Here is a 144,179-nt window from a genome sequence, read left to right as displayed (position 1 = left end):
ACCTAGTTTATAGAAAACTAGGAAAAACACATAGAGATTCTAGGTACGGGAGTCAAAAGTATAATAAGGGGAAGGTGTTAGGCACCCCTCTTTGCCCAGTCGTGAGACTAGCCCATAATTATTCAACATGTGATTAATGCTTGCTTTATTTGATTCTAAACAAATAAACTGGTTTTAGCCTTTGAACAATTAATATGGTAAGCCAGGACAGTAAATAAAACATGCATCAAAATAAATAAGAAACAACGGACTGTCCCAGTAAATGGATTCCACGGCCGGTGAATGGATCTCACGGCCGTGGAATCCCACTGGTTCAATGTATCAGCTGTGGGAACGATGTCCCTACCGATACTCTTCCTCACACCAGAATGAAGAGTTAATCAGGAATCAAAACACTACGATTAAAGTATAAAAATAGAAGATGAATCAAACCATAAGCCCCTGGGCCCCACCACCTTGATCCCTCAGTGCTTGATTGCTTTGGATTGAGGGTGATTGACTGATCTTCTTCTCGAAACCCAAGGATTAGGGTTTGTACTTCGGGGTTTAATCGCTCAAGATGCGGCTGCTCACAAAAGTTTAAGGCTTTTGTAGAGAGGATATGATAGATGATTTCTACAGAGCTTGAAGGTATGAGATGGAGGAATTGAATGTTAATTTCGGAACCCTAAGGCCTTTTTATATAGGTAATTGGTGACTCATTCCGGCCAATCAAATGGCGTGAATCAATAAGGTAGTTTGGGTAACAAGATCTCTTATTGAATCTGCTTTCGTAGCCCTAAAGAATCGAAAAAAGGCTGCTAAGGTTTTGGTGCAACGATCAAACGACTGACAGAACATTCCAGAATTTTGGAAAAAGATGATCTGGCGGCTGAGGAATGGATTTGGCGGTCGAAGAATGGATCTGGTGGCCGAGGAATCGATCTTACAGTTGATAGATGTATTTTCCTAGGATGCTGTATTTCTGTCTGAAAGGTTATTTGGCTCTGATTTAGGTCCTTTAAGTGGCTAAAAGTACTCACCAAAAGTCCTAAGGTTCACGAGAAGTCAATCAGCAATCACTGTATCCATTCATCATCGGGATGGTCCCTAAGGTGAGACTTGAAATAATCGTTAGGCCAAATTGGGGTATCTACAGGTATCTTCTAGATCGATATCTTCAGGCTCCTCAGTCTCCTCTGAGTCGGCACTAGGCTCCTCCTCAGTAGGGCGCGAGCGTCTCTATCTCTTTGAGGGTCGCTCTTCCCGACCACTAGCAACAAAAGCCTGTGGTGCGGGCATGCTCACAAACTTTCAATGCAAACCCTGAGAAGCCCCTCCTCTAGCCTGTGGTGCGGGCATGCTCACAAACTTTCAATACCATCAGTCCCTCCACGCGAGGTAGTACCGGCGGAGCATAGCCCATGGCATACAGCCATACTAACTGCTCTAGGCCTAGCATGGCCGTTGCCATCTCCCGAGCATACTCCGGAGTCACCTGCATGATAAGAAAATCAATAAAAATAGGCATGGAAAGAGATGGAAACATGATTGTAATAACTCTGAATTTTAATAAATAAAAAAGTTATTTATTATTCAAGTTATTATTTAAAATTGCTTGGATTGCCTTGATTTTCTTTTATTTTCCGGTAGTTGGTCATAATTACACTTTAGCCCCTCAAGGATCGTTTCTTGACTTTTAAGCCCTACTTAGCAAGTCTAGTTAGCTTCCAACCGGCTTGTTGAAGAAACCAAACTAGGAAGTCACCTAGTTACTCTAGATGGACCATTTTGCCCATCTTGAACCTTTTGGACCTTTTCAAACCCTAGACTAGAAATTTTTTAATTATTTTCTTTTATTGTTTTGATTTTATTCTTTATCCTTTGGACGATAAAGGTTTGGGGAACTATTATCCATTGGATAATAGAAATCCAATTCTTTATATTAAAAGGATTCAATAAAAGATTTGGGCAAAGTACTTGAAATAGACTTTTATAATTATTTTAAAGGTACTTTTTGATTATTTTACTATAAAAGTTCCCAAGTAACTATCGTCCATTGGACAATGATTGTTAGGGTAATCTTTACCCTTTGGACAATAGCTTATTCCATTATTATATCTTGTTAAGTACATGTATATATATACACATGTGTATTTACCTCATGCAAAGGACATGTAGTCCTTTTATAAGACTTAATTTATTATTTAAAGTACTCGTCCTTTATTATCCATTGGTTATTAACCGTTAGGGGATTTATTACCCATTGGTCAATAGAATGGTCTTGTCAACTAAGTACTAGGCCTATTAAACTAATATTTTGTTAAGATTCCCGAGAGTACAAAGTACACTATTATATTAATTATGTACTAGTACATTTTGTATTAGTTTAATGGGAAATCTTGACCTTTAAGTCATTTTGGATTTCAAAGTACCAAAGTACCCATTATTTTATTTTATGTTCTTGCATTAGTAGTATATATATATATGTGTGTGTGTGTGTGTGTATGTACCATGCAAGAGAGAGAGAGAGAGAGAGGAGAGAAAGGCCGAGAGAGAGGGAGAGAGGAGAGAGTGAGCCGAGAGAGGAGAGAGAGGGAGGGAGAAAGAGGGGATTTGATGTGTACCTTGATCTTTGATCTTCCAATGTACTACCAAATCCTTGGTTGTCTACTCCTCCTAGCCAAGTATAACCACCATTGTCCTCCTTTGTACATCTTTCAATTGTTTAAACATTAAAATCTTTTACAAACATTCTTTCTACCATAAAATCTTCCAAAGATCAAATCCAAGGACTAACCTAGCCATGCAAGCCTACCATTTAGCCTTTGATCTTCCAAGCAACCTTGATTTGTTGGAATAAAAAAATGAGACCTAGAGAGAGAGAGGGGGGGGCCGGCCAAGGGAGAGAGGGAGGGAGAGCTTGCCTATAAATAGAAGCTCACTCCAAGCTTTGAACTCACACCTTCAACAATTGCTCTCACTTCTCTCTAGAAATTCCAAGAGTTCTTCATTTCAAAGTTCTAGTTTTTCTTGAGTTCTTGAGAGTTCTTGAGCAAAACCACCAAACCACTTTCAAAACCACTTCTAGATCTTTAAAGTAGCTTAGTTAACGTTAGTAAGTTGTTTCTAGGAAAAGAAAGTACATCTCTTTTCCTTTCGAAGCAAACCGACGCCGTTACGCCGCCAAAATTCAAAACCGACGACCAAATCTTCGTAGCCGACCATCGCCAAGAAGAACGGTAGTTATCCTTATCTACTATCCCGAATATAAAGTAGTTTTGTACCCTAACTCTAAATATAAGTTCAATGGGAAGTAACTTTGATCATTTCATTTAAATTAGATAAGGTTATCTTTTGTTGGGAACGTATGAAATGCATGATGTTCATTATTGGTGATTCAAGCATGTTATGTAGCCTAGAGTTGGATGATCTTGTTGGATTTATTTTGAAGTTTCGATAAATGCTTGTTTATGTGGAAAGTCCTACACCACGGAGTCTATGCATGATAACGTGACACGAGAATCAAGAAAGTAGAGACATGGCACCTAGGGTGTGTTAAAAAAGATGAGAATGTGTTTATCCAAGGGAGGAAATATTTTGAAACTACATAATGACCGGTTTTGGGTGACATTATGTGAGTTGTGTGTGTCTGTGTGCCAATGGGAACCCGGCGCGGCGGAACCATTGTGAGGATACTTGGGAAACCGGCGCAGCGGAACCGAGGTTGGGTGTGTGGCTTGGTTATCCGCGGTACAGAGCCAATGCGGTTGTATGCCAATGGGAACCCGGCGCGGCGGAACCATTGTGAGGATACTCAGGAGACCGGCGCGGCGGAACCGAGGTTGGGTGAGTTAAAAAGGAGTTTTTGGCAAAAAGGAAAGTGGAATAATAACACGGTCTACGATGAGTCTAAATAATGAACACAACGTTAGTCGAGTAAGGAATGTGGATTAGAATACTTGTTTGGACTATATGCATGATCTAAAGTAGAATTGTTGTTATTATGATCTTTCGTTCATAAGTTAAGGGTTAGAGGGTTTGGATTATTCTATTGAGCATTTTAGCTCACGGTGTTGCCTTTTTGGTGACCTTGACCTATTATATTGGTGGCGACACCGGTATAATATGTCAGACCTCATAGATGAACAGGGTGAACTTTACACCTTGGAGGCCTTTGGAGCCGAAGAGCTAGCCCGGATGGAGGAACAAGCGGAGTAGTAGTTAGGAACCTTAGTTCCCTTCCGTTTGTAATAAAAGTACTTCTTTTAAGCTTTGTTGTAATAAAGAGCCCGACTCAGTTTATTTTTCAATAAAATTACTTATTTAACGTACCCAAAATTCGGGGCGTTACAATGATTGCACCTCAGCGAGGAATTTCGAAGGATCGACTGCTGGACGTGGGACCTCCACTAAACTAGGGACTTCTTGAGCAAAGACCACGTCCACTGTCCAGGAAAGAGCAGGTAAAGTGCCCCTGCTCTGACCCACGCTGTCACCACGGCCTGCACTTCCACCTTTCCCACCTCTTCTACCTCTTCCACCTCTGCTACTTCCCATTTGTTGTTATGCCTCCCAAGCAGCACAGATTCCAAAGCCCCTCATCAGGTACTGAGACCCGTACTCTACATAGTTAGCGTCAGCCTGAAACAGTGGCTTTAGCTGAGGGTTCAGCTGTGTGAACCGCCCAATCTCCTCCAACGTTTACTCGCTCATTCTCTGCACGAGAGAAGGGAGTGGTCCAAGAACCAAGAAAGTATCCAGCCTCAACGACTGATGTGATACCCGGTCACCCAAGTACCACTTCCAGCCGTAAGGGGACTCCAGAAGCATTTTCCCTCTCGTCACCTCCCTGCTCCGAGCTACGTACGGGATGTCGAATCGATCCCAGATATGCTAGTACAACTGTAGTCAAAAGCGTAAGATATCAGTATGCTAACAGGGTGAAGGGCATGAATTGAGAAATCGAAGAAACATGGATACCTGGTCAGGACGCAGCTCGTCCAAGAACAACCGATACGCATTCAGGTCGCCTTTTCCTTTCTTCACTCCTCAATACTCCTTTGACTAACGAATGACCCGAGGAAGTATCATGTCATTAGGACACGACGTCGCGCGGGAGGGTACATGTCCAGTACCTTGTACGTCCAAAGCTGCAAAGTTCAAGGTCAGAGTTAGCACAAGATATACAAAGACTAATGAAAAGCTAACTAACAGTAAAGGAAAAGCAAGGTTTTGAGTTATACCTCCCAAACTCGCCAGTAGCCACTGAGGCTCTTCCCCGCTCCCCGAGAGAAAGACCCCATGAAGGCATAGCACGCCCCCAAAGCCACGCTGCCCCAGTCAAAGCAGGCTATCTCCCCAATGTTCCACAAGGCCGGAAGGAAAGACAAGTGTACCCGGTTGTGTCTGTTGGGAAACAGAGATGCACCGAGCATGTACAACAAGAAGCACCATGCCATTTGCTCCTCTTGAACCCTATCCTCCGAGGGCTTCGTCCAAAACTTCAAAAGCTGAGCATACCGGTTGCTCCCTTCTCCGCCCTCAACGTGTACCCCAGGAGAAGCCTTTGGAACTCCGCATTTCTCTCTGTCATAGCATCATAGGGGATAGGGTCACCTCCGACCCTCAGACCTGTGATCACTGAGAAGTCCAATGGCATCATCGTCATCTCACCAAAAGTGAAGTGGAACGAATTTGTCTTGTCCCACCACCTCTCAGCAAGAGCCCTCACCACCTGATGATCATTGCTCGCCCACGTTAGGATACTAACGAACTCTCCAAAGCCTGTCTTTCTCACTATCCCCTTCACCACCTCCGGGAGCCTCTCCTAAAACTTCGGCACATCGGTCGCACCACCATAGCACGAGATTGTTATTTCCTGTTACAACAAGAGTAAATAAGCAGGCGTAATATTCAAAGCAAAAAATTGAAAGGCATGCAATATGATATTAAAAATACATGTGGTATAGTATACCTCATCTCGTCGCAAGGATAAATGCTATTGCGGGTCTCTCAAGACTAGAGCCTCGTCGTAAGCAGTCCTCTCGGGCCTATAAACGTCCAAATGTGAAGGCACCACTGCATGCCGAAGAGGCACGTAGGCCATCTCGTCGTAAGCCCCTCGACCCTTAAGGGCCGTCTCCGCAGCGTCTACAATAGTTCTCTGGGGGACCAACACACCCTCCTTATCCATTCGTGCCTCCTCTGCAACCTGCGGACCCTCCGCTACTTTAGTCTCAAGCTCGGCCTAAAGTTCTCTCTCACGAGACTCGAGCAAAGACTCCCCCAGCCCAGGTACCCCCGTAGGGTCTCAACCAAGTCCGCAAGGGACGCTGTCTCTAGAAAGTCCCCTACGCCGATGGGGCGTGATGACCCTACACCTTCGCCACTACTTACAAACATCGCCGGCGTCTCCTGCTCTTCCACCGGCTCCTCCTCGACACCGGGCCCTTCCCCAAGTCGGACTGAGGCTGTCGTACAGGAGAGGCCTCCACTGTCCTCTCCTCCTCACCACCACCCAAAGCACTATCATCGACCCTCACGGCTCTCTCCTCCAAACCACCAACACCCTCTGATTGGCCCGCGACCTCGTTCTCACCCCTTCTTTCCATTACACCCAATCCCTCTACAGCCTGGCCGTCGTCGGCCACCCCTCCACTGCCATTACCATTACCGTCGCCGCCAACCATGGTGGCCGAGGCCATGGCTACCGGAGCCGAACCCTCGAGAGTCTTCAGAAACTCCCCAACTAATGCACCACTCTCTGGAGGGACCGGGAGCGATGTAACCTCGACCCTTAGTGGTTGATCACAACCAAGGACATCAATATCATCCATGATCGCAATGTAAGAGAGAAAGATGACTCTGAGAGAGAGAGAGAATGCCGAGAGAGAGAGAGAGGTGATCGGGAAAGAGAGAGAGATGTCGTGAGAAGGAGAGATGAGAGAGAGAGAGAGAGAGACGAGAGAGAACGCGCGCGAGAGAGAGAATTCGAATGGTGAGGCGTACTCTGTACGCCTCACCCGTATATACCCCTCGAACCGGCTCGTCTAGAATTGAATTTGGACCAGGTTCGAAACCAATAACACCGCAGGGCATTCCAAGACGCACGCATAGCATATCAACCTAACATGCAGAATTCTTGGACCCTGAGCCCTGTTCAAAGTTTATTTGGATTTCTAAAATTCACTTTTGGGCCCCGTGCCTATTAAATGGTGCATTCTTTTTCAAGAACCAAACTGGATTTAATACGTCGTGCGCCGTTAGACAGCCCCGTGCGGCATTATTTCTGTTTCGTCAAAGTTCCTGAAGGATTTCTTAACGATTGAAGTCATGGCGTTTGGTTTATTCGCGTCCGCTCAGAAATAGTAAAAAGAAAGCAGATAAATATGGAGGAAAATCCTACTGCCCTTTTTCTTCTCCTTCTTCTTTTCCTTCCTCGTCCTCGTCCTCATCCTCAATAGCTACCCTCACCAGAAGCATCATTTTCTCCATCAGAACGGTTGTCAGAACCGTTCGGATTCCCCTCAAAATCCTCCATAGTGTCATCGGACTAGTGCCCTGGCGCAAACTCAGGATCGTGCTTGTCGTCCTGTACATCAAAGGCGAAGTCCTAGAGATTGGAGACCGCACGACGGAGGGTACGAATGGTGGAAATAAGCCTCGCAATTTATGCGTTGAGTTGCTCGATCTCCTCTCGGTAAAAGGTCATTTCGGCCTCAAGGGAGATCACGCGCGCAATAAGGCTGTTGTCTGCCATCGAATTTGCTCTTGACAAGTCTGGAATGCAATATGCTCTTGAAAAGCGGTAGGAAAAACTAAAGAGTTTTGATGGCGGTGCATGGAATAAGGCATCACCATGCTTATAAAGAAGCTTCGGCCGTCGAAAAGGCACGCCTGAATTGAATGAGCACACCTTAAAGGCCACCTGTTCTCGAAAATCAAAGAGTTGCATGGGAAGTTGAAATACCGCGCGGTACCATGCTAAACCGCATGGCATTATGGCCCCACAGGATTAATTCATTTTTCTTGGGATTCGTTCAATCCAGCCACCAAAATCGTTCTCGGGAATGAAATATCCCGGCCATCTTGTATTAAGAATCTATTAGAATGTTGTGCCTTGGTCAAAAGGATAGTCTCGTCCCTCGAGACTCGCCGTATTCGTATTTTTCGTCATATTTGTGTCCCCTATAACTCGTAGTATTTTCATCTTTCGGAATTCACTATGAATTTTTTCCCTTTAAGGGCTCGTCTCGCCTCAAATTTTGCCCCCTTAGGGCTCGTCTCAAATTTTTCGCCCTTCAAGGGCTCGTCTCACCTTAAATTTTGCCCCCTAAAGGCTCGTCTTGAATTTTTGCCCTTTGAGGGATCCCCTCGCCTCAAATTTTGCCCCCTGAAGGCTCGTCTCAAATTTTTTGCCCTTCGAGGGCTCGTCTTGCCTCAAATTTCGCCCTCTGAGGGCTCCATTATGAATTTTCGCCCTTCAAGGGCTTGCCTCGCCTCAAATTTCACCCCTTGCGGGCTCGTCTCAAATTTTAGCCCTTCGAGGGCTCGACTCGCATCAAATTTTGCCCCCTAAGGGCTCATCTCGAATTTTCACCCTTCGAGGGCTCGCCTCGCCTCAAATTTTGCCCCCTGAGGACTCGTCTCAAATTTTCACCCTTCGAGGCTCGCCTTGCCTCGAATTTTGCCCCCTGAGGGTTCGTCTCAAATTTTTGCCCTTCGAGGGCTCGTCTCGCCTCAAATTTTGCCCCCTGAGGTCTCGGCTCGAACATATGCTGCTATTTGCAATTACTTCTAGTTTTGGAAAATTTCACAACACTTGGCACTACAGACACTCAATCTTCTCAAGATTATTGCATTATTTTGATAGTTGTCCTCTGGGACTCATTTTTACTTGCATTGTCCCAATCTAACTACGTTGGTCTGATCCCTACAAACGAGGTACGTAGGCAGCTTCACGAGCGCGACCACTGCCATCATCTGCTTGCACTTTGATTTTGTGTTTTTGTCTCTGTTTAAAGACTTTAGAGTAACAGATTGGGATGTCAATTCTTTAAGCGTCACTCGTACCAACCAATATTATTTGAGTTCTGTTAAAGAGGGACTACTGTAGACACCCTAATCTGGACCTCGGAGGATTCTTTAAATGCCTCGATGATGAAATTAAGGAAACAATACCTTCAAGAGCTTGAATGAAGGACTCCCTTAATCCAAAAAGCCCAGATAAGCCCAAAAGCCTTGGAATGAACTTAGAACGCCGCACGGAACACTTCTACATCGCACGGTGTAATAAAATTGATTACAACGCATGCGGTCACGAGGTTAACCGCACGGTATTTTAGGTAAACGTTCTGACTAGCTCAGTAAGTTGTCGGCCACGCTCACTTGAGCCATGGTTACAAAACGGCTTAGTTGAAAAAGTACTTCCAGCCCGCCCAGAAGACACCTTCCCTATTTTGAATTGAAATCCTTGGCTCTTGACTATAAATACACCCCTCCACTCAAGTGAAAGGGGCCCCTAATCTCTCTCTCTTTCTCATCTTTCCCATATACTCATTCTCTCTATTCCCAAGCTTTGAAAATGTTGTTCTAAAAACATTCTCTAGGCCTTTCCTCAAAAACATTCCATTTTCTCACCTTCAAAGTTGGTCTTTTACTAACTTTGAGACCCCACCCATCTAAATACCGAACAACCATACAAACCTGCACTCATCCACCATCATTCGTCATCATTCACACTCCTTCATCACCGTCCTTTTTATCCACGCTCAAGATTAAAGGTAAAAATCAAGTTTCCTTGGGCCAGGCCCTGTTCTAGCCCTGAGGGGACTTTTTTGCAGTCAGGCTTCACCTTTTTTGGGTTGAGTACTAACTTAAAAATCATTTTCAGAAACTAAAATGATCATTGCATTGGACATACCACGCCGCGCGGTGTTCTGATGCATCGCACGGTGTAGTATGTTCAGGTGCACAGTGTTTTACTGCTTATTGTCTATTCATCCAGACTGTCTGGATCATGGCCATTCGTTGTCAGGACTGTCTATATTACTAAAATACTGTCATCGGTGCATTTCAGAATGAGACCATATCTACAAGCCATGTTTCGCTTTCTAAATGAAATTTTCTTGATAGTTCCAAGTGATTAGATGAATCAAATGGTTGTTTTATATTCATGGCTTGAAGGAATGGTGTTATTCTAAGGTGAGTTATATACCGTTCGATGTCCTTAAAAAACATCTTACGAGATATACGATGCACCGGGCGTTATTCTGAGTAATGTTGATAGTCTGATAACAGGAAGGATGCACTGCATGGCGTATCATAAAGCCGTGCGCGGCATTATGGTAAGCCATATGGGAAATGTGGTGATTTGGATAGTTTGCTGATTAGTTCTTTCATTTTTCACGTCATCATTCATACATCATTACTGTACAATATACACCACGTGCACGCCAATGTGATATACCTTCTTATGTCCCTTTTCCCTTTACTCGTTTATTAAAGAGTTTCATGTTCCAAAAGATATTCAAAAAAATTCCCTTTTGAAAAATGTTTAGTAGAGACCGGTTTCACCAGGCCAATGGGGTGCCTTTCAATAAAAACCTTCCTCATTCGTAACGTGGCTCCCGAACCCTAAGTCTCGACATTTTCGCTAAACCAAAAGACTTTTTCAAATGAGTTCTCGGTTTCTCGGATCATCCATCTCAAAAATCAGGGTGGCGACTCTCAAGGGCGCACTGGGCAAGGAGCCCATAAGTTGTGAAGTTGAATGTGGAGTTTATTGTGACGCAAGGGGTGAAAACACAAATGTGCAAGGGGTGGAGTTTATTATGACGCAAGGGGTGGAAATTTGGTGGAAGGAGTGTGTGTGTGTGTGTGTGTGTGTGTGTGTAAGGGTGTTTTGATACTAGTAAATGGTGTTGGAATGCGTTGTTGTTGAGTTTGTCATTTAGCTTGATTCACTGTGTCCATATTTATCATCTCATCAACATATAGATTTTGTAGAGAATTTCCATTAGGCTTGTGTAGATCAACCTAATCTTTCTATTCAGGTTCAAACGCCGGACAATAGTTTGCTTACATCGTATGCTTGGAAGTGAAAGACATTTTGGAAGCTAACCATATTTAGTTACTAAGTCATCTTTATAATTGACATTTTTTTTATAAAGATGAGTTTGTAACTATTCATTCAAGAATTTCCTTTTGACTAAAACGTTTGTAAGTTATTAATTTGTTGGCATTCGTATTTAAGCTTATTTTGGGGCCGGTATGCCAAGTGTGGGCAGTAGGCCCTTTGGAAATTTTCGGATTCCGAAAGATGCAAGGGCCCGGAATCGAGGGAGCGCGAGCGCGGACGGCAAGCGCTCAAAAATACAGAGTCACCACTCGGGTTTGAAGGTCTGACACTCAAGGAACCGTATTTTGAAGCACCTGTCGCACTATTTTGATTTGAAAGAGTTAAGGAACCAGTCCGTCATAACCATATCTGCGTTCGGGAGCCAGGTTACAAGAGGGGAAGGGTTTTAAGGCACCCCTCTCGCCCAATCCGAAGATCGGTCTCTACTTAGGCATTTTGTGAAAATATTTGCGATTCTTCTTTTATCAAATAATTTTTAGACAATTAGGGCGGGGGAACAGTTAATCGGGAATTAAAACTATAACACTTTGCAAGACGTGATAGAAAATAGCGTGGATGGATGTCATGTTTGAAAAATAAACGAGATAAAACTCAAAACTACGACTGGATATCAAAACAGTGCATTGATATGAATTTGGTACGGGCAGCAGCCACCTTTTATGCATGGGTCTGCCAGCATGCAAGTCAATCATCGTGCAACCAACTCATACCATCGTGCGATGATCAACATCCTACCATCAGGTTCAGTTTTGCCTCCATCTGAGCTCTGGAAGGACCAGTGCACACTCAAGATCAAACCAAGCAGTTTATACATACTGGAAGTAAACAATAATTACAAATAGAATAAACAGGAAAAAGATGCAACCCCAAAACAGTTGGGGAATTAAAACAGGGGTCCAAGACCAAGTTGCCCATGCAAAGGCAATTACTGGAAGCAGACTGACCATCGCGCGATGGAGTCAGTTCATCACACGAGTGTCTTGACTGGACTTTCAGGAATTGCTTTGCATGTCTGGGCTCTGAGACATGTTCAGAAATAACCTAGAGGCATTCCAGAGTGACTAGATAAGCAAACTAAACTACACTATGGATTTTTAGCATGCAAGACAATGAGCCAGTTCTTAAATATGCCTCACGGTGATTTATGATACTACTGAAAGTGGAAAAAAACTAACATCCTATCCCCACGAGGACCGTCACGCGCTGACTGGGATAGTTGCGCGCAGGAGTGGGTCCATCGCGCGCAGGTTTGCTAGTACACGATTCTTATAACTTTGCCAGCTTTAGGACCAAGACTGGTATTGATTACTAGCCTTGGTCCTGCTAGCCCCCCTCTGGGATCAAAATAGTGAACTAGCAGTAAAGTTATACCTTTGCTTGTGTGATTATGGAAGTGGCTTGAAGTGGGTGATAGAGCTTGTGAAAGGAGTGTATGGAGATGACTAGAGTGATGAAGTATGAGAGGTATTAGAGATTATGTAGGCTTTCTTACTTGATTTTTTTTGTTACCCTTTGTAAGAATAACCAAGGGGGGTATATATAGGAGATGGGGGAAAGCTTGGTGGGTGGAGAACATGGCCTAGCAATTAGCCAACAAGGCTGGCCAGCCTTCCTTAGTGGAGAAAGAAGCCAACGAGGTGAGGGGAGTGGTTGCGAAGGTGGTGCAACCTATGCCCCTGCAAACATTGTTCAGTCGACGAAAACGGGGTTCTACAGGACAGTAGCCCCCTGATCTTCACAATGTCCAGCTGGAAAAACGTGAAAACAACAGGTGTTGACCATCGCGCAATGAAGTGACTTAATCGCGCGAGGGTTGTATCAACCCCCGCGATGGTCAACAGTCAAAGCTTTGACATTGACCAACACCTGGCAGATAGAGCATCGCGCGTGAGATCCATTTCATCGCGCGATTGTCAAACCTGAGGTCAGGGTTTTGACTTAGGGTTTTGGGATTTAAGATGGGCTCCAATTACTCCAAGCTCAAGCCATTTCACTCAAGAGACTGTTTATGATCTGGTTCATCATCGGGGAAACAAGAAACCGTAAAATGAGGTCAAACAATTGGGAGATTCAGATCGGGGTGTCTACAGTAGTCCCTCTTTGACGGCACGCGGAGCACCATTGACTGGTACAGGTAACGTCAAAGATTTCTAGACACCCGACAAACCAACCCAAAAGCCGATTAAATGGAGAATGCAAACGAGTATATAAAAATACCGTGCACCAATGGATCGGAGAGCGGATCAATTGTTGATACGAACTCTCCTGGGGAATAAATAAATCGAATAGATAGATCGTCCAGATTTGAAGTTGGACGAATAGATCGTCGCAGATTTGAAGTTGGACGGATGGATCGTCGCAGATTGAATTTGGACGGATGGATCGTCGCTGAGTGAAAGCGGACAGATGGATCGTCGCTGATTGAAGCGGACGAATGGATCGTCGCTGATTGAAATTAGACGGATGGATCGTCGCTGATTGAATTTGGACGGATGGATCGTCCCTGATTGAATTTGGACGGATGGATCGTTGCTGATTGAAAGCGGACGGATGGATCGTCGCAGATCGAAATTGGACGGATGGATCGTCGCTGAGTTGAAAGCAGACGGATGGATCGTCGCTGATTGAAATTAGACGGATGGATTGTCGCAGATTGAATTTGGACAGATGGATCGTCGCTGAGTCGAGAGCGAACGAATGGATCGTCGCTGATTGAAATTGGACGGATGGATCGTCGCTGAGTGAAAGCAGACGGATGGATCGTCGCTGATTGAAAGCAAACGGATGGATCGTCACTGAGTGAAAGCGGACGGATGGATAGTCGCTGAGTTTGAAATTGGACGGATGGATCGTCGCTGAGTTTGAAATTGGACGGTTGGATCGTTGCTGAGTTAAGAGCGGACGGATGGATCGTCGCTGAGTTGAAAGCGGACGGATGGATCGTAGCTGATTGAAATTGGACGGATGGATCGTCGCAGATTGAATTTGGATGGATGGATCGTCGCTGATTGAAAGCAGACGGATGGATCGTCGCTGATCGAAATTGGACGGATGGATTGTCGCTGAGTTGAGAGCAGACGGATGGATCGTCGCTGATTGAAATTGGACGGATGGATTGTCGCAGATTGAATTTGGACGGATGGATCGTCGCTGAGTTGAGAGCGGACAGATAGATCGTCACTGATTTAAAGCGAACGGATGGATCGTTGCTGATTGAAATTGGACGGATGGATCGTCGCAAATTGAATTTGGACGTGCGCGGGCGGACCACTGCTAGGGATGCAACTACTGCTGGGGATGCAAAAAGTGCTCCGGATTTGAAAGGCGTTAATTCAAGACGACCCTCAAAATTGTTGCAGTGCCATTCATGGACCCATGGACTTTTTAAAAGAGAGAGAACCGTAATTGGGCTTGGCCAGCAGCCACATTGGGCCTGAGGCTCAATTGGTACATTGCGTGATGGACCCACTCCATCGCGCGAGGGTCGCTTGATAGGGCTTGGGTTTTGAACGAGCACAAACCTGGCCCAAACATGTTTTCTTCCCTTTTCTTCCTAGGGACGTTACAGAAACAGTTCCCAGTGGTTTAGAAATTTCAAATCTCCTCTCAACTCTCAAACTCTTCCAATCCTAGTGGCGATGCCAATCAAAGCCGCGAGCAGGAGGTAGGTGTCAGAGGCGACCATCGCGCGACAGAGCCAGTGCGTCATGCGACGGAGGAAGCTGGGGCCACAGGACCTGTTGTTCGGCCATTGGACCCGAGCGTAACAGTGGAAGGCTCGGTGGTGATTGGCAGCGGTTCCAGAGGTGCCGAGGGCAGTGGTGCTGATCGTGATGGCGTTGGGCCGAGCGGGTCTCCACCGAGGGACCCGACGAGAGGCAAGGGTGTGGCAGCCAAAGAGGTAAAGACCACGGGGGGTTCCGTTTGTGTACAGAGAGGAGGATGTACTCTTCTGGCCAGCGGCAACATCGTCGAGCCACATGTCGATCACCAAGCAAGACGTCGCGGAGCTCTTGAGCGACGAGCAACTAGCCCAACTTTTGGATGATAACCCCGCAATAGGGGCTGCTGTTTTGGAGGCTCGGGAGATAGCGGCTTCAGAGGCTGCGGCGAGGGTCGAGAGGGAGAGAGCCGAGGAGGAGGAGGCCCTGAGAGGCATGGAGGCCGAAGAGAGGGCCGGAGCCAGGGTATACGGACCTAGGGTGATGGCGGTGACAGAGGCGGAGGGCCTGACGCGTATCCCTTTTACAGCGGAGGGGTAAATGCCACCCACACCACACTTGTTTGTGCCATCAAGCTTTGCTGCATATAGGCCACGGCGGACGGAGTACGACCCTAAGCTCGTCCTGAGAGATCCCGAGACCCATATTTCGAGCAGCTAGACAGAGGTAAACTTTCGAAATCCCCCTTTGTAGCTTCGAACTTGAATTTGCCTGCTTGTACTTGAATGTCGAAACACACATGGCAATCCTTAAAAGAAAAGATCAAATTGCGATACCATGATTTCCATATCGAATGCCATGCATGTAACATAATAACTTGAACCAATCATCTATTACCATGTTGCATTGATTACCTAGAACTTGAAAATGAAAGCCTTGTATGCTAACATGCCTTCTCGTTGCTTGTTTTTATGTCTGAAACAGGCGAGAGCGAGGCAGAGGGATATCTGTGGCTTCGGAGGTGCGTGTAGTTCCTTGGCGTTGTACCAGGGTTTACCGGCCAGAATGAGGCAGTTGGTAGATGAGGCGGGCTTCGGTGAGTTTATATAGACCCTTACGTCGGTTTGAAATGACCATGCCATCCTAGTAGCACTTGTAGAGAGGTGGAGGGACACTACCAACACCTTTCACCTACCCCAGGGGAGATGACAATGACGCCTACTGACTTTGCGGCAATCACCGGCTTGAGAGTTGGGGGTGAGCCCATCCCGTTTGACTCGGGCATTCACGAGGACCTGGTGGCTCTGGAGTGGTTCTTGGGAGAAATACCCAAAATTGAAGAGGGGATGGTGAGGTATGGGCAGTTCACCAAATGTAGGGAGGTATTCCCGAACAGATAGTTTTAGTTGCCGAACACGTGATATTTGGGAGCACGTGGTAAGTATGATAGGACTTATCGCCGAGCAGTATGGTGAACGGCGATGATATGGGAAGTCATTGATCCATACAGTTTGATCGGCTAATAAAGACAAAAGACATGTGAGGTCGTTAGTCCAAGTAATTGATAAAAGGACCAGTTACATGTGAAGTGACTGGTCCAAGACGTCTGTTCGGCCTTGAGATGGCCGAACAAGAGAAAGAACTCCAATTAAGAGTAGGAGCAGAGGGAATACTCTGGAAGATTCCAGAATAAGTCATGTCCCGTAAGGGAATAAGATCTCGAGAATATAGGATCTAAGAAAGATACCCAATGAGAATGGGATGTTCGGCCAGTAATGGAAAAGAATCCTAAAAAGGACTCTTTTCTATGGAACTGATAAAGGAAACGAGAATCCTTGATATCCTGGGTTTCCTATACGAGATGGGAATCCAATGGCAACAGGGATGCTTGGGCAACAAGCATATGAAAATCTATAAATATGAGGTAAACCTAGAGGCAAACGGTACGCAATACATAGCATTCTTATTGCTTTCCTACTGATAATTAGGATTTGACTGCTAATACGTGATACTAACTTTGGCATCAGAGGGCCTTTGCCACGAGAGGCAAATGTGCACTCACTCCTTGTCTGTTTTGCAGATTAGGGCACAAACAACGAATTAGGGTTTCGGTGGAAAGGCACGAATAAGCCGTTGCAAACCAAGGTGATCCGAAGGATCAATTGTTTTCATCCCCCTACACCAAATACCTCAAGAAAAAGGTGACAACTGAACAGGAAGCGGAGCAGATGGCCCGGGCATACCTATTATATCTCTTTGGCGCGACCTTGTACCCGAATAGGCGTAGTAAGGTTCATTTGTCATACTTGCCCGCGTTGAAGGATCTGAGAACAGCTTCGCGCTTTGACTAGGTGGAGCAGCATTGGGCATGGCCTATGGCTTCTTGGGCGACTCGTCGAGGACGAAGATGAGTACTGCTGGGTACTGGAGAATCGGGGAGGTATGATTTCAATAGAGTAAAGCACAATTTCAAATTACACTTATATTCACCCGACTGCTTAACCTGTTCAACAGCATTCTTGCATGTACTGATAATTTGATTTGTTGATAATTGCGCAGCTCTGGGCTTACGAGGTTTTGAACATGTGTCGTCCCATAACCAAGAGCTTGGATTTGGGGATTCTCCCACGCGCTCATATCTGGAGTAAGAAGAACATGGGGGAGAAGAAAGGGAGGGGCGATCTGAATGGCTTTCGGATATACTTAGACGAGCTCCAACCCTCACAGGTATAATCATGAAACTTGACCAAACAAAGTATACATCCCCTTTGCATTGCTTTAATACTGTCGCTGATCAATACTTGCATTGTTCCCCTATCTTGTGTGCAGATCGAGTGGGATCCTTGGAGAGTGGCGGGGCCAAAGCCCGAGTACTTGGCTAGGAGCAGGGTTATAACGGCCAACAGAGTGTTGCTGGAGCCAGCCTTTGGTTGGCAGTGGTACTTGCGAGACCGAGTGACACGCCAGTCGCTTGGCTTTACTGAGTTCCAGGTGCCGGGACCACTTCCACCACAGGCCTCACACACAGGAGAGTACACACTGGCTGAGCTAGAGACGTTTACACAGCCTGACACCGACCTGGCACGCCACTTACGTCCTGAGATGGACTATGCAACATACCAGAGGCAGCGTTTGGCGGGGCCGCTGAGAGTCCAGGAGTTCAGAGAGGTCCGGAGTAAGGCTCATGGAGCCGCTGGAGAAAGGAGGGCTGCAGGAGAGAGACGGAGTGGTGGCGAGGGCCGTGTGAGACGGGGTTTGAGCGGACCAGTGAAAGGTGGACCACCAGAGTTGCCATGGAAGATAGCAGTGGTAGACTTTCAAGGCAACCCAGCCGAGCTACACCTAGCCCCTGCCAGAATTGAGCCTGCACCGATTACTGTTCTAGTAAGACATTGTTATTTCCTTTCATTGCATTTCACTAGAATTGAATTATCGCTGAATTGCCTCGATAACTCCCAAATCACTATTGTAGGTACCAACTGAGTGGGTGAACAAAGCTGTGCATCGCATGCTTGCATTAGAGAATGTGGTGAGAAGAGCGGTGAGTGGTTTACCATTAGACTTGCGCTATCCAGCACCCACGTCACCACCGGTGACCCAGAGATCTCAGGTATATCCTTCAGAAAATGATACACTCCGGCTTTCAATACTTGATGTTTGCATCTCCTTTCTATACATAATAGGCTTTAATAGGCTTTGATTTGAAATTGATCACACCTGCGTTTAGACATTTGACATACAACATGCACAATGTATACTAACGCTCAACAAATTACAATGCAGGCACAAAGACAGGCGACTCCTAGGAGAAAAAGCGCCAGAGACCCTCCACAGAAGAAGTTGGCTGAGAGGGCTCCTACTCCTCCAGTCACTACCAGGCGACAGCCGAGAGGCCTAGAGCCAACAGCTACGAGCGAGGAGGCAGCCAGAGAGGCCATGGCGCACGCAGAAGAGCAGTACCAAATCAAGATGCGCCAGAAGCCCTCACAAGACGAGCTGATCCGTAAGAAGCGACTAATCCTGCCTGAGGTCTCAGAGGAGGAGGATGAAGAAGAAGAAGAAAGGGGAGAAGGGGAAGAAGAGAGGGAAGAAGGGTCATCCGACAGCAGTGGCTCTGATGGCTCCGTAGACGATCCTGGATACAAGCAGGATCCTAGAGAGATAAATGACGAGGACGACGACGGTGATTGGTTTGGGGAGGATTAAGGGCTACTATGAAGCCTCATCTTACTTTTATGCTGCTTTTGCTTTCGCGCCTGCGTGCCCAAGTAGATAGGTAGATAGCGGGCGAATGGGCCCCAGCCGACATTTAATAGCTGTTTTGAGGTCTGCGTGCCTTTTTGATTCAAGGGTGGATGTGCCCAAGTAGACATGATGATTTTGATTGGCCAAAGTGTTGTACATGCAGTAGCTTTCTTCCTTTCGACATGGATAGATCATGGTAACAATAAAATTCGCATTTTCATGGCTTATTTACTCTTTGTAATAGATTAGAGTAGATAAAAATTCACCACTAACACCGTACTTGCATTGACGACGTATTGAGACTACTCATAGACACATATACATGTACAGATGTAACCAGCTCAGAAGAAAATCGAGAATGTACCCTAGGATACGAGGATACGGAAAAATATAATGAAATTTTGGACATTAATAAGTTAAAGCTCAATACACTCCAATCTGGACAGAACGGACACTTCCATAAGATCATATATGTACAAAATGACCTACGCAAGTTGACAGGACGAAGAAATATGTCCCGAAACACAAATTAAACCCAAAAGTGCTAAAAATGACACAAAATGGATACGGGATGGAAAACATGACTCTATTATGTCCCAGACTGAAACCGACACCTCTATACAGTCATATTAGGTCTATATGACCTACACAGCATGAGAGAATGGGGGCGAAAGCCTCTAAAACGAATTTCGACCACCCGAAATCCTAATTTGAACTTGAAACGGGCCACAGAGGGTCCAAAATCTTCGTTAAACGCGGTATTTCGAATCCGATGCTTGGACACAATCATATATACTACTAGTGACTTACTGGAACCATCAAAACTGCAAAACAACCCTTGGAACGAAAAATGACCAAAATTGGTCAGTATTTGATGCAAACTGTCAAATTGCAGGTTGAACCATTGCGCAATGGATTGGGAAGGTCGCGCGATGGAGGAACAATCGGTCGATGAAGTGAGACCATCGCGCGATGGATAGTCCCTGCTAAGCCACCTTTGTTTGACCAGTCTTGAACCTAAGATATTGAAAGCCTTGTCACTGTCCTTGGCCGTCTAGGACACCTCTGGGGTAGTTCACAGGTGTGCTCTTATATTGAAGGGGGCAATGCCACGTTGCTTAGATATTTACTTTGGAAAAGGGGGATATTTTACCCAGCCTTGGCTATAAAAGAGTATGCCCCTGCAAATGTGAGGCACATCCTTCAGAGCTAGCACTTTCAACACCCCTATAATGGCAAATAATCTTCTAGTCTTAATCAGCCCGCGGCTAACGGCCTTTGTTGCCGGAGATTGGCTTTCGTTTCGGTCCCACGGGCTGGCTGCTTTTAGATTTCTCCAAAATGTGAGAATCCGTCCCAAAATTCTGAGGGTGGCTTTGCAGTTCTGGGACCCAGAGATTCACGTTTTTAGGTTCGGGGACAACGAGCTGTGCCTAACCGTTGAAGAATTCCAAGCATATCTCCAGGGGTTTGCTTCAAGCGTGGTTGTTGTGCCGCCCTACCGAAAGAGCATGCCAAAACTTTTGCAGTCATGCCTCGACATCTCGAGGGGAGCAGTCGAAAGTTTGTTAACCGAGGAGCAGATCAATATCATGCGCCTGATGGAGTGGTACGGGCCTGAAGGGAACACGGAGGACACCGCCTTGCAGGCTCAACCCCGATTTTCCTTGGTAGTCAGTGTGTTGGCCGCCTATTTGCTAGTGTCTCCAAACGGACGGGTCAACCCCTTGCTGGTGAGTGTCGCGGCTCAAATGGGTGCTCGGAGGAACGTGGTGCCGTTGGTTCTAGTGGAAACGCTCGTGGGTTTGGATTTGGTTTCTACTGGCCAAAGAAACATATTTGGTGGTAGTCCACTCCTGCTGCAGGTAAAATCTCACTCAGCTCACTTCTGTGTGGCTTTCATACGTTTACTTTTATCTCATCTCTCGGTCCAAGCTATATCGGAGCATCTCACTTGTTTTCTCGCTCAAGTTTTATATGGCTCCTTACTTGTCTTTTCACTCATACAGTTATGGCTATCCGAAAAATTGGGACTGCTCATAGCACCGAAGGCGAACTGACCTCATCTGCCTGGTCGAATGCATCAGCGCGGGATGATTTATCCAGAGATGTCCGAGAACCTGTGGTACACGCTTATGCAAGAAATGTTACCAAGTGAGACCAAATGGAGGCACGAGGCCCTGAACATTCCAGACATGGCCCCGAATTCTACAGGTTTCGAGAGGATGGTGATAGCTGGGCTGTCCGGTTTCACTTTCTACATTCCAGGCCATATCCTTCATCAACTAGGGATGAACCAAGGGCTCCACAGAGCTGGGGTCGAACCTTTCCATATTCCTGCATTCACTGCACAGAACTTGGCCGGATATGAGCACAATTGGGGTCTAAGGCAACTTGGCGGAGCAGAACCAGATTTCAGCACGGAGCTCATGCATCGATATAAAGTATGGCTAAGAAGGGAAATCACAAGGAGGCAAAATGGCGACTGACTCCTAACAACCTTTATGACTTAGAATAAACCATGAGCCCACTGAGGCCTTTAGCACTTTATTCTGTTTTTATGCTTAACTATTTTAAGACTCTGCTCAGCCATGTAATAAAAGTAGTGGTTTGAATAAAATCGAAAGGTTCAAAACTTTCTCCTTTTGATCTAAATGTTGAGCACCACGCCGCCTTGAACATTGAAAGAAATTCCAAAATGGCAAACCATGGATCAAGTTGATGGAATGTGACCAAATCTCACGAAGAGACTGCCTACGAATCCCTTTTCAAGGAATCAGGTCAAAACGTAGTTCAAGCTTTTGTTCGCTCGAGTGTTTTTGCTCTCATTTTACGCTCTAAATTTTGCCTAGTGCCGCCACTTCGAGTTTTCGGCCTAGCGAGCTTTTGAATATTGCCTATTTATTTTTGACTGAATCGCCTTCTCAGGTTTTCGGTCCAGCAAGCCTGCTTTAATTTTTGCTTAGAACCGCCCACCCTTGTGGTTTTCGGCCCAACGAGCTTCTCTCAAGGATAGTAACGCTTGAGTTGATCTAGGTTTACCAAAATGGAGAACTCGTTGCCATCGAGGTCAATGAGTTGAGCCGCTCCCCCAGAAAGGATAGTTTTGATGATGTAAGGCCCCGAACGCTTCGGACGGAATTTGCCACGGGGATCAAATACAGGCGCCTGAATTTCCTTTGTAACCAGATCCCCCTCAACTAAGTCCCTCGACTTCACTTTGTTGTTGAATGCCTGGGCGATCCTTCACTGATACCCCTGAACATGGTACTGTAGGGAGGTATTCCCGAACAGGTGCAAAATGAGCCCGAGCACGGTCAACAAGGGGTCAACGCACTGTGGACCACTGATATGAGAAGTCAATGGTCCAGAGAGGTTGTACGATTCTCGGTACAATAACATGAGACGTTATTGGACCAGATACAAGGAAAGTGACATGTGATGCCACTGTTCAGATACATTGTTCGGCAAGAGAAAAGCCGAACAGAAGGAGAGCTCCTTAGAAAGGATATGGTCCAAATTGTTTCCTTAGGACCAGTTACATGTGAAGTAACTGGTCCAGACCATTTGTTCGGCTATGAGACGGCCGAACAAGGAAAGAGGTCCTGTCAGATGATGAAATAGAGGGAACATTCCGGAAGAGTCCAGAAACAGTGGTATTCCGTTAAGGAATAAGATCCCAAGAATATAGGATCTGAGAAAGATACCCAACGAATATGGGATGTTCGGCTCTTAAAGGAAAAGAATCCTAAAAGGACTCTTTCCCATAAACTGATAAAGGAAACGAGACTCCTTGATATCTTGGGATTCCTATACGAGTTAGGAATCCTATGGCAACATGGATGCTTGGACAGCAAGCATCCATAAATCTATAAATATGAGGTAAACCTAGAGGTAAAAGGTACGCAATACGTTGCATTATTATTGCTTTCCTACTGATAATTAGGGCTGAGTTTTCTAGTACGTGATACTAACAAAGGCATCGGAGGGCCTTTGCCACGAGAGGCAAAGGTGCGCTCACTCCTTGTCTGTTTTGCAGGATAAGGGTTTCTCTGACGAATTAGGGTTACGTTCAAGAGGCACGTGGAGCCGCTGCATTCCAGTGTTGTTCAAAGCACTACTTGAATTTATTCACCTACAATTGGCGCCGTCTGTGGGAAACGAAAGAGTTCCCTTTGAAATACGACCATGGTGGAAGTAGAGCCAGCAACGCCACACGACCCAAAGGATGTGCTAATTGGAGGAGGGGATAAGTCTCCACCTGGGGCTCCGAGAAAGCCCGAAGGAGGACACAGAAGGACCACGAGTAAGGGCCACCCCCTTACTATTCATGGCAACTCCAGAAATAGGGATGGAGAGACGGCATCGAAGTCCACGAGAAGGACTAAATCCCATCGAGCGGATGAATCGATTGCACACTCCAGGAGTGTATACCATAGCGAAGACGTTCTTGATAAGAAGAGACAAGAAATCGAGGAGTATGCTCGTTTGATCAAAAAACGAGAACATGAGATCAGAGAATTAGAGAAAATCAGAGAACATCCGGAGGACTCTGGACTATCTCGAAGAAATTCTAGAGGTAGTGAATACGCTCTGGTGCAGTATCAAAAGGCTCCTTCGCGAGGAAGGAGGAGCAGAAGCAGAAGTCTGACCCCGAGGCGACATAAGACTTCTCCACGAAAAAGGAGGAGCAGGATCCGAACACCCGAGCGAAGGAGGATATCTCCAAGAAAGAGGAGAAGCAGAGGTCGGAGTTCTACCCCCGAAGAAGAAGGGAGTAGAAAACATCATAGGGACAGGTACGAGAGACCTGATTCCGATTGGGAACGAACTAGATCCAAGAAAGGACCAGAGGATGAAGCCATGACTGCACGGGAAGCAGCACGGAAAGCACTGCAGAATATAGCATCCTCCCCTTTTGCAAGAAAGTTACAGGAGGCTAGATTGCCGACCAGGGTAAAGCACGGGACATTCATCCTCTACGAGACAGATGCTGATCCCGTGACCCATATACAGCATTACCAGCAAGCGATGTTTATGCATGAAGGGGATGATGCTATCATGTGCAAGATGTTCCCGTCGAGTTTGGGGAAGGTTGCTCTGTCCTGGTTCCACAAACTGGGCTCGCGCTCCATCCGAACATGGGTGCAATTGGCCGAGGAATTCACTGCACGGTTCTTGACGAGCAGGAAAGCTCCCAAAACCTTTGAGAGTCTTTCTTTTATGAAACAAGGAGAGGACGAGCCGATCAGGACTTATGCAAAGAAGTATTGGGAAACCTTCAACGAAATTGAAGGGTGTAGTGAAGAGTACGCAATAGCCACGTTCAAAACGGGTTTACCTGTTCGGGGGGAACTACGTAAGTCTCTAAACATGAGTCCCGTGCAGACATTGGCAAAATTAATGGAGAGGATTGAGCAGCACGCCAGGAACGAGGATGACATCCTACGAGAGGATGGAAAGTTGGCCGCCGAGCAAGTAAAGGGGCCTATAAAGAAAGTTGACAAGCCAGAGCCCAAAACTTATCGTGAAAGGAAAGATTATGGGCAGGCGAAGAAAGAGCAGTACAAGGATAAACAAGCCCCGGATCCCAAGTCATTCTTTTCAATAAACACGGTTTGGAAAGAGCCCATTTATAGGATTCTTTATCGAATAAAGAATCAACCATACTTCAAATGGCCCCCAACTCTTGGTGGGAATAAAGATGCAAAACGTGCTACGAATCAGCACTGCAGTTACCATAAGGATTGGGGTCACATGACAGAGGACTGTGAGATGTTTAAACGACATCTTGATGATTTGGTCTCACGAGGTTACCTTAAAGAATTTATCCAAGAAGATTCCAAGGATAAAGACAAGGCAATGGAATTGGATTACGAACAGATTCCAAAAGGGGTAATCCATATGATACATGGATTAGCCGAACCTTATACGAGAAATGAGGTGAGATTGCTTCAGAGGCAAGTAAAACATAACCAACATGTAATGCAGTTGGGGAAGAAAAGAGGTCGCAACGAAGGGGCAAGCAACGAAGGCATAGTTTTTACTGATGAAGATCTGGGAGGAGTCCAGGTACCTCACAATGATGCTTTGGTCATAACCCTACGAATTGGGGAATATGATATGGAGAGAATCCTGGTGGATTCAGGAAGTTGCACCGAAGTGCTATACTACGATGCGTTCAAGAAACTGGGGCTCACACAAGAAGATTTGGTACAATCAGTAACTCCATTGGTCGGATTTGGAGCAGGAGCAGTTTGGCCGTTAGGCAAGGTAACTCTGCCTGTTCGGGCTGGGACAGTGGTGCTGCGAACCGACTTCTTAGTGGTGGATGTACCGTCTTCCTATAACGTGATTATAGGAAGGACATGGTTGCACAAGATGAGGGCAGTCTCTTCAACTTTCCATCAGATGGTAAAGTTCCCAGGGTCTAATGGGATTGAGCACATCAAAGGTAACCAAAAGATAGCTCAACAATGTTTGGTATCCATCATTAAAAGAGTCCATAATGCCCACCATGTTAATACCGTGGAAATTCCGGATCTGCCGACCATTGAGGATATTGGAAAAGACCCAACCGAGAGGGTAGTTGAGGATTTGAAGAAAACACTGATCAACGAGACTGATCCAGATAAGTATTTTCTAATTGGGGAATCGTTGCCAGAAAAGGAAGAAAATGAATTAATAAGTTTCTTGAAAACTTATGTCGATGTATTTGCTTGGACACCAGAGGAGATGCCTGGGGTAAATGCAGATGTTATTTGCCATCACTTGAATATAGATCCACAGCATAAACCGGTCATTCAAAAGAAACGAAGGGCAGCCGTACAGCACGTTGACGCTGTAATCGAAGAAGTGGATCACTTGTTGGAAGCCAAGGCAATAAGGGAAGTTTATTATCCAGAGTGGCTATCAAACACTGTTGTCGTCAAGAAAAAGAACGGAAAATGGCGCGTATGTGTCGACTTCACAGATTTAAACAAGGCGTGTCCTAAAGACAGTTTTCCTCTTCCAAGGATTGACCAGTTGGTTGATGCAACAGCGGGATATGGACGGATGAGTTTTCTCGATGCATATCGAGGATACCATCAAATTGCAATGTTTGGGCCAGATCAGGAGAAGACGTCTTTCATTACACCACGAGGGTTGTACTGTTATAATGTCATGCCTTTTGGATTGAAGAATGCAGGGGCAACGTATCAGAGACTGGCGACCATCATGTTTAGAAAATTGCTCGACAAAACTATGGAGGTTTACATAGATGACATGGTGGTAAAGAGTAAATCTGGGCAAGGCCATATTGCAGATTTGAGAGAAGCTTTCGAGATTTTGAGGAAATACAAGTTGAAACTCAACGCCTCGAAGTGTGCGTTTGGAGTCGGTTCTGGAAAGTTTTTGGGCCATCTTGTAACTCTAAGGGGAATAGAGGCAAATCCCGACCAGATAAAGGCCTTACAGAATCTGGAAAGTCCTCGGACAACGAAAGAAGTCCAACGATTAACTGGGATGGCAGCAGCTCTTAATCGATTTATTAGCCGATCAAGTGACAAGTGCAGACCTTTCTTTCAGTTATTGAAGAAAAGGGAAGGGTTCGAATGGGGAGCAGAATGTGAACAAGCCTTTCAGGATCTAAAGGGATATTTGGCCTCTCCTCCCCTTCTTTCGACTCCAGAAACAGGTGAGTCTCTGATTTTATACTTAGCTGTTTCTGAGCATGCTGTAAGTGCAGTACTTTTAAAAGATAAGGGATCCGAGCAAATCCCAGTTTATTATGTGAGCAAAACTTTGTTAAATGCCGAAACAAGGTATTTGCCCCTCGAGAAATTGGTCCTAGCACTAAGGACAGCAACTAGAAAATTGCCACATTATTTCCAGAGCCATAAAGTTGTGGTCTACACTGAGTTCCCATTAAAATCACTGCTTCGAAAGGCAGATTTCTCGGGAAGGATCTCAACTTGGTCCGTTGAGTTGAGCCAATATGACATCGACTATCAGCCGCGCACAGCAATCAAAGGCCAGGTGTTGGCAGATTTTGTGGCAGAGTTCTCACCTGCGGTTGTCCCTCTGCCTCCTACGAGAAAGGAGTGTGAAGCAAAGTCTCCTGTAACGAAGAAACAGGCATTAGCCGAACAAGATCCCCTGGAATGGAAACTGTTTGTTGATGGGTCAGCTTGCAACACCGGTTCAGGAATTGGAGTTGTGCTTTTACCCCCTGAAGGGTCAATGTTAGAATTATCTGTTCGGCTAGGGTTCAGTGCATCAAATAATGTGGCAGAGTATGAGGCGCTTTTAGCTGGTTTGAGAAGTGCAAAAACCCTAAAAGCTGAACGAGTTAGGGTGTATTCTGATTCACAGCTCGTAGTCCATCAACTGTCCGGGCAATATGAAACCCGGAGCGAGAAGATGGCGGCATATGTACAGGTGACCAGAGATCTGCTCGATACCTTCGAAAGGGTGTATATTGAACAGATAAGTTCTGGAAAGAATGCTCATGCAGATTCATTGGCATGGTTAGCTGCAGCTGTGCCATCTGAGTTTAAAAGAAAAATAGCCGTAGAATATTTAACTGAGCCGAGCATTGGCAGAAGTGTAGAGATGGTCTTGGACGTGAACCAAGGACCAAGTTGGATGGACCCAATAGTGGAGTTTTTACGAGATGAAGTACTCCCTTTGGACAAAAAGGAGGCACATAAAATCAGGACAAAATCTGCTCGGTTCTGGTTATCCCCAGAGGGAAAACTATATAGGAAGTCTTTTACAGGACCCTACTTGCTTTGTGTGCATCCTGAGATGGTGCAAAAGTTCCTCCACGAAATTCACGAGGGAACTTGTGGAAGCCATGCTGGTGGTCGGTCCATAGCCCACCGAGCAATCACCCAAGGGTATTGGTGGCCGTACATGCAAGAAGATGCTAAGGTGTACGTAAAAATTTGTGAGAAGTGTCAGAAATTTTCACCAATGATTCGAACACCAGCCGAGGACCTGGTGCCGCTGACGAGTCCCTGGCCGTTTGCTCAATGGGGAATGGACATAGTGGGTCCACTACACAAGGCAATTGGAAATCGGAAATTTCTGCTAGTTGCGACAGATTATTTTACCAAATGGATTGAGGCAGAACCATTGGCTAAAATCACCGAACCTATGATAGAGAGGTTTGTATGGAAGAGCATCATTACTCGTTTTGGAGTCCCGTACTCATTGATTACGGACAATGGGTCTCAATTTCAGAAAAAGTTCAAAACTTTCTGTACCCAGTATGGGATAAGAAATTACTATTCAACTCCGGCCTACCCTCAAAGTAATGGCCAAGCAGAGGCATCTAACAAAACCATTCTTGATGGGATTAAGAAACGTTTGGATAAAGCAAAGGGGAAATGGCCTGATGAATTGCCATTGGTTCTATGGGCATATCGTACAACACCTAGGAGGTCTACGGGAGAGACCCCCTATTCTTTGGCGTATGGAACAGAGGCTGTTATTCCATTGGAGGTAGGTCTGCCGACCAACAGGACCACTTTGGTTGAAAGTGGGGGAAATAACAGAGCCTTGGAGATTGAGTTAGACTTTGCCGAGGAACGACGAGAACGGGCCTTGGTGCACTTGGCCTCATACCAAGAGCAGCTCATCAAAAGTTATAACAAGAATGTACACCCACGAGAGTTTGGTGTTGGAGACCTTGTGCTACGAAAAGTGCTCGGCAATACTAAAGTGGCTAATGAGGGAAAGCTAGGGGCAAATTGGGAAGGCCCATATCGAGTTACAGAAATCGCAGGCATTGGGGCTTATCGATTGGCGGACTTGGATGGGAACCCAGTGCCAAGACCTTGGAATGTCCATAATCTGAGAAAGTTTTTTATATGAATAAATTTTTATTTTTGCACATCGTGATTGTGTGAGAGTTACGAATAAAACTCTCTTATGTTCTATTTTTGTTCTTTTAGCTACAAGGGGTACGAGTAGCGCTCTCTTGAGTTTTACAGTTTATGAATGATCGTTACTTTCTTAGTATAAACTGCAGTTCTCATGGTATTTGTTTTAAATACAAAATTACAAAATTGGTTTCCCTCATTCGTATTGGGGAGCAGGGTATAGGATATCCATTTAAAGTACGTGACACTTGAACACAAGTTCGAAACACTTGTGTAAAATTTCAAACATTTAAGTACGTGACACTTGAACACAAGTTCGAAACACTTGTGTAAAATTTCAAACATTTAAGTACGTGAAACTTAAAAACACAAGTTTAAGTACGTGAAACTTAAACTCAAGTTTAAGTACGTGAAACATTAATCACTGCTTATCAACTTTTAAGTACGTGACACTTAAACACAAGTTCGAAATACTTGTGTAAGTTGAACACAAGTTCGAAATACTTGTGTAAATTTCAAACATTTAAGTACGTGAAACTTAAAAGTTTAAAGCACGTGAAACTTAAACTCTACGAGACTATGCAAAGCATATGAATACGTGCATAAGCATACGAGAATATGCACAAAACTGATCAAATCATACAACGAATATGCACAGACTTAGAAGCATTCAAATATATGCATAAGTACGAAATACTTAAAGACAAGTACGAAATACTGTTAGAATGTTTTAAACACTTTGGCTAGGCCCAGAAACAGAAAGCCAAACATATTGTCACAATACAAAGACATATTCACTCATCTTCAGTCAGGTCTTGAACGGTTGTAGGAACAATTGGAGGAGCTTCAGCTGCAGTTAGATTCTCATCTTCAAGTTGACCACCACTGGCTTCCTTTTGGCCAGAGTTGGTCATATCACTCTGAGGCTCCACTTCGGTAACAGGAGGCTCCGCTGTCTGCAAGACCTGTTCTTCATCTCCCTCTTCAACAATTTCCTCCTGATCACCAGCTGCTGCGCTTGGAAGCTCAATGTTGGTCCAAAGTGGAGATGACTCAGGAATCTCTGCTTTTTCAAGGCAGGCCCTCCAAGACGCCACCCAAACTTGATCCTGAATTCCAGGCATCTGGTTTGTGTAGCTCTCTGTGGCAACTTTGATTCCTTCATTATATCCCTTTTCAAAGGCAGCCTTAGCTTCATTCTGGGACGTCTCGAGCTCCTTCAAAGTCTGGGCAAGACTGTTCTCAGTCCCCTTCAACTGTCCTTTCAGGCCATCTGCAACCCCCTGGGCCTGGTTCCTTTCTCTCTCAAGCCTGATGATGGTACGTTGGAGCTTGGAGTTTTCACTGACAAGTTTTGCTCGTTGGGGCTCTGATTGGCTAAGTTTTTGAGCCATGGCCACCATTTTTTGCATCACCTGGAAACATTCAAAACAATTGAGATAAACATAACTGTTGAGTTCTGTGTACACTATGATCACAAAAAGAAATTTTACCTTGGCGTTGTGGGACATGAAAGAACTGAGAAGATTGTCTGGGGACATTGCAACTTCTTTTTGCATGTCCCCAGGCAACAAAAAGGCCTGGGACAATGCAAGGGCAGTCCCTTCGGTCTTGACAGTGTCCCGAGCAGTGATAGCTCGGTTCCCATGAGAGAAGGAGGGAGCCCATATTGGAGCAGGAGATGAGGAGGAAGGTGGGGGTCTTTCTTGAGGTTGTTCCACCCGTTGACGTTTCTCCCTGTGGATGGCCTCGATTTCTTCTGGGGAAAAGCCAGGAGGAGCATCAGTCTGAGTCTGAGTACGGCGGCCACGACCTTGGCCACCTTGGCCCCGAGCAGCGCCACGACCTCGACCAGGTATGGTGAGAAGACTCCCTAAATCAATTGGCTGGTTCATTGCTGGAGGTGAAGGCGTGTAACCGCTGGAAGAAGAACTTGATGTGGGACTGGAGGCTTCTTCGGCAAGGGGAATTGGTTCGTCGGAGATTGGAGGTGTCCGAGAACGCCTTTCTTCGGGAACAGGTCTTGAAGGACTAGCCGCTGCAAGGTTGTCCGCTGCTCGGGTACGCCGATCAATAAACCCCCCGTATGACGCTTTGTAACTCAGCAGAACCTGAGCCGCTCTTGCTCGGCCAGCAAGGTAAGTCCCTTCGCCGTTGAAAGCAAGTGCTCGCTTGATATCAGCTACGTGCACTTGAGGGGTTATGATATTATAACCCCGGTTAATGTTCGAAGCTGCAGCCGAGCAAAGCATAAATAATTAGAAAGCATGAAAAAGCTTTTCCTATGAAAAAGGACAAGGATTTGAAATTAGGGGAAAGCACTAACGTGGGCTCCCGAATACATGAGGAGCGTGAAAACCAATCACTTGGCCGTCCTCATCTCTGGGTTCGAAGTTGCCCGTGACAAACAGGAAGTCGTCGTCATCCCCTCGAGCAGAGTCAGGGAGTTCAAGGACTAGCTTTTTTCTAGAATCCCTACTTTTTAGATAATAAGTAAGGGCATCCCCAGTTCTGGAAATACTGTATAGATGGTGAATATCATACAGGCCTAGCGAAGTCCCTAACATTTGGTTTAAGGTATTTATGCCCATAACTACCCTGAAGAAATTGGCAGAAACCTGCATTGGCGAAAGCCTGTAATACGCTAAGACTTGGCGGAGCAGAGGGGCTAGGGGAAACCTAACTCCGCCTTCAACGACGGCTACTACTGGAATATGAAGGGTGTCAAAATCGAAGCTTTCACGAATGGCATCCTCAGGAGCCAAAACAGTAGCTACGTTGTCAGGAATCCCATATCGAGATCTGAAACTAGCCATGGCTTGAGGAGTATTACAGTGCCTTCGAAATCTACCCATTACAAGATAGGATTTTGGAATTCTACGAAGTGTAAAGCAATGGGGACAATGAAACCCTAAACTGCGGTTGAAAACAATCCACTAGAGAAATGGAGTTGTAAGAAGAAGAAATGATGACTTACGAGAATAGTCGATGGAATCCTTAAAAGAAGAGGTCTTGAGACGATGAACAGAGCTTCAATGGCGGGGGAACGCTTGAACAGTCTTTTCTTCTGCAGAGGAAGTCTAAGGGGAAGATTGGGGTGTTTTGAAAAATGGGACGAAAACCCAAAAATACCCCAAAAGTGGGTGGCGTACGTGAAACGTCATCCCAGACGCCGTTTGAGCGTTCCGTTTTCCCATAAAACACGTCTGTTCGTATTTAATGGAACGCAATACGATGATCGACGCGTGTAAAGGTTAGGGCTAAAAGCCTGTGACGGCCACAAGAAAAGATGATTTTTTCTTAAGCAAAGTGATGAAACATTGCACCAATATGTGAAATAGGGTGCAGAAACAAAGTGAATTTGTTCGGTTAAAAGCTTTACTCGTCATCTGAGTAAAATATAAACGAGCAAAGCTGGGGAGCAATTGTAGGGAGGTATTCTCGAACAGGTGCAAAATGAGCCCGAGCACGGTCAACAAGGGGTCAACGCACTGTGGACCACTGATATGAGAAGTCAATGGTCCAGAGAGGTTGTACGATTCTCGGTACAATAACATGAGACGTTATTGGACCAGATACAAGGAAAGTGACATGTGATGCCACTGTTCAGATACATTGTTCGGCAAGAGAAAAGCCGAACAGAAGGAGAGCTCCTTAGAAAGGATATGGTCCAAATTGTTTCCTTAGGACCAGTTACATGTGAAGTAACTGGTCCAGACCATTTGTTCGGCTATGAGACGGCCGAACAAGGAAAGAGGTCCTGTCAGATGATGAAATAGAGGGAACATTCCGGAAGAGTCTAGAAACAGTGGTATTCCGTTAAGGAATAAGATCCCAAGAATATAGGATCTGAGAAAGATACCCAACGAATATGGGATGTTCGGCTCTTAAAGGAAAAGAATCCTAAAAGGACTCTTTCCCATAAACTGATAAAGGAAACGAGACTCCTTGATATCTTGGGATTCCTATACGAGTTAGGAATCCTATGGCAACATGGATGCTTGGACAGCAAGCATCCATAAATCTATAAATATGAGGTAAACCTAGAGGTAAAAGGTACGCAATACGTTGCATTATTATTGCTTTCCTACTGATAATTAGGGCTGAGTTTTCTAGTACGTGATACTAACAAAGGCATCGGAGGGCCTTTGCCACGAGAGGCAAAGGTGCGCTCACTCCTTGTCTGTTTTGCAGGATAAGGGTTTCTCTGACGAATTAGGGTTACGTTCAAGAGGCACGTGGAGCCGCTGCATTCCAGTGCTGTTCAAAGCACTACTTGAATTTATTCACCTACAGGTACAAAGCACGGAGCCTCCTCTCATCGAAGAGCATGAGTTTCACAAATCTTCCGCTGAGCCATTCAGATTCCGTAAGTCCACACTTGGCCATAATTCTCAGTAACGGTACCTCGAGCTCAACGGGGAGTACTGCTTCCATCCCGTAAACCAGAGAATAGGGTGTCGCCCCTGTCGATGTTCGAATTGACGTACGATACCCCCAAAGCGCTAGAGGTAGTTGCTCATGCCAGTCCCAGGCAGATTCAACAGACTTTTTGATAATCGTCTCAATATTCTTGTTTGCCGCTTCGATAGCTCCATTCGTTTGAGGGCGATAGACCGTTGAGTGATGGATCTGGATCTTGAATTCCTCAAAAAGTTTCAAAACCCTACCTTTGAAATGAGTCCCATTATCATATACAAACGCCTGAGGTACACCGTATCGATAGATAATGTTCTTTCTGATAAAATGAGCCACCTAAACTGCAGTTAAGGTTTTGTAGGATTCAGCCTCCACCCACTTGGTAAAGTAATCTATCGCTACCAAAATGAACCTGTGACCATTCGAAGCAGACGGTCTGATCATGCCGATGACGTCAATGCCCCACATGGAGAAAGGCCAAGGAGAAGTCATGCCAAATAGGTTAGAATGGGGAACATGCATTAGGTTAGCATGGATCTGGCACTTATGACAACGCCGTACATAATCCACACACTGAGACTCCATTGTAGACCAGAAGTAACCCTATCGTAGGATCTTCCTAGCGAGCATGACACCGCTCATATGAGGACCGCAGACTCCTTCATGAACTTCTTCCATGATCCTCGTGGCTTCAGAACCATTGACATAGAGTTTGTGCATCCCACAATGGGATCTCTTGTATAACTTTCCTCCATAAATGATGTGTTGAGCAGCCAATCTCCGTAATGCGAGTTGATCCTTTTTAGAGGCCTCAGTCGGATACTCCCCACTCTCGACAAAATTCCATATGTCATGGTACCAGGGTAGGCCATCATCTACATCATCGATGGCATTGACAAACTGATAGGCAGGATAGTCCCGCTGTTCAATCAGGATAGGGCGAAGTTTGACACAAAGGAAGTTCGACCATGAAAGCCAAGGTTGACAAGGCATCGACAAATTGATTCCTCAAGCGGGGAATGTGAGTGAAAGTAACCTTATTAAAACGAGGAATGAGATCTTCCAAGTTCCGATGATAAAGTTTCAATTTCTCCTCACGAACTTTCCAGTCCCCGTTAGCTTGAGATACAACAAGATTAGAATCACCAATGACCTCGGGTTTCTCCACACCGAGGGTAAAAGCGGCTTCCATACCAACAATATAGGCCTCATACTCAGCTTGGTTGTTTGTTTGTGACAACGAAATTGAGCTTGAACGCAAGCGAAATGTGAGAGCCATCAGGTGTAATCAATAGTACTCCAATCCCATATCCCTTCTGATTGGCCTCTCCATCAAAGTAGAGTGTCCACACATCTTCGATAATTATTATTACTTCCTCACCTGGGAACAGGAAATCTGCGTCTTTTGGTCCAATGACAAGGTGATCAGCCAAAAATTCCGCAACAGCCCGCCCTTTTACGGATTTTCTTGTGATGTACTCGAGATCCAACTCTGCCAATAAGAGCAACCAATGCGCTAACTTACCAGTAAGTGTTGGCTTCTTAAATAGATACTTGAGAGGATCCATTCGAGAAATCAATTTCACTGGATAAGCAAGCATGTAGTGTCTCAACTTTTTAGAAGCCCAAACAAGAGCCCAACATGTCTTTTCCAGAGCTGTGTAGCATTCTACACACCCAACCATCTTCTTGCTTAAGTAATAAATGGCCTTTTCGACACCCTTATCTCCTTCTTTAGCTAATAAACACCCCATAGATGAAGGATTCACCGACAAGTAAAGTATCAATGGTTTTCCGGGAATTGGCAGCATGAGGACCGGAGGATTCTGCAAGTAATTCTAAATAGACGTGAAAGCCGCCTGACATTTATCCGTCCATACAAATGGGGTATTCTTCTTTAAGAGATGAAACATCGGCTCGCAAGTCAAGGTTAACTTGGCGATGAATCTGCTGATGAACTGAACCTTTCCCAAAAAGCTCCGCACTCCCTTTTCAGATTCTGGTGGCTTCATTTCAAGTACAGCCTCGATCCTTGATGGATCAACTTCAATCCCACGAGTAGTGATTAAAAAGCCAAGCATTTTTCCTGCTGTGACCCCAAAAGTGCACTTCTGCGGGTTGAGACGCATTCTATACTTACGAAGTCGTTCGAAGAACTTCCGAAGAACAGGGATATGCCCTTCACGAGTTTTTGATTTGGCAATCGTATCATCCACGTAGACCTCAACTTCTTTGTGCATCATGTCGTGCAAAATAGTCGTAGCAACGCGCTGATAAGTGGAACTAGCATTCTTCAAACCAAATGGCATGACCAAATAGCAGTAAGTCCCCCATTCAGTGATGAATGTCATTTTCTCACGGTCTTCTGATGCAATGAGAATCTGATTGTAACCTGAGAAACCATCCATGAATGAGAGCATGGCATGTCCCGCCGTATTGTCAACAAGCACATCGATATGCGGCAAGGGAAAATCATCTTTAGGGCTCGCTCTGTTCAAGTCCCTGAAATCAACACACACCCGGATTTGTCCATTTTTCTTAAGAACTGGCACAATGTTGGCAACCCAAGTAGGGTATTGAGAAACCATAAGAAAATCAGCGTCGATTTGCTTAGTGACCTCATCCTTGATCTTCTGCACCCAATCCGGCCTCATCCGTCTTAGTTTCTGTTTTACAAGTTTAGCGTCTGGTAGCAGTAGGATTCGATGCTCCACTATCTCTGGGTCAATGCTGGACATGTCTTGATAAGACCATGCAAAGATGTCACCAAACTCCGTGAGTAGCTCTTTGAAATCATGATGTTCCTCCAGGGATAAAGTGGAGCCCCCTTGAACCATTCAGGGATCGCTCTCATCTTTCAAGTTTAAAGAAACTACTTCTTCTTTTAATGGCTAAGCATGCCTTTCATCTTCCCTTTCGATGAAGGCACGGACTTCCTTGGGAATATCCCCATCAAAGTCTATCCCTTCATCGTCAGGGTCGACACAGTTTATATATAAATCATTAAAGTAGTCAGAAGTAGGTTCTTTCATTGCAGAAGGCCCCTTAGGGCTACCAAGTACAGCAGAGTCAAACTCAAAATAAAAGCTATAACGTGTAGGGTCAAGAGGCACAAACTCCAACTCAGAGCTAGACTCAGCAGACTCCATGTCAGACTCAGACACATCATCAATGCAAGTTAAACGTGGTTTGAAAGTGCAATTTTTTAGGCTACCCTTGGCTTCTGTAATGAGAGAGATGGGATCTTCGAGGGCATCGGATTCGAGCATGAAAACTTCAGCCTCTTCAGCTTCCTCGGCCAAACCCACTTGGGAGAATTCATGGAACATCTGCTCCAAGCTCCCTTGATTGAAAGATCCCAGCCAGTCAGTCCTGACCTTCGGCTGGCTAAGCTTCTCCTTGAATTCCATCCTTGTTGGTTCCTCATCGCTGTCCGACCAGGTGTCGTTAGCAAAAATCTCAAAACCCGGTAGCAATTCCCCTGTCACTGAATCGATAAAGGGCTCAGCCTGCCCTGTGTAAACGGTGTTTCCTTTCTCGCATAGAAAGTAGCTGTCAGGATCACCGTAAAGAGTTCGAGGCTTTCCCGTACACTTTCTCCTTTTTGTATCCCCAACGGAGGCGTTGTATCCCAAACCAAAACGGCACTCACAGGAAGGAAAGGTGGGGAATTTCGAGATCCCTTGTTGGTGAACCCCTAAGCCCAACCCGGGCAGATAGGACATCCTCCTCATGATGTCCAAAGCGACTAAACTTATGATAAAGTCTCCATCCACATTGATGGCAAAAATAGAGCCGGACGTGTCAAAAAAGAAACCCCTGAGATCCACGTCTTCTTCTCCGTGCATAATCCCTAAGACGGGAGTACCATCTTCTTTGAGCGGGCGAATGCCTGAGTCCCCGCAAATTGTCAAATTGCCAGTAGGGAGTCCCGGCATGACTTTTTGGTGGAGGGTAGATGGCACAGCCATGATATCAGATCTATGGAGCCACGGCCTACCAAGCAGGAGGTTGAAAGTGGCAGGGATGTCGACAACATGGAATTCAACATCCATTTCAAAGCCCTCAGCATCAAGTTTGAGCATCAACGTACCCTCAACTACATGGCGGGTGCTGTCATATGCCTTAACGGCCAGATTGGAAGGTGCAAAGTCCTTTTTAGTTAGTCCCAAACGGTAAGCCACCCTCAATGGGCAAACATTGATCGTTGAATCATTATCGATAAGGACAGTCGGAACCCAAAGCCCTCGGCATTTGACAGTGATGTACAAGGGATGATTGTGGTCAACCCCTTCAACTGGCAGATCTTTATCGGTGAAAACCACGGTGTGCTTGGAAGTGGGTGGGACGATAAGAGATATCATAGCTTCAGGGGTGATATCAACTTGAACCTCAAAGCGGGAGAGAGCGTGGCAAAGTCTCTAACGATGCTCACAGAAGGAACAGATCAGTCCCCAGATCGATATAGCAGCGAGGATTCGCTCAAGTTGTCTTTGAATCATATATGCATCTGGGGTGCCAGCAGGTACCTCAAATGGTGCAGACCTCGGGAAAGCAAAGGGTTCGCTCCTTTGGTTAGAAGGGTTGGACGAACTTCCAGCTTGCAGATTAGCAGGCTGAAAAATGCGTCCACTCCTCGTAACATTGTGAACATTTCCCAAAGAAGGCACAACCTAAGGGTCTTGATCAATATCCCAGAGGTCAGCAAGGACCTCCCCTAGTTTACGTTTTCCTTTGTCGGTTGCTGGTGCTAACATAGGCACTTCCATGTCTAAACCCAAATCTTCAGGTAAGTCTTTTATAAGTAGCGTGTCCCAAAAGTCTAAATCCTTGACTGCTGCGACCTCTGCAATAGGCTCTGGATTGGTAATGAAAGGGATGTCAGAAAGCCCACCATTAGCCAAAGAGCGATTGACAGTCCAAACTTTCGTCCCAAACTTGGACATTGACTATATCATCAACATCCCAAAGATCGGCTGGCGGGACAAGGTCCGTAACCATGATACCGCAATCTTCTCTACTTGGAAAAGGAACTCTAGGGGGCGCAGAAGTTCCTCATCAACAATGTAGAAGGTAAGGTCATGCTCGACATCAGATATTGAGTTGACAAGTCTATCAATGGCAGAGGGGACAAAGCATTCCCCTAAAACACGAGGCTCTTCCTGAATAAGATCATCCTCCATAAAGTGAGTCATGTAATCTGGCAAGGCGTAACCTTGGAGAGGATTGGGGTCAAAATCCAACGAAAACTGCCAAACAGGCTCGAGATCCCAAAAATATTCCTCTTCTGGGACCAAAGGTTCAGGCTGCTGAAATAACATGTACAAAGAGATGCCATCCAAAGGATCGAGCATTGCCTGGTCATGTCCGACCAACCATTCATTGTTCTAATCCTGATCATTCGGGTCATGCTCGGGGAGCGGAATTTGTTCAGGATGCAATGGGAACCCTTCTAGTTCAAGTTGGTACCACTCTTGAATCAAAGGAGCAGCCTGATCATCATTGTTGGCTATAGCCCATCTGACGGCTTGCATGCTGAGCTCAAGCTCTGGTTCAAACAATGCTTGCATCGCAACCCTGAATTGGCTCTCAAAGTTTCGAGAAGAACTGGGATCCATTATGACCAAGATAGGATCACAACGAGTCGAGGTGGGGCCAAGCTGTATAGGTTGAATGGGACCATTATGAAGATCACCAATGATCTCGTTAAAGAAATCGAGGCCCGACTGCAGGAGCTGAGGAGTTGGATTAGGATGAGAAGGTTCTCCAATGTACATGAGTTCTGCTGAAAGCCGCCCTAAACATGCTCCTACGCAAAACGGTATGTATGTACAGTGCATGCGATAGGGAAAGCAGTAACATGTAGACTGTATATGGGGTTAGATGAAAGTAGGTCTTACCCTATAGGTATTAGGTACCTATCCTAGTTTGAAGAGTTCTAGTGCTTTGTATATGCAAAGGCCGGTTTTGGTTTGTAACGGGTTCCTCGGACTAGAGCCAAGATATACCTTCCGCTGCCCGCATAACCGCAGAGCAACAGTCAAACGATGGAATGACTCATCATCGTCGAAGGTTGTTGGTCATTCGGGGTCCCCGGGCTCCGATAAACCGTGTCGGATTGCAAAAACGATCCAACGAGGCTTATCCCACATCGATGCAAATGAGAATTCTAAAAATTGATTTAAGAAAAGAAGAATCACAAAATCGCAAAATGCCTTTTGCAAATTTGGCTCACTTTATTTAGTCCATTCTAAAAGGATACTACACAAATGATCAATCAAAAAAGTCCCAGATTGGATTGGCCGGACACAAGGTCCTGTTAAATCACCATTCCAACCTTCGGCAGCCCGAAGCTCACCGTTTTGACAGACTTTAAAGAATTGTTCATAAGTGTATTAAACTTTTAAGACTGGATTAATATTGGTTCGATCCCCAGCATAGTCGCCACTGTGGGCAGCATGCCCTTTGGAAATTTCCGGATTCTGAAAGATGCAAGGGCTCGGAATCGAGGGAGCGCGAGTGCGGACGGCAAGCGCTCAAAAATACAGAGTCGCCACTCGGGTTTGAAGGTCCGACACCCAAGGAACCGTATTTCGAAGCACCTGCTGTGCTATTTGATTTGAAAGAGTTAAAAAACCAGTCCGTCATAACCATATCTGGGTTCGGGAGCCAGGTTACGAGAGGGGAAGGGTTTTAAGGCACCCCTCTCACCCAATCAGGAGATCGGTCTCTACTTAGGCATTTTGTGAAAATATTTGCGATTCTTCTTTTATCAAACAATTTTTAGCCAATTAGGGTGGGGGAACAGTTAATCGGGGATTAAAACTGTAACACTTTGCAGGACATGATAGAAAATAGCGTGGATGGATGTCATGTTTGAAAAATAAACGAGATAAAACTCAAAACTGCGACTGGATATCAAAACAGTGCATTGATATGAATTTGGTATGGGCAGCGGCCAACTTGCATGCATGGGTCTGCCAACATGCAAGTCAACCGTCGCGCGACCAACTCATACCATCGCGCGATGATCAACATCCTACCAACAGGTTCAGTTTTGCCTCCATCTTGGCTCTAGAAGGACCAATGCACACCCAGGATCAAACCAAGCAGTTTATATGTACTGGAAGTAAACAATAATTACAAACAGAATAAACAGGAAAAAGATGCAACCCCAAAACAGTGGGGGAGTTAAAACAGGGGTCCAAGACCAAGTTGCCCATGCAAGGACAACTATTGGAAGCAGACTGACCATCGCGCGATGGAGTCAGTTCATCGCGCGAGTGTCTTGACTAGACTTTCAGAAATTGCTTTGCATGCCTGGGCTTTGAGACATGTTCAGAAGTAACCTAGAGGCATTCCAGAGTGACTAGATAAGCAAACTAACCTACACTGTGGATTTTTAATATGCAAGACAGTGAGCCAGTTCTTAAATATGCCTCACGGTGATTTATGATACTACTGAAAGTGGAAAATAACTAACATCCTATCCCCACAACTACCGTCGCGCGCTGACTGGGATAGTCGCGCGCGGGAGTGGGTCCATCGCGCGCAGGTTTGCTAGTACGCGATTCTTGTAACTTTGCCAGCTTTAGGACCAGGACTGGTATTGATTACCAGCCTTGGTCCTGCCAGCCCCCCTCTAGGATCAAAACAGTGAACATGCAGTAAAGTTATACCTTTGCTTGTGTGAATATGGAAGTGGCTTGAAGTGGGTATAGAGCTTGTGAAAGGAGTGTATGGAGATGACTAGAGTGATGAAGTATGAGAGGTATTAGAGATTATGTAGGCTTTCTTACTTTATTTTTTTTGTAACTCTTTGTAAGAATAACCAAGGGGGGTATATATAGGAGATGGGGGAAAGCTTGATGGGTGGAGAACATGGCCTAGCAATCAGTCAACAAGGCTGGCCAGCCTTCCTTGGTGGAGAAAGAAGTCAATAAGGTGAGGGGAGTGGCTGTGAGGGTGGTGCAATCCATGCCCTTGCAAATGCTGTTCAGTCGACAAAAACAAGATTCTACAGGATAGTAGCCCCATGATCATCATAATGTCCAGCTGGAAAAAGGTGAAAACGATAGGTGTTGACCATCACGCGATGAAGTGACTTCATCGCGCAAGGGTTGTATCAACCCCCGCGATGGTCAACAGTCAAGGCTTTGACTTTGACTAACACCTGGCAGATGGAGCATCGCGCGTGAGATCCATTTCATCACGCGATTGTCAAACCTGAGGTCAGGGTTTTGACTTAGGGTTTTGGGGTTTAAGATGGGCTCCACTTACTCCAAGCTCAAGTCATTTTACTCTCGAGACTGTTTTTGATCTGGCTCATCATCAGGGAAACAAGAAACCGTAAAATGAAGTAAAACAATTGGGAGATTCAGATCGGAGTGTCTACACCAAGGATGTATATCTCTTAACTTGGGGACTTGATTTGTAAATTAAACAGGTGAGAACTCCTTTTGGGTATTATTTATCTTATGCGATGATCTTTTATCGAAATAGTTTATTTATTTATGTTGAAAATCGAGGGCGTGATAGTTCCAAACCCACCGGATGGGATTATTAGTAATGCCCCCCCCCCCCCCCCCCCCCCCCCCCCCCCCCCCCCCCCCTTGGGATGGCTAATCCGTTGAAAAGGGGGGATTCATAGTCCTCAAGGATTAGCAATCCCACCCTCAAAACCAAAACAAACAAGAATTTTAAGGAGACCTCCACCTTAGTTATCCAATCACATGGTTGAACTCTGCTATCAAACAAGGCCCAAAGGTTTGGAGTGGATCAACATTTCATGTATGAGCCATTCATTTCGCAATGAATGGTTGAGATTTATTAGAAAACTCGTCCATGGAAGAGTTGACTTTTTCATATAAAAGGTTTTGAACAAATTCGAACTATTGACCAATGGACAGTCCCGATCTAAACTATTACGTCCAGTCCAAACCATTGGACCAGACCGAATCCGGACCAAACAAACATATGAGGAAGCTTGGCGAGTCAGGAGTTTTTTTTCGCACTTTGTACAGTAAATAAGAGTAATAAAGGGGTGTTCCGGATGCGCAGTGAAAATAACTTTTAGAAAAAAAAAGTTTTTCAAGCTCAAATATAATGAAAATAAAAAATAATTTTTTAATTTTTTTTACACCGTTTAAAAGATCTCAATGAGATCTATCAAATAAGATCCATATTGGCAGGAAAATTATTTGCATAAACACATTATTTTTGAGCTTGAAAAACCTTCTTTTTCAAAAAAAAAACTTTAAAAAAGAAAGTGGAACACCCTCTAAGTTCCTTTGCTTTGCTATCAACACAAAAAGAGACCCCGTTAAGCCAGTGGCGGAGTGGAATGAAGTCGGATGAGGCCGAAATACTAAAGAAATCTTGGTTCGATAATTTTTTTCAAGACTAAATCAATTCATTTGAGTTTCTATGGGAAGATTTTGATAAATTGAAGGATTAATCTCAAGTATTGTTGCTATCATATCATTAGCGAATACATTATCGTCATTTTACGGTATCATTCACTATAATTTCGTGTTCTCGAAATGAAAATTGTTCTTACTTTCAATTATGTTTGTAAGGTTTATAACTTTTTTTATCAATATTTATAAAATATATATATGTAAAATATACTCAAAAATATAAAACTGGGTGGGGCCAGGGCCACCCCGGCCCCTATATACCTCTGCCCTTGCGTTAAGCTAAGGTTCTTATTTTTTTAATACTTATTTTTCATTTTACAAGACATTTCGTTCTATCACAATATCTCACGTTTAATTAAAAAAATAAGTACTTATTTTAGTTATCGGAACTATTAAGGATAAGAGGAGGGTATGGGATTTAAGGATGAAACTACAACATTTTGGAGGACTGTTGTCCCTGCTGCCCTCTTGTGACAGCATGCAGGCCCCCAAAATCCATCATGAGGCCCCGTTCCATTATCTTTCCAGCAAAATAGATACATCGATAGTGATGGGAGAAGAAAAAAAGAGAGAGTGTGTGGTCCCCTTTAAATTTACTTATTCAATGAGAAAATATTGTTAATTTTGACTATCCAAATGACAAAATTTAGTTATTGGTTAAAGGGTTGCTAAGTTTTGTTATTCCATTAGGCCATCCACAGTGGCATAATCAAAAATGGATAACCAATAGTTGACACATCAGCTTTTGATTATCCATTTAAGAGATTGCTAAGCTTAACAATGTTGAAGTCCACAATGGTCACTTCTAGTCCATAACTAAAATAAGGGATACACTACAATTTCACTCTCTCTCCCCTTGTGTTTTCCACCATTGATCACTTCCCTCCATTACACTTTTTTTTTGGCAAAAATATATCGATTTTCTCCTTTAATTTTGGGAAAAAAATTGGTGACTTCCTTCCCTAATATTATGAATTTGGAAAAAAAATCATGTACTAAAAAAAAAAAAAAACAGATGTGTTCTTGAATTTATGAAAAAATGTAAGGTTCTTTATATACTCAACCACATGGAGAGGAACGAAAAAAGAATAAAATAAAAACGGAAAAAAAAAGTGAAATACCTTAATGCGGCGACAAATGTTTTCCACCATTGATCACTTCCCTCAATTACAGTTTTTTTTTTACAAAAATATATCGATTTTCTCCCTTAATTTTGGAGAAAAAATTGGTGACTTCCTTCCCTCATATTATGAATTTGGAAAAAAAATCATGTACTAAAAAAAAAACAAAAACAGATGTGTTCTTGAATTTGTAAAAGAATGCAAGGTTCTTCATGTATTCAACCACAAGGAGAGAAACGAAAAAGAATAAAATAAAAACGGAAAAAAAAGTGAAATACCTTAATCCGGTGACAATGAGTTGAATTGTAAATGATTAAAAAATATGAGCTTCACTTTTGGAGGGAAAGAAAAAGAAAGAGTTTGTGGCTAAAGAAAATGAGATATAGAGCAGGCGAAGAAAATAAGAAGAAAATACCATTTGAAACACGCGTGTACATAAATTTTGGAACCAGTTAACTTTTGTGGTGTGAGATCCACAAATTTTGATTATTGAAAATGGTTGCTAGTTTTGGTTATCCAAAACCCAAAATTTGATTATTTCTAAAAATGTTGTTAAGTTTGATTATACCATTGCGAGCCATCTTTTACCCTAATATTGTTAACTTTAAAAATAATTTGCTTTTGATTATGCCACTGTGGATGACCTTATAAGCCATATTTTGGACCAACATTGCTAACAGGCCATACTTTGGACCAACATTGCTAACTTTAGAAATAATTTTGGTTATGCCATTAGAGACAATCTTAGTGGACTTCAATTCACTTGATGGAACAGTTGCCGATGCCGTAGAGCTCGGTCATCATCCGTTGAGGTTTTAAGACTATGGGACCGAGTTATGGGTCCTTGCAATGGAATAGTATATTTGCCAAGTCAGAAGGCCTTTCTGTAGGGGGCCGAAATATCCGAAGGTTCACAAGGTCCAAAAAGGAGGATGAGGGTTCACACGCTGTTTGACCCATCATCAAAGCTATCACAGTTCACCTGTAAATAAGTTTGGGCATCGGCCGGACCGAAGGATAGACGGAACCACGAGTACTTCACCGAACAATTATAAGCTATATCCGAACGTACGACACATGAGTTCGCTCGGGGTCTTATCAAGCGCACGGATACGAACTTCCGTTTGTTCGGCTAGGGTTTTCTTCGGTCGGGATATCCTACGCTCGGATAATTCGTATGGCGGACGTGGGTCCCGCCGAGCTTAGACGATTGTGGAACCTTCCATAAATATCTACTGATAAGTAAGCTGTCTTCTCTGACATTCGAAGTGACATCTCTGAACGATGTGACCTTTCTGACATCAACCCATGTGGCTCTGAAAGACTAGGGAAGTGGTGTTCATTAAATGGCCCTGCTAGAAGGCGCCAACCGAGCAGAACGAGACACGTGAAAAGTATGACCAACTTGCTCAGCACTTCACCTCTTTGCCTATAAATAGAGAAACATGACCACTGAGAGAGGGGATCCCGAATCTGGTCTAAAACAACACTTCTTTCTCTCCAACATTGTTTTTACTAAACTTCTTCCTCTCTCCACCTACTGACTTATTCATCGGAGCTTCTTTCCGGAGGAATAGCCCCCTCCGGTTCTGCAGGTACATCAAGACCGGCGTTAGCCTTCACGGTCCCATATTCGGAGATAGCCGCACCAGAAGAATCACGAAGAAATCACGCCCCCACAATTGGCGACTCTGCTGGGGAATTTGGAAACAACTTTCGGGGTGTTCTTTGTGTTCTTCGCGTTCATAATCAGTTGAGGGCCTGTGTTCATCTCAGATCCTGTTTGTTCTTCGTATTTGCACGGAACAAATGGCTCAACATCTCTCACCTCCGGGCCCAGAGAACTTTACCCTCGGGTTGGAGGGCTACGGATCTATCAACCTTGAGCCCCGTCAAACGGCTAGGGCGGTTCCTCACGTAGCCCGCCAACTTTCTTTTCCACCGACCGAGTTGGATATCGCCTTGGCCGAGCAAAAACGTCAGGCAGCGGTTATTACCATGCTGCAACAACGGCTAGAGGAGCGAGACGGAGGGTTGACCGTAACCCCTGCAAACGAATATCCAGCCGAGCCCAGTCGACCGAAGAAGAACCGCAAACAGGGCAGACCACCTCGCCCAGATCAAACAGCCGAAATCGCCGTTCCCGAGCGACGGACTGTCTTTGAGCGTCTTGACCAAGGCGCTCCACAACCTCGGCTGACGAGCATTAGTCGTGCCGAAAGTACTCGATCCTCGGCCACGGGCTCAACAGCTGGAACTAATGGAAGAGGCGCGACCGTCCGAACGCAACAGCATTCCGAATGACAATTGAGTCCAAGGAGTGGGAAGAGGCCCGTGGATTTAAACAATCCACCTCGGCAAGTACGCAGCAGCAGCAACCGGGAATATTCGGTTCGATTGAGACACGATTCCGAACGACACGACGGAAGGCATTCGGCAAACTCTGGCAGTCGCCACCGATCCGAAAGCCGAGGAAACCGTTCGGAGCACGATAATACAATTATCCTTTCCGATCAATTCACAGGCCTGCCAACCGTGTATCAACCCATCGACCCGGCTCTTCAACCTCGGAACGCTCCATTGACGAGCTTGAGGGAGGCACATGCGCCCATAATGTTAGCTGCTCCACAACCAAGGGAAAAAGAGGAGCACCGTCGGCACCATCGGCGGGAAAAAAGAAAGACTCCGGAGCGGCATACTGATGTTCTTCCCCCTGTTGTCCCGCAGGTCGCAGCCGAAGACAATTCGAAGCTCGGGAAGGCAAAGGCTTCCCCCTTCGTGGATGCTATTCAACAAGAGCGGCCGCCACACAGATTCGTCATGCCGAAGCTGAAGCGTTATGAGGCAAAAGAAGACGCAGTCGCGTTCGTTTGTCGTTTCAGGCAAACCATGAGCCTCCATAACTTTTCTGACGCCCTTATGTGTAAAATCTTCCCGCTCACTCTCAGTGAACCGATCATGTTATGGTACAATCAGTTGAAGCCCAAATCCATTTCTTGCTTCAACGAGCTAGAATTGGAGCTTAGCAAACGCTTCGTTACCAGCAACATTCAACCAAAGACATTATCGATGCTGGTGAACATGCGGAGAGCTGCGGGAGAAACGCTAAGGCTTTATACCGAGCGTTACTGGGAGGTCTATAACCTTATTCCCGACTGTGATCAAGGAGTAGCAGCCGAGTCTTTCATGAACAGGTTGGATCCAACCTCGGCAATGTTTCGTGACCTCTCACGAAATCCACCTAAGACAATGGGAGAGCTCATGACAATAATCGAGAAGGATTGCGTTCACGAAGAAGCAATGGCCGAGCGACACACGTCAAAGGCTGAACCTGCCAAGACGATAGGGCCAAAGAAGCAGGTATCGAACGTTCGCCAAGGGCGAGGAAGCCAGGGTAGCTCGGGCCAGGCATCGAATAAGTCGAACAATAAGGGCCGACCCCCGCAGCACCCTCAGCCACAATCCTGGACACAAACGAAAAGAGAACCCCGACCGAATGAGTACGTCGCCGAACGTACGGTATTCACTGAACCTATCTATAAACTTCTTAACATCATTGGCAAATTGCCGTTCTTTGTTTGGCCAACGGTACTCTTAGGCACCGTCGGAAGCGGACCAGGGATGTGCACGTATCATAAGGAACGTGGCCACTACACCACGCAATGCCCACCTTTCAAAAGGTATCTAGAAGAGCTAGCAGCTGCCGGTCACCTCAATCAATGGATCGACGTTCGGCAAAATCCACTTCCTCCACCTCCCCCTCTTGTTGGCAATCTCGTAAGCGTAATACAAGGGCTAGTATCCGAAGGGAAAGCGGCCGAACTTCGTTCAGAAATTGACAGGGCTGTCGCCTCTGTATCAGTCTGCAACGTGGGCGCTTCGGGAAAGCGAAAGTGGGAAGATCCGAGCTTCGGCGGCACCATAACTTTTTCTTCCAACGACTTAAAAGGAGTGCAACTTCCACATGCAGATGCCCTCGTTGTCACTGTTGCTATTGAAAAATCAACCGTACAATGGGTATTGATAGATCAGGGAAGCTCGGCCGATGTCATGTTTTTCTCCACTTATCAGAGCCTCGGATTATCTCCCGCTCAACTTCGGACGGCGTCAACTCCCCTTGTCAGTTTTACGGGAGCCCCGGTATGGCCACTCGGCCTGATTACCCTCCCTGTGCGAGCTGGATCACGCATCCTGGAGATCGAATTTGTGGTGGTCGCTTCGCCAAGTCCGTACAACGTCATTCTTGGCCGAACCTGGCTACACGAAATGCAAGCGGTTGCTTCAACGTATCACCAGGTGGTAAAATTCGTCGGATGGAACGGACGACAGGAGAGCCTGCGAGGCGATCAAATCCAATCCAAGAAATGCTACATCAGCACTGTAACGAACAAACAGAGCTGCATGGAGGTACAATGCGTGGCTGCCACTCCTATCCCAGTGATTGAGGATGTTGGTGTACCTGCCAAACAACGGTCAACCGAGGAGCTAATACGTTTTTCCATTCCTGGGGAAGAAGGAAGATATTTTTTGATCGGGAGTTCATTGAGCATGGACGAACGTGAGGAGATGTATCAATTCCTAATGAGAAACATAGAGGTCTTTGCTTGGACTCCACAAGACATGCCGGGCGTGGACCCTTCGTTCGCCATGCACTCATTGAATGTAGATCCGAATAGGCGACCGGTTGTGCAAAAAGTCCGACGCTCGTCGGCCGCACATACCGAAGCTGTGATAGCAGAGGTGAATCAACTGTTGGAAGCTGGCGCCATTCGGGAAGTGCTATACCCCACCTGGCTTGCCAACCCAGTGGTAGTCCCGAAGAAAAATGGGAAACTAAGGGTTTGTGTCGATTACACGAACCTCAATGATGCCTGCCCTATGGATCGATTTCCACTTCCTCGGATTGAGCAGATGGTAGATGCAACGGCAGGATGTGAGCGCTTGAGCTTCATGGACGCGTATCGGGGCTACCATCAAATAGCTTTGGATCCGGAAGATCAAGAAAAAACGGCCTTTATCTCGCCTCGGGGAACTTTCTGCTACAAGGTTGTCCCGTTCGGCCTGAAGAATGCAGGCGCCACCTTCCAGCGCTCCATCACGAAGATGTTTCCTGGCATGCTCGGCGTAAAAGTAGAAGCTTATATTGACGATTTGGTTTGCAGAAGCATATTCGCTCGGGATCACCTTCGAGATCTGGGAGAGGTCTTTGCTGTTCTAAAACATAGGAAGCTACGTCTCAATGCCGAGAAGTGTGCGTTCGGAGTTAGCTCGGGGAAATTCCTAGGGTACATGGTGAGTCGCCGGGGAATCGAAGCTGACCCAACCCAAATTTTGGCTGTGCAGAGGCTCCGAGCTCCGACGACAATTAAAGAGGTACAGCGGCTCACAGGGATGGTTGCTGCCTTGAACCGTTTCATTCGACGTTCGAGCGATCTCTGCCGCCCATTCTTCCGAGCAATCACAACAAGCCGACGCAAATTTGTATGGACAGAGGAGTGCGAGCAGGCTCTGCAGTCTTTAAAGCAATACCTATCTCATGCTCCTTTGCTCGTCAAACCCCTGCCCGATGAAGATCTATATCTTTACCTTGCTGTTTTCGACCATGCAACGAGCGCGGTTCTTGTTCGGAGAGAGGGGATGGACCATCAACCGATCTTCTATTCCAGTAAAACGATGACGGATTCTCAGACGAGGTATCTGCCTATGGAAAAGTTAGCATTGGCTCTCATTTCTGCTAAAACGAGCCTCTTGCCCTACTTTCAATCCCATAGGATTGTGGTCCTCACTGAGTTTCCTCTCAAAGCTGTTCTTCGGAAAACGAACACGTCGAGCCGGATTTTGAAGTTCTCTCAAGACTTGGCCAACTTCGACATCCAATTCGAGCCTTGGACAGCTATCAAAGGGCAAGTCCTGGCCGACTTCTTTGCCGAACTCACTCCCGGCTTACAAGACGAGGCCAATGCCCTGGCAACTGCCGCTGAAGAAGCTTGGATTCAAGAAGAAGAGGTTTTGGAAGGGCCGTCCAGCTGTCGTACCGAACCATTACGTGCTCGGTATTCCCTCGGGCGTAAGAAACCCAAACGACAATGGAAGCTCTTCTCCGGCGACGCTTGGCGACTGACCGTCGATGGAGCTTCTAATGTTCATGGAGCTGGTGCAGGCATCGTCCTTGTGTCACCCAGCGGGACTGTTCATGAAAGCGTGGTTTTGATTGGGTACACGGCGACGAACAACGAGGCGAAATATGAAGCTCTAATTGCAGGCCTCCAACTTGCTCTTCGGCTGGATGCAGATTCGGTTCATGTCTTTTGTGACTCTCAGCTCATTGTGGGGCATTTAAACGATGATTATCAAGCGAAGGATCAACGTATGAATGCTTACGTGAGCCACGTCTTAGCTTTGTTCGAAAGATTTGGACGCGTAGAAGTGGAGTGGATCGCTCGGGAGCATAACGCCCATGCTGACGCCCTTGCAGGTCTTGCTTCAGTCTACAAGACCTCGGGCAGTCGCACCATCACCTTTGACGAGGTCCCCAAACCAAGCTTCGAAAAGCCGTGTGAACAGGTTATGGCCATCACCCTTGGCCCAAGCCAGCTGGATTCTGTGGTTGCTTACCTAAAGAAGCAAGTGCTACCGACGAACAAGCGCGAAGCGTACAAAATCCGTTGCCGAGCCGCCAATTTTGTGCCAGCCGTTCTGGAGGAACTTCATTCGGGTAGCTGTGGGGCTCACTCAGGAGGACGGTCACTGGCACTGCGTGCCCTGACACAAGGCTATTGGTGGCCGAAGATGGTCAAACAATCCAAAGAATACGTGAAGCTCTGTGTTCGGTGCCAAAAGCAAGCATCTCTCATCCACCAACCTGCATTTCCCCTTAAAATGATCACCAGTCCGTGGCCGTTCGCGGTTTGGGCTTTTGACATAGTTGGCAAGATGCCGAAGGCGCCTGGAGGATTTGAGTACATGCTCACTGCCACAGATTTGTTCACCAAGTGGGTAGAAGCTTCCCCCATGATCAAGACCACCGCCGGGGACGTGGAACGCTTTATTTGGAAGCACATCATCTCCAGGTTCGGCGTGCCGTACGCCATTCTTTCTGATAATGGCTCCCAATTTGTTGCCTCCGCTCTCAAAGCTTTTTATGCGAAGCGCCACATCACCATCCAAAATTCCTCGGTGGCATATCCTCAAGGTAATGGACAAGCCGAAGCATCGAACAAGACAATCACTCGGGGGCTGAAGCGCCGTCTGGATCGGAAGCTCGGTAAGTGGGTGGAAGAGCTTCCACACGTCTTGTGGGCCTATCGAACAACACCTCGGCGGTCCACCGGCCGTACTCCGTTTGCTATGGCCTACGGTATGGAGGTTGTCCTCCCTTTATCTACTATGATCCCTACAGCCCGAATGGAGAATTTTAACCCTATAGACAACAATGCTCTTGTGGGTGCCGAGTTAGACTTAGCCGAAGAACTACGTGACAATGCTAACCTTTGGCACGCCGCGCACCAGCAAGAAGTTGCAAGGGGCTACAACCGCAATGTTCGTGCTCGACCTTTCAACGTCGGGGACTTAGTCCTTCGGATGGTTACCGAAGCGACAAAGTTAACCAAGCTGAAGGATCCCTATGAAGGCCCTTACCGAGTGGTGGAGAAGATCGGGCACGGTGTCTATAAGCTTGCTGAGATGGATGGAACGCCAATCGCCAATCCATGGAATGCTCAAAAACTAAGAAAATTCCATGGCTAGTGTTGGCATTCCCCATTTGACCGCTTCTGCTTTATTTTTTTTATTCTTGTACAGGGGGTATTTCATCTAGCCCCGGTAACATCTTTTGTTCGGGTGAAATTCTCGAAGCCCATGATAATTTGTTTGTTCGGGTGCAATTCTCGAAGCCCATGCTAATTTGATTGTTTGGTTTAAATTCTCGAAGCCCATGATAATTTGTTTGTTCGGGTGAAATTCTCGAAGCCATTTGTTTGTTCGGGTGAAACTCTCGAAACCCATGATCACTTTTTCGGTTCAGTTTTCCCATCCTACTGCCTTATTCTATTCCTCCAGTAATACAATAGGGCAGGGGGCTACTATATGGGTAAACCTGAGTTCATCTCTTAGTGACTTCAAAATCACATAAACAGTCCTTCCGAATGAAAAGACTTCGAAAATTTCTGAGTTATGATGTATATACCGAATAAAAAGACTTGGCAAATATTTATATACTTGGAAACAACATCCATACCGAACGAATGGAGGATTGTGGAAACAACATCCATACCGAACGAATAGAGGATTGTCATTCAAAAAGAAATTCTCCAACATGTTTTAGTTACATCCACTGGTTGACAGGGTTCTCATTGTTCGGAGCCAACCATATACAAAAATATTCAAAAAAAAAAACAAAAACAAAAACTACACAAGAACAAATTTAATCTGCTGCAGCGTCGGCAGGGACTGGTAGGGTTGGAGCGTCGGCTGGGGTTGGTAGGGTGGTCGAGTCGGCAGCGTCAGCTGTCGTCTCCTCTGCTGCCACTTCGGCAAGGGCGAAGGATGGTATTTCCACCAAACTCCTCCTCTCGTCGTCAGCCTCAACGCCTGCGTCATCAAGACCCCTATTGTAGCCGAGCATAAAGCTCTCTTTGTGCTGGCCCTCTTTGATCTCATCCTGCACTTCAAGGATTTGATCGGTCACATCTTCTTCGGCCTGGGCATATCCTTTCTCGTACTGCCCCAGCATCTCTTTCTCCATCTCCTTCTTCATTTCTTCTCTCCCCAAGGCTCTCCCCTCAGCCAGCCCCTCATCTTTGCCTTCGACTCTGGTTTGCTCGGCAGACTCCTGCAACCCCTTGATGAGGTCGTCTTGATTAGCAACCTGGACCTCGAGGCTTTGCCTCACGAGCTCGGATTGCTCCAAGCCCTTCTTGTACTCCTCGGCCAGGGCCTTGTTGTATTCCACCGACTGCTTTTGCAGTTTTGACTTCTTGTCATACTCGGTGAGATGAAGTTGGGCACTCATTATGGACTGGGTGGCCTGTAAACAAAGCAAAATGAAAGTCATTCCGACGAAATAAGGCATATGTGAAAAAAAAAAAAAAAAACCACAACAAGTATGAAAGAATTTACTTACCCTTCCAACGTGATAGTAGTATTCACTCAGGGCTGCTTTCAGAGAAGGGGGACTCTGTACATCCCTCGGCAAAGCTAGCCCCGAGTGGAGAGTGAAAGCCAGAGAGGGGTCCTCCCTCAGGCTGTCCGATTTGAGAACCTGTTTCTTGCCAGGTGTGATGAAGTTTGGCACCCATGGGGTGTCAAGGTCCAAGGCAGTCACCCTCCCTTCTCCTTCTGCGGGGGCTTCCTTCGGGTGCTCCACTTCTTGGCCCTTTCCCTTCGAGGCCGCCATCGTCTTCTTGCTCGCAGGTGGTTCCTTCGGGGAAAGAGGGGCACTCAGTGGTCATTTTTTGGAGGGTGGGGGAGGTGCCGCTTTCTTGCTCGGCGCCGAGCCCGAAGCGGCTGCGGTTCCAGCCTTCAGTAGTTGGGCCTTCTCCCTCTCTTTTTCTTCCAGCTTTTTCTGGAGAACTTCCTTGATATTTCTCGGAGGCATAACTTCTTGTTCAAGGAAAGGTTCTTCTTCGGTCGGAAGTCGGATTGACCCTCGGAGGGGTTTGTCGAAGCTCGGTTGAAGCTCTTGTGGGATGTCCTCGGACTGCTCGGGCTCGTCAGTTACCTTTCGTCGGATCCGACCGCCGTATGTAGCTTTATATTTGAGGATTGTTGGGGCGTCCCTCTCCTCCGCTGGGATAGTGAGCAGGGAGTCGGCAAGACCGCAACCTTTGGCCGCCCTTAACAGTACCTTGTTAAGCTTGGTAGTATCTGCCAAAGAAAATCATGAAATCGTCAGTTAAAATTGACAAATGAAATAAGAGCAACAGAAGGAATAAACATTTGAAATAACGGACAAGTGTTCTTACTCGGCGTTCCCCTTCGTGTGGCTATGTCAAATTGGCCATATTCATGTTCGGGGAATTGGAAATTTCCCTGAACCTCGACGTAGTCGGAGGCCCATTTCTCCGAGTCATACATGCCCTCGGGAATGATTTTCTGCATCTTTCTCCGGGAGCAAAGATAGTACCGAGAATACCGAACGTTTCTCGACATCATATAATTTTCAAAAAAGTGGAAGGCCTCTAGTCGGAACATCTTCACCTCAGCAAGGACGATTACAGAGTGAATGATGCGGTAGGAGTTGACGCTCAGCTGGCACAGAGTGAGATTGAAACGGTGAAGTATCTCTCTCAAAACTCTGTGCATCGGGAACCGAAGGCCCCCTTCTGTGATTGCCATCAAGGGGACGGTGACGTGTTCGTCACTGAATCTTATTCGATTCCCTCGGACAGGTGTAATGATAACGTCGTTGGGGATGTCGTAAACGGCTCGGAAGGTGTCCAGGCTCTTCTTATCTTGGAAGCATTCCAAGTAAGGGCAGGGGTCCTTCATCGTTCGGTCGGGAATCACATCGGGGTCCAGTTGAACGAGTTTTCGCTTCACCTTCGGAGGTTGCGATGAGGATTCTCCTCCGGCGCCCACTCCCTCATCCGTTCGGCTTGCTAAAGCGATTGGAGTTTCCTGCTCCGACTCGGCTTCATCGCCTCCCTCGGCCTCATCTCCCTCTTCAACCTCGTCGTGAGGGGGTTCTCTCTCGGATGAATCGTCGTCTACGTCTATTATGTTGGGGTATGGGCCCACTGTTCGGAGAGGAGCCACCATGGCGGGGTAGTCGATGCCTTCTACACCCTCGGGGACCCTTCCACTTGACCCCGTTCGGTAGTTCCGGGCGAAATCTCTTATAGCTTCGGCTAACCCTGGTTCGGATCTACCAAAATCCGAATCTTTAGAATCCACCGACCGATAAGATTCGCCCGAAGAAGTTGACTTTGCAGACTCCATACCTAGAAACAAATAAGTGCATGGGATAAGACCGTTAGCGATTTGCATGGCCAGGAATCTAAGTGCCTACGTTCGGTGTTCTGTGTCGTTAGGGGAGATCCCAACTCTGCTCGGTTATTTCCCGAGCGACATCCCTTCGGAAGAAATTTCGAAGGAAGGACCTATACCGCTCAGGGAAACGATGGGGAACCCTACGCGTTTCCAATGGGGAAACAGAGATTGAGAAGCTTAACAGGGCTTGTAAAGCTTCTTAAAGACTGCCCCTTTGGAAAAACCTCACATCTGAAGGTGTTCACGTGTTCGGAAGAACACGATTTGAAGGTGTTCACGTGTTCGGAAGAACACATGAACACCTGGGTTATCAGGCGATCGTTTCAGTCCAAACAAAAAAGAAAAAGCCAACAAAAGGGGCAAAAGCACTCAAAAAACACACAAATCATACCAACGGATGAAAGAACTTGAGAAATACCTTAGAAATCAAGAGAAATCTGTGATCAAAACCTTCAAATCTGCAGATTTCTGGCGGTTTTTGGTCTGAAACGGTGTTTGAACAGAGACACGATCGAGAATGAGAGAGAAAGTGAGTTTCTCTCTCCTCCCCTTGCCCCTTTTATACTGAGTACAGAATTCGAAGCGGTTTCTCACCCTGACCGTCGGATTTGGGCGGGAGACTGATGTGCCGCTCGATGAAGGACACGTGGCAGGTGTGAAGCGTGCCGTACCACCACCCAATGAAATCGTGACACCTGGCATCGATTCAAATCGACGGTTACAGAAGCATTTAATGAAAGCTGCGCGCACATATCGAAGCGTTCCAAGCATTTCTGTTCGTTCGACTTCTACGATTCGTCCGGTCGATCGTTCTTCGGATTTATCGTTCTTCGGATTTATGTCTGCGTTCGGCCAGATTCTTATTCAACTCCTCCTTCATTTCTGAGCAAGCAAAGAAGGAGTTGAGGGGCTATTGTAGGGGGCCGAAATATCCGAAGGTTCATAAGGTCCAAAAAGGAGGATGAGGGTTCACACGCTGTTTGACCCATCATCAAAGCTATCACAGTTCACCTGTAAATAAGTTTGGGCATCGGCCGGACCGAAGGATAGACGGAACCACGAGTACTTCACCGAACAATTATAAGCTATATCCGAACGTACGACACATGAGTTCGCTCGGGGTCTTATCAAGCGCACGGATACGAACTTCCGTTTGTTCGGCTAGGGTTTTCTTCGGTCGGGATATCCTACGCTCGGATAATTCGTATGGCGGACGTGGGTCCCGCCGAGCTTAGACGATTGTGGAACCTTCCATAAATATCTACTGATAAGTAAGCTGTCTTCTCTGACATTCGAAGTGACATCTCTGAACGATGTGACCTTTCTGACATCAACCCATGTGGCTCTGAAAGACTAGGGAAGTGGTGTTCATTAAAAGGCCCTGCTAGAAGGCGCCAACCGAGCAGAACGAGACACGTGAAAAGTATGACCAACTTGCTCAGCACTTCACCTCTTTGCCTATAAATAGAGAAACATGACCACTGAGAGAGGGGATCCCGAATCTGGTCTAAAACAACACTTCTTTCTCTCCAACATTGTTTTTACTAAACTTCTTCCTCTCTCCACCTACTGACTTATTCATCGGAGCTTCTTCCCGGAGGAACAGCCCCCTCCGATTCTGCAGGTACATCAAGACCGGCGTTAGCCTTCACGGTCCCATATTCGGAGATAGCCGCACCAGAAGAATCACGAAGAAATCACGCCCCCACACTTTCGGCTTACGTTGAATCGAAGCTCTTGAACGACAGTGTAGGGGTAGGGTTTCAGGGAGGAAAGAAGAGGCGAGGATGATCCTGGTTGCATACACCGAGATTTTGAGTAGTATGTCGATTTCGTCTCTCTTCGACAGGTATGATTCGAGGTGGGTTAACTTGAGTAGTTTAGGTGGTGTCTTTCTCCAATTTTGAAGTTTAGGGGGTGGTAGTGATAGAAATCGATAGTTTAGAGGTGTCCGTTTAATTTATCCGAGGAAAAATGGGAAATGGGAAAACAAGAACATACTGAGGGGAAGAAACTAAACATGCATATTTCTTGGGCGCTGCTATTCGTAGCCCTCTATTTACTCCTATAGCCCGTTAAAAATTTCCAATTATACTCGACAGTTAGTTATCGAAATTGAGATATATTTTCAGCATCCAATTACCGAAATATAATATTTTTTTCAACAGATGTTTACCGAAAATGCATGTTCGGCAGTTGTTTACCGAAAGTTGAACATATTTTCGACATGTAGTTACCGAAATATAATCTTGTTTTCAACAGCAATTTACCGAAATGTTATTTATGATTTTCAACAACCATTTACCGAAATATAGTGAGCTACGGGAGAAAATAAAGGGCTGCGAATAGCGGCGCCCTATTTCTTTGGTTCCCCTTTCATTTGCTTTTTCTTTCGTATTGCTCTGCAAATTCCTTGGTTAAGCATTCAGCAGCAGTGGAAAAATTATTCGAAAACAACATGTAGTCCATCCGCTGAAATTAACACCACCAAAACCCCAATAGATGGGGGGGAAAAAAGAAAAAATAAAATAAAATGAACTTTCGACTTAGATTATTGGTATCTGCTGTATATGTTCTCAGGATACATCCCATTTTTAATCCAATGGTTGCATCAACTACAAAATTCTCAAGATCACTAAATGAGGATTGGCTCTATTCAACACGTCTTCGCAACATAGTTACCAGATTAACTTGTTTGAGTTCCTCGTGCCAAAATCGGTTCAGCCTTCCAAGACAAACGGATTTGAGACCTGGAAAGTAAATATTAAGCAGCTTCAGCATGGCTGAGAAAGCAAAATATCTCAATCATGCACGAGAATATACATCACTTTCCCTAACCGGCCATATATATGAATGTCACTGCATTAAATGGTTTCCGACTATTATTATTTTGGGTCAGCATACACATTTGAGTATACCTTTACAGAATAAAGATGCTTATATTCCATGCGCAGATGATAACGGAAACAATCTCACTTATTCTTATTCAGAAAAGAGCCGAACAGGAGTTCAACTGGAACTATTATGTACATGCCTTCTTGTATTTACATCACTGTTTGTCTGCTTGTAATTTGTCTCCCAAAAAAGTGAGTCTTAAGTTTTCGGAAGTGCTTTAAGTTCTGTTTATGTTAAGAGAACAATACTTGAGACCAAAGGTAACTGTCATTTCTATTGCTACTGTAAATAAGATGTTGCACATTTCAATTTGAGCAATGTTGAACAATTTCCCAAGTAAAAGGGCGACTACAATCCAACAAAAAATAATAAACCAAATAGGAAGAAAACACAAAAGGAGCAAAAAGGGTAAAAGAAATGCAAACAAGAATGAACGACTCTAAAGGAATGGTATCTAAAGTAGAGACACAGCACTTACTTTCATGTGATCAGGCCGATCCTCAGCCGTGTGCAAGCTCCTAAGATCAGAATGCCCAAATCTAGAAGCTGCGAAAATATATGACGATACAACAGCAACAAGTACACCAAGCACCATGGAAAACAGCTGGAAATTTGCAAGTAACTCGCCTCGAACCTCAGAGTCCGCTGAATGGCATGAAATCTCATTGTTCTTGAGCTGACAACCCTCAGGCATCATGGAACCGTAAAGAGTAAATGCAGTTTGATAGAACCAGAGGCCTTGGAGTGTTATAGCAATGCCACAACACAAATCAACAGGGAAGCTGGTTGGGAAGAGGGCGCCGGCGACAGAGGATAAGACACAAAGGGCTATTAGGAGGACAATGAGGAGGTGGTAGTATCCCTCGAGGCCCTTGTGGCTGGTTGAGTGGAAGTAAAACAGGAGATACTCTGCACAAAAGGCTGTGGCAGCAATCAGGCATAGAGCTCCTTCTGGCATGGGGAGAAAGCTGAATAAGGAAAACGTGTTAGTCATTATCCTGACCAAAAAATCCTTCTTATCATGTCAATTGTCAAAAGACATTCACATTGCAAGAATACGAGTGTGGCAGGTTGGGAATCCATTTGTATTATTATTACCACACTCAAAATGATAGTTTAAGAGGCAACTTTTCTAATCTCTTTATGCATACCTCCCCTGATGATTTCAAAGAATTGTTTGAGACAGGCAGACAATTTGCATCTAAACTAGACAATATATCCTATAAATTTTCACCTGCAAATTCTAACTATGCTGGTTCTCGAATTAAGGGCAGAACAGTATCTAACCAGGCTAATGAGGCTACATCAGAGGGGATTGATGCTGAAGAAACATCAGGCAGATATTCTGAGATAATTATCATTGGCATTTGCAATCAATACTGAATAGTACACTCATTTTGTTCCTTATATAGTATATAAACAACTCATCTCTTGAACGTGTGACAGAGTATATAGAAAACCTTCGACTAAAATGTCGTATCAAGATGATATATTACAAGAAGAACCACCTTAGGTCTAACAATGGATGTTGTCCAATCTGAGATTCGTGAGGAACAAGTTTCGTGAATTTCTTACGAGTTTGGAGATGCCAAAATTTCTTATGCATTGAAGTGTCGCAATGAAATACGTTAGAAGAACTTGGAAAAACAGAAAGGAGAACAACTAAGCAAAGTTTTTCATAGCAAATGGCTCACAGCTTAGCACATTACTACAAATCTATCATTGTAGCTCTTCATTTTCTTTGTTAGCCTTTAATGTGATTCTGTGAATAAGGTGTCACTATAGCCAATAAAGGGAAATTTGATGTCTCAAAGATTCCTAAAACTTGAACTTGTAGCACTTATCCAATGCCGATGTGGAAAAGAAAATTGCCATGATTAAAATTACCACTAGTGATCAATAGAACTTACCCAAATTCGATGTGAAAACTACCACGATTATCAATACTATAAGTGATCACTAATTCTAGGACTGATATCACAAAAGGGAACTTAATTCTCAAAGAGCAACTGGCCACATGAATAATGAATCCACCAGCATTAGAACCAAGTTCCATATGCAGTATATGCTCTTCACAGGGTTGCATTTAGAGTTAGTTTAAGGCAACATTTTTGAGAAACAATAAAGTAGTACTGAATTGCATTACATCACATAATATTATAGTTGCAAAGTAAACTAGGCTGAGGAATATCAAAACCTGAAACACAAGCCAAAATATGCACCTAAAGAGAATACGAAGCAATGATGCATAGTACCCAAAATATTTCTCTGTCTAGCTTCCCAAATGCATTACTATCTCACCTAAACCAATCCGAGATTGTATTAGTCTAAGCAGAGCACCATTCAAATTTAAAGAATTCCAACAACAAATTCAAGTATCTGAACTTCTCTTTCAATTTCCCACATATTCACAAAAAAATAAACAAAATTATGCACAACTACAAACGAAAAACACTTCGAACATTCGATAAGAAACACACTGACCTGGTTTTTTCTGATAGCAGGGTGATGACACCGAAGATGAAGAACATGAGAAGCATCCCGGAGTGCTCGAAATCGTTCATGTGAGAAGGGTTCAACACACCATTAACAAAGAACTTGAGGTGGGTTGAATACAAAAGCTCTATACACATATCGATGAAAGCCCCTATTGCTACAATGTAAAGCTCCAGGTACTTGAGCCTACCATTACAACCCGTTACAGGATGCCAAACCCTAACCCTAAACGTCTTTGGGTTCGATGCGTAGCGCACGACAGAGCTCCAAACATGCCATAGCCCAACCAGAAGAAACAATGTCCCGGGTAGAACATGCCCTATGAAAGACCCCATCTCTCTCTCTCTCTCTCTCTCTCTCTCTCTCTCTCTCTCTCTCTCTCTCTCTCTCTCTCTCTCTCCCAAGACCCCTGAATTGCCCTGATAATTTTTCTTAATCAGCCAAAAAAAAACGCAGAATTCCCCTGATACCTTCACAATCTCCCTAAAAGTGATTAGATTCCACCAAACGACTGATTGAACATTCTCAGAAAAGTTCTCTCTCTCTCTCTCTCTCTCTCTCTCTCTCTCTCTCTCTCTCTCTCTCTCTCTCCAGAAGACACAGGATTGAATTTGTCTAATTACCACCTTCGCAGTTGCACGTGAAGGAATCTTTTCTGTAATCTCTCTCTCTTTCTCTCTCTGTATCAAATTGGGACAAAACTACTCTCCAAATCAGCGGCTGCTGAGTCTTCTTTACAATCACCAATCAGTTCCAGCTCCAAACAAAGGTCGAACTTTCCATCAAATTACTTTGCTAAAAGCACTTTCGATCATGGAAATTGAAACCATGCTTTTGAAAAAAGACCCAGTTGATTCACGAGCTTCGTATACAAATCTCGTAGTCCAATTTCCAGAAAAAGTCAAAATTCGCGTTTCATCGGTGACAACGAAACACCCAATACCAACAAGTCAACAATGGAAGCCTTTGAAAAGTCAAAGTTCTTCTTGAGTGGCAAACTGGTAAATCCAGATCTTAAACCGTTGAAGCTAACAGTACAATGATTAACCACCACATACATGTAGGAGTACATACATACACTGTACATATACACATACGTATACATATATTCGTAGAATTTAGTTCTGTAACGAACAACAGATCATTTACCCAAAAAAAAAGTATGGAGTATTGATTGATGAGCGAGAGCGTACTTACTTTTGGGATTGGAAGAGAGAGAGAGAGAGAGAGAGAGAGAGAGAGAGTGAAAACTGAAAAGGTCGTGGTGATTTATTTACTTATGAGATGATCCGATCGCTGGGTCCGTCTGAAAAGGAAAGCAACAAAACCAAAAGGCCAGAATTATTACTCGACTTTTCGATCAAACGGACTGAGAGGAAAGTTTCACGTAAATGTCTCCTTTTATAAAGAGTCATGCTACTCACACAGCAATTGTGAACAGATTGCGGTGTGAGGCTCACTCCAGGTCTCAAGCAAATAATTCGATCCGTTCATTAAATGTAAAATATTTTTTTAAAAATATTTTTTCAAAGGTCTCACAAAAAATCAGTTCAATCCAATATCTATCAGTGCTCGATCCAATCATCAAACTTTTCATTTAGATTTCAAGATAATGAAAAGTAGATGATTGGATCGAGCACTTATAGGTATCGGATTGAGCTGATTTTGTGTGAGGACCCTTGAAAAATATCTTACATTTAATGAACTTTAATGAACGGATCGGATCGTTTGTGTGGAACCTAAAGTGGGCCCCACATCACGATCTGTGCATGATTTGTGCCCAAAAAGTTTGTATCATTTCTGTTTTATAAATCAAAAGTCTAGGTCAGTTTAAGAGTTTTTATATTTTTTAAGAGTTTTGGGGGGAAAAAAAAAAGCTCAATCGAATTTCGGTATGGCTGGATCATTTTACTCAATTTTTAGTCCTTGAATTCTTGGGACAAATATTGAATAAACCGATCAAGATGATTGATTAATCTTGTTTTTCACGAGAACCCTTAAATAAAGTATTATCGAACGGCTAGAATTATTTGTATGGAATGAGAGGGGAGCCTCACATAATCCGGAATGCGCACAATGTACCTATTTTGACATACTCAGCCATAATCGGTTGGGCAAAACAATTATTATTCAACCACAAGTACACACACTCACATTTTTTGATGGGTTCTACACACACGGGAGGTGTAGTGTGTGTAGGCCCCAATGTTAATGCAAGTGAATTTGTGTAAATATTTGTGTAAATGGTTGTGGTTGTAAAATGATTGTGGGTGAAATGTTTCTCCAGAAACGTGTGGGCCCTAAAGCAATGTGAGCCGTTGAATTAGTCGTTGAGCTCATCATGAGTTCCTGAGATTGGTTAGTTAGGTAAATTATTTTCACCTAAACAAATCAACTAAATTGATACTCCATAGATGTCTTATTAAACCACATTATTAATACAGAAAAAATGGATGATAGAGTTAATGACCACCCATTTTGATACTAGTAGTTTCTTACGCTATTATTGATATTTATTGCTTAGTTTTAAGTTAGAGGTAATATCTCCTTTTAGTGAATTCTTGACAAAACTAATTTCTACCTCAGTTCCTCCCTATCCTTCTTTTTACCCCCTCACCCTTCAACCAGACAATTTGTACATTTGGTAAAGATTTTGAGAATTTTTTTTCAAGTAGTATGTGGAGAGATGACAGAAAACTTATGAAGAATCGTGATGTAAAAAAGGAGTTGGTTTCTGGAGCGAAAACCAAATAGAGTCGTCTACATTTGTACCGAGAAGTGCAAAGCCCCACCTCGTGCCTGGCCCAAGACTGGCCCTACACGTTTGGAGGCCCCAGGCCAACTTACAACATGGGGCCTATTTTTGTATGTGAAAAAAAAAAGGCTATTAAGAAAGAAAATATAAATGTATACATCATATATTTTTTCTTTATTTTAGCTAATGAAATGATTAATTGAAGCATAACAAAAAACATCAAGAAATATGAACACATTTTTAAAAAAAAGTCTACATATAAGATTTGTCTGTGTAACGAACCACTATGACATTGATTGGTTTTGTCATTTGTGGTACCATTTCTAATTAGACCCATTTTGTGCTAGGTTCAAATCCCAAAAGCTGAAGTCCGCAAGGAAGATTTTTTTCCCAACCACTAAACGTAGGTAACAAGTTCTGAACTCTCAACCACTTGCTTATATTTTCGGTTTATATACATCTATTACTTATTCTAAAATTGGGGGCCCTATTTTGGACCAGAAAAATAGAAGCTTTGGTACGGGCCTCTTAGGCCTTATCCTAGGGCTGAGCCTAGTCCAGGCCTCAACATTCTACTGTACTTGAAGAAAATCTCATTATCTTAGATTAACAATTTTTTACGAGCCAAATAAATATGATATAATACCAACAAGAATTCAACCTCAAAATATATATAGTATAAAGAAAAAGACTAGAGTCAGCTCTGTAGAAAATTTTGGGTCCAAAAACAAGTTGAAAATTGCAATCCAGGAACTAAATCCAATTTACCACAAAGCTGGCACTGATAATTTTCAACACAAACACAAATATGAAGTACCACATGCAGCTTCAGAAAGGCAAGGCAGAAAAACAGTTCAGGCACTGGTAATTTGATGGTCTACCTACAACTGAAGCACACCAAACAAATATCCTCTATACATCCATTAGATCAGCAATAAAAGATGCTCAATCTATTACCAAAAGGTTGTAAATAGAGCACATGCTTTGTACTCAACCCTCAAAGCCAGCACTTCCCTAGGTTAAAATTCTTGAACATAATCAAACACTAGTGGTTGATTTGAAGTGAAATTCATCAATAGTGGAGTATATCATCCCTTCCTCTTCGAGTGTTCTGATAGATTCACTGGCAAGAAAACGATAAGAAAGATAATTAAGGGCGTGATTGTGCATAATGAGAGAGAGAGAGAGAGAGTACATGATCTTCTCCATAGGAAGTTTTAGCTTCTGGGACAGTTCATCCCTATGTACTCCTTTTTCCCGTCCACTGCAAACATAAATTGTTTTCAAATGTTGAAAAATATCAGCAATATGTACTAAGGATACATTAAGCATTAGAGAAGGGATATGACAAAAGAGTTTTGTACTTGGGATTCTGAGAATTTAAAGCTCAATGCAACACATTAAAGGCAACACATTAATGTCTGAAACTGGTAATACCGGCCAAAAAAATCATAAAACAAGCAGACAAATCAATTACTCACAAGTTTGAAGGTTGCTGCAGATAATCAAGCACCATTTGATCAAATCCCTTCAGTCCCTCCACATTAAATTGCCCAGAGAACTAGGGAGGAAAAACAACAAAATAAGATATTTACAATGCTAAAGATATCACAACAAAAGTTAGTTTTCCTAATATGGATCTCATACATGATTTGATGGTGTTGACTGATATCCATTTGATCCATCCCTCAAAGCTGTGATTGTAGATGGAGTCACAGAATAAGACTGAGTTGTGGCATCTCCTTGCAGCTTTAAGCAGATTAAAGACAATCAGCCATACAAGACCAGGCAAGGCATTTCTGAACACCAGCAAGGTGCTTATTTGGTGTTTTTTTGGTGACAATTAGAACCACGAAGGTGTTAAATATTTATACCTTTGTTCTGGAATTTTGCACTTGGAAATGTATACACTCGACGAAGTGGAAGGTAAGCTCATCGAAGTTTGTCACGGGCCTGAAATGAGTCCAAAACAGCTCTTTAAAATTTAAATTGACTTGTGATAATTACAGAGGAAGTGCACCGCCAATTGATGCATGCTACAGAAAAGAAAGGCAGTGTGATGAACAGGTAAGATTTCCTTGACTAATCATTGCACTTCGATCTAGACGCAAGCGATGACATACATCATACATGCATCGTCGTCTATCCGCTCCACTATATAAATGCATGCTACCACAAACATGGTTACCGTACGTACAGCCACAGATGACAAAACTATAGACTACAGACTTTAAAGGCATTTGCAGAAAGCATTATACAATTTAAATAGTGAAGACAATCTTCAAAGCTGTTCAAGTAATTCTACAGCTTGACAATGATATAACAGTCAATTTTTTCAAGCTAACACTAACAAATATGTTTGTCTATCACAATCAAATCTCAAGCTCCTCCAACATGGACACTGATACGGATACGGGGCAAGAAAATTCTAAATAAATGAGGACACAATAAAAAATTTGTATACATGTACTGATATTTAGTTGTTACTTATGTGAACATTCCATCCAGAAACGATCAAAACTAATATCTTTCTAATTCTTATTGTTTCCTTTTCAAATATTACAAGTCAAACAAGAGTTTTATTTTATCAAAATTAATTTATTTGTACTTTTTTCATTATATTTTTGGATTTCATATCCTCAAAATAAACTTTTAGCATTATAAATTGATCCTTGTCATGCTTCCATTCACGTTCAAGATCAGACATGGCTGTCCCCAGAGTGCCCCCGGCGTGTCCCTTGGTTAAAAATAGTTAAATTGATTGGACGAACCATGGTGCGTCTCATACATGTCCCCATTTGTCGAAGCATGCCACATGTGCCCCAGTGTCAATGTAGATACAACAAGCAGGTAAGTGTGTCGGTGCTCCATAGGACATATCAAAAAGGCAAAAAGGATGGATGACAACAAAAAGTTAGGCAGAAAGCCAAACTGAAATGTGAAGAGAAGAAAATAGAATGAGAAAGTGAGTCTGGCAAGTTATGATGCTTAACCAACCCAAGAAAAAACGGGGGAAAACAAACTAATAAAAACGACGACAATTGAAATAGTGCGGAAATTTACATTCAATAAAAGTAACCCGCCCCACAAACTGTTTCAAAGTTTCCTCCTGATGATCAAACATTTTGCCCCTTTTGGGGCAAATTAATGCTGCAGACCCCTTTATCAGTTTTCAATCATGAAGTGACTATGCATAGCAATTTACTCAATTATTGGGAAAAGGAAGTAAAGCCATCTTTGCATATGTACTCAAGACACAGGAACCAAGTAAACGAATGTTTCACACTTAAAATTTTCCAATGAAATGAAACTCAAGTACACTGCATCATGTATGTACTCCGGTCTAAAATCTGAAACATTAAACTTGTAAGTTGTAACTATATTTCGTTGCAATGCAGAGAAATGGATATAGTAAACAATTGACCAGTAGAGTGTCACTTGAAAAGGACAACCGTCTCTCACCTCTAATTCTGTAATTCATGTGGCATGCTTTTACCAAAGTTTACACCACAATGGTTGACAAAATAGAAAACTCTTGCACATTATAAATACTCGAAAGCATATTGCATAACAAAGTCCATCCAAAACACGCCAAATACAGATGTTATGAAAACAATCCTTTGCTTCCATCCACATGTATAATTTAACGTAATAAAACCATGAATGGAAAAGAACCGACTATCAACATAAAACAAAATCCCATAAGCAACAGATGGAATTATTTTGAATTAATACTTAAAACAGAAATTCAAGCAATAGATATACCTAACCGAAAAAGCAACTAACTGCTTACTGCCTTTAAAGATTTTTAGGCGCCCATTGACACGAACATATATTCCATCTCTGTGCAAAGATAAAGAAATCATAAACAAAACACCATGAAAATAACGCATCCTACAAGGAAATCAACAGACTCAATTCACAAAGTTAGACAACAAATCTCCATAAATTCGTATGAGATTGGAAACCTACTGTATGTCTTCCATTTCCTTGGTATCAAAAGCTTCATTGATCCTAATGAAAAAAAACACGTGTTATTGTCCAGATTTCTTTTTCATATCAGACTCTGTAACTAATGCATCAAATATTTAAAAGAAAAGTCCTAATAGATACCATCTGTAACAATGGATTTGTCCTGTTCCATCATCAATAGTGAAAGAAACATCAGTAACCCTTTCAGCCTTTTTAGACACCATACCAATCAGCGTAACCTGAAGCACCAAGAAAACAATAGGACCATTGGGCAGCATAAGAGAAGATCAAACAAAATCTAGAGTATAAAAGGGGTGGGTGTGGGTGTGTGTGGGAGGGGGGGAAGTGGGGCCAAAAAAAACCTAAATATGCAGACAGAACAAAATATGTAAGGTTATAGAATTGGATAAAAAAATTTGCAAGAACAGACAGAACTAAATAGCAAAAGTGCTTTGTAATCATTAATCCAATGCCAAAAGTACCTAAATATGCAGGGAGTGGAAGACATTTGTTTCTCTGGCGAGGCATATCACTGTGCATGGACGAAGGTAAAGAGGGGGGAGTGGTTCGTGCCACCCCCAATTTCAAAAAAAAAGAATAAATAAAAAATTGGGCACTTCTCTTATAATCATTGAAACAAAAGAAAATTAGGATCGATCTTAGACGATTGATGGAATTTTTAAGAATATCGAGTTGCATTTTCATAAATTGATAAAGTATTTTTGTTCTATATTGATAGATGATTAAAACTTTAAATCATTTGGACTTTTTGGAAATGTAATAACTGATAAGTGTATTACTAGTATATGATTTATTATAATTTCACATTCCTGAATTCAACTCACCCGGCTCCTGAGTCCTGTCAGTATGGGTATAACGAGAAGAAGTATTAGTTTAACATAGGGTGCATTGCTTCATTGTTTACACAGTGAAACTTCCAAACCAGGGGCCTCCAACCCTAATTGCCTTGTCCAGGCCGTCCCTAAATTTTTCAGGGCCCAAAGTGAGCTCGTAAAATTGGACCCCAGTGTATTTTGTAACAACTTATAGCGATAAAGTTAACCGCAACCATGATATTATTAAAATAACTAGAAAATATATATTCATACGGCATTGAAGATTCATCCTCAATAATCATGATATTTAATTAAAATCAATATTCAAATCAACCACTTGTCTCTTCTTCAATTTTTTTGAAAAGGTCAGCTCTTGCCGTAAACCAACGATTGATTTCATGTAATAAAGGTTGAATTTTAAAAGATAATATACGCATGACTTTACTAATTGGGAGCCGGTAAGATTGGGCACCCACTTTGCTTGCCTTGCCTCAGGGCCAGTCCTAGACTATTCTCCTAGTTATGTTCCTAATTGTAAGTCCATAAAAGATTTCAAAAACGGGGAAGAAGATCAGACAAATTTCATACATTAGCAACATCGACGCCGTTTATTACGAAATTGGATTTATCATCACCGGAATCAGAGGCTTCGCTGATCTGCTTCACCGTCACAGGAACTAGTCCATAAGTATCACGACCCTGCAATACAACGGTAACCGCAAAAATACATCAGAGAAAAAGGGGAAACACCGAAAACAGGAAATGGTTATTATTAGGGCTTTACTTTGGCAGGAGAAGAGCCGTGGTCGGTGGGCTGAGTGGACTGGGAAGACGTGAATCCACCGCCGTTGAAGGCGGAGTTGGCGTCGAACTGACTGGAGTACATCTCGCATGAAAACCCTAGTTAGAGAGAGAGGAGGAGGAGGAGGAGAATGACGGAAGGGATTTTATTTTACAAGCACATGTACCGAAGTGTTTCCCGCCATTTTACTTTGTAGTTCCCGCCTAGTAATATGGTGTCCTGAGCGCGAAAATACCCCCGGCTTGGAGAAGTTTTTGGGTGCGGCCGTGCCGGTACCCTGCCACCCAGGAGAAGGATCCAGAAATTCTCTCTAACGGAGGCACCAATTTTTATTACATTTGAACAAAAATTTACAATCGAGCACAATATATTTAAATTTCATCATATGAGAAATTTCAAAAAATTCCTACAAATAAATGCAAAAAGGGTTATTATCCCTTTACGACTTCTCCAACTAGAGCGACCATCAAGGGGCAAAATTGGAAAAAATAATGCTCATGCTTTTTCATTAGTGAATTATTTATAATGTGATTGTGTGTGCTTATAACATTATCTAAAAAATTAAGTGCTCTAATTTTTAACCAATTTGAATAGATACAAAGATCTTTTTTTTCTGATCATATTATTTTAAAAGGTTATAATTAATTTTTGTCTTTAGAGATCTCATATGAGAGGCGTAGAACCAAATGAAAAACAGATACTTAAGTGCTCCAATTTTTAATTCGTTTGAATCAGTACAAAAAAAAATTCTCTGATCATTTTATCATAAAGAGTCATAATTAATTTTTTGTTCTACAGCTCTCAAATGAGAACCTAAGAGAGCCGTAGAATTAAATTAAGAGCAGATTCTTAAGTTTTCCAATTTTCAATCCGTTCAAACTGATTTGAAGATCGTATTTGTCTGATCATTTTATCCTTAAGAATCATAATTAATTTTTGGCTCTAGAGCTCTCATAATTAATTTCTGGATTAATTTTTGTAAACAAAAAAATTGAATTGAGTGGGGGCACGTTCCCCATAGTGCATCCGTTTTGGATGTCAATTTTTGATATTCGTACCAATTTCAATTCCTTATATTTTTCAATATGAATCTTAATAAATATGCAATATGGATCTTATTTAATAATTCTCGATCAGTTTTATTATACAAAGTTTTTAAACTCATGAAAAATATTATAGATTGAAAGATATAAGCGATGAAAAATGACTCGAGTTTCAAAAATTGTCAATCTTTTGAGGACGGAGGGAGTACTTTTTTATCCAATATTCATAAAAGTCACGACAATATGGATCCACCCTCTATAAATAATACCCTTACTATCATATCCCCTTCATAAATAATACCCACAATCCTTATCTTGTATCCAAACGGGCCTGTAATTTAATGGCTAGCTGAAGAAATCAAATGGCATCGTACACTTTACTCCTTTTATTTTTTTCTTTTCTTTGAAGACGTTTTCTCTCCTATACCTTTGTTCGGTTTTCATTTTAGTTTTCACTTTCATTTTAGTTTTCAATCATTACTTATATCTCTCCCCAATCACTATCCCTCTTATCTCTCCCCAATCATTATCCATATTTTTAATTATTACTTTAATTTTTTCTCTCTATATCTCTTCAATCAAATTATTACCTCTGTCTCTCAATTATTACCCATATTTCTCTCCACTATCATTACCCAAAAACAAAACAAAACCATCACTCCTATTCGAACAAAGCTAACTCTTTATTATTGTTGTTGACCTGTTAGCATGCGCCGGGTATAGATGACGTTCGGCTTAAAGGCAGGGGCGAATCCAATATAAGCACAAATGGATCACTTGATTCAATTAAAAATAGGGTCTCGAATGAGGGCCCCCCATGACTAAGTAAATAATACATATAAAATATGCCGAAAATTATGATGGTTGCATAGTTGTTCCAGTGGTAGAAAGCTGTGCTCTCTCATGAATGACTGGTTCGAGTTTGGCGCTAGAAAATCTTGTCTCTTTTTGCGTCAATGGTTAAAAAATAACTTTTCTCCTTGAATTTTGACTGAGTTAGGACTTGAACTCACCCTTAAACTGATTTTATGTAGCATTGGTACCATAAAATCATCTACAATGTTATCATTTGCTGCACAAATCAATTAATATAACTATAACTTCCACGTAAAAATTTCAAAAAAAAAACTCTTCTTTATTTTCTGTAATATTTTGAATTTTGTTTAGTAGTATTATTTTTTACAAGCGCATCCCTCGCTCTTATTTTTAAATTGAACCATGAAAGTTAACGTGAGTTCATTTACGACTTTTCACACGTACATGTATAGAACTGGTCCAAAAAGAGTGACATGTCTGTAAAAAATTCCTGGATCTGCCACTGGTCAAAGGAACCATATTCCGCTAGAGACAACACTGTCCTTGAGGAGGAATCTACCAAGCCCTAGATTCCATACCGGTAGGCGGTAGCTGCTCTGCCATTTCTCTCTGTGTTTTTGAAATTTAAGTTGTAACGATATTTTCGGAACTTAACTTGAGTATTTCAGTTGGCTTGTAATCAAGCTATGCTTCCGTTTTTCATTAATTACACAATTCTTATAAAGTACTCCTATTTAACTGACGTCTTCGACATTCGGGGTGTTACATTGGTGGCGAGGTAGGGATGGAGAATGGCCGGCATCACAGTACAGGAAATCGAGGGAAGAAAATCAAATTTATTTTTTGTACAAATTAACTAGGAATTCACATCCTGACATGTTCAATATAGCAGTCTAAATAATACTATTAGCTTTGATAAAACCTTAATGAATTATATACTTTCCCGGAGGAGTCAACTTTCAAGATCTTATTTTTATACTCCTCAATCATACGGTTTTACTAATTGCATTACTCTATTTTCAGTCATTAAACTTAAACAATATGTTATCCGTCCACATTGCAAAAATGACGATTTTAGTAGGTGTCTTATGCAAGTTTACAGATAACAAGTTCACCTACCGTGTAGATTTCGGCCGGGGTGCTGCTGGGCGGCCTGTGCAGTGTGCTGCGTAAGGCGTCACTCGGACGGTCAATCTCGACAATCAATGGTTGAAATATGTTTTTTAACTTTGACTGGAGAAAATTTGTTTTTAATCTGGACCGTTGATTGATGAGATCGACGGTTGTATGCCACTCTATACGCCCACTACATAAGGGTGCACTACAGCACCCTAAGTATTTGTACTTAATATGATCCATCCCTTTTTCATCGTATATGATGTGTGGAATTCTTCTTTATTATTTAAAAAAAATATAGTAAATAAATACAGTTATGTGCTAACTGCTAAGTATATGTAGTATATATCATCCCAAAAGATACTACTGTCACTTATAATAAGGTACTGGGAACTCTAAGTGGCATAATTCTATTGGTTACTCTCCTTAAGATCAAAACATGCTCTATATATAATAAAGTTATCCTAACATTTTAGGGGTTATACATGCGATTTTTTTTATTAATCATTGAAACAAGTTACAACGATTAAAATGATCCAAAGAGAATGGCATTACAATGAGAAAAAAACTGACACTCCAACAAGATTGGCATCCGAGTCCTCGACAATCATTTGCCTCTAAGGACACAAACAGTTGGTGAGGAACCAACCATAATAGCAGAAGGCTAGAACGCCTTTCATAAAAAATAAAAATAAAAAAAGGAAAAAAAAAGCTTAGGTAATCATCAATTCATCATCATCAGTCAATGCCAGCCCTTGGGCGGCAAGAAAGCTAGGAGAAACAAAAGAAATACAATAGCAGAGTAAACAAAGATAATCAATTGAGGCATAAAATCTTCAGGCCTCTCCGTTGATGTCTTCCACATGCACTACTACAATATCAACTACTACAATAAATCATAAAGATCACAGCAATTGGCCGTGATTGTAAGTTTTTCATCACACTCCTGCTACCATGATGGATCTAAGTGTAATTGTAAGTCACTTTTTTTTATCACGGTTGTAAACTGTGATTGAAAGAGAGAAACAATCACGGATCGTTTCTCTTTTATCACGGTTATAAACCGTGATTGTTTCTCTTGGGTGTGATCATTTCTCTTTTTTGGGTGTGATTGTATGTCACTTTAAATCATGATTTATAACCGTGATTGAAAGTTCAAAATGATCACACCGCCGTAAACTGAGATGAAAAATCATTGCGCGTGATCTTTTCTATGTATCTACTAAACCATATTTTCTTGTCATTGCCAAGTTTCGAACCCACGCACCCTTAGTTGATTTCCCAAGCCCTTACTACTAAGCTAGCCAAGAATTTCTATTACATTAGGAAAACAAAAATATTTATACTTACTTTCTAAAGTGTGAATTTTTTTTTTCCCCTTAAAATTTGCTGATTTTTTTGAAATGCAATTAACATGATATTAAAATATATAAAAATACATATATAAACATTGTTTAAAAAATTTTTAAAATACAACAACAGATCTTTTGCAAATCAAAATTAGTTATTGGTCACCAAAAAAATTTCTTGGGCAAAAAAAAAAGTTTACCTAATGTGTCAAACGTATACTCGGAAGACATCCAAAATAACTAAATTTCACTACTACAATAAACCATAAAGATCACGGCTCGCCCAAGTGAAAATTGAACACTAGTGGAATAGTCTGCCAATCGTTGAAGAAACAATTAGGCACCGGTAGAACCTAGTTGTGGGATTTGTCTTCTCTCTCACTCTCTCTCTTTGGGCGTGAAGATGGATGAAACGTAAAGATTTTTTGGGATGAGTGTAATTAGGGTTTATCTTCTTACCTTTTGTATTAAAAAAAAACTTTTCGAAGTTCTCAAACGACATCGTTTTGCTCACATAACTTTTCAAAGTCTGCCTAAATAAATATTAGCCCGCCCACGTGAAAATTCAGACTGCGCGCCTAAATAGGTAGGCTTTTTATCTCACTGCAAGAGTGAGATAATTTATCTCACTTTTTTTCGCGCTAAAGTTTTTTATCACGCTACAAAGGTGAGGTCATTTCTCTTTTATCTCGCCACAAGGGCAAGATTTTTTATCTCATTCTTTTCCGCCCTAAAATCTTTTATCACGCCACAAGGGTGAGATCTTTTCTCTTTTTTATCACGCCACAAGGGTGGGGTCTTTTCTCTTTTATCTCGCCACAAGAGCGAGATCTTTTATCTCATTTTTTTCCCTCCTAAAATCTTTTATCACGCTGCAAGGGTGAGGTTGTTTTTCTTTTATCTCACCGCAAGAGCGAAGTCTTTTATTTCATGCTAAAACCCACTTTTTATCTCAGCTTTGGACTTAAATTGAGATAAAAAAATTTAAATACCGCTTTTTATCACGCTTTCACTGAAAACTGTGTCTATCTCCTTAGCGTGACGCATATCTATTATTGTAGTAGTGATGGCTCAGATATTTCCAAAAATAAAAAATAAAAATCCATTTTAGATCTAGCGATTTGACGCATATCCAAATCAACGATCGATGACTTAACACATACGAGCGAGACAATAATTTTGTGAATAGAAATAAGAGTAAGACAAAACATATTTAATGTATTTGAGATGCTATCCTAACTGCTATAGGAACGATTGTCATGGGTCATGCAAAATTATCCTCCTGAAATGTTATTATATTGAGAAAAATTTCTTTACACCGCTGGTATAAACATTTATTTCTTTCAAATTAATTGCATCGCAACACGTGTCAAAACGGTAGTTCCAATTGATAAAACATGACGACATGACGCAATGCAATTGATTTAGAAGAAACAAATATTTATACCAGCGGTGTAAAGAATTTATTCTCTACCATCTTATATCAAGCTTCACAGTATTAAAAGTTGATTTATTTTTATTATGCAACAATATAATATCTATATTTAGTAGAGACCAGATCTTTTTTTATTTCTAATTTATGCCTCAAATTCACACAAATATTTTACTAGTGAAAGTTGGATGTGTTTTTTGCGCTCCTCATTAGTCCTCAAGATAAGTTGGTCCGAATACTTTCAATGGTAAATCATGATTACGAGTCCTTCTTTAAACACAATATCCATACCCTTTCAGAATTTGTTAATTGATTCTTACGAGCTAGGATGATACATGAGATACTTGAGGACAAAAGTGATCGGTTGGATCAAATAAATTGCTTACATCACAACAAAATGATAGTGATCTTCGATTCTTCTCGCAATAAGTGTTCTAAACAATCATCGCTTAAGATCTTAGACAGCGAGAGATTGTTTAAAATCAACTTCAACGAATCTGAGAAGTGTAAGTTTCATATCAATTTTCTTATTCTAGCTAGCGTGTTGGATTACTTTTTCAATAAATGCCGTGGACTTAACCTTTCAATCTATTATGATTTGTTAACACGATCAAGTAGACGTGTTGATCTTATCTTTTAGTCAAATAAAATATTAAAAATACAAAGTATTGCAACACAAATAATCTATCGTTTGTGCTAACTCCACCGATCTGTATTCAATTTTATGTTTTTGTGTAATATCTAAATGGATAGAGATACTTCTCATAGTGGTATATGCAAGAATGTCTTTTGCCGACAAAAAAAAGAAGAGAGTATATGCCTGGATGATAACGTGTTCATTTTAAGCAAAAGTTTTGAAAAACTTAGAATTTATTTGACTTTGTATTTCATAATTAAATAAATAAATAAATAGTTTTCACAGTTACTTCATTTTATTTTATGCTTAGCACTAGTTAGTGTCAAAACTATGCAAGAAAGAGTGTTTGTAAAAATCTATACCTAATTTTGCATACCGCAGCAGTAGAAAACTATACAAGAAAGAGTGTTTGTAAAAATCTATACCTAATTTTGCATACTGCAGCAATAGAGAGCTCCATCCACTTACTCCATCCCACACAAAACATGACCCTTTCTTTCTTTAGATAGGATGTAACTATAAACCCGTCATTTTAACAAAGTGTCAAAAATTTTGACTCAAAACTAACGAATTGTGGTTCTTTGAATAAAAAACATGCTTGTCTCCATTTGCGTGCATCCATGTATAAGTAATTTATAACCCGACAATGATTTTGAATAATCAATATTCATTTTAGGTATTTGATGGAACTTAAACATATATAGATGGAATTTTCAAAGACAAGTCTAAATAGCAATTCAATTAATTCTAGAAGACAAATTACTGGGACTGGTTTCTTAAAGACAGCTTGTGGTGAGTTTGGCCTAAATTAAATTTTTAATGCAATTGTCATTATTGAATTTTAGTGATATTTTTTTGAATATTCGATAAAATATTTTGGAACTGATCATTTATTTCTACGAGACGACTAAAAAAGTATAAATATGTAAATTGAAGTTTAAAAAAATCCAATGCAATGACGCTAAAGACAACTATTCCAGATTTGTTTTGTATTTAGCAAAGTTTTATTAACCTTGGTCCTTCCTTTTTGTTTTTAAAAATTATCACATGAAAATGATAATTCATAAATTTTGATACAAATTTGACAAAAGTTATAAATACAAAAAATTGAACATGGAGAGTTCAAAATTTAGAAGAACGTGATTACTCCTTTCAATCTTTACAGGGGCATACACAAAATTTTCCCTCAATCTCAAATTTCTTAGTCCATATTTCGGCTTGCTGGTCATTTTTAATTTACTTATATTCAACAATAACATTACTATAAATTTCAAAACTTTGTTTAGCAGAAGTAATTATATTTACTAAATAAGATTCATATTGCATATAAAATGCATTCTACATTATTATATTTAAAAACTAGTGCATGCCCGTGCCTGAAGGCACGGGTTGAACGATCGACACAAAAAAATAAGCACTGAACTCGCGTAAAATATATCATTAACTACTCAATGGATTCAACTATGCAAAAAATAATAACCCAAACATATTCGAGTGACCTTAGTTATGTGTGAACAAATTGATCGTGCCCAAAGGCACATACCAACATAATTTTATCACCACAAAAGAACAAACCAATTACTCGTGCCGACAACACTACCCACAAACTTAGAGTGGATTTACTATTTAAGATAGGAATGTATTACAATCAGATTGGATTTCTACATGAATTCATATTGTGCATCCACTCACTTTCTCTTCCATTTGGTTGAAGCCAACCACCAAAGCAATACAACACACACCACATGACCATAAGAGGAAATGACCAAAACAAAAACATAAAAGACAGGAAGATCTTGCATTCCTTGATCAGATTGCTATGAAGCTAGTTTTCTTTGATCAGATTCACCGCTTTCAGCCCCCTATTTCTACTCGAGTCGGTCCTTGTCCCCAGATGTATCCAAGTCTTGGGGCTAACCCCCCGAAGTTCGGCCTCCATGCTAGCGCAATTATGCAGTGAAAGTGAAAAACGAGAAAGTGTGAAACGGAGGGAGTACTGCATCAATAAGAAACTCCCTTTTACTAAAACACATATTCTTATTTTTCAGAAAAAGTTTTTGAAAAACCCTAGATCATAGGTATATTATAGATTCGCTTTATTTTTATATCTCCTATTAATCAACCCATAAATCAATATCTCAACCGATCAAGGAACGAAAAGCAATAAATAGATGAACACATGGTATGGTGGAAAATCCCTAATTGGCTAAAACCATGAGATTGAATCAAAACACAATAATCATTGTGCAGTTATAATCAATCTTACCTACGATTATGAATCCTCACCTCGCTCTAAGTTCTACTTGTTGAATCCTTGTTCGCTATACTCAGTGCTTGATTGTTGTTATCTTGAATCCACAAGCCTCTAGTAAAGGGGCCTTTCAACCAAGGAGGCATCCCTGTGGGAAGGCCGACCACTACTTTCCATTTGCCTCCCGAAAATCTACCGAAGGATTTTGTATTTTTTAGGAATCCTCCTTATGCTTTTATCAAATAGGTTAAAAATGATATTGCAATCTCTTGGAGATGTCTTGAATGATAAATGATCCACGGATCTCATGTGTACTACATGATTCACTTCATAAGTCCCTCTAGGGTTTTTTCTGAGCTATAAACAAAATATTATGGCTGTTGTACCGTGCTGAATTAACCCTAAAATTGAAGAGATGCGCGTATGTACAAGTCCAAAAACTCGTGAAAATCGATTGATGGTTTATAATCCAATGGATCGAATTTTAGGTAGAAATGTTCGATTGACAGAAGATTGACAACCCGATCGATGTGATAAAACCGATCGATCTACTTTAAGTTCGATCAATCTATTTCTAAGACAACAGATACCTCTCCGCATATTTGACTCATCTTGCAGGCCCCCTTTTCACAATCAACTTCGCCTAACACTTGTTGATGTCCCAGATCACAATACAACTATACTCTTGCACTTACACACTCATTACATGTTGAATACGAATCATTTTTACATAATTACACCTCGATAAAAAGGAATATAAGAAAATGTGTGTTCGGTCAATGAAATTGCCAACACAAAGGAGTTCGGTTTTTTGGAGCTTATAGTTTTCTTCAAATTCTCGGGACATGGTGATAAGAAATCCATTTAGCTCTAAGGGTTACTTCGGTTGGTTAGTGAGTTTGTTTTTCACGCAATTGACAATGGTTCGATTATTGGGATCAAGTCGTAAAAAATTAATTCCTTGAAATTTTTTAATTTCAGTGTAAATGACATGCTTTTGACCATATTAGATAGCGAATTACTTGAGTGCGCGATCTAGCCCGAACCCCACCGTCTAACAACAAAAAAGGGGGGAAAAAAACAACAACCCCTTTTACACGTCCAACTCAAAACAAAAATAAAATCCCCATCTAAATGCTCACCTCCACGTGGTGCGATATTCTCGCGATTGTTCATTTATGAACAGGGACGTGGGGCTCTTCCGATTACGTCAGTCAGAATAATTGCCCGATCACAGCGAGTCGAGTGATCACTTCTTCGGAAGCTCCGTTCACCGGCGATTAAATCGCCGGATCTGACATCGCTTGTGCTATACTAGTAAACTAATAAGACCCCAAGAACATTGCTGATAAAAAAGAAGAAGACCCCAGAACATTTTTTAAAAATAAATATTTATTTCATATTTTTAAACTCAAAAATAATATAAATAAAAAATATTTTTTTGATTTTTTTTACACCGTATTAAAGATTTATCTTTCAAACAAGATTCATATTGCATATTTTTAGATTTCAATAAGCCTATTATTTTTAAACTTGAAATTATTTTCTTAAAAAATAAGTACTCATTTGGCATTCGGAAACGGGGCCTAAATTGTTTGATGGTCTTAAAATAAACAAAGGGCACTGCTATTCGCAGCCCCGTATTTTCTCCCATAACCCATTGCATTTCGGTAAATAGTTGTTGAAAATCATATCTAACATTTCGGTAAATAGCTGTTAAAAACAATATTATATTTCGGTAATTACATGTCGAAAATATGTTCAACATTCGGTAAACAACTGCCGAACATACATTTTCGGTAAATAGCTGTTGAAAAAAATATTATATTTCGGTAATTGAATATTGAAAATGTATCTCAATTTCAGTAATTCACTGTCGAGTATAATTGAAAATTTTTAACGAACTATGGGAGAAAATAAGAGCTGCGAATGGCAGCGCCCTAAACAAACAAAGAGTACACCAACTCATATTAGTACGTCTGTTGCATTAATAGCAATTTACACCCTTACACTTTGTACAGGTTCCACCCCGGACTCTATGAAATCAAATTGGGGACGGAAAGTACATTTATCTTCTTTGTTGTGATTTTTTACCAAATTACTAGCATGGAAACTAGCCAACTACCTAACTTACGAACACACAATCAACACACACCAAGAAGACCCAATTAGCATTCATGAGAAGATTCAACAATTAGCAATCCAAGAACTCACTTGAGTAGTGCCATCAAAATTTTATTAAGGAGGTTATTTGAGAAGTGTTTTCTCTTGTAAAAATATTATCGTAATGTTACAAATCCAAAGAGAAACATGACCCTTTTGGTCGTATGATGTTCATCCGTCAACGAACCAGGCACACAATTAAGCTTGGAACATAAGAGCTCCACAACAGAAGTACTCTGCTACTCGATGCAAAAATTTGGAACATGAATTAAACAATAGACCAAAAAATAGCATAAGAAATAATAGTAATTCCCAATCAACAATCCTTATATACTTTAGTAACAGAGATATTGAGTAAAAAGCCAAGTAAGTACACAAATTGAAGAGCACAACAACATGAATTTTGAATCGCTTAACAGATTTTCAAGGGAGGAACATTATCCCTATTTATTTAAGTAAAGAATTTCTATCTATTTTGCGATGCATATTGATTAACAGCCATACGCACCCCATAAGCGCAAACGGGTGCATATTATTGAAGATAGTTGCAACGAACCTCATGTGTTTCGTGCACCGCAGCGTCGTGCGTTACACTAGAATCCTTTTTCTGCTTGTGCTTTTCTAATTGTTTTTTCTGTAGGTGATAAAGCCAAGGGTCCTTATCCATGAATGCGTTTCGTTGCTTCTGTTTTCCTTTGAGAGTAGGCCGTTTGTTTTCGGTGCTTGTTTGGTTTTTTTCTGGCAGTCCTATTAAGGCTTCGAGGAGATGCTAATTCGGTGATTGGCTAAATGGGCGTTGCAATCCCTCTCTTCGTCATCAGTTGCTCGGGGCATACCGCTTTGGACTTGAGCTTCTTCCACCACCGGCCTTTCATTTTTTGATTATATATTGTTGTTGTTTGTTTCCCTTGTAAACTGTTTTCATAGATTAATGCATTTCTATCGTCGTTCCAAAAAAAAAACAGCCAAGTGAGTGCACATACTGGGAAATACGTAGTAGTATTTTGATTTTAAAAGGAGTGCATTGCCAGTAACAGAAGTTCAGGGGGCGAGGTGTCATTGGCCCTAATTTTAAAGTAGTGACTGATGAGCGAACGTTCTCCCATCGGCCCCACCCCCCCCTTTTCAATTGAATTTGATTTCTGATTGATAATCCCACTCTCTCTCTCTCGTCCCCACTTCTCCTGTCTTCCCCCGCCGGCCAATCAACTGAAGTTCAGCCGGAAAAGATCTCGTTCCTCTCTCTCCAACACGCACGCGCTCGTATTCACAGGTACGCTTATACGCATCCACACGTACAAGTACTCGTATCTTCACGAATTCAAAAAACCGTAATCGCTTTTCTTCTCGATTCCTAACCTTCATCTCTCGGCTCTGAACCGAACCCCTGGCTCGATTAACAGGACTTGGATCGCGCGCGCTTTCACACCTCTCTCCAGCTGAAGCGAGGACATAATTGAAAATCCGATATCGTGCGGATTTTTCTACCAGGTTGTTTCGTTTCCTCTCGATTGACGATGACGAACGATCGAGTCACTTAGGGTTTTACTTTGAGTTCGCGGAAGTGAGGATTGTAGTCTGAGCTTCCGGATTCGTGCGATTCTTTCGATTCTTTTTTTATAGTGTTTGAGTAATAGGGAAAGGGGGTTGAATTGTAGAGTGTGAGGTTGGAAATTAGTTGAGAGATGTCGAAGGTGATTTACGAGGGGTGGATGGTCCGGTACGGTAGGAGGAAGATCGGGCGATCCTTCATTCATATGCGGTACTTCGTGCTCGAGTCCCGATTGCTTGCTTATTACAAGAGGAAGCCTCAGGACAACGTGGTAATGCCTTGGATTTCTCGAATTCCTTTGTTGCCTTTTCGATTTATGCATTTTTTCCGTAAGCTTTGTGGAATGAAAGCCAGACGAGAGTTGAAGCAATTTGTTGGTTGCCTCTTATTGAAACTAGAGAAAGTCTACATGCACAACTCTCGGCCACAACTGCGTCCAGAGCCGTTCAAATGCATGTGAACCATGTGCGTTGAATGGCCCTGGACTCAGTTGTGTCTGGAGTTGTGGTCGAGAGTTGTGTACGTAGCATTTGGGTTGAAACTAGGCTTTAGGTGGTTTTGTGGAGCTTGATTAGTTCTGGACGCCACCTCACTACTCCTGCGTTTGCGGATCCAACTTCGGATCTCCGTGGTGAAGGTTGGTGGTGGCTTGGCCGGATGGCCCTGAGGCGAGATTTTTTAAGTACGACATTGTACTTGTTATGGTAATTCGTTGATGTAAACCCTATCGTATCTGTTCTGTTGGCTACCCTAGCTTGGTTCTCTTTTTATCCTTTTGCAAATATAAAAGGAAAATCGGGTAACCCGTAGAGCAGGCAGTCTTGTGGAACCATGTATGTTTGGGTGTCTTGTTTCTTTTGTTGTGATTTGATTTGATTTTTCTTCATGCTATTTTTTGTGTGTGTATGTGTGTGGTTATCACTTATCGCCGAACATGTTTTAGCACAGGATTAAGTTACGTTGAAAGATAGTTGGCTCCCTTAGTCTTCCCCAGCTCAGATATTTCTTTGTTGTGGAAAAGAAAATGGAAAGAGTACTTATACAACAACATCTGATGATGTGCACTTGGTGCTTGGTACCATGGCATTCTTTTTAGACCATATGATTTCAGTCCTCAGTTGCAGAATTGATTCTTTTGTGTTCTATGTCTAATTAGGTCCCAATAAAGACCTTTCTCATAGATGGCAATTGCCGGGTGGAAGATAGAGGCTTGAAGACTCACCATGGACATGTAAGTTGCTTTCTCTTTTGTTGTTTATTTGTGATTAATGTCAAAAGTTTGAAGCTGGGTTCACCTGCAAACTCATGAACTTATCTAGTTGGATAATGAACAAACTGTTGATATGTTCCAACGTTGAGCGACACTGAAGGTCCTGATTTAACACTGTTGGCCTTCTAGGCCAATGCTACTCGGTTTGTTTCTCACACTGGAAGTTAGGGCTTAAGTTTCTTTGGTATCTTGCATAACATGAATAAAAAGAAGGAAGAAGAAAGAAGGGCGAACAAGAGGTGATACGTTGATATTCACTGTCAGTATCATATTCTAATTGTCAGGTTTTTGCTCTGGGGTAGATATTTTTGAGAAGTATATTGAAATGGTGTCCTGGGTAAGACAGATTGTTTAATCATTTGTGCTTAAAGAAACAGAAAATAAAGGACTCAATTGTGCATCCATTTCTCATAGTCATTTAACTAGTGTAGCTTGTTAATACATGTCTTTACTTGAATTAATTGCTCCTCCATTAAGACAAGTAATATGCAGAAAGCATCGTGATTGGTTGCATTTACTTGCTTCTTGCACTCCTAATGTAATGCTAAGACAAGAAGTACACAGTGAAATCGGAGCAAGTAGTTGGTCCTTACCTATTGGCATGTGGGTACTCATTGGATATCACATTTTGGGCACATTTGTGTCCCCGTGGTTGTGGCGAGTGCTGGGTTTTCTATTTTTATTTTATTGGTTGGAATCAGGGGTGCCATGGAGTTTAAAAGGTGGCGTTTGCTCGCTCTATTACATGTTTCAGAAGGTTTTTGCCACAGAATTTAAGATGGGTAGCAATTATACATTGTAATTACAATTAGGAGTGTTGTCTTTGGATTGCAATCCAGCCCTAAAGTTGCATGGTATGGCATATCTGGTCAAAGTTTTTCTAATATTAAGTGTGCATGCCATTTCTTATCTAGATGATGTTGAATAGCTTGATGTACATTGTTGGTCTTGCGTTCAAGCCTCTTTGTTTGCATTCTTCTTCTCTGCTTTGAATTCCGTTTTAATTTATGTATGAATCATGAATGTTTGCATCTCCGCGGGCAAGCTCATCTTGCACGTGAGAGAGGGTGTTGGATAGCTTGATATTCATTGTTGAGCCCATTTCCTAACAGCTTAAACTTTTAGGACCATTGGTAACTTATTAGCTGGAAACCTAATTGCTTTACTCCGGTGCCTCTGCTTTTTCCTTGACTTCTTGGCATAGCAGGCTGATCTTCAATGATCTTCAATATCGAAGTAATTGTTGGGATTCACGATTGTGGGTGGATATTCTTTGTTATTTATCAGCTATCTATAAGTAAAACAAGGCCCTTCAACAAAATGCGGCTGTCACCACACAGTACAGTTACATTGACAAGGTTGAAGCTAGCAGTGTGCTCCAGCGCTTAAATAATTGCTAAATTTGTTGCCCAATGTGTGGTTTTGAAGTACTTTTTTGCTTGATAAAAACTTGTATACCTTGAACTTCTAAGTTTCCAACATTTCAAGCAATACTAATGTATTCGAGCTTTTTGAGGTACTTTTTGTTGGAAAGGAATATCAAATTAGTTAGAGAAGCGATATTTTGAGTATTTCACATGGACAAGAAATAGCAAAAACATATTTTTCTTAATCTCTTCTTGTTTAAATACATTTCTAAATATTATTTACAGTACATAATAATTTTAAAAAATTATGCAATATATACTAGAAACAAGTGTTCAGGGTGTGTCCCCGACTCCCCGTACCCATATCCAATATGGGGACACATATCCCAGTATCCTAAGATTTAAGTTTAGGAAGTTTCGGCGCTTGGACTTGCACCCGCACCCGATACTCGCAACCCGATTCCATGTAACATAGGGTCACTGGTGATCAATTACTAAGTTTGCATGAATTATTGTTACGATTTTCTTTTGATGACTGTTATGACTTTGAAGGCAGGCTCAGTCCCAACTTGTGGCTTACTGTCCCTCTCTCTCTCTCTCACACACACACATACACACACATACATTGACGCATAAGCTTGTTTGGGCTTGATCTCAAAAAGCACAGTACCAGTTATACGATTGAAATTTGTGTGGGAGTAAATTGTCTGTGCTAAAAGTTTGGTGCTGGCAATTATGATTTCGCGGCATGTTGTTGTATTCCTTGATGAACATCTCCTAAAATCGTCCTTTTATTTGTTTTTTTGTCACTTGCAGATGGTCTATGTTTTGTCTGTCTACAACAAGAAAGAGAAGTACCATCGAATTACCGTGCGTGATCTTTTCTTCCCCTTTTCTGTAGTGTTTGATGAAGATATAATTCTTATTCGAAATATGGCACCGTGGGGCATAAGATATTCAGAACGGGGACGTATTTTCCAGTATTAGTTTGGTCACGTTGTGTAAATTGGAAATGCATCCCTGGTAATGTGGCTTGCTTAAGTTAATGATGCCATAATATACTAGATTATGTTAGTCTGCTGCTTGCCTCGTAAGTTTCTTTTTTGAGGTAAGTTAAATCTTATGTCAAGACAAACCAAGAGCAAGGACGCAGAAAACAAAGCTCCAGCCACAGCTAGAGCAAAGCCAACAGCCATCAGGAGCAACACCAGCTCCTACCAAACTACAACTCAATCCAAAACCAAGTACAAACTACAAAAGACTGAAGGACCAAACTTTGTTAGAGATGTTCCATTCATCTTACAGAAGGCTGGTATTGCAGGTGCAGGATTCTGTAGTTGAAGATAGTGTGCATTGTAGTCGAGGATTTTATTCTAATCTTTTTCTAGTTATTATAGCCTTTTATTCATCTGCATAATCATGCCCCTTGTGTTTAAGAAATCCTCCCCCTTTATTGCAGGATGATAAGTTGTTTTTTCCTTAATGGACTGAGAGCTTTTAGTCATTTGATATGAACTTTTGGCAGTTGGCCCCATTTGTCATAATCACTCTTTTGGATTTGGGCCCTATTTGTCATAATCACTCTTTTGGATTTGGGCCGTGTCCTTTTAGTCACATTTCTTTCATTTTTATCTTGTATTTGCAGATGGCAGCATTTAATATCCAGGAGGCACTTATCTGGAAAGACAAAATTGAATTTGTTATTGATCAGGTTTGTTTCTGTTGACTGCATTCACTCTTTCCCCTACCCTCTCTACCCAAAAACACATAATATAACTAAAAAAGAACCTAATGGTAAAAAGAAATGAAAATACCTGTTAAGTGATCTTCTCATCTATGCTCATAAGCATTTTAGCAGAAATTGTTGCTTTGCTTAGATTGTATTGCGAAGACAATCATTTTCGCTAGCTGTAGAGAATTGTTGCTTAATGCTTTTGTGAACTCTTTTGCAATTTTTGATAACATATTTATTTAGATGGCACCTGATGGTCATGTCTGCGGTATGCTATATGTCGTCCTCTTTTATTTCTGTGGATGCCTGCAATAGAACTGATCACGTGTCCATAATTTGCAGCATCAGGGGTCACTAGTTGCCAATGGTAACAAGTACGTTTCTTTTGAATACAAATCTGGAATCGAAAATGGCAGGAAATCTTCCTCATCTGATCAAGAAAGTCAGTAAGTGTCTAATTTCCTTGCCGAGTGCTTGATGGCTGTTATTTTTAGATTTAGGGATGGTGAAAAGTGAATCATGTTTGGACCATGGACAATTTTCTTGGGGGGGGACACAATTTCGTTTAGATGTGTAAACTTTCCTTTTAGTTCCATCTTATATAGAATGGCTTCTGAATCATGTAGAGAATTGCTTCAGTTGTGATTATTTGTGCCTTCTTAATTCTGTAGGTACAGTGCCCCTGAAGATGTAGACGATTCGCGTCCAAATTTGTTGCGGAGAACAACAATGGGAAATGGTTGACTGTTGGGTTCATTCATTTATTGGCTTCTAATTCCTGGAGTGTAATCCTTTGCTTCATTTTATAATCAATGTCTTTTTCTAGGTCCTCCTGAATCTATATTTGACTGGACAACAGAAATAGACTCAGACTTGTCAAATCAGAATGCAAGCAATCAAGCATTCTCCAGAAAACATTGGCGTCTTCTCCAGTGCCAAAATGGTTAGTTTTTATAATTAGGTTAGTTCACAGTTCAACTGGGATGACTATCATAAATAGTTATCCATGGGGAACCCGAATAGTTTAGTTAGTCAATGTTGTTGTGGCATCAATTACCTTAATTAACACTTTCTTACTTATATGGTTACTTGCAGGACTTCGCATTTTTGAAGAGCTTCTTGAAGTTGATTTCCTTGTATGGAGTTGGTTCTTTGATTTGCTCCTTTGCATTGCATGATGTAGCTTTGAAGTATGTTTATTCAAGGCTTCTTATTATGTATAGTGTTCTTTATCCAGCCAAAAAGCTGTAGTAGAGCGATGAAGGCTGTAGGGGTTGTGGAGTCTACCTGTGAAGAAATATTTGAGCTTGTTATGAGCATGGATGCAACACGGTTTGAGTGAGTACTGATTTGGTAGTTTTAAGCTCTAAATGGAGTAGTTTTAGATTTTAAGCTATTGACTATTGAGTTTGTCATAAGTTCATAACTGTAGACTTTGATTGCACATCAATTCGTTTATCAAGCTGCTATACAATTCTTATTTTATGGACATGATAGTATCTTGTAAAACATGTCTGGAGACATAGTTCAAGAATTACGGCCAGATAGAATGCAAGATGCACTGTTAGTAGAGTAATCCAATGCTCGGTCAAGCAAATTCATAATTGTAGATCTGTTTTATTGTCCAAAACATGTAATATGGTAGTACTTATTAGATCGACTAAATGACATCTTTAATTGCCTGGAGACAATAAACATATGTAATCATCAATTTTTTGCTCCAAATCATGTTCCAATGAAAGATCAAATGTATTTGTGTGCTGTTTTTCCATACCTTGAAAGAGTACTATGTTGTTAGCTTATGAAACTCCTTCCGTTGAAGGTTTGAGTTTTAGATATCCATGCTTTGCTGTCTTTCATAGTGAAGAAGTTTGATATGCAGATTATGAACTAAATATTGGCCAGCTTGTAGAATTGGGAACTTACTTCCTAATAGATCAGTATGTTCTTGCAGTCTTAGACTGTTAGTATTTGCAGTTCTGGGGCTCTTAATTTTCTTGTACGAGCTAGATTACTACTGGGAATACTTGGTTCATGAAGATTCTCTATCTTTTGTGCCCAATTAATGGTTGTACAACCTAACTATATTGTCAATGTATTGGACTGCAAGTGGAAGCAAATAGATGAAGACACTGTACTTGGGGTTATGAAATTCATCAGTTGTCCAAGTCAGTGTTCTTAAAACTTCCCCTTAATACCAATTGAAATGTGAAGAGGCTCTTGCATTAGGCAGCTCTCACTGTAGTTTTCCAGGGGGAAGACGACAAATATGGGGAAGACAACAAATATTCTAGGTATCACAATGGGTTGTGTTTGCCCCCATTTGAATGCTAGGCCGTAAGAATCAACGACCAAGTGAGGGGCCTCTCATTACTGCGGACCCATACTATGCGCGGTTATGGTACAATTTTAGTAAGTACTATTCTTGAAAATGATACATTGTGAGTCTGCTCCATTATTTCCATTGTGTTGGTTTCTTCATCTTTAATACAAACAATCCAAATTTTGTCCCTCGCTATGTTTGCTTACTAATGTGAGTGTCTAACATGTCATGAAGTAGGTTTCAGGAAGGACAATAGTAGGTTTGGGAATTTTGGACAGGATCCTTTAATGCGACTCTAACATGACACAAGTTAGAAGGTTTCGGTCAACCCAATAACCCGATGGTATGAAAATGTGTTAGAGCCATGTCATGATGGTATTGAAAACGTGTTTATTTTTGGTACAGATTAAGCAGGTTGTTTATGTCTAACATTGCTACGCGTCTAATTTTATGTAAATTTTTAGAGTTTTTTTTTTTAACTGAAGGGGTTATTAGTGTCAACCCGAACATGACATGATTTTGTGCAGGTCGGGTTAGTGTTAAGATATATGAGTGAAGGGGTGCACACTGGCCCAGTAGCCTGCCCAACCCAGCCTGCTTTTTTTAGGGTTCGGGAAGAGTATTTAAACTTATAGGGTTGGGCTGGATTGAGATTTTTAGCCCCTTTAGTAAATGGGTTGGGTTAGGGAAAATCCCTTAAGGCCCAGCCTGGCCCGATAAAAATAAACACCTTGTTTGGTTCAACTCTCATCTCATCTCATTTTTCTCTTTGTACGTTTCTCAATACCTTTTTCTCTCTATCTCTCTCCACTCATCACATAAAAAATAACTGTAAAAAATTTGAACCAAACAAGGTGAAAATAACTCATTTTTTTATATGATGTGTATACATACATATATACTCTTACAGTAGTAACTCATAGTTGTCTTCATTTTTTTTGTTGTGCTCTAAATGAAATGCTGTGAAGAAGTGTGATTTTACAGGAAAGACACCAGAGAAGTTTTTGCATGATATAGCTTCATGGATGTTGGAGAGTTCCAACTTTTTGAGCACTTTAATTGTTAGAACTTTTATGGTCTGTTTTAATAGTGGTGACTGTGTGAGAACTTAGAACTTTAAGTGTAATTATTTTGGTCGTGAATTCTAATTAGTGATTGTTATGGTTGATTAATTTATGTTTGGGGTACAATGCTTTAGAAAAAAAAATGGACTTATTGGTGGCGGGTTTGGGAAATAAAGTTTTAATTGGGCAGGGCTTGGGATTATTAATTGAAGCCCGATTATTTATTGAGCGGGCTTGGGTATGAGCAAACCTCGTTATTATGTAGTGTAATCCCGGCCTGATGTTCGTGCAGCACTATTAATATGACATGTTAAAGTTAATAGTGTTTTGACACGAATTTGCACAGTGAAAGACTTTCTTTCTCTGATTCGAGTGTTCCACATGTTGATGTTTGTCATCTTAGTGAACTTCTCCAAATAGAAAATTGGATGATCATTGATAATGAGTTTTTTTGGCTATTGAATTGTTATGTCAGAGTTACCGAGTATGTGTTGATGTTTTGAGAGATGTATGTACTGTCGTCATTCGTCAATGGCCATCTATTAGTTGATTCAACTTTGCTTCTTTTATCTCCAAAGCTCTTGTGTCCAACAAGAGCCCTAGACTGTCCCCAATTAGCTCTAATAAAGTATGGGTCTGTTTTTCACTTTCTATGTCTATATTCTGGATTTTCATGCTGTAATTTTTTTTTATCTGTTTTGTAGGTGGGACTGCAGTTTCCAGTATGGTAGCTTAGTGGAGGAAGTAGATGGACATACTGCGATTCTCTATCACAGATTACTGCTGGACTGGTTTCCAGTGTAATAGTCTTTCCTAGTTATTGAAGTTGCTAGTATGTACTCTTGATAATTTCTAGTCATGTGCGTTTATGGAATCTGTGCAGCTGGTTTTTCCCCATGACTTCACTGACTCTGGTGGGATATTTTTAAAGTTCAAATATGCTACCCCTCTTGATTGGAGGAAGCTAGATGCATACTTGAACTGAACTAGGGGTACAAACACATGGCAACTATGCATAAGAGGGGAACAAACACACAACTTTTTTATTCTGATACTCTTTTAAATAATCAGTTGACCTAAAAGCTTAAGCTGACCCAAGTATGTCTACCAAGCTCTCACTGTGCTGTTTGGAAAAACATGTGTCACTTCTAATGAAACTACACTAGAAGGCTATGTTGCATTTGGTTGTAAATGCGAATGTGATCAGTTATCGAGATAATCTCACACTGTTGTTTACTAGCTAAAAAAACACATGAAAAAAGCTAGTTTGTTTTTCCTTTACTACTGCTGAACTATTGGTCAAATATGAGCAACCATAACTCTGCAGATTAACTACATATTCTTGTTGAGGAGTCAAGTTAGCAATAAATGAGGTAATAAAAGCCTTGGCTGCAGTAGCTAACCAATTATGTGACTCTTCTTGCACTGCTTCTCCTTTTACTGGGAATGTTGTAGAGTGTCTTATTTTTCAAGTTTCAAATTCTTCATCTCCCCATTTTGTTGAGGGGAGAAAGTTCCGATACTGGCTTGCTCAGTGTTCTAAAAAGCTCTAAGCGCCACAATCCCCTGAAGCCTAGGCGCGAGGTGAGGTGCACGCCTCATTAGAGTGAGGCGCTCATTGGAGAAAATAAATAAAGTTGTACTAGAGGTAAAATATTTAACACGAGAAAACACTGTTCACAATAAAGATAACATTCTAAGTGTCTAAATCACTGAATACTAACAAACCCTCGCTCCTCATTTGAGCAAGGTGCAAGTTGTAGACGATAAATAAAGTTCTACTATAGGCAAAGCCGCAAAGTATTCAGCAGAAGCAAATATTTTGCCATTAAAAATAGCAATCCATATGTCTAAATCACCAAATACTAACAAAACATAACATTAAAAAAAACTAGAGTTCACAATCTGAACTATAGGATTTCCTTTCGTTTTGTGCAGCTAGGGCTGCTCCCAACTGAGACTTTATAGTTTTGACTTCAAAGGATTTTATTGAATGTTTTCCCAACTTGTAATCCTTTAAGTATCAATGATTGAGATGAGATATTGAACAAATCTAGTAAAAGACACCGACTCTCACACCTCATGCGCTTCTTGCCTCGGCCGTAGCTGCGCGCTGGAGGAGCCTCATTCGTGCTTCACGAACTTCATCTCACTTCAAGGTGTTTTAGGCATTCTGGTTGTGCCTTGCGTGACCTTAGCGCCTAGGAAAGCAAGGCGCGCACCTTTTAAGCACTGGGACGGACTTTTAACTGTGTTGCAATTGTTCTATGTGGACACAAATTCAAAACATTGACTGCAGCAACAGGTCCTTTCCTCTCTTCCATAGAATATTTAGCTGCAACATTAAAGAGCACAAACCAGTTTATTTGATGTTCAGATGCTTGTTTCACCAGCCTGCAACTTCCCAAAACGTTTTGTTATCAATTTATTGGTAATCTATCAATCCCAGCCCATTTGTGCGCCTTTGGAGACCTAAATCTTTGGTCACAGATAAATTGATTTTATTGAGCCCTGTATGACATGTAATGCTTTGATTGCTTACTAACTGTTACTGATTTTTTGGTGTTAGAGCCAGTAGGAAAGTGTTTTGTTACACTTCTCCTACATGACATCTTTGTAGCACTAAATCTGGTGGCATCATTTATTAAAAGGCGTTTGCTTGCATCTGTGTCTCGTGCTGTGACATAGTTGTATGGGTTTCATGCTAATACCTCTAACGAATGGTTTATAGCTGGTAGGACAGTATATAATCACTCCTCTCCTGTGTCAGACTCACAAACATTTGCTACATTCAACCTTCTAGTTCTTTCGATGTAAAGAAAACAGGTCTTTGATGTTTACATCTGTCTCTCTGGGAAACAGAAATAAATGGTTTACAATGCAATAATTTGACAATTTTTCCCATTGTTGAAAATTTTCCTTTTTGACTGCCAAGAAGGTCCAATATCTTTCTTCTTTTTACATTTTTACTTTGTTGAAACTTGAAAGAGGCAATGATGATACAAATGGAACTGTTGCAGGATTGTGTGGCCCCGCGACCTTTGTTATGTCCGTTATTGGCGCCGAAATGATGATGGAAGTTATGGTATGTGTGTCTGTCCTTTTGTTCACCTTGACCTTTTTCCCCTTTTCGCCTCAATTGAATTTCCCTTGTTTTTTTTCCCCCAATCTTTGTCTTGGTGCAGTTGTGTTATTCCGTTCTAGAGAACACGAGAATTGCGGTCCACAACCTGGATTTGTCCGTGCCCATATTGAGAGTAACCTCCAAATTGTTTTTTTCTTTTATGATTCAGACTGGAAAGAAATTTCCTTATTCTCTGTCATTTTCTTTCTTTCTGTCCTATTTATTGATTATTATATATATGTCTTCCGTTTTGGAGTAATAACCCTATTAAGCCGTCTATGCGTTTGTATGTGTGGTGATTTTCTCAGGTGGAGGATTCAATATTTCCCCGCTGAAATCTCGAAACGGTAGACCTCGAACTCAGGTACAGCACCTTATGCAAATTGATCTGAAAGGATGGGGCGTGGGTTACGTTTCATCATTTCAGCAACATTGCCTCCTTCAGATGTTAAATTGTGTTGCAGGTAAGTTATTATATCGAGTGTCTGCTTGTTAAAGTTTGGAGTGTCATCAGATTATTGTTGTGATGGTATGTGCCACTTCTCTTGATTTGTGGTTGCGATGTGAGAAGAGAAATGTGTGCTGGAAATGAATAAAGGGTCGATATTAGGATGATTTTTGCACGAGTTTAAGTTTTTATCTCTTCAAATCTATAACTGGGTCAAAGGAATGATTGGGGTTTTTAGTGGAAGAAATGGTTTGAGGTGCATAAATATTTTGGATATTGTGATCTTGTATTTGTTGAGTTACCAGTAGTCCTTACTCCTAAAAGCTTAAGTTGCTAGGAAATGGGCCCAACAATGTATATCGAAAATCTATCACCCTCCTTCACGTGCAACCACGTCTTGCACATGGAGATGCAAATTTTCATAGATAGAGCAAAACAAAATACAAAGGGGAGAAGTAATATGCAAAAGGGGAACAAATGTGAACAGAGAGACTTGAATCCAAGACCTCTGACAACCAGAGCTCTGATGCCATGTTGAGTTTTTAGTAGTCCTAAAAGCTTAAGCTATTGGGATTTGAAAATGGGCCTAGCAATGTATATCAAGCTATCTAATGGCATTCACAAATTTGCTAGCTTCTTCACTTGGCTATTGCTGTGTATGCATGTGTCATTTTTTCCTTAGCCTCTTCATTCCAATAACTTTCCTGGATTTTTTTTACATCTTGTTAGCCTTGTGGATTTTTTTTTTTAATTTAATCAGCGGACGTAGATTTTATGTTAGATGACAACAGTAAAAGATGTATCGGTTGTCTTCTTTCAATTTCAGTCTCTTTGTTTGAAAATTAATGCTTTGTTTGGATGGGAACTTGGAAATTTCCAACTCAAAAACCACTCATTACCTCTACTTCCAATCATAACTCTCGTTTTTCTCTCCACTCTCCGATCATTATTCTCATTTCTCTCTGTATCTCTCTCCACTCATTACCCCAAAAACCAAACTCAAAAAATCTCAAAAACCCATCCAAACTCAGCATAATAAGTTTCTCAAGATTTCTCGTTCAGACATATTTACATATATTTTTGTTTCTTTGTTATTTCAGGACTGCGTGAGTATTTTTCTCAAACAGATGAAAGGTGTGCTCCTCCAAGAATCCCAGTTATGGTAAATATGGCTTCTGCCTCTGCTTCAAAGAAGAGTCAGAAGCTCCAGGATTCCTCTGTTGGTCCTTCTCTTGATCAAATTAATGCTGCGAACAAAAATGCAGTGATGATGGATGAGTACTCTGATGACGACGACGAACTCCAAACACCTGACCAAGAGGTTTGCACTGTACATCTTCTCAATTATGCAGTGATGGATGTGTTTTGATCTTCTGTGCGAACACCTTCTCAATTATGCCTTTTGCATAATTTTCAGGCGTCCTCATCCAGCCTTGAGAGTGAAGTGAAGAAAACAGGTAGATGATGAATAAGTTTTTGTTCTTTTACTCACAAGTCATTAATCCCTTGATTTTGAATCAAGTGGGGCTTCTGTGACGGTTGTTTTCTTGCATTGAAGCTTTAGAGGATGAATGCACTGATCAAATTGATTTGTCCTGTTTCTCGGGTAACCTACGACATGATGATCGGGATAATGGTCGTGACTGCTGGAAAATATCTGATGGAAACAACTTTAGAGTTCGTAGCAAGAATTTTTGTTATGACAAGTCGAAGGTCTACTAATCTTTTGCATTTTTTCCCCAATTCATGCATTCTTATGGCCCTGTTGAGCTTGCTCTAATTTAGTTGTTGCAATGCGTATCTGAAGATTCCTGCAGGTAAGCATCTGATGGATCTTGTTGCTGTTGATTGGTTCAAGGACACAAAGCGGATAGATCATGTTGCTAGGCGCCGTGGCTGTGCCGCACAAGTAAGTATAATATGCATTGTTGTGTCTACCATAAGGCCCTTTCTTGTTCTTTAATTCCTTCTTTCCTCTTATCCTGACAACTAAATGCTAATCAATGCTAATCCGTATCGGTTAGCTGCTTTTTATAACCTCCGAAGTTGCCTGTAAGATAAGATGTTAACTATCTACCCAACCTTGCTGTAAACGTTTAGTACCTTATCCTAGTTTGTTTTTTCTGCAAGTCATGTCTTTGGCAGGGCTAAAATTGTTAACATTACTAATCTCTGGTGCTATGTTGAGAACTATTACAATGTCCTATGCCTGATCTGATCAGTACATAATATGTATGCTCGCAATGGGATTGTTACATCATCTAACAGCCATGATGGTCTGTTATGCTACTATTGCAGCTTCGGAATAGTTCATTCTACCTTTGAAGATGAGGAGTAAGAATAGGAGGGGGATAATCAATATGTTAATATTTATTTGGCTCTTGCTTTTAGAGAATAATGCAGCAATTTTTGAGTCCCAACGGTTTAAGGCATGTAGATCTTAGATCTGGATGGGGAGTGGGATGGGTTGTTGATTGACTTGATTGCAAGGGTTAGAAAGTCTTGAGCACAATCAAGGCAGGGTTGCTGGAGAGTGGAAATCTTTGTATAGCACCATAGCATGGAGAGGTGACACACGCTATAAATATTTCCAAGTGATGAGGTTTGTTAGACACGTGGCATCTAATTAGTTTGAGTCTGGGGCATAACTAAGAGTAATGAGGCCCCTCTTGGTGGTGTTTGGCTATAGGCAATGTATCAAGGGGAACACTTCTAGGCGGCCCTTCCTCTTTAGCATCCCAGACACTGCTGCTTTTAGGTCCTTAAGTTGTTGTACTGCCCCCAAGTCTTGCCGCCTTGAATTAGGTTCTTCAACTGTGAAGCTTTGGAATGCATCGGGGCACCCGAGCTTAGTAGCCTAAAAGACCCACCTTTGCGATATGTCCCCTCCATGCTGCCATGTGGGCATTGTAAATACCAGATTTTGCGTCGTTTTATGCTTACCGGGAGCTGGGCACTCTTCTTCGGTTTTTCCTATGTCAGCAATTCGGGGGCTGACGTCCTTGATTTGTGGAGATTAATTATATAGTAGTTGGGGCAAAATCTGGTGTTTACAGTTGCCCCTCTTTGTTTGGTAGAGCCTGCCTGTACCTAACAAAGACTTGATAGAAGGATTAGATTTTGCTACACTCGGGCAAGGAGGTTATCAGTTCATGGAAAACATGCCAGTTATAGATAAAGTTCAGAGAAGAAATATCGCCTATCGTTTGACAGGAGAAGATCCTGCTTGGGAAAAGTGTAGTAAGGATATTTAGTCTTTGCATGTTTCCAGTTATATGATGAAGAGAGACCTGCCTACCGTCTCGACATGGTTTGTTGTATAAAGGGGAGGTGTCTGTCTGTTGCCAGTCAAACTACCTCAGTTGATCAAGAAGAGGGAAATCGGAGTCTGTTGACCTGTGAAAGTAGTTGAGCATCTGCCTGCTGCCAGACAAACTGCTCAAATCAGGAGGGATAATTGGATTCCGTTGACCTATGAAAGTAGGGGTACATCGGCCTGCCGCCAGACAAACTGCTCAAATCAGGAGGAGGGATGATTGTAGTCCGTTGACCTGTGACCTGTGAAAGTACGGGAACATCTACCTGCCGCCAGACAAATTGCTGAAATCAGGAGGAGGGAAAATTGGAGTCCGTTGCCAACAAGGAACTGGCTGACCGATTGTTTCCACTACAAGCCACTGGAAATGGAAATTGGGATTCCTGTAACTCTGCTATCATCTCCTTCTTCTTCGCATTTCAAGGATGGATTTTCTTAGTCTGCGACATATCATGCTTTCAGGGTCACCTTACGTCCTTGAACCGATAACCATCTTTCAGCTAACCTAGCCTCCTCCGTCCCTCGGGACCAACAAGGGGTAGTATAAGAATATTCACCATTTCACCTGTTGTCCATGTCTACGGCTTTCGGCTTGATCTTAGGCCCCGACTCATCTCCCGTGGACAAACCTTGCAGAGGAACCCTTAGATTTTCGGGGCATTGGATTCTCACCAGTGTTTGTGTTACTCAAGCTGACATGCTTGCTTCCTCCACGACTGCTCGTTTTGTGGGGCGCCTGATTTCTTGTAATAACCTGTTGAATTGGTATCTAAAACTTAAATGTTTTACTGTTACAAAAACTTTTTATAGATTAGAAAATTCAGGTGTAGAGCATCAGCATAACTAATCCTATGGGTACCTGGGAGCATTTAATAAGTTTTCATCATAATTGTAGCCTAATCGTCATTTAATATCTAAGAAGTACTTAATAATTAGTTTTAAATAACACTTGCGTGTGATGACACAAACTATGGAAGGTAACCGTAAATTTTATCATGACGTCTCTTTCCACGCTCCTTGGTTTACTCATCGCCATCATATTTTGAGTGGGCTTCTTTTACTTGAATTGGTGACCGCCTGCTTGAGCAATTTTTGGTTTTTCTTTGTTTCCTTTAACTATAGATTTTTAGATTCTTTGTAGCCTAATCATCATTTAATATCTAAGAAGTACTTAATAATTAATTTTAAATAACACTTGCGTGTCATGACACAAACTATTGAAGGTAACCGTAAATTTTATCATGATGTCTCTTTCCATGCTCCTTGGTGTTACTCATAGCCATCATATGTTGAGTGGGCTTCTTTTACTTGAATTGGTGACCGCCTGCTTGAGCAATTTTTGTTTTTTCTTTGTTTCCTTTTACTACAGATTTTTAGATTGTTCAGGAGTGGAATCTCTGTTCGTGAGGATGTATCATTGAATGCTTTATCGTGCTGTATTAGTTAACCTTTTTTGTCTATTTGTGCACAGGTTGCCTCTGAAAAAGGATATTTCTCCATTATTTTTAACATACAAGTAAGTTGTTTTTAAAGGGGATTTGAAATACTTAGCCATCTGGAGGCTGGAAGAGAACTAACGTTGTACTTTTACAGGTACCTGGTTCAACACATTACAGTATGGTTTTCTATTTTGTGTCAAAGCAATTAGTACCTGGATCACTCTTGCAACGGTTTGTTGATGGGGATGATGAGTTCCGTACAAGTAGACTGAAGCTTATCCCCGGATGCCCCAAGGTATGTCAAGTCTTTCTCATGTTTGCTGTAATTCTGAAGTTGTGCGAGTAGAGTGTTGGAAGAAGCTTCTATATCCAAATTCCACTTCTATGGTTGAATAGGCCATATTCCACGAACATTCATGGCTTCATGCGACCATCTTCCTTGCAAAGTAGTTGTTTCCTAATGATTGCTGATGAGGCTATTGTGATGAACTCTAAAATCATTTACGGTACGCTTAATATGGTAATCTGGGAATGATGACGTTCTTCAACATCTGTTGATATTTGACGAAAGAATGCAAATCTAGTGGATAAACATTGCGAGGCAACTGAAATATATAATCTTGACTATTATTGTGCTGATTGTAGTCATTCTTGTAATTCAAGTTGTATTACTTTAGTTTGGTTTACCAAGTATTAATAACTACTAGTTACTTGGTTCCATATTGTTAAGTACTAGGGCCAGCTACGCTAGTTACCCACTTGTGTCAATTTGGTCCATGTAATACCAATTGTGATGTGTTTGACTTCAATTTTCCATTTGCGTTGAATGCACACAATCGGTAACGGGGGATACACCTTTTGATGGGAAATGGTCAAGTGGGGTGCACCTGACTATATACTTCAAAGGTAAATTAGCATTAGTATCATCAATATAGATTTTATTGTGAGGAATCTATTACCTTTGTACATTTTCAATCTTGTGTCTCAACATAGAAAGGTTTTGATCTTAGTAGCTGGATCCTTCTAAGATGGGTGCGCTCCCAAGACGGGAGCTCGAATTGGTGCTCCCAAGATGGGAGCTTATTGGGTGGTTAAGGCAAGGTGGCAGGTTAAGACCAGGAGAGCCATGGCAGGTTGTGTTGTAGAGCCACCAGAGTAAGCCAAATATGAAATAGTAATTTCACCAAACACTTGGCATGCACAATTCTAGACACCCAATTTGTTTGAAAGATTACCTAAATGGAAGCCTTCTTTATAGTTGGAGAGAGATAGTAGTGCTTGGAGCTACAATTAGGGCATTATGCAGATAATGTTGCCCCCGATTCACATATTTTGTCCGCTAGAACCCAAAAACTTGAAAAGAAGACTTCTTTACTTGATAAAGCAATCAAATGTGAAGTCTTGCATTCGACTCCATATTGTAGTTACCTTTGGGAACCAAGGAAGCAAGAACACAATATCAAAGAGTTCAGACTAATTTGGAGTTTCTCTAAGAGCTGACCCATCTCTAAGCATTTTCGCATGGATTCACCGGGTTCCACATTCATAGTTTTCTCAAACCCCGACATCAAATTGTCTCTATAATCTTCATTCATAATCTTTGGATCTTTGAGACCCATTTCCTTAATTGATGATTCAAGGTAATCAAGATTTTCCTTGAACTCTCTATTGCTCTCAATGAGTTCTCAGCTGCGTTCAAGTTTCTTCGAGAACAATGCACAGATTTGTAGGAAATCTTCATGAATAGAATCCGATTGTTCTTGAGATGATTCCATGGGGAGCTCTAATCTTCACTGTCCAAGGAAGGATGGGTCTGATACCACTGATAGGTATGCTCACAAAAATGACAAGAAAGACAAATAAAGAAGGAAGAAGAAGTTTATTGAATGGAATGAACCTGTAGACAGGGGAACCTTCCGTCCCACTCTATGCAATACAATTCATGGATCCCATTCACTAAGCTCACCCTCCAATTTATACAATCAAACTAATTATTTTCCCCGCCTACACTAACAAACTACCCACTTGACTCTAACTGGCAAACAATTGCTAACTACTTCTCCTACATTCAGTTACTCCTGCCACGTGCCCAAGCTTCAGCTGGCATCCGTAGCTGGAGTCGTGTCATGTTCTCAGTAAATGGATTAATGGTTTGGGGGAGTTAAATATTTTAGTTTGGCAAGAAATTTGTGAATTAAACAAAAGGTGCAACAGTGAAGAAAAGTCAGGTTTGTGTAGTGGGAAAGGGGAATATGAAGAGCTTTATGGAGAACAAGTGTTAAGCACATGGCAGAAATTAGGAAATCCCTTTGATTCTATGGAGAAATAAACCAGTGGCACTTTTCATTGTGCAAGCAAGATTGGTTGGAGGCGAAAATTTAGAGTCATGCACGACTTCTGCTTTTCTTATAGGTTTCTCCGTATGGATGATATTCCAGACGGTTGGTGTTGGGAGGAGGGAAATTGAGACTCCGTCCTTGAAGAATTGTCAGGTCAGGTGCCATTTTCCATGAAATAGTGTGAAGCACATGAATGAGCCTATTTGGCAGAGAGTGAAAAAATAGGGGTCTAATGTGTCAAATTGAAATGGCGGGGACCAAATTGACACAAGTGAGGAGCTCTAGGACTACTGATGTACTATTATCTTGAAGGGTGTGCTTATCTGTGCCATCACACTACGAAGTACGAACCAAGCTAAGCTTGATATTGCTTCTTAGACATGCCACAGTGCAGCCCGCCATTTTCTTCATCATTGAAATGCACTAGCCGTAACTTGAATTGGACAGGTTGCTTTCTGGTCGTACAATACTTAATTGTAGCTTTCGATTACTAGTTTTTGTGTTGCTGGTTGCAGCAAGCCTAGGAACATAAACCGTGCGCAAGCTAAGATGCACGAACACTGATAGAGAGTATGCATGTCATGTTAGATACTGATACTTCTCAGACACTCCTCAAAGCATGTCCGACACTTCTTCAATGTGTCTTAATTAGGGGTGTCAAATGGACGGATTTGGGCTAAAATGGGTAAGTTGTAATTGGGTTGGGTCTTTAATGGGTCATTGACCCATTTAGACCCATTAATTATGAGTTCAATTATCCATACCCAACCCGACCCTTATATTTAAAATCAAACCCGACCCGCCCATTAACCCAATTACATACTATATACTAAAATTTAAAATGGCTAAAATACCAATGTACATTAAAATGACCATATTACCCCTGTAAATCTAAATGACTAAAATACCCCTGTACACTAAAATTGCCATACTATCCCTATACTACTAAAATGACCAAATTACCCTGCTACACATAATTACCGTATTACCGTTTCTCTTTATCTCTCTAGTCTCCATACTCTTCACTTCCCCCACTCCTCTCTGCTAGCCTATCACATTCCACATGGGTCTCGTTTGGACTCTCGTGAATAATGGCATTTATTTGTTATGCACAACTTTAATTATAAAAACAAGAATGATTTTTGTCTTTTTTGTTTGTCTTAGATAAAAATGAAAAATTTAGATATACCAACAATATTTTTATAAAGAACACAAAAAAAATCATTCTTATTTTTTATTTGCATTTATTCAACTAAAATTTTCAAATTTGCCGAACTTTTTATTCAATTTTTCTAATTGAATGAACTAAGAAATTAGTAAAAATTCACAAAAGGTAGATTTCATTTCCAGATAACTACTTCTACTGATGATTTTTACAACATCCGAACGAACCTTTGGTTTGTATCCTTTGGTTTATATATATTTTTTGGTGCAAACCTTTGGCTTTATATACCACCCACTCTCCCCAACTCACTATTCCCACTCTCTCTCCAAAAAGAAAGGAAACATAGAACAGAGAGAGAGAGAGGAACATGGCATGCATCAGTGCATGTGTGAGCTAAGTTTTGTTAAGCCGGCTTTTTGGGCTTTGATATTTTAAAAAATATTTAGATAAAAGTGAAAAAAAAATTATTTTTTTGAATACTCTCGTCAAGACAAATCAATAGGGGCAAAAAGTTTGTCGCAAAACGAATAAACATGAATTTTTTTTAAATAAGGACAATAAAAAAATCAAAAAAACCCAAAAAAAAAAAAAAAAACCCTTAGCGGATAATTTTTCCTTAGTTTGTGTGTTGAGTGGGTTGGGCACTTTTGGTAAATAATGATGTTGGAACCTAATTGGTGCAATTCGGAAAGGAGTCGAGCGGAAGGGAAAATTTATCCGCCCTGAAGTTTTCTAGAGAGTTCCGTCAATATTCTTTGGTGGGTTGTGTTCATGATTTATTGGGTCATTTAAGTTGACCCAATTAAAACCCAATTAAGACCCAATTAACAAATGAGTTAGGTGGTTTGGACCCATTCTAACCCAATTTATTAATGGGTTGGGTTGGGTCTATTTTTTAGTTGGTGGGTTTGGGTTCAATTTGCTACCCCTAGTCTTAATCAAGCATTGAATCTCTAATGTAGGATTCTTTAGCGACACTTAGCGGTTACTTCTCGAATCATCCAAACACATCCCATGTGATGATTGGTTTCACGAGTGGTATACTGAAATATCTGACCTTTCAATTTAGTTTGTGTGAAGTTGCACATCTTTTTTTTTGCTTTTGAACAAATTATTCATATATATCACACAATAAATAATAACTATATATTTCTGAGCATGTCCCAAATGAGCCGTGTCCTGCATGTTTTGGAAATCGATGTGTTGAATGTGGTGTCGTGTCTCGTGTCAGTGTCTGTGCTACTTTGGCCTCAAATGACGTGATGCCTCAATGAGTCTATCCTCAGCATGAGCACGGTGCTCATTTGAGAAGATGAAATTATATGGTTCAGGAATGGTCCTGTGGATAAATATACACATCTTACACATCCAATATCATCTTGACTTGCAACAATTACCTAATTTATTTCCTGTTTTTATCTTTTGGATTGTCTGTCGCTCTCATCCTGTGGTGTTCGAGTTCGTCTTTTTTCTATGCTTTTGATATTCTTATCTTGTAGATTCGTGCTTGACTGTAAGCTGTCTATCATCGTTTAGGGCTCATGGATCGTGCGTCAGAGTGTTGGCAGCACCCCTTGTTTACTGGGAAAAGCAATTGATTGCAACTATATCCGTGGTCCTAAGTACTTGGAAGTAATGATCTTCCTTCATTCGTATGGAATATTCCTGCATTAGTGTTGGTCTGATCACAAGTACTCCTTAGAAACAAAGCAAGCTTGGGAGTAGAACTAGATTTTAATCTTAAAACTGCTCTTTGTTTTTTTGGCAGATTGATTGTGACATAGGTTCATCTACGGTGGCTAACGGAGTTTTGGGGCTTGTAGTTGGTGTAATAACAACACTGGTAGTTGACATGGCTTTCCTAGTACAGGTATGTGTATCTTGAATATTGAGAATTTGAAATCACCTAACTTACATCTTTAACGGGCATTCTATATGTAGACGTCATTTGTTTTTATGCATCACATCACATGCGATAGGATGGTGTTATCATGCAAAGACGGTCTAATGAAGCTATGATACCCTTATTCCCTTGAGTCTCAGGGACCTTGTGTTTCTTGTGCTATGAATCTTTGTTGATTCTGTATGATATGAAATGCAGATAAAAGCCTGTTCCTAGGAGAACCATGATATATTGTTATTTTCCAGTTTTTCCCTATGGAATTACTTGTGCCAGTAAGTGCAGTAGATGGACTCTTGTTTGTATTCTTTTTGTCCCCGTTTAGGAATTCCAACTCGTTAACAAGAGATGTTATAATAACATTCAATTTCCAATTGGAAGGCGCTAATTTCTATATTGCCCTTTTATGCTCACTTTTGAGTACCTATTTGTGAGTGATAGTTTTGGGAGACAAAAGTTTTATGCTTTGACTTTTGAAAGAGGACTACCTAATTGGGACTTCGAAATGAAAACATGGACCAACGATATGCGAATGGTGGATTAACAATTTACGAAGGGAGAAATAGTCTTATTTTCAAAACTCAGTTCTCCTGCCCATGCAGCCCATCTCATTTTGTCCTATATTGTGCTGCAAGACAGTTTCCTAATCCTGGGGGCACAGTTGATAGTCATTCAGTGCGTTGATGATTATGGTCTTTTTTCACTTAGCGCTTAATTGATTCCAGTAATCATTGAACCTTGGATCGTAGCTATTATAGATGCAGAGAAAAAAGTTGTACTCTCAGAAATATTGTACTTTGAAGTAGATAGTTTTTTTTTTTTAACAGCTTGAGGTCGATGATTGTACTCTATGGTTCATAGGATTTATCTACATTGTCAACTTAACTCAAGCTTATGGAGTGGTTTCCATTTGTTATTGCCAGGCAAACACTGTGGATGAGTTGCCGGAGCGACTTATAGGCGCTGTACGTGTTTCGCATATAGAGTTAAAATCTGCTATTGTTCCAAATCTTGATGAAGAGCCTTCTGGGTAAATCTGCCGTTACTGTGGAAATTTATAGAAGATCATTTGTTTACATGTGCCATTTTTTCAGCTCCCAATTTACCCGTCCATTTATTTGTCATTGTCAGTTTTATGAAACTGAATATTTGATGAAAGTAGTTCTTGCTTAGTTTCTTTTTAGGTTGAGGTATATATAGACATTTTTACTTTCCTCGTGCTCATTTATAAAGCTACTCTTCTTCTTGCTTACTGTTACTGTATTTTTAGTGATATTTCTTGGATAGGTCCAAGCTAAAACTAATTGGCAACATGTACGGCCCGTTTGGATGGAGGATTTGTTTTGGGTGGATATAGAATGAGGGAGGATTTGAAGGTGGATATGTAATGAGGGGTGATATGTTAAGAAGGGTGACCTCACCTCTTAAGAAGGGTGGATTTGTAGTGAGGTGTTTGGATGGTTTTTTGGAAATGGGATAAGATGTCAAATGACTTAATTGCCCCCTTTTAGTTATTTAATGGAAAAAAAAATGTTAATTTTATTAAATATGGGATAAAAGGTATTCAATTAATCTTTAAAATGTTTTGTGACTCCCTTTATATTAAAAAAAAATTCGGGAAAAAAAACTGAAAAAATTAAAATTCTAAAAAATGTTTAAACCTCATTATTTGATTAAAAGGGGGAAAACAGTGCATTTCTTCCCCAAAGTTATTCAATGGCTCAGGAAGGAAACGGTGGCCTTCGATCTCGATCTTGGTCCATCAGGTTCAGAGCCTGATCCCGTCCATCAGGTTCTCTCTCTCTCTCTCTCTCTCTCTCTCTCTCTCTCTCTCCCCCCGATCCCGTCCACCATCACCGACGACGATGGTTGCTCCGACCCACCATCTTCGCCGACTTGGGTAGTCCCCTCTCTCTTTCTCTCTCTCTGATTTTTTTGGCAAGAAAAGGTAACACAACGCCCTTGATTTGCAGGGGTAGAATGGTACCAAAAATGTCCAAAACTCCCCTGATTTGCTAACGACAGGGCCTGGGGTGTCGTTACAAATCCGGGTGAAATCCGGGTGAAGGGGGATATGTAGTTTGAACAGTAAACAAGTCCGGGAGAGGAAAATTAGAGCCAAACACCGGATATGTGTGGGGCCGGGATTACATCTCCGGCTTCTCGGCAAATCCGGGTACCATATCTGGTATCCAAACAGGCTGGTAGAGTAGTAGCCTTTAGATTATATGAATCAAGTTTGGGTGGCGAACTTGACACGCAAAGTGGGTTTGAGAATCCTGAATACTGTCTTTTGTTGGGTAGTGAAAATTTCTCCGAAATGCAGAATGTGAATTGGATGCTCTTGAAGCCCACTTTTTCCTCTTTTTTTTTTGAAGTATGAGAGCATCAGACTATTGTAGTGGAATTTAGAGACACAATCAGGCTTTGTAATTTGGAGTGATGAACATAACTATTGTATAAATGGGGTGAGCCATTGTTTTGTTTCTTTTTTCTTTGAATCTAATGTGTCGAGCCTATGCAGTTGCGGAATAACTAACAAAACTACTACTAGCATAGTTAGTTTGGTCCTTGTTTTAAGTTGTTCGGGGTGAATACAACTTGTACTACTTGGCCCATCCTCGAGGTAAAGTTGTGCATAAGCAAGTGTAAGCCGCAGATGATTTGCTGCCTTAGCTACTAGTGTTAGGCATCTCCCTTCTGTTTCTCTTTTCCTTTTTTTATTGTGAATATGTACCAGCTCCTCTCCATACTCCGTACTCCATCCTTCCATACTCCATATTCTAAATTTCCGTCCACATCTTGGGCTCAAAATTATGATATGAAGCATTGAGTCTGTGGAACACACGAAAAACTATAAAGTCTACAAAATCTTGGTATGGTCCAATATCGATTGGAATAAGTTACTTCGGTTTTCTGTAATTTGCAAGGGTACACTGTAGAATGTCTTTACCATTCATTTTGCATAAAAATTTATGTGTTCACACATCTGTCGATCTCCCATCATACCTACCAATTTACGTGTTCACACATCTGTCGATCGCCCATCATACCTACGAGGTGAATGGATTGGATCATAGTTTTGGAACCAAGATGTGAAAGAAAACTGCTAGTATGGATGGGTACGGAGAGGAAGTCATCCCTGTACGAATATGTCCTTCAAGTTATTACAAGATAGGAGATGGTTTTGTGAGCTTTACAAATCACAAGATACTACAACTTAAACTTGACTTTGTTTAAGCAGTTCGAAGTTTTTTAAGATTTCGCTTCAGTTGTGACCCTTGTCCACCGATGAATTTGAGTCCACGTACGAGGAGCAAAAGTTTGAGAATGAATTTCGAAAATAGAACTAAAAAACCCCTGTAAACGCATCCCAGAGTGTCACTCGGGGGCGCATAATTTTCTCGTTTCGGTAACTTACATGAGAGAGATGGTATGTAACCAGAATTTTCTCAAGTTCTCCATAAAGATTTGTAGCTTCACTTTGTTTCACAAAGAGTAAATAACGCATTCTCTCTTATTTTATATCATGATCAATAAGAAATAACACGTTACACAAGATAAATATGCAAATTTGGTAACCATACTCGTTCATAAGTATACATACAAAGGAAGCCTAAGACACATTAAAACAAGAAAATCTGTTACAAGTACAAACGCTGTCATTTGTGAAATCTATATGTAATAGAATTCCCAATAATATTTTTTCCTTTGCATAAGCAAAAAGCTTATTTTCGGCTAACGAAATCCACGAAAGCATCCAAAGCAGCCTCAGAACTCGCCGGAAAATTTCCCTCAAACTTGTGGCCCAACGCGGCAGCCCGCTTGTGAACCTCTTCATCGGTCATCAGCCTCTCAATCCCCTTCACTATGTCCTCTTTCACCATTTCTGGGAGATCACCCTTTGATACCATGTACCCCACTTTGAGGTGGTTCGCTACCAACTTGGCATTGTAGAATTGGTCTCCCCTAATGGGCCATGCCAAAAACGGAACACCACGCCCGATCGCCTCCACCGTCGAGTTCCATCCGCAGTGCGATAGAAACCCGCCAGTCGAAGGGTGGCTCAGGATCATCAATTGCGGTGCCCATCCGCTTATTATCAAACCTCTATCACCAACTTTTTCATCCAAGCCACGAGGATAGTAACCTTCTTGTGCTGCATCTGGACCGGGTTTACCGCCAACCAAGTCCGGCGGCGGGCCGTGCTGACCCGCATTTGGTTGGATCACCCATATAAACGACCAGTTGGACTCTGCCAGCGCATCAGCCAGTTGGGCAAATTCCTCTACGGTGGGCCCAACTTCGCTCCCGAACGACACGTAGATCACGGATCCACGTGGCTTCGAATCCAACCATTGGATCACCTCGTCTTCTGAATAATTCGATTTGCGTGACGACCTAAAATCGCGGTCGTGGAGGATCGAACCGGCCGATTTCCAATATTGCTCCGGTAGTAATGGTCCCACACCCCAGACCGGTATTCCAATCTCCTTGCCCAAATACTCTATGAACGGATGTTCCAGCTCGTCACACGTGTTCATCAGAGCTGCGATCGAGCCGTCAACCTCCTCCACCCACCGCGGTGGATCACCGAGCTTTGGCGGGCCGCCTGGTGGTCCCCGTAATCCGGGTGGATGAGGTCGATCCTGGCCCATGTGCCCACCTGGAGGTCCGAGTAATCCGGGTGGTGGTACACCCGGGCCTGCTGGACCGCCTGGCGGGCCACCCGGGCCTCCTTGAGGAGGCCTGTGAGGCTGTTGGTTCACATCCGAATAAGTCAAGGCTATGTCTTCGGGCAATCCGGGAAGGACCCGGATCTCACCCGGCTTCATATCACCGACCCGGGCCTTCGATGACCCGAGTTCCACGGCGGCGCTGCACGCGCCGGAGGTGAGGAACGCCGCCGTCGGAACACCGAATTTCACAAAGACCTCTTTGCTCCAGCTCATCATGACATCAATCACGGCGCACAAGGGTCGTCGGGTCGGGTCACCAACACGGGCGGATAGAAATGACTCAATGGACTGACCCATTTGTTGCTGGCTTTGGTGGAAAGGGTTATGTCCGGGTACGGGTCCAGCGGCATCCGGTGGTGGCGGGAGAGGCCCCGGGGCGTCGGAGAGTTGGGCGATTTCGACGAGGGGGAGTTGGCGGAGGGAGGAGGGGACGGAGGAGGAGAGATGGGAGGAAATGAGTAGGGTAATTTTGTAATTTCGGGAGGAGAGGCGTTTGCAGAGTTCGATAGAGGGGAGGAGGTGGCCTTGGCCAAAAAAGGGTAAGACGTAGATCTCTCCATTAATAGTTGCCATTTTTTGGATTTGGATTTGGATTTTGTCGTGGGTTTTGGATGCGATATGTAGGTGTATATATAGAGTATGTGTAAGAGGTTCTCGCGGGGGGGGAGAGAGAGAACAAGGGGGAAATGGAAATGGAGAGAGAAGGAGAGAAGCTTAGGGACGAAGCAGATCGAGGAATAACTTTGGAGAGGGTTTCTCACTTTAAAATGCTTGGATTGGATAACCTTTTATTCTCGGGTTTTGACTGTTTGGTGGAAAAAGGCATGGATGGATTTCCCTATGAAAGTCGGATCCCATCCAGCATGGGTCACCCTTCGGATCTGTCCAGTTCGGCATTTTGCGGGTTCTTTTTAGGCTCATTATAATAATTGAAATTGTTCTCTTTTTAAAGCTTGTCAAGACCAACCACCACGTCAAAAATAACGTTGATCAGATACCATTTAATACCATTTCAAAACGCATTAATGTTGTATAAAAAAGGTGTGAAACACAAGATGACAACTCTTCAACACATTTTTCTAAAACTTAAAATGCATTTTGAAATGATATCAAACAGTATCCGATTGGTCGTCAGTCTCGACGAGCTCTAAAAAATGAATAATTTCGATTATTATTGTGGATCCAAAAAGAACCCACAAAAGGCCAAACTGGATGGGATTGAAGGGTAACCCATACTAGACGGGATCTGACTCCATAATGGAGGCTTTTTGAAGTTGGATTTCGAGGGAATTGTAAACAATAAAGAAAGGCAATTGATGTTTACACTCCCATGATTGATGCAATTAAAATGGGTAAATGATAATGTTAAAGGTTGTGTTTGGTTGGAAGTTTAGTTTAGTTTAGTTTTGGTAGTGGGTAGATAGAGAAATAGAATAATGATTGAAGATAGGGGTAATGATTGGAGAGAGATAGAGAGAGATGAAAAAGTAATAATTGAAAAAATAGGATAATGATTGAAGAAAGAAATAAGGTAATGATTAAAAACTAAAACTAAAACTAAACGGTTAACCGAACAAAGCCTTAAATAGTTTTTATTGGTGTCAAAACTCTAGTGTATAAAATGATTGTACCATGTGCAGTGTATAAGACTTATATGCACTGAAGTTTTGACACCAACAAAAACAGTTTTGGCATTATCACTACCCTATATTTTTTTTAACGGATAAATTTACAAAACAGTTTCTAAGATTTGTAAAAAGTATACACATGCAGGGACTGTTTCTTAAATTCACTTGCTAAAAGACAAAAAAAAAATAAAAAATGCTTGCATCAATTAAGAGAGTGTAGAAATTCATTTCCTAAAAAAATGTTGTTATAAAAGAGTATTAATTAGTTGAGTGCTAATTTACTACTATTCGCGAAGGACCAAAAAGTTTAAAAAGAAAAAAAGAAAAAGAAAAGTCATGCGCATGTGCATGAAAAATGAAAACCCCTGCGCTGTGTCAAAATCTTCCGAATTTTCATATTTAAAAATGAAAATTAAAAAGAGTTTCCGGAGCTATGACATGGACCTATTAAAGCAAGGGTAAACTTTAGAGATGGTTTCTCTCGTTTGCATGAAATCTCAATTTCGTCCTTCTAGTTTTAATTGTGTTATTTTAATTTTATTATTTATATTTTGTCTCAATTTGATACTTTTTACTGATGATGTTATTAGCACTAATGCAACTTGTGGGCAAAATTGATATTTTTTCATCCTAAAAGAACGGAATTGAGACAAAATATAAACTCGAGGGACTATTTCAAAAAATTATATTTTATTTTAATTTTGAAAAGACAAACTCATACCTAATATCTTTTTAATCTTAATTATATTTTTATTGAAAAAAACTATATTGAGAAAATTGAAATATTATTTTTGAATATATTACAGATAATATTGTGAAATTCGAAAAACATCCATCAGTTAAATAATCCGATGCAAAGTTATTTAACTAAGAACATCCCCATTGTAATAAACAAATGAGTGTGGATAAACAAACTTAACAACAATGCTCAAAAAACACCCCACATTATAATAAGCAAAGTTATAAGTCTTTTAGCAAATAACCAAATTTCACTCATTCCATAACTAAACTTAACAATTTTTATCAATAACCAAAATGAGACCTTTGCAAAGATGATGAAATAACTAAGGATGTCAGCTTCCAAAAGTCTTTTACTGTCAAGCATACGATGTATGCAATCTATTGCCCGATATTTAAACTTGAAAAGAAAGATTAGGTTGAGCTATACTAGCCCAGTAGTAAATTTTTTACCAATCTTATATGCAAATGTGATGATAAGGGCAAGAGAAGAAAAACAAGAGAATATAGCTCAACGGCGAAATACAATTGACTCAAGGATGTGCCAAACATTCAAGAATATCATTCTAAGATATGCTATAATCACATTATGCCATAAGGTTCACAATACTCAAGCAAGTAACAATTTTGACATGACTCACTATCCCATATCTCCACTATCGGCATTTCCACCCCTTACATTGCCGTATAACACCACGAGAGTCATCGTATTACCACCCCTAGTGTTACGGTGTACACCAACATCTAAGGTCACCGTATTACCATCCATTGTGTTACGAGACCATCTAAATCTTCGTATTACCACCCCTTGCATTACGAGACTTCCTAAATTGACCACCTACCCAAACAACTATTTCCTCACTCAACATACAAGTTAAAGCTTTCTCAGAACCTCATTCATTCATGAAATATGTCACGATATGCCAACAATATCACAAATATGCCATAAACGTTCACAAGCAATCATTCATTCGCAAGTTGTATCTTATTGACATTTTAACCAAGTAAACTATTATTCATTCCTTACTAATGGAAGACCAACGAGTCAAAAATAACATCTACTAATCATAGGAAGTCATAATGACAAAACATGAATCATATGAGTAGCCAATGGATGTTGGGAGACTGACACACTCCCACTCTAACAGTCATAACTTTCTGTGTATTTAGAGTCTTTAGGTGATTTTACATGCAATGAAAAGCTAACTTTAAGACATTTGAATCGATATAAAATTTGCATGAAATGAACATCGGACGAAGAAGTTATGGTCGTTCGAAGTTGGGTTGAAACCTAGAAGACGAGCAGAATTTCCAGAGAGGAGAGGGATCGATCCCCCCATCACCAGGGATCGATCCCTGGGCTTGTTGGACCAGAAATGAAAAGAGGGATCGATCCCTACGTGATTTTGGGTGATTTTCTGCAGATTTCGACAGCTTTTGAAATGAACGAAGGGAGACGATCGAATCCCGATTCTTACACCAAACCAACATATAAACACATAAAAGAGGTAAATAAATCCCTACCTCACGACGAACACCAAGATCTACGAGATTTGAGCAAGCCCTAACCTCTTTGAACTTCAAATCTTCGACTCAAGCTTGACCCAAGGATTTTCGAGCTCAAAAACGTGAATGAAAGGCCGGAGGGAGGTTGATTCTTGGAGTTCTTGAGTGATTGAGTGGTGTTTTGAGTGAGAGGAGAGGAGAGAGAGAGAGAGAGATCGGTGGAGAGAGGGAGAGAACGGATGAGAGAGAGATATATAGAGATATTTTTATCTCCTACACCACACACTCCCTTTATATTTCCCTATATAATCAAATCACACACACTCCTTCATGTTTCCATTCCATCACTTAAATCCCCAATTTAATTAGCCACCAAACAAACCACAATTTTTCAATTAAACATTTAACAAGCAATTTCAATAATTAAAATTTTACGGGCCTCTATAGTTTATCCTCCTTAAAGAAATTTCCACCCGAAATTTTCAACTTAAGCCAATCAAGATGATGCATCAAATAATCATGCTCATGCCATGACATACATAACTAAACATCAATTTAACAATCATAAGGTTGAAACTTCGAGACTCACTTTGATTAGTTCGGAAACAAGTGCGGGTACTTCTCCCTTACTTGGTTTTCCCTTTCCACATCGACTCTTCCTTTCCGAGAGTACTCTAAAGGACTCGCACCAACGGAATGGTTTTACCCCTCAAAACTTGCTCGCGCAAATCTAGGATACGTATCGACTCCTCCCTATAGGATGCATCGGCTTCCAACTCAAGTTCAGACCCCTCTAGAACGTGTGATGGATTCGGCTCGTACTTCTGCAACATCGATATATGGAACACATCATGAACGCTCGATAATCTCGGTGGTAAGGCCAATCGATACGCGACTTCCCCAATCTTCTCGATAATGTCAAATGACCCGATAAAATGTGGTGAAAGTTTGCCCCTTTACCCAAAACGAGATAATCCCCGACGCGGCGACACCTTAAGAAACATGTGATCCCCCACTTCAAACGATAACGGTCGGAGACAACGATCGGCATAACTCTTTTGCCTACTTTGCGCGGTTAATAACCATTGGCGAATCACTTTGACTTGCTCGGTGGTTCTCCTTTGTGCTTTAAGAAGACGTTGACAAATCGCTCTCATGTTCTCGAAAGTTTCTTGGATCAATTTCAGCTCAACCAACGTAGCCTCACCTAACTCGGTCCAACACATGGGTGATGGACATGGTTTCCCATACAAAACTTTATACGATGCCATCTCAATATTGGATTGATAACTATTATTGTACGCGAATTCGACTAACGGTAGGTTATCCTCCCAATTTTTCTGAAAATCCATAACACAAACCCATAGCATATCTTCTAAAATTTGGATCGTTCTCTCGGATTGCTCATTTGTTTGAGGATGATACGCGGTGCTAAATAAGAGATTGGTGCCAAGAGTGGCTTGCAGATTCTGCCAAAAGTGCGCGGTAAACCTTGGATCTCGATCCGATACAATAGAAACGGGAATTCCATGAAGGCGGATAATCTCACGAATGTACAAACGACTAAGCGTATCTATTGAATCCGTAACCTGAATAGGTAAGAAGTGCGTTGACTTAGTCAATCAATCGACTATCACCCAAATGACTTCATGCCCCCTCGACGACCTCGGTAAACCGGTAACGAAATCCATGGTCACGTTCTCCCACTTCCATTCGACCACTGGTAACGGTTGTAACTTCCCCGCGGGTTGTTGATGCCTGGCTTTGACTTGTTGGCACGTAAGGCACTTGGACACGAAAATAACAATATCTCTCTTCATCCTCAGCCACCAAAACTGTCTATGCAAGTCATGATACATCTTCGTTCCCCCTGGATGCAAGGCTAGCGGTGAATGGTGAAATTCTCTCAATATTTCCTCCCGATATGAAATGGGTACGAACAATTTTCCTTGGTATCGCAAACCTTGATCAGCATGAATCTTCCACCCCTTTTGAGCATTTCCGCTAAGAAACTTGGTTCGAAATTCCCCAGCTTCTTCATCTTATTGTTGGGCCTCAATCACTCAAGTCGATAAGGTCAATTGAACGGTTAAGTTACACAAGGTGAATCCATCTCGAACCTCCTCAAAATGCAATGCATACGAACCTAAGTCGTTCATCGTTTTCCAATCGTGAATAGCTAAACTTGCTAGGTGTGTCGATTTTCTACTCAATGCGTCCGCTACCACATTCGCCTTTTCCGGATGATATTGCAACTTAAAATCATAGTCTTCTAGATGTTCCATCCATTAACGTTGTCACAAATTTAGCTCCTTTTGAGAAAATAAATACTTTAGACTATTGTGATCGGAAAAGATTTCGAATCTCTCACCGTAAAGATAATGACGCTAACTCTTCAAAGCAAAAATGATAGCCACAAGTTCTAAGTCATGGGTAGGGTAGTTTCGCTCGTGAGTTTTCAATTGCCGCGATCCATACGCCACCACTCGTCCCATTTGCATCAACACGCACCCCAATCCCTCTTTCGAAGCGTCATAATACTCGGAATAACCGACTCCCAGTTTGGGCACCACCAAAACCGGCGTAGTAGTCAACTTTCTTTTTAATTCCTAAAAGGCCATCTCACACCCGTCACTACAGACGAAACGAGTCCCTTTACGGGTCAATTTAGTCAACGGAGCAGCTAGGCGAGAGAAATCGAGTACAAAACGATGATAATACCCGGCCAAGCCCAAGAAACTACGAATCTCGAATACATTCTTCGGTTGCTGCCAATTCATTACGGACTCTATCTTCTCCGGATCAACGGACACCCCATCCTTCGACACAACATGACCCAAAAACTTAACTTCGGATAACCAAAACTCGCATTTGCTAAGCTTAGCATACAATTGGTATTCTTTCATGAGTTCAAGAATAATAGAAAGGTGAGATTGGTGCTCCTCCTCCAAAGGCGAGTAGATTAGGATATCATCCACAAATACAGCCACGAAACGATCAAGATAAGCACGAAAGATATGGTTCGTCAAATCCATGAAGGTCGCTGGTGCATTCGTCAATCCAAAGGGCATAACAACAAATTCATAATGGCCATATCGAGTATGAAAAGCGGTCTTAGGGATGTCTTCTCTCCGAACTCTCAACTGGTGGTAATCAGACCTCAAATCAATTTTGGAGAAATAAGTTGCGCCTCGAAGTTGGTCAAACAAGTCATCGATTCTCGGCATAGGGTACGAATTCTTAATGGTGACGCGGTTCAACTTGCGATAATCGATACATAGACGAAGCGACCCATCCTTCTTTTCATCAAACAAGGCTGGTGCTCTCCATTGTGACGTATTCGGATGGATAAACCCCAAATTCTTTAATTCTTGTAACCGAGTCTTCAATTCTCTCAACTCGGCGGGCGCAAAGCGATAAGGAGGTATGGAAATAGGAGCGGTACCAGGAAGTAAATCAATAGAAAATTCGATTTCTCTCGGGTGGTAATCAGGGTAACTCCTTTGGAAACACGTTCGAAAAATCACAAACGACAAGAAGTAGTTCCCCACGCGCGGATACGTCTTCATCTAAGGCCAAGCTCACTGATAAGGCATACATCGACTCTTGTTCCCAAGACTCACAGAAATACGGTTCTATCGATTCCTGACGCTTCTCAAAGAACTTAAAACAAGCACCTCCCGGTGGACAAATGCGGACCCAACGCTTGAAGCAATCTATGGTAGAGTGAAACGTGTACAATAAATCCATTCCGAATATAAGATCGAAACTTGACATATTCAATACGATGAAGTCAAAGGTAAAACGACGATTTTGGATAATAAGTTCACAATCTCGATAAATACGATTTAATGGCGATCTTCCCCCTATGGGTGTCTCAACGAACAATGGAGGACTAATGTTTTTGATTTCCAATCCCAAAGCACAAGCAAAAGATGTAGCAATGAATGAATGCGCTGCTCTAGAATCAAATAATACTCTAGCAAAGGAGTTAAACAATAGGAATGTACCCCTCACAACTGAAGTCTCGGGGGTCTGAGACGTAACAGGAGGTGGTGGAGGCGGAATAGCAGAGGTGATGGCAAAAGCCCTTCCGTGAGTGGTCTGACTTTGAATGTGTCCACCCCGATGACCGGAACCCTGAGTAGGCGTCGAAGAACTCGTTACTCTCTCGACTCGAGATCCCTGGGCTGATGTGGTCTGACGAAAATGAAGCTGCTGTTGCCTCTGATTTCCTTGGAATGATTGCCGACTAGAACCCTGTCTTCCCCTCGACTGCTGCACCAATCTCGACTCACTACGTGCCCTTTTTCCACGCGGCCAATTCCTTGCAAAGTGACCACCTTTCCCATAAGTAAAGCATTTGTTCAAAAGTCACAGACATTGGGCACGAATGTGCCCTGCCTGACCACACTCATGGCATACGATTGGAGGTCTATTGGAAACTCTCCAAGTCCTAAACGAAGAATAAGGTGGAGGCCTAAAATTTGACGGACCCTGCGAAGTCGACATTTGATCCCTTTGTCTCTTCCTCCCTTGACTACCGAAACTTCCCGACGATGAACTCATACCCGCCGCTGATTGCCTAGGTTCCCAAACCTTTGGATTTTTGGGTCTTCCTTCGGAGTTTCGATGCTCCTCGCACACTCAACAACTTTGGAAAACTTTCCTTTGCGTTGTGCCATAATAAATTTCTTCACGTTGTCGTGCAAACCTCTTTAAAACAGCATACACTTTCCTCGGTAGCGACCAACTCCGGCACTAAACGGGATAAAGATTGGAACTTCAAAGCGTACTCTGACACAGTCGCATTTCCTTGCTCTAGCTTCTCAAACTTCTTTCTCAATTGGTCACGACTCGTTTTCGGAAAATACTGCTCCTCGAAGAGCACCTCAAATTCGGCCCAAGTTATATTCTCGACATCTGGCTCATTTACTTGAGCCGCGGTCCTTCCCGCTTTCCTCGCGCCCGTTCTCGATTCCAACATAGACTTCCACCATTTGTTCGCTTCCCCGGTGAGCTGAACGGCTACGATATTAACTTGTAAGTCATCCTCCGTAATCTGAAGAGCCCTGAAGAGTTTTCAGATTTGGGCAAGCTAATGATCGGCCACAAGAGGGTCACTGCTTGACCCATCAAAAGTTGGTGGGTTTCTACTACTAAACTCCCTCATTGCTGACATTGCACGGCTATCCGCACTTTCCTTAGGAGCAGGGTTCAAAAGATTTGCAACCGCAAGAGCCGCAATGAAATCCCTGGCAAACGAATTCTGAACGGCCAGTATTTCCTCTCCGTGATCACGTCCGGCCCTTTCCTCCAGATTACCACTAGGATTTTCCCTATGATGGCTAATCTCATCCTCAACCGGTGCCTCTCAGCCACGACCATGGCCACCCCAACTTTCAACCTCACCTGCTATAGCACGCGTTCTCGGAGGCATTTTATTACAAGTTATAAGAAAGAAAAGGTTCATCAATAACAATATTATCTCATGAGGTCGAAATCTCCAAATATCCCAACACAGGTCAAAGCGATTCTACACCACTCTATTATATTGAAATGCAATGCCACATAAGCTAAGTAATGTCAATGCACACAAGCACACATATGTTATGAAAATACGTGACATTTTGAACCCATGAGACTAGAAGTCTCCCTACGGTATCAAAGTATTCAAACCTAGATGCTCTGATACCAATTTGTTACGCTCTCAATTTTCAGTATAATTAAATAATATATTTTAATAAAAGAGTCTCGCATATCATATATGCTACCCAAAAGAGTTTTCCACCTGTTTAATTTACAAACAAGTCCCTAAATTTAGATAATTACAACTTTGGCACCACGGCCCAAATTAGTTTAGATACAAGTACGAACATATTTAGAATATTACGAACTTTAGTCAAAAGATAATTCAAGAGTAATTAGTTATAAGACCATCTTTAACAAAATGAGATCTTTACAAAGATGATGAAATAACTAAGGATGTCAGCTTCCAAAAGTCTTTCACTATCAAGCACATGATGCATGCAATCTATTGCCCAGCATTTGAACCTGAAAAGAAAGATTAGGTTGAGCTACACTAGCCTAGTAGGAAAATCTTTGCCAATCTTATATGCAAATATGATGATAAGGGCAAGAGAAGGAAAATAAGAGGATATAGCTCAACGACGAAATACAATCGACTCAAGGATGTGCCAAACATTCAAGACGATCATTCTAAGATATGCTATAATCACATTATGCCATGCATAAGGTTCACAATACTCAAGCAAGCAACAACTTTGACACGACTCACTATCCCATATCTCCACCATCGGCATTTCCATCCCTTACATTGCCGTATAACACCATGAGAGTCACCGTATTACCACCCCTAGCTTTACGATGTCCACCAACATCTAAGGTCGTGGTATTACCACCCCTTGCGTTACGAGACTTCCTAAATCGACCACTGACTAGGCTTGGCAATCAAACCCACCCAGCCCCGAACCGAACGGGGCAGGTTTTCTATAATATTTTTGGGGTTTAGGTTGGGGTCGGTTAAAAAAAATAAACCCCGGCCAGGTTCGGATAGGGTTTGGGATAATAGTGCCCCGCCCTTAAACCTGCCCCGAAATACTCGCCCCGAACCCGCGCCAATATATATATATATATATATAAATTTTTAACTCACGTTTTTATAGGAGTAATAGTAAAGGAATGGATTGTTTTGGTTTTGGGCTGAGTTGAAGGATGGGCCTAATTTTTTACATAGCCCAACAGGTCAACAGAGATCAAATATTTAGTAAATATACAAACCCTTATCCCATTACCCTAGGGTTCAGAATCAGTATTACTCATCTACTTTTTCTCTCTTATCTCAACTTTCAAGTGCGGCGATTACAATTTACAAAGTTACGACTTACGACCCAGTGAAACCACCAATCCATCAAGCCTCTAGGCTGAGTTGGCTCTCGCAATGAAATGCCGGTTGCCAGTCGACAGATCAAGTTGGCGTTCTCTCTTACTTTTTTTTGTATTTTTTGTATTTTTTTCGATGTATTGAACATGAATACGTTATGCATGTGTAGGACTCAGTTATATTTTGATTTCTATACACTTTTCACTTGATTGACAGCTTGTGTTATGGACTCTTTTCACTTGATTGACTGCTTGTGTTATGGAGTTGAGATTTCTCTTTATATATTAGTGTACGAAGTAATATATAGTAGTGATTGACTGCTTGTGTTCCACAGTTCGAAAAAAGAAAGAGCGAAGGCCTTTGAGATTAGATTTATATAGTAGTATACGGAGTAATATATTGCTGATTGTAAATCTCTGTATATGGAGTAATATATTGCTGATTCAATCGCCAATCTCTATGTAAAAACTTTTATTATATCCAATACTTGTTTCCCACTTGTCTGATGTCTCTTATTATTTATTAAAAAGTAGATTTTTGTTTTCTTACACCTCAATATTATATTTAGTCATTGTTATTTTAATCCCATCAATTAGTCAAAGGGAACAAAAGGCTTATTTGATATGGCTTGGATATGTATATTCTGTGAGCCAATTGTTGACTTTGTTTAATTTTTTTTACGCAGAGAAAATGTCCGCAACGAGAGACCACTCTACCACTAATGCCTCATCTTCACAACAGAATATCGTTTCTACTGTTGTTTTTTCGATAGCACCAACTTTACCACCAAAACCTCCAATAGGACCAACATCGGGGGACAAAATCAATGAGGACGTAAATGGAGAGGAAGACGGAGATGGAGGCGAAAATGGTGGTGGAGGAGATGAAGGTGGTGGAGGCGAAGGTATAATTTAATGAAAACCATTGTCTAAAGGAAATGCTCCTTGTTGGCAGCATTTTAACAAGGGTCAAATCAATGGAAAAGTGAAGACAAAGCGTCATTATTGCAAAAAATTGCTTGTGGCTAACACTAAGAACAGAACCAAATCTCTGAATGAGCATCACAAAAGGTGTCCAAGAAGAAAGGTTGCAGATTCATCACAAAAGGTTCTAACTCAAACCTTTATGACTGGGGATGGGAAAAAAAGCTTGAAGCTTATACTTTTGGCCAAAATTTTGCTAGGAGAGAGCTTGCTTGCATGATCATAATGCATGAGTATCCATTGTCCATGGTAGAACACACTGGGTTTAAGAGTTTTGTATTGGCGCTTCAACCTTTATTTCAAATGGTTTCTCGAAACACCCTTAAAGCCGATATTTTTAAAATATATGATGGTGAAACGTTGAAGGCAATGAAAGCAATTGAGAAAATTCAACGTAGGGTTGTCGTGACGACTGACATGTGGACTTCAAGCAATCAAAAAAGAGGGTTTATGGTCATCACGGGCCACTATGTTGATGATTCTTGGAAGTTACGAAGCATCATTTTGAGGTACACACACACACACACACACACACACACACACACATATATATATATATATATATATATATATATTACATGAACAATATGAAAAAAAAAACGTGTTTTAAATTTCAAGTTAAAGCAATTCTTAAACTTTGTATGTGTTTTAAATTTAGGTTTATTTTATGTGCCATGTCCCCACACGGCGGAAGTGTTGTGTGAATCATTGATGGAGACTCTTTTGGATTGGAACATTGATAGACATCTTTCAACTCTTACGGTGGATAATTGTTCTAGTAATGATGCCATGATTTCTATTCTCATTAGAAAGTTAGAACCTGAATCTCTTATGTCCCAAGGAAAGTTAATTCATATGCGGTGTGCTGCCCACATTTTGAATTTGATTGTGAAAGATGGTTTAGAGGTGATTAAGGGGGGAATTGAAAAAATCAGAGAAAGTGTCGCATATTGGATAGCGTTGCCAAAGAGAGAGGAGAAGTTTGAAGAAAATGCCTGGCAACTATGTATTTTATGTGGTAAAAAATTGTATCTTGATTTTGTTACGAGGTGGAACTCTACGTTTTTGATGCTTCAAACTGCCATAGAATATAAGGATGTCTTCTCTCATTTGAAAATCCGTGAAAGGCAATACAAGAGTTGTCCACAGGACAGTGATTGGGAGGTAGCCAAAGAAGTATGTGAGAGGTTGGAAGTTTTTTATAAGGCCACAGAGGTGTTTAGTGGGACAAAGTATCCAACGTCAAACTTGTTTTTTGCAAAGGTTTGTAGGAGAAAAATGGCATTAACCGAATGGGCTGAGTTGTATGAACGTAATGAGATGGAAGATCTTTACACAAAGAGAAAAAGGGAGATGATGAGAGATATGGCAGCACAAATAATTGAGAAATATGAGAAGTACTGGACAATAATTCATAGCATTTTGGGTGTTGCGGCGGTGTTAGATCCTAAGTTCAAGATGAAATTGGTAGAATACTATTTCAATCGGATCTACGGGGAGGATACTATTTTTGAGATTGAGAGGGTTCACAATTATTGTAAGGAGTGGCATTGCTTCTTCATGCCAAGTTGAGTCTACCATGGAAGTTGATGATGATTTATCTGACTTTGATGTATTTGTTACAAGTAATCAGACAAGCCAAGTTTCTGCTAAAAAGTCAGAATTGGATCGTTATTTGGAAGAGGATGTGATACCGAGAGTTAATCAAGACTTTGATGTTTTAGCTTGGTGGAAAAATGACATGAAGTTCCAACTTTGAGGGTCATTGCTAGGGATGTGTTATCTATACCTGTTTCTACTGTTGTGTCCGAGTCTGCTTTCAGCACTAGTGGGAGGGTTGTGACTCCACATCGTAGTAGGCTCCATCCCAAGACAATAGAAGCATTGATGTGCGCTCGTAGTTGGTTATTGGCTCAAGAATCTGAAGGTAATTTATATTTGTTTACTTTTCTAGTGTCTTGTTTTTTCTTATTGCGATTGAATTGGATAGATATTAATCTAAAGTACATGTGGTTTACTTTGTTTCTTTTTAAGGTAATAATTCAAATGAGTTTGCTTCGATTCTTGATGACATGGATGTTGATAGCTCTCAGTCTTGTGTTACAATGATTGAAGACTGATTTAGTAAGTTTAATTATGAAATATTTGTTGTCATATTTGTCGAATCTGTTAAAATAAAATAGCACTTTGTGGGTTGAAATGACTCACTTTTATATTTCTAGTTTTTTCAGGCACTTTTGCATTGAAACGGCTGGGCTTTGTGGATTGGAATGGCTCACTTTTGCACAGAAGTTGAAAAAATTGTCTACGAGTATTTTGGATGAACTTGTTGAAATTCCTAGTTTTATTTTCGATGAACTTGTTGCAAGATCACTTGTCGGTTGTTGTTTGTTATATGCTCGAACACTTTCGGGTAGCTAGTTGCTTATGGATGAACTTGTTTGTTTGTGTTTTTTTCCTTGGCAAATGGATGAATGAACTTGTTTAGTTGTGTTTGTTGTGTTGTTGAGAAAATCTGGGAATGAATTGTTTCATTGTTGGCTGCATTCTTTTGATAGAGAATTGGAAAAATAGACAGGGCGGGACGGGGCGGGTAAACCCGTTACCCGATAGGGGCAGGGGCGGGGGAAATTTCCATTACCCGATCGGGGTTCGGGGCGGGGTCGGGGGAGTTCGGGAAGTTTAGGGTTGTGGTCAGGGTACATCAAAACCTGCCCCGCCCCGTTGCCATTCCTACCACTGACCCAAACAACTATTTTCTCACTCAACATATAAGTTAAAGCTTTCTTAGAACCTCATTCATTCATGAAATATGTCATGACATGCCAACTATATCATAAATATGCCACAAACGTTCACAAGCAATCATTCATTCGCAAGTTGCATCTTATTGACATTTTAACTAAGTAAATTATTATTCATTCCTTACTAATGGAAGGCCAACGAGTCAAAAATAACATCCACTAATCATAGGAAGTCATAATGACAAAACAAGAATCATAGGAGTAGCCAATGGATGTTGGGAGACTGATACACCCCCACTCTAACAGTCATAACTTTCTGTTTACTAAGAGTCTTTAGGTGATTTTGGTGGCAATGAAAAGCTAACTTCAAGACCTTTGAATCAATATAAAATTTGCATGAAACGGACATCGGACGAAGAAGTTACGGCCGTTCGAACGAGCAGAATTTTCAGAGAGGGGAAGGATCGATCCCCCCATCACCAGGGATTGATCCCTGGGCTTGCTGGACCAGAAATGAAAAGGGAGATCGATCCCTACGCGATTTTGGGTGATTTTCTACAGATTTTGATAGCTTTCGAAATGAACAAAGGGAGACGATCGAAACCCGATTCTTACACCAAACCAACATATAAACACATAAAAGATGTAAAGAAGGCCCTACCTTGCGACAAACACCAAGATCTACGAGATTTGAGCAAGCTCTTGCCTCTTTGAACTTCAAATCTTCAACTCAAGCTTGACTCAAGGATTTTCGAGCTCAATAACGTGAATGAAAGGCTGGAGGGAGGTTGATTCTTAGAGTTCTTGAGTGGTGTCTTTGAGTGAGAGGAGAAGGGAGAGAGAGAGAGAGATCGGTGGAGAGAGGGAGAGTACGGATGATAGAGAGAGATATATATGGAGATATTTTTATCTCCTACACTACACACTCCCCTTATATACCCCTATATCATCAAATCACACACACACTACTTCATGTTTCCATTCTATCACTTAAATCCCCAATTTAATTAGCCACCAAAAAAACCACAATTTCCCAATTAAACATTTAACAAGCAATTTTAATAATTAAAATTTTACGGGCCTTTACATCAATAACTCAAAAATACCTCATATGGGAATCATCTCATCAAGACAAATAATTTAGTGTGATTGGGTGCGTGATTGGAACTTGTTTACGATTGGACAGATGTACATTGTGTATTATGCGGGTTTTTTTGGTCAGAGATGCAAAGATAACCAATATGGAGGTGGAGTTTGTTAAGTTTGATTATGGACTAAATGAATAATCAAATGCTGACGTGGCACATTTTGATTATTACCATTGCGGATGCACTAAGGAATACTTTTTGAATTTCATAATATTATCTGTAATATATTCTAAACTAATTTTTTTAATTTTCTCAATATATTTCGATTATTCAATCAAACAAAAATAATCAAGGTGGGGGAGATTTTAGGTATGAGTTTGTATTTTAGGGAGATTTTAGGTATGAGACTATGAATGTTGAAAACTTGAAATACGAGAGAGAGAGAGAGAGAGAGAGAGAGAGAGAGAGAGAGAGAGAGAGAGAGAGAGAGAGAGAGAGAGAGAGAGAGAGAGAGAGAGAGAGAGAGAGAGAGAGAGAGAGATTGTTTAAAAAAACTAAATCTTGATTGATTGAGAGAGAAAGAGAGAGAGAGATTGTTTAAAAAAACTAAATCTTGATTGATTGAGAGTATGGTCTAGAGACCATTGCCGATAGTAGTTTGCGTATAGGATGAATCCCACAAGGATTGTTGGATGTTTTGATAGTCGTGGGAAGTCAAAGGCAAGGAGGATTTGGGCATGCGCCGAAGATGTGACCACATCGAATTTGTAACAATTTTGTTTCTACGAATTTGATCATTGGAAAATGTTATCCATTGAAAGTGTCAAGCTATTGGATGCAGAATATTATAGTTCAAAAATATAAAGATTAAGAGGACTACTGGAAGTTTGCACAATATTTGTTTGCACTTTTCACTAATTTTTTAGTGGCACAGAATAACGAGCTAGGTGGAGGACCGAGCCACAAGGTTTGGTCATGATCGGTCTCGTAGTGGGCCAACTATGATAGTTCGGTCATGGATAATACGCTCGGCGAAAGGCCGAGATAGGCCCCTCGATCCTATTTGACTTGGTCAGGGAGATGGCTGGCCTTCTAGGTTCGGCCTAACATAGTTCAGTGACCGTGGCTCGGGCACGGAGGCTTGGGAAAACCCTACATGCTAGCTCACCCATGTGCCCGTAATTGCCTTATCCAGAGTGACAGGTATGACATCATCCGAAGCATGTACACGGTTGTTATCTGCCTTATCTGCTACATCAAGAGTGACATTAGCTAAAGCGTGCTTGACACATGTATGAACCTGGCAGTGCCGGCTCAAAGATATTTGGGGATGGAAGTGGAAGTTCTAATATGGGACCATTTATCTCCGCATACGCATCTTTGAACGAAATTTTGCAAAAAGTTAAGAAAAACGTAAGGGGTTGAGATTTGAACCTAGCTCCTAAAGCATCCAAAGGACCTAAGTTGCCATACCATCAAGAGGATGTTACTTGAAGGCAATTTGAACTCCTTATTATTTAAAACTATAAACTATATATTTTGGGGCCCTCTTCAAGCCAAAAAATTGGGGGTTGGAAGAAAGGGCTTCCTCCGCGCCGGCTCAAGAACTTGGAGAGCAAGTCACAATCCTTTATATAAAGGAAACGATAGAACCCTAAAGAGGTACACACTCTTCTCCACCCAAAAGCCCTAGTATTTTTTTTTTCCTCCTAGATTTTCTGACTTGCTCATTGAAGGGTCATTCTGGAGGTTGGCCAGATTGACCTTTAAGTTAGGCGAACTTAGATGCTGAACTAGGAGCTCAGGAGAGGTGACCAGATCTTGATCGACAACCCCCACAAAATTTTTGCATTAAAAGAAGAAAAAATTAAAAGCATTTATGCGTTTAAACAGCTCAAAAGAAACAAGATATCCTAAAATGAAACATTGGAGAAATATTATCATGTCAATTCTCTAGCTTTCAAATTGAAAATTAGGGCAACTAAAGTAACCATATTAGAGCATGTACATAGTATTTCTTACTTTTTAGGTGAAATAGAGAAGCCAATTTTGAAAAGAGCCCTACAGCGGCTTAGGTATTAGAGCATCCACATCAAGCTCTTCAAATGCTATTTGAGGTAAAGTGGCTTGGAAAAACTCAAAAACCATCATGCACCAGCCTCTCTTCTCCAACTCTTTAATGTACAAATGCTATAGTGACTCTTTATAGGTAAAGAGCTACTGTTCACTTGTTATTCATTTTTTATTCATTTTTCTACACTTCTTAATCTCTCTTTCCTCCATCTTCCTGAATTCTCGCTCAAATTTCCCTTTCCCTATGTAGTGCTCGTCCTAATAATTTTTTATATGGCTTATAGTATTAAAAAAATATAGTTAAAAAATTAAGTGCTTCAATTTTTACTCTGTTTAAATTGGTGCGAAAATCTTATTTTTCTAATCATTTTATTCTAAAGGGTCAATTAATTTTTGGCTTTAGAACTTTCATAAGAGAGCCCTAAGAGAGTCATAGAATCAAATGAAGATAAAACACTCAATTATTAAAGTCATAGAGACAAATATTAATTATGACCATTCATAATAAAATGATAAAAAATATAAGATCTTTGCACCGGTTCAAACGGATTGAAAATTGGAGCACTTAATTTTTTTGACAATTAGAACGAGAGAAAGGAGGGGATAAATAAAGGAAATACAAAATTATGAATATTTAATTGAGTAGAGAGTAAGAGTAAAGAGCCTGATGCGGTAGACATTTTAAAAATAAATAGCTAAAGTAATAAATTGGATTTTTAAGGTATAATTTGATCTAAAATTTTAAAAAACTGGTGCGAATGCTCTTACCCAGGTATTATACATTTTCTAAAAAATCTCGACACTTATAGCGATGAACTCTTTGCAAAGGTAAAGAATAAAAAATCATTTCTTTAGCCTCTTGCAGTACTTTTTACCTCCTCTCTCTCTAAGAGCAAGTACTCATACAAGGGAAATTGACTTTATACCTATTTTACCGAAAGCTGCGGTAGAGGAGGTAAAAGAGAAGGTAAAATGACTTTGATGAGGTAAAAGAGAAGGTAAAATAATTTTGATGAAATGGTTTGGTAAATGTACCGAAATCCTGTTCATAAGTTTTTTCATTTCTCTATTACTTTCTCTTTCTCTTTCTCCCTCTCTCTCTCTCCCCTCAGAAAAGAAAAAATGAAATAAAAGTAATAATATTTTAGTAGAGAATATGTTAAATAGATAATATCGGTGTAGTGTTGAAAGAGATGTGAGAGAGTAAAATAAAAAAAATGCACTGTTTACCAGCATTTTTGCCTAACAATTGGTAAACTTGCTCTAAACATGTACCCCTTCTCTCTCTCTACTATATACAGGTGGCAAATATATAGAGTAATATTTTTATCAAGGAAATTGATTTTAGCACTCCAGTTTTAGTCACTGACACTCTATTTTGTGTCTTGATCATGTGAGAAAACAAAATAAAAAGTGGAGTGCCAAAATCACATCACTTTTATCAAATAGAGGTAAAATACTTACCCTTGCTCTAGAGGCGACGGAAAAAGTGTTGCGTAAAGTACGGCAACATTTTGAATAGCTACTCTTACATTTTATTGGTGTGCATGCTCTTAGTTAAGTTTCCAACTTTGTCAACACGTGCATTGAGAATGATGTTGTGCAGTGGTGTGCGCAGTACCGTGTTGCTCACATTAGAGCCGCTGACGGCTCGGATCTCATCTCGACAATGAACGGATCTCGTTCGTTGGTTGCCGAAATGAGATTCGAACCGTCGGATGCACGATCCGACGCCTCGTAGGTGCGCAACAAAATACTATGCATCTCACTGCACACTGCCAACGCGAAGTCAATCAACACGTATACTCCGAGTAAAGGGTCAAATACAAATTGCGTGCATCACAAAACATCGATTGGTCAACGTGGGAAGACTATTTGGTGGGATAGTTTGGACTTGTGGTTTTGAAAACTTTCTTTTGGGTTGGACCCCCATGATTACTTTAGACATTTATTAGGAGTATATAAAATTCGGAATAGAAAATGACAGAACATGCAAATTGTGGGATTGGTCGGTTGATGTCGGTAACTACGTGTTGATCGGTGGCAATTCCTCAGTGCAATGCTATGCAACTGCCAATTACGTGTTAGAAAAAGGGTTAATGCACTGCTACGCAAGGAATTGAATGCAATGCCAGTATGCCACTGCAAATTACGTACGCGTTCCTGAGGAGTTGGCCTGACTGTCAATACTCGGGTGGTCAAGATTCGGGATTTAGAGATTTAAAAAATACGAATCTCTCAGGTGTCGTCAATTTATTTGGAGTTAGTCCGGCTTCAATTGGACTCTTCGCAAGTAGACAGTTTCGGACCTCAAAATTAATAGAGGTGCGTGTAAACTGATTCAAACACTTAAACTATTAAAAAACCACGTACACGTTGAAAAAGGGAAGCATTCACGCAGTTTTAATGAAATGACTTGGACTAGGAGGGGAGCGTGTCGAGATAGAGAAACAAACATTAAAAACTTCATCGAAGATCTAGCAAAAATTGTATGCGTAATATAGGTATGTATGTATACAGGTATGTTCAAGTCAGGACGTTCGGATTTTGTTTAGGTCCAGACTTTTGCTCTCAGCCGTTGGATTGTATTTTCAATGATCCGGATCATTAAAAACACAATCTAACAGCTGAGATCAAGGTCCGAATTTTAGCTAAAATCCGAATGTCCTGACTTGAAAGCCGTGTGTATATGTACACGTATATACGGATAGATATTGATACATTCATATGTTACGCCGTCGCCAATACGACTCTATAGCAGGTTGCCAAAAAAATGAATAGAGGGAGACAAGGCAAATAGAGAACTTGTAGGCAAAAAAGAGAGAAAGAAAGTGGAGGGAGGATATGTAAAGTGGGTATGGGGATCATAGGAAGGAAAAATCTGAGCATTCCTTTTCCCCCTTATTACCCCGTAATCTTAAATTCCTAGAGATAGTGAAGTAGCAATCACATTCCCATTCCAACGCTGCCCAAACATAGAAATCTTAAAGGAATTATATTTCCAATCTCTCCTAAGATGCCAGCCATCTAAACACAACAGAAAAGTAGTTTAAAAAATAAAAAATTGGTCTAAGGTCCACTATAGAGAACTTGTAACCCAGTTAGTCTACTTCTAATGTTTATAACATCTCTAGTCCACTAATATAGTTTAGTAAGGCCTTAAGTCCACTTCTTAAAAAAAAAAATTCAATCAAGACAAAAATGCCCTCCTATATAAGCTATCATACGGAGAGAAACCCTAGAAAAAACAAATCTGTAGCAGGCCTCCTCCCTCTCTCGTTCCACATTTTTGCACGCTGATGCTTCTACCAAAACCCCACTGAATTCTCCCGATCAAATAAAGAACATCAAAAAGAAAAAGAAAACTACCGTCTCTTTTCTTCATCTCATCTCTATATAAGTTCTCTTTTTTTGCCTCTCTCTGAAAATGGAAGTTATGCCCTTGAGAGAACTTATGCCCTTGAGATCTCTTCCGATAGGGTACTGATTCCGTCCAACCGACGAAGAACTCATCAATCACTACCTACGATCCAAGATCAATGGCAACGAGGAGGCCATCGGTGTCATCTGTGATAATTCCTTTTCCCGTTTTTTCTTCTTAAATTTGTGGGTTTCTATTACATATTCATAATATTGTACTGGACATGTGTATCTCAATTTTTTTTTGCAGTGTGTATTGGAGATGAAAGATCGAATCTTTTTCGGTACTAGATCGTTTTTGGAGCTTGAAATAAAAAACAGAGTCCAAATGTTTTTTTTTTTACATTCGGATATCCAAATCTCCGATCAAATCTCCATTGGGGCAGGAATGGAGGACCGAAAATGTATCCGATCGGGGCGGATCCGGTCTTTTGTTTGTCCCGTGTCCGGTTATCATCAGATTTGGAGGTTTTGAATAAATACATAAGGTTATATGCGTATTTTTCCTAGGGTTGGAGATTTGAAGTTTTTTGAAGAAATATATAAGCTTATATTTGTGTTTTTCATCAATCATTTATTGATTTGGTTCGCGCAGCGGCCTCTCCGACTTGCTTCTAATATATTTGAAGTTTTTTGAATAAATATATAAGATTATATGTGTGTTTTTTCTAGGGCTAGACATATAAGGTTGGAACTGGTTGTGTTTTTTGAAAAATATATAAGATTATATGTGTGTTTTTGTTATTTAATGTCATTTTTGTAAAACATTCTTAGTTAGAGAGAGATATAATAATATATAACGTTATATTGTTATATATAACATTCTAGATTAGAAATATTCTATGCTATTTAATAAAGAGAAAATATAACGTTATATATGACCTTTTGTATTGTGTAACGTTATATATGAGCTTCTGTCATATAAAAGGTTATATGAGATTTTGTCTTGTAAAACTCAAAAAAAAAGAAGAACTAATAATGTTATATATATGTTCTCTTATTGAATAGGTCCAATAAAAAAATCGAGAAAAATGAAAAAATACATTTTTTGTTACACATATAATGTTATATGTGGCGTGATGGTAGCGGCGACGATGGTGGTGGTGGCGACGGCCATGGTGGCAACGGTGATGGTAGCGGCGGCAGTGGCGGCGGCGGTGATAGTGGCGGCTTGATTGCAACAAAAATGAAAAAAAATGAAAAAAATGTATTTTCGAGTTAGCCAAACAAGGCCCTTATTTTTGAGGTGGGGTATTTTTGTCATTAAAATTATTAATGGACTTAGTGGGTTATGAAACTTAGAAGTGGATTAGATGGGTTTGAAAAGTGCTATAGTGGACTTATGAAAAATTCTCCCTTTAAAAAATATAACTCCAATTTTTTTTTGCCAAAAGTTTAGGATTTCCATTTATAACGAAGAGTTTATAAGATAGGGCATATTCTTCTCGAGGGAGAAAATAGCTGAACAAGCGGGTGGGCAATCCAAAGATCTACACCTCCAAACCCCATACACGCATATAAGAAGGGCATCAATGCAACACAACATACCAACTACTACATCTCACATAACCCAACTCACACACACCAACACCAAAAAATGACACCCTCGAATGGGGTGAGGAAGACTCTCATAGGGAAGAAACATAGGGACAAAACAAACCCAGAACAAATTCCAAACAAAATCATACCCCAACAATTGACATGATCGGACGCCAAAAGACCATGCCGCCTCTGGAGAGAATGAAGAAGACAATTCGGTGGTCAAGAGACTACCGAGGAAGAAGAACGCCAGCACCATCGCCAAACATCACCATCGCCGCAATATCCGGTGCCATCGCTGCAAACACCCAGTTGATGTGGGCACCGAGCTCCGTTTCACCCAAACAGAGAAAACAAACCGAACAAGAGAGAGAGAGACCCTCCCGCCTCCCCTATTAAGGTAATAGTGCTCCAGTTTAATGGTGCAAGAAATTGGTGTAGTGGACCGGATCTAATGGTCCGAGCCCATTGACTAGCGGGGCGACTTCAAGCTCGGCCATTCTCTTAGTAACGGCACAACGGCTTAATCAAGCTCGGCGACCGTCTTGTTGAAGCAGGCTTTCGGCCTCGGCCACCTTTGAGGAGTTTCCTCGGGTTCGGCTGCCCTTTACGAGGCGGTTCCGTCGGACTTCCCCTCGTGTTATTCGCTAGTTGGGTTCGGCCGAACCTGGGCTCGGCCATATGCGTGGTTCGGCCACCCATTGAGTCGTGCTTTCTCACGTGATGAAGCGGTTATGCCAAGAGGTAATGATGGGAGCGCATGGGGGCTGCCAGCTCACACCCAAAAGCGGTTTCCAGATCTATTCAGTGACGTCAGGGCGACGTCACCTAATCCGTGCAAGGCACGTGCTTGTGCTTGCAGAGCAAGTCAAGAAGGCCCTATAAATGTTGAAGGAGGAACCCTAGAGTGGAGGTACACATTACGCGGTCTAAAAAACCCTAAATTCTCTCTTGATTCTCCTCCATTACTCATCCTCTCGCCGGAGGGCCTTGCCGGGTAACCCCGGCTAGGTCTTAGTCGTGCGTTCACTGTGCAGGATCCGGAGAGAAGACAGAAAACCCACGAGTCAACAGGAGGAGGGTTGCAGGTCGACGAATCACGGGCCACACAATTGGTGTAAATACAACATTTTAAATTTTAATACAATGACTAGCTAGGAACAGGTTAATAGAATTTGCATGAGAGTACGATGCTTCAATATTGCTGGGGAGCATCATTAGTTTTTTTTTCCCGAAGGACAGACTAAAATTTTGTAAGCGAAGAGAGTAGCCAACAACGGTCAACCCTCTCCTTGGAAGGAAGATAGCAGTCCAAAGGAGGCCTAAACTCTCGCGTAGAAAACTCGAAACCTCTCTCTGCCTTCTGGGCGACAAAATAGGCAACCCCATTGGCACTCCGTTTAACAAAACAAGACGTAGAATATCCACCAAACTTTGGGGGTGGGTGGAGGGTGGCGCTTAGAGATTAGGGGAATTCTTTATCTCCTTATTTGTTTATCATTGCAATAGACTATCTTTTTTTTTTTTTTTTTTGTGCCAACATGGTAGAAATTTTATTATAACACTGATAAATAATGAGCACATCAAACAGGTTGGTTATCTTTCCGAAAGGAAAAAAATAACCAATCAAAAGCCTAGCTTCCCAAGTTTTAACACCAAAGCCTCGCAAACCAAATTTTGCCAAAAAATCCGCTACTCCATTAGGCAATCATCGACAAAAAAGAACAATAGACTATCTAGTTTGGTCATATTCTTAAATTACGCCAAAAGTATGGATTTCCTTGTGTTACGGGCGTCGCGCAATGTTCCTCCAATTTCTGTTTTGTGCTTTGTAGACGATTGTCTTATTTTATTTTTACACAGGCAAAGCTAAAATCTATCCAAACGCTCAATCCTATTCAAAATTTTGTATCTCAAAGTATTGATCAGGGAACACTATTAATTGGGCTAAATCTTGGGTCATTTTTCCCCTAACAAGTCAAAAGTTATAAACAGAAGTTTGAAGTTGATCATCTTCATATTTCTGCTGCTTGGGATAGCAGCGATACAAAGTTTGGGCTTCCACTTATTGATGAACTTTCTCTTAATTCCATCTTGGATACCTCACAAAATCATAGTATTAAAATTCGATCATTTTTGTTCTTAAGCTGGTAGCTAGCTAGAGCAACACTTATCAATGCACTTTAATTACCTGCTTAAGTCTTCTTTCGCCACTCTCAAAACTAGATTTCCTCATCCAAGGAAAAGATAACGTTGGTTAGCTGGAATACTGTTTTTCCCCCACTACGCGTTTTTGAGGTTTAGGCATTACAAGCCTTCAACTATGAGCATTTCAACTCGGGCTGAAACTTGGGGTGCTTTTCTCCTCACTCAACAAACTTCTCTGCTGAGCCAGGTTTTCGACCTAATTTTCAATTTCGGAGGCTCGTGCCAACCGCTTCCCGTCTTGGGCTTGGAGGGGAGAATCGTGGATGTCCTTTCCATACTTGCGTCCCAACTTGTTTTTTTTTTTTTCCCTAAACAGCGAAAAGGAATTTTTCCATGCTCTTAAGTCCCTACTAATTGTTTGGCAGGTAGGACTTGTTTGGCAAGTAGGCAACAGTGGCACTCTGTTGGCATGGCAAGATCAATGGTTAGGTCCCTTTTCTTTGATTAACTTTGTTCCATCTGTTCTTAGACTGAGGGTCACTTGGATTTACAATCTCCTTAGGCCCCGTTTGTTAAACATGTTAAGCTATGGGATTGGATTGCGAATCTGAAGGGATTATGAATCCCTTGTTTGTTAACTCAAAACACCTTCGGACTACTAATCCTATGGAGATTCGGTTCCCACTTTTATTATCGATTCAGTATCTGCTATTCCACTCCCATCTCCTCCCTTCTCGGTCTGCTCAACTCGTTTATCAATTCTATCCATTCTTGCATGGTCAAGCGAATATTGTGTGAAGGGACACATGATGTTTCTTTCTTTTTTCTCTTTTCACGATGGTTAGGGGTGTCTGAGTAAGTTATGCGTCAAATGAAGGCCACCCACGCAAGACTAAGGAATTCTCAATAAATTACTATTTTGTGGCTCGACCCAAAGAGTTGTGCCCTAGACAGACAGCATATAACTTTCCAGTTTTGCAAGCAATTTGCCCCAGTTCTGAAGAAGGATGGACCAGTCTCGTGACGGCGGCTTGTGGATTGAAAATAGTACTATATGTATAGCCAACACGGACTTCGGGTTGGTGCTGTGTAGTGATGTGCACAGCATTGTGCTACGCACCTCCGAGCCGTCGGATCGTGCATCCGATGGCTCGGATCTCATCTCGGCAACCAACGATCGAGAGCCATTCATTGCCGAGATGAGATCCGAGAGGTGTGCAGCACGGTGTTGCGCACACCACTGCACAAAATAGACATGTCAAGCAACAAGAGTGATCATTTGAAAGCTCAGGTACATAACACAGCTGTTTTGTAGCAACCAATTGATGGATGAAGCAGGACTCTGTCAACATGTAACCATAAATGTTCTAATGCACAATGCACCTTTTTTTCTCCATAATGAAACAAACTATACTTGCATTCTGTATCTGCGCCCAATATACAAGAAACTGATAGTCTCACAAAATTTAAAGCCACGGAAGCTGGAAAATCAAAATACATAGATAACAACTTGAACAATTACTCGGATCACCTTCATGACATGGATGCAAACTCGAAGCTTTTCAAAAACCCCTAATGTAGAAATATGCAAATCCCAAACTTCCTACGAACCACTAAACGGCCTCTGCTGCAATATATATTATGGAACACACTTGGAAGAGAGCTTATAGAGGTTCTGGAAATTTAAAAAGAAAAAGACCCAGGGGATTGGTAGTAAAATGCAGTTTGGGGAGGAAAATGACAAAAGAAAAAAACAGTAAACCAGGAATCATCAATCAGAAGTAACCAGGTTGTGATCTTTCATCATGCAAGCCATATTAAGATGTCATTGTAAAGTATGATCTCAAACAATCAAGGGTCAGAAACTGCCTTCTGCATTCCGAGTACCTTTTCAACAAAGATGCCGTAGGAATTTTTGGTTCTTTGTTCTGACAGAAGTCACTGCAGCAAGAAAGATATCGTCACAAAACAATAGGGTCAAAGCAACCGAACACCAAGTAAAACCAGAGCAGAATCCAATGGTTACTATTTTACGCGAATTTGGATTTTTAAGCTTGGTATGGTTTCACTAGAGAGGAACCAAACCAAACCAAACTGAGCCTTGTGCCCAAATTAAAATTAATTTCTCCTACATTTTCCATAACTTTTCTTCTATCTGTTTCCACAGAAATATGAACCAGTCTCAGACTCTCAAATCAGTCACTATCCAGCAAAACATATACCGAAAGAAAGAAGCATTCTAGGAGAAGGACAGCTTGTACAGGCAAGTGGAGGGAAAATAGTGTGAAGGAATGATGCAGCACATTTGTTAACTTCTACAAAATCATGAAGTTGATAGCCTAGTGTGAGAAAATTCTGGACCTAAATGAGCTTCGGATGGGGATCCTTGAGAAAAAAAATGTATGTGGCTTATTTTCCCCGTGAGAAAAAGTTGTATGCAGCTTTCGATGAAGAGTTTTAGGCAGCACCTGGATTAAGAATCACCGGGGGTGCATATATGTACTGTAGGTTAGTCTTTATTTTCAATATCTGAGCAGAATAATCTTACAGTGATTAGAAAAACTGTTGCTTGTTTAGCTGTCATGCTAGTAGGATTGAGCAAAAAATGAAGATTTATGTCATGGACAGTTTACGAAGGAAAATATCTTAATGATTGGCAATTTGATACTTTAAACATTTTCATCCATGAACATGGAGAGGCCGTATGAACAGAAATTCGTTTAAATTTTCTTACCCGAACTATTAATGGAAAAATATGTCACCCATTTTCTTTTCTGAATGTTCAGGCCGATGGAAGAATATCCAAGGCAACTTCTTTAAGTGACGGCATCACTCCCTGCTTATGTAAGCAAACATATTTACCTCTTACTTTTCTGAGTACCTTCCATGGACCAGGATAGCACCTAAAAAAGAAGAAAAAAAATCTGTTGACTGAAAGTTATCCATTAGGTAGAAACTATCAAAAGCATAGCAAATTCACCACTGAGGGCATGCCATATCCTAGCAGCAAGTATTTCAAGTTTTCTTCATTGTAGAGAATAAGTAATCAGATTCGAGTTTAATAGCAAAAATGTTGTGGAAATGGAGGGCTTAGCAAGTTGTGAACCTGAAAAGGGTTCCTCCCCTGGTTCCTTTAAAATTATGAATGTAATACACAGTCTCCATCTTTGGAAACAGTGTCGTAGCAAGTGCTGCAAGCTTTGGGTAAAAGAACGGTGGATAATCTCTTCATTCATCTTAAGGAAACTACCATCTGAGTGACCACCCAAACAAAGGGGGAAAAAAGAGTAGCAGACTAGCAGTGAAGTAATTTGGACCAAAAACTGATGAATGCATAAAAGAAAACTGATCCTCTTCTATATGCAGCAGAAGAAAACCATCTGCTGTTGCGCAACTAAGGCTGAGTTTGGATTAAGGATTTGGAGGAAAAGGAAAAAGCAAAGGGAAAAGTTCACGGATCGGACAGCCGGATTGAATCTTATTCCCTCCACAAATCCCTGCCAAAATCGTTGACTGAAATATAGCCTTGGACTATATTTCAAATTAAATCGAAAGAAACTTTCCCCTTCTATTTTCTAAACTACAAGTTGCCCAATCCTTGCTTTCTTTCTCTACTCTCTCGCCTCTCTCCCTCTGTTAAAGGATACACCCTGATCTGATGCGGTCAAGTTCTCCATTGAAGATAATCAGTTTCCGGGTGGTCTTTGCAACAGCTTCATTGTAAAGCTCTTCCACAACAAGCATCTCTGTGTTGCCAAAAAGAATGGACGAGATTAAACAAAAGTAGTATCAAAACAAAAATGGGGAGTCTGAGTCTACCATTGACGTTATAATATGGATAGGCAACGAGGAACATTTCATCTTCTGGCTTCACGCGGTCAGCCATTTTAACTTTTGAGACAAAACCAAAATCCTCAAGGAATGATGGCTTTGTGAGATAGTCCAACTTAAATGAAGCTCCTCCAAAAACTGATTGTCTTGCAAATTTAACCTCATTAGCCTCTGGGAAAAACTGCAAGTTTACATAAAAAGCGCATGTCATAAATTCACTTCAAAGAATGAACAAAATCGCAGGAAATTCTAAGTCTCCTGCAAGAAAATTTATGGCCCCATTGAAACTTCAAGGGCTGGATTGGATCATGAATTCATGGATTGACAAAACGGTGCTATCCCTAAAGACTAACAAAGTAGGAGCATCATAGGAACTGATCCAATCATAAAGGCATACTATTCTGGTCCGTGTAGCCTTTTCAGGAATGACGAAGAGGTCGCAAAACTCACGAATCAATTGCATACTTCCAGTCATTTCTGTACCACCTTCAGCATCACCTGGCACCAAAATTACACAGAAAGAGAGACCACACAAACTAAGGGAACATTAGGAAGGACAATAAGCAAGAAAAAGAGAAAAAAATTGTTAAAACAAAAACAAGTAACCAGAGACAACCTGGTACAGATTCAAGTCCAGCAGTTGGAAATTCAATCTCCTGAGACGGAGACTTGTCAGTCGGAAAAAACAAGGGAATTCTAGGGGTGATGTATCCTTCTTATCTTTAACATTCCAAAATGAAAAAAGGGAATTAATACGTAAGGAGAGGAAATCGGTACTTCTTATCTTTTAACTCACCATCAACTGTTTATTATCCTTCAAAGCCAATTCAGTGGCTTCTTTTGCCTGTCAATTGTTCATGAAGTATACCGAAGTTATAAAGTTTCAAGGAAACTAACTACTCGAAAAGACAAAAGATGTTAAAAGATGGAAAGTTTCCAACAAAGATCGTCACTGAAAGAAAAAACAATGACGTGAGACAAGTCTAAATGGAACTGAGAGGACAAGAGAGGGAGAGCCTTGCACTAGTTCATGACCAAAAGATTTGTGTGCTTTCTAAAGTTCATTAGTCTCTAGGTACAGTGATCATTCTACTCTTTCTAGAAGATCATAACTTTCTGCTTTACCAAATACATATCCACTGCCAGGTCCCTTAGAAAAGAAAACAAGCTGAGAAAGAAAAAAAGGGTAGAAAGAACGATAAAGAGACAGAAACAGAGAAGAAGAGGAAATCTACTTTCCCAGCTTTTTTTTCTCACAGAAGAAAATATGAAGAAGTGAATAGATAACAAGGAGAAGTACATTAAGATGCAGAAAGAGAAAAATGAGGGGGAAATAAAAAACGCTCTCCTAGTCCTAGGAAATTTTCTGCTAACTATAATACAAAATCCTTCGTTGGGCCATTTCCATGCTTATTTTGAAATCCTAAAAGAGTAAAGACACATCAACTAAACCATGTATAGAAGGATCAATTATTGGTGAAATCACCCAAAATGGTGGTTAAGTGCTAACTAAGCTCCAGTACAAACAAGACCATAAAATCACTATTATCTCAAAAGCATATTAGTCACTCCAAATGGATTGTGCCACTAGCATTTTAGCTGCACATATACATTTAGCCCATGGCTCCATAATATAACAAACTAATGCTAAATTAGGCTGAGATGTGCCTTCCCCAAGTCAAAGTGAACCCCGCTTAGCAAAACCTTAAATTTAGGTTCTCACGAAAACACAGCTGCAACTTGCAATGCGGAGTCATGGCACTATTCTAAGGGTAAGCAGCTTTTAGCTCCGGTTTTACATCGAATCAATAAGTGTCATCAGCCATATAGCTTGTTATTTAACCACTCAAGTCAAGCCCACTGCAGCAAGGCTCATGTGGGAGAATCATCTGCATTTTACTTAACTCAACCTTGTGGGAGGTCCATCTAACAAATGATATAAGAGACTAGATCAAATTTGTAGGCCTGGCGCTGCCTTTGGCCATGTATGCCACTACAAGATTAAATGCATCAAGAGAGCTTACTTGCTCAAGAAGTTCTGAATAATCATTAGGAAATGGAACATCAATTCCAACTGAATCATCACTGTTGCCGTAAACAACATGGGTCACAAAATCAAGCTTTCTAGATTTCTTGTATTCTGCAATTTTCCGGTTGCATAAGTTCATACCCCTTTCCATCTTGAAGCTTCTACAATTGAAATCCTACATAGCATGTCAATCATAGTTGTCAAATCGAGAATCGAAATGGTCATTTTTCGAATCGTGAATCGAATCGAATCGTGAATCGCTCTGATTCAGTCATGACTTCTATAATGCATAGAAACCTATGCTTATTGATTAGGGTAACAACAATATATACTACAAATGAAAGATGTAGACCTAAATCAATAAATACTTTCTTCTAAATGATGATTTGATAATAACGTGGAATATTAGGTAAGTTGCTTCTATTGCAACTACCAAGAGATGATGATTCGTAAAGCCTACTTATGGTTCTTTTTGTACGAAAGAGTTATAAGTACAAAACAAACTCTTAGAAGGCCTATTCCATTTATCTTCCTCATTTTCGATTTACTCTTGTAATAAATATCTTTTTCTTATTATCAATCCATATAACATAGACAATAGATGACATATAACAATACTAGACCTTAAAAAAATATTTGAACCCTTTTCAAACAAAAAAAGAAGCAAAACAAGAGAAAAATGAATTTCGAAAATTTTAAGTGAATCGAACGATTCACTGATTCACTTACGATTCTCAGTTATTTCCGATTCGGCAGCCTATTCGTATCGATTATCCACCGAATCGTATCGAATCGTACGATATGAATCGTAAATCACCGATTCACTTACGATTCTCAGCTATTTCCGATTCGGCAGCCTATTCGTATCGATTACCCACCGAATCGTACGATTCTGACAACTATGATGTCAATCAATAGAAAATTCTACAACGCCGAAACCAAGTTCAATGGAAATTAAAAGTAGTCAGAAATTAAGTGGAGAAAACGAGTTCAAGGTTTGGGCATTGGGATTTTTTTTTTAAGAGCAAGTCTACCAGTTGGTACCAATAAGGCTATGCGAAAGTCGGTTTTTGGGTCCAATCAATTGGGGTCAGCCACAGGAATCCGTGTTTTCCATTGAGCTCTGTTGAGGGCATCGTGTTCCGTAATATCTACTAAGCCTAGATCCTTGTGCACTACTGCTTCTAAGGTCAATTTCAGTCTACCTCTCCCCTTAGTGCTATCTAGTTTTTGGCTTGCTACAGTGTTAAAAACAAAAAAATAAGTAATAATGTTGCTTTACCGGTTCAGTCCCATTTTGGCACAATCACAAATTCATACCATTGGATTTAAGTCATCTCCTTGTCAACACAAATCAAATGGCTCGGCATTGCCATTTCTTGGCATCAACAAACGGCAATGGTTGGACTTAGATTTTGTCAAAAAATATGCCAATAACACGATATATGGCGATGGGGTGGACTTGATCTACCAAATTAGAAAGTTTGCTCACTTAGAGCATCATTTGAGTCGAAGTTGGAGCAAAGGATTGAAGATGGTGTTGAAAGCGTTATTAGTGGGGTGGCTGCTATGATTGCTAGTTAGTTAATTTGGGTCCACACTCCACAGAATGCAATTGAATAAATCAAGAAGACTAGTCTAGTGGTTTCCAAATTGAATGATGATTACGTATTTACTATCTTTTTCTCTAGATAGATCATAGATAGATAGATAGGAGTATTTTGTGAGCAAAAGAGAGGAAAGAGAAAATGGTAGGGAATAATCAAACCTCTGGAATCGGTAGAGAAGGGATTGCGATGGGAAGCCTAGAGGCGGTTGGGGCTCTGGATAACGGCATTTTGACACCACAACCTCTCTCTTCCCAACTAGAATAATACAGTAGTAATGAGAGAGAGAGAGAGAGAGAGAGAGAGAGAGAGAGAGAATTGAACCGTGGAGGGTCCGGTTAAGTTATGCTCCGTATTTGTGTTCTTTCGGATCCAATTTGATGATCCGACATCGACTCCAGTGGTACCGTCGTACCGATTTCATCATTTGATGCATAATATTGTAATTAATGAATGAGAGCAATGTTACACGTACGGACAGATCCATGGGGTATCGAAGGGCACGCGGGGCCTGTTCCGGGTCTTGCACAAATAATTTGAACCGTTTATTTAATTTAAAAAAAAACCTCGAGTGGGTCTCAAGTCAGCTCAATCCGATTCGTGTTGGGGCTCAATCCGATCTTTTATTTTTTCATAAGAATTGAAATTTGATCGGTTCTTTAATTAAATGCTTTAATTATAGTATTTTTTTTTATTTTATATTCTCATTCCAACATCTATTAATAATGACATTAAAAATATAAACCACTTCATCAAATTAAAGTAAGTCAAACACTATTTTGAATGACAAAAATGCATGATTATATAACTCTTCCTAGTTCCTATTCTTATACAGTAGTATCTTTAAGGTGAGAAAAACAACTACTACTACATACTGTTTTGGAAGGAGGAAATCTCAGTTGGCCATATGACTCTTCTTTCATATGGATCTTTTATAGTATAAGAACTTGCCGCCATTTTCTCTTTTCCATAAGAAACAAATGCGCGATCAAACGGAAAACAATTACCAAGTGTTCTTAAGCTCGTTACATTTCTTTTCTTAAGGACATTACAAAAGTATGAATTGTTTCTTATGTTCGTTTTTCGTAAAAAATTTTAGAGTTATTTTGAAAGAATTTTCTGTACTATTTTTACTGGATAAAGAGTTTTTTTTTTTTTTTTGTTGTTGCTATTTTTAGTTTATATTGGTATTTTAATTTGTAGGACACGGGATGACGAATGTTTGGACTATATATGAGTTAAACCAAATGAAAAAAAGAAATACTTTTGACTTGAATGAGATTCCTCAAGAAGACGAAAATATAGAATCCTGTGAAAGTGTCGAAGAGAGGAACAATTTAGTGAAAAATAACTTGCAACCTTTTCTCGAACAATGTTTTCTCAGTAAAGAGGAGGCTTTCGTTTTTATAAAAAATTATGCCAATAGACATGGTTTTGCCATCTGAAAAAGACCGCTTCATCACAAAAAAAGGAGAAGTTGAAGGCGAGACTTTTTTTTTGCCATCGAGTGACATAGAATTGAATGGTATATATTTTGTATGAAGTATTAGAAATTGGAGTTTTGGTCAATTTTTATTTTTGTTATCTCACCCGAGTTTTGTGCGGTTGTTATACAACTATAATTTTTTCCCCTCTTTTAGACCTCAAACATTGTGAATTTTTATTTAATTGTTTGTGGTAGTATTATCCAATTGTTAATTTTCCATATTATAAAGATATTGTTCTGTTTGTTAGTTTTTTTTTTCCCTTTTTTTGGAGCATTGTTTTGTTAGAGAAAAAGGTGCCGTCAAGCATTTTTTTTTTTTGGGAACACGTTAGAAATTCATTGATTAAAATGATGAGTACAATCTACCAAGTACAACAATACAACTGTTATAAAAACCTATTACATACAATGAGACAAATAACACATCAAAACCAAATGAAGGATTCAAGTCCAGCGAAATAATTGATCAGACGATCAGGTGCCAAAGCCGCGTATGGTATTTGTCAATGTCCAGCTGTCATGGTAGTTTCACAATTGACGATGCTTTCTACAGAGACCGACCGATGCCAACTTAGCGCGTCCGATGTCACTATAGTGGCTCTTTTTGCACTTATGATAGAGAGCACTGCGTGCATGGTAGAGCTGTATGCAACTAAATGGCCGAGAAGCCAACTACAGCACAAAATTGATAGTGAAAAAGCAAAACCACACCGTAACCGTGGTTATTGAACAATGAACTATGAAAATCAAAGAAACCACCACCGGCAGATACTATCTTACCCACGGTGCCGTCAAGCATTGTTTTGTTTGGAAAACAAGTTACGGGAACAGCAGAAGATTATTTATTATTTAATCCCTCTCCGTGTACATAACCTTTTTATTTGTATTGAAAACCTTTCACCTACCTAATATTTAAAAAGAAACAAGGGGCAGCAGTGTGCTGCTGTCCCGGATTTTCAGGCCCACTCCGGTCTCGCTCAGATGATCGGAGACGTTCATTTTGTAGAGCTGATCGGGTACAACAACTAGGCAAAAAATCAGCTTAATTGGATATCATTAAGTGCCTGATCGGAGCCCATATAACTCTCGGTCCATGGGTTACAGTGGATTTGATCCAGTGTTTCGGATCCATTCTTTTTAAGATAAAAAGGTTCCGATCAGATACTTAATGATATCTAATTAAGCTGATTTTTTGCATAGTTATTCTAGTCGACGAGCTCTACAAAGTGAACGTTTCCGATCATCGGAGTGAGACCGGAGTGGGCCCGAAAACCCGGGACAGCAGCACGCTGGGGCAGCAACCCCCCCCGCACGCTGGGGCAGCAACCCACCCCCCCCCCGGGTAATATTACCATTACAAAAAAGTATTACAAAACTTTATGACTAGTTTAGAAAATAGTGGTGAAAAGTGATGCTTTGTGAGTACCCAACTCCAATGATTTAAGTATAAATATATTGCGCATAAAGTATTGCTCCACGAGCACTTTTTAGCGGGACGGTTACCATAATGGTATCTGTTTTCATTTTCTAGGAGTTTACTTTCGATTCCAGGAAAATAATGTAGAGCATGTGCATGTCCCGGCCGATACGTACCGTAACAAGAAGTTGCTTACAAAATGCTTGCGCAACAAGATCATCATCATATAAAACAGTTGCCAACCAAATTTTAATCGGTAGGGGCAGGTGAGGAAATTATAAACCATCATCTTCTTCAACGGCACCGCTGGATCTCAATTCCAACGTCAACCGACAGTACCCTAATTAGTACTTCAACCACTTTATAACTTTAAAATGTCTAATTATGCGAATAAGCCAAATTCTATTTGGATTTTGGCATCAGCATCGATCACTTGTTGACACTGAATTTGGTACGACAGCCAAATGATTTGTTAACAACCAACAAGATAAAAAGCATCAGCTTCATAAGTGCTTTAAATAATTTGTCGGAGGCGAAAAAAAAGAAAAAAGAAAATAGTTACCAGGTGAAAATTAAGTGCTTATTCTGTACTCATCATTCAACTAACAAGCCATAACGTTATTGGTTCTACCGCGCGGATTTTCTTTACCTACTTTTTAAATATCTCTCTTCAAGATAAGTTGAAAAGGCAAAAACGTTGTTGGTGCAAAAACCAGAAAAGTTCAAAAACGAGACCGAAAATTAATTCAGGCCAAACCGTCTGTATTATTAATAACTAGGGTTTACTTGTGCCTGAAGGCACGGCGCAACGTCAGATATAATTAGTGGTAATTATGTAATTAATATTGTTTGAGAGAGAGAGAGAGAGGGAGAGCCGTATGATTTATGGAGCAAATTAAATCAATGGTTAGAATTTATAGAAAGATAAAATTCAAAAACCGTTATCCCTTAATATGGAGATGCTACATAACATTGGTTATATTTGAGCACTGCATTTGAATATGGTCTGCTACCTATAGGATTGTTTTATATTACGCCAGTTATATATTTGATTGATCCATTTTATTTCCTATCTATCTATCTATCAATATTCTATGCAAATGTGTTGAAGTCTCACAAGCCTTCAAACATTTTAGGAGAATTGCGAAAAAATAATCCAATGCTACAGTGATATTTTTATGTGGTGATTCAACTTATATCTCCGCCACACATTTGTGTAGTTCTCATTACAAAGTGTCGAGCTCGCACAAATTATTATTATTTTGTCCCGTGTATCGAACGAGCATAACGCTAGATGATAAAAAAATAGTTTAATATTTTTTTTGGTATCGTGTTCGATGCAAGTTAGCATTGGTCTCACTTTATGCACCAAAAGACGTGTGGTGGAACATAAATTTGGGGTACCACGTGACATTGGTCCCGAAGGACACAAATGCTAGTGTCAGATTATAGGTAAGTGTGGTAGGAAAAAATAAGTACCACAATATATGTACTATTTTATTTGGAAAAGTATTTTATTGCCAGAGTGTCTATATATATATAGATAGATAGAGTCATTTTCAAGTCCGGTCGTCTGGATTTTCTTATGATCCGGATTTGTGTCTTAGCTCCCATTTTCCGATCGATTTACGATGATCTGAGCCGCTCAATGTGTTTAGAACGTGATTTTAAGGATATTCAAGCGAAATCAGCAAAAAAAATGACCAGGAAGGGCTTGATTTGAGCAGTTTTTTCTGAACAGTTCAATAAAAAAACTGCTTGGATCAAGCCCTTCGGAATCATTTTTTTTGCTGATTTCCGAGTGCCCTTAAAATCACGTTCTAATCACATTGAGCGGCTCGGATCATCGCA

The 144,179-nt window shown here is 41.2% G+C and overlaps 6 protein-coding genes and 1 long non-coding RNA gene across 12 annotated transcripts; 3 read left to right on the top strand and 4 right to left on the bottom strand.

Moving 5' to 3' along the window:
* The first annotated feature begins 46,470 nt into the window (after positions 1 to 46,470).
* Positions 46,471 to 51,603, top strand: LOC131332738 (uncharacterized). The gene is made up of 3 exons (XM_058367034.1): positions 46,471 to 49,522; positions 49,661 to 50,746; positions 50,837 to 51,603. The coding sequence occupies exons 1-3, from the start codon at positions 46,471 to 46,473 to the stop codon at positions 51,601 to 51,603; spliced, it is 4,905 nt and encodes a 1,634-aa protein (XP_058223017.1).
* Positions 51,604 to 57,370: 5,767 nt separating this feature from the next.
* On the bottom strand, positions 57,371 to 61,306 carry LOC131333844 (uncharacterized). 4 transcript variants are annotated; one of them, XM_058368612.1, is made up of 4 exons: positions 60,645 to 61,306; positions 60,226 to 60,606; positions 58,220 to 58,709; positions 57,371 to 57,596 (listed from the first exon to the last, which is right to left on the bottom strand). In XM_058368612.1, exons 2-4 carry the CDS (start codon positions 60,570 to 60,572, stop codon positions 57,567 to 57,569), a joined length of 867 nt encoding a protein of 288 aa, XP_058224595.1. In that variant the 5' UTR covers positions 60,573 to 60,606; positions 60,645 to 61,306; the 3' UTR covers positions 57,371 to 57,566. The 4 variants fall into 4 exon arrangements, with proteins under 4 accessions (XP_058224595.1, XP_058224596.1, XP_058224594.1 ...); XM_058368613.1 differs by having other exon boundaries at positions 60,226 to 60,602; XM_058368611.1 differs by having other exon boundaries at positions 60,226 to 60,598.
* A 2,449-nt stretch (positions 61,307 to 63,755) lies between these two features.
* Positions 63,756 to 68,825, bottom strand: LOC131333843 (replication protein A 32 kDa subunit A-like). The gene is made up of 10 exons (XM_058368610.1): positions 68,585 to 68,825; positions 68,389 to 68,499; positions 67,106 to 67,203; positions 66,965 to 67,006; positions 66,758 to 66,835; positions 64,867 to 64,945; positions 64,640 to 64,741; positions 64,474 to 64,553; positions 64,188 to 64,256; positions 63,756 to 64,115 (listed from the first exon to the last, which is right to left on the bottom strand). Exons 1-10 carry the CDS (start codon positions 68,684 to 68,686, stop codon positions 64,031 to 64,033), a joined length of 846 nt encoding a protein of 281 aa, XP_058224593.1. The 5' UTR covers positions 68,687 to 68,825; the 3' UTR covers positions 63,756 to 64,030.
* An 11,688-nt stretch (positions 68,826 to 80,513) lies between these two features.
* Positions 80,514 to 103,700, top strand: LOC131333842 (protein ENHANCED DISEASE RESISTANCE 2). Of its 2 annotated transcripts, none has more exons than XM_058368607.1 (23): positions 80,514 to 80,682; positions 80,813 to 81,232; positions 82,118 to 82,192; positions 84,415 to 84,468; positions 85,244 to 85,309; positions 85,673 to 85,776; positions 86,002 to 86,069; positions 86,157 to 86,273; positions 86,426 to 86,466; positions 86,568 to 86,668; positions 89,422 to 89,517; positions 91,738 to 91,802; positions 91,903 to 91,974; positions 92,150 to 92,305; positions 93,390 to 93,610; positions 93,707 to 93,746; positions 93,848 to 94,002; positions 94,097 to 94,198; positions 97,077 to 97,121; positions 97,199 to 97,339; positions 102,085 to 102,180; positions 102,317 to 102,418; positions 103,372 to 103,700. In XM_058368607.1, the coding sequence occupies exons 2-23, from the start codon at positions 81,095 to 81,097 to the stop codon at positions 103,480 to 103,482; spliced, it is 2,166 nt and encodes a 721-aa protein (XP_058224590.1). In that variant the 5' UTR covers positions 80,514 to 80,682; positions 80,813 to 81,094; the 3' UTR covers positions 103,483 to 103,700. The 2 variants fall into 2 exon arrangements, with proteins under 2 accessions (XP_058224590.1, XP_058224592.1); XM_058368609.1 differs by having other exon boundaries at positions 80,534 to 80,682; positions 93,854 to 94,002.
* Positions 103,701 to 105,947: 2,247 nt separating this feature from the next.
* Positions 105,948 to 107,944, bottom strand: LOC131333841 (UDP-glycosyltransferase 73B5-like). The gene has a single exon (XM_058368606.1). It carries the CDS (start codon positions 107,758 to 107,760, stop codon positions 106,177 to 106,179), a length of 1,584 nt encoding a protein of 527 aa, XP_058224589.1. The 5' UTR covers positions 107,761 to 107,944; the 3' UTR covers positions 105,948 to 106,176.
* A 12,552-nt stretch (positions 107,945 to 120,496) lies between these two features.
* LOC131333840 (uncharacterized) lies at positions 120,497 to 121,102 on the top strand. The gene is made up of 2 exons (XR_009201928.1): positions 120,497 to 120,873; positions 120,981 to 121,102. It is a non-coding gene; the product is annotated as an uncharacterized LOC131333840 (long non-coding RNA).
* A 12,207-nt stretch (positions 121,103 to 133,309) lies between these two features.
* LOC131333838 (protein LPA3) lies at positions 133,310 to 139,723 on the bottom strand. 2 transcript variants are annotated; one of them, XM_058368604.1, is made up of 10 exons: positions 139,587 to 139,723; positions 137,814 to 137,993; positions 136,586 to 136,633; positions 136,406 to 136,445; positions 136,187 to 136,287; positions 135,778 to 135,970; positions 135,606 to 135,704; positions 135,065 to 135,182; positions 134,693 to 134,861; positions 133,310 to 133,899 (listed from the first exon to the last, which is right to left on the bottom strand). In XM_058368604.1, exons 1-9 carry the CDS (start codon positions 139,653 to 139,655, stop codon positions 134,741 to 134,743), a joined length of 969 nt encoding a protein of 322 aa, XP_058224587.1. In that variant the 5' UTR covers positions 139,656 to 139,723; the 3' UTR covers positions 133,310 to 133,899; positions 134,693 to 134,740. The 2 variants fall into 2 exon arrangements, with proteins under 2 accessions (XP_058224587.1, XP_058224588.1); XM_058368605.1 differs by lacking the exon at positions 137,814 to 137,993 and having other exon boundaries at positions 139,587 to 139,667.
* Positions 139,724 to 144,179: the final 4,456 nt, after the last annotated feature.

This window comes from Rhododendron vialii, chromosome 7a (assembly GCF_030253575.1).
Source record: "Rhododendron vialii isolate Sample 1 chromosome 7a, ASM3025357v1".
In the NCBI taxonomy this organism is placed as follows: domain Eukaryota; kingdom Viridiplantae; phylum Streptophyta; class Magnoliopsida; order Ericales; family Ericaceae; genus Rhododendron; species Rhododendron vialii.
Note: the sequence above shows the minus strand (reverse complement) of the source record. Positions and strands in the feature narration are given on the sequence as shown.

Excerpts from the sequence above, each read along its gene's own strand:
- LOC131333843 (XM_058368610.1), bottom strand. The coding sequence starts at position 68,686 with ATGTACTCCAGTCAGTTCGACGCCAACTCCGCCTTCAACGGCGGTGGA. Across the intron at positions 67,204-68,388 it reads ACGGCGTCGATGTTGCTAAT|GTTACGCTGATTGGTATGGT; the intron begins GTATGAAATTTG and ends TTGGTGCTTCAG. Across the intron at positions 64,742-64,866 it reads TGCAAAATTCCAGAACAAAG|CTGCAAGGAGATGCCACAAC; the intron begins GTATAAATATTT and ends ATCTGCTTAAAG.
- LOC131333844 (XM_058368612.1), bottom strand. The coding sequence starts at position 60,572 with ATGGGGTCTTTCATAGGGCATGTTCTACCCGGGACATTGTTTCTTCTG. Across the intron at positions 58,710-60,225 it reads CTGCTATCAGAAAAAACCAG|CTTTCTCCCCATGCCAGAAG; the intron begins GTCAGTGTGTTT and ends TTCCTTATTCAG. Across the intron at positions 57,597-58,219 it reads ATCGGCCTGATCACATGAAA|GTCTCAAATCCGTTTGTCTT; the intron begins GTAAGTGCTGTG and ends TTTACTTTCCAG.
- LOC131332738 (XM_058367034.1), top strand. The coding sequence starts at position 46,471 with ATGTTAGCTGCTCCACAACCAAGGGAAAAAGAGGAGCACCGTCGGCAC. Across the intron at positions 49,523-49,660 it reads TCAACCGATCTTCTATTCCA|CTGTTCTTCGGAAAACGAAC; the intron begins GTAAAACGATGA and ends TTCCTCTCAAAG. Across the intron at positions 50,747-50,836 it reads TCCCCTTAAAATGATCACCA|ATTTGTTCACCAAGTGGGTA; the intron begins GTCCGTGGCCGT and ends TCACTGCCACAG.
- LOC131333842 (XM_058368607.1), top strand. The coding sequence starts at position 81,095 with ATGTCGAAGGTGATTTACGAGGGGTGGATGGTCCGGTACGGTAGGAGG. Across the intron at positions 86,070-86,156 it reads GAGAACAACAATGGGAAATG|GTCCTCCTGAATCTATATTT; the intron begins GTTGACTGTTGG and ends GTCTTTTTCTAG. Across the intron at positions 94,003-94,096 it reads TTTGTTATGACAAGTCGAAG|ATTCCTGCAGGTAAGCATCT; the intron begins GTCTACTAATCT and ends GCGTATCTGAAG.
- LOC131333838 (XM_058368604.1), bottom strand. The coding sequence starts at position 139,655 with ATGCCGTTATCCAGAGCCCCAACCGCCTCTAGGCTTCCCATCGCAATC. Across the intron at positions 135,971-136,186 it reads AGGCTACACGGACCAGAATA|TTTTTCCCAGAGGCTAATGA; the intron begins GTATGCCTTTAT and ends GTAAACTTGCAG. Across the intron at positions 135,705-135,777 it reads TCCATATTATAACGTCAATG|AGATGCTTGTTGTGGAAGAG; the intron begins GTAGACTCAGAC and ends TTGGCAACACAG.
- LOC131333841 (XM_058368606.1), bottom strand. The coding sequence starts at position 107,760 with ATGGCAACTATTAATGGAGAGATCTACGTCTTACCCTTTTTTGGCCAA.